The sequence below is a fragment of the Leptidea sinapis genome, chromosome 28 (genome assembly GCF_905404315.1).
Source record: "Leptidea sinapis chromosome 28, ilLepSina1.1, whole genome shotgun sequence".
NCBI classification, from domain to species: Eukaryota; Metazoa; Arthropoda; class Insecta; order Lepidoptera; family Pieridae; genus Leptidea; species Leptidea sinapis.
Window position 1 is genome coordinate 3602692 of NC_066292.1, and position 144179 is coordinate 3746870.

General features: G+C 38.6%; 1 protein-coding gene across 1 annotated transcript; it reads right to left on the bottom strand.

Annotated features, from left to right (window-relative positions):
- Window positions 1-20013: 20013 nt before the first annotated feature.
- LOC126973113 (uncharacterized) lies at window positions 20014-76954 on the bottom strand. Its single transcript, XM_050820256.1, has 2 exons — window positions 76672-76954; window positions 20014-21996 (listed from the first exon to the last, which is right to left on the bottom strand). Exon 2 carries the CDS (start codon window positions 21991-21993, stop codon window positions 21040-21042), a length of 954 nt encoding a protein of 317 aa, XP_050676213.1. The 5' UTR covers window positions 21994-21996; window positions 76672-76954; the 3' UTR covers window positions 20014-21039.
- Window positions 76955-144179: the final 67225 nt, after the last annotated feature.

Sequence of the window (144179 nt, forward strand, 5' to 3'; positions counted from 1 at the left end):
CACAAATACAAAATTGTGTAGGATACAGCTGACAAAGAATGAGACAGAAATATGCATACTGTTGAAGTGAAAACTTCTCTATCATCGTTGTGATTTGAATGTCGATGAAGCGAAAAAGCGACAGTAAAAAGAGCAGTCACATAAATTCATAATATTTAACATGGGAGATAATGAGATAGGAAGCATAATACAATGTTTTGGTACCAGGCGATCATAGTTTTTTTATTTTTTATTTACAACACTTACGTCTAGCATTACAGGAATATTCCTAATGCGCTAGTGTAACATTCACCTTAAAAAAAAATAATGTAACATTTAAAATGAGTTTAATTAAAAAATAAAAATATAGAGATACACTTAATCTTACAATATATAATACTTAAGAAACCTAATCTTATAATTATTTTTTATTGCTATCATAACATATAGCCCACATTGCAATCCTTGTGAGTTCACTCAGAGTGCAACAAAACAGATCGATCCGTTCGGCCACGACATTAAGTGTATCAAGCGCGCGTACCAGCGGCGCCTTGTTGACCAAATTGGTGCGCCCGCGCGGCATCGCCAGCAGTGACGGCCTACGCCTCCGCCACACGTACCGGTCGGGCACTCGAAGATTCACCTGCCTTAAAACGTCCGCATTAAATATCTTGCCTCTTATTATTTTAAAAATATAAAGAACAAGCGCTAATTCCTTTCTAGACCTTATTTCATTGTATCCGACCATACCCAAAACAAATAGTGTAGGGTACATTAATGGGTAAAATGGGTAAACCCCATAAAGCCTCATGTATGAGAATCTAATAAATTTGTTTTGTACCCGCTCCAACATAAGATTATATTTAGCCTTATGTGGAGCCCAAATGACTGCGTTACTTTCCAGTTGACTCCTTACCAACGCGTTGTATAATGCTGTAATAGCGCTTATGTTAGTGAAACCACTAACGGTACGAAGCAAGAAACCCAAATTTCTGTAAGCTTTCTTACAACAATGTATAATATGATCACGAAACGAAAGCTCAGTGTTTAACCTGACTCCTAAATCTCTGACATCTGACACTCTCGACATTGGTATCCCCTCCATATTATAATTATAACAAATAGGGGCCCGTAATTTAGAGAAAGTGATGACTGTACATTTTGAGCTATTAAACTATAATAGATTGTCCTGGCTCCATTTCACCACTCTGTCTATATCCTGTTGCAGCTTCAAACATCCATTTTCGCTATTCAAAGCCAGAGAGAGGTTGAGGTCGTCCGCAAATAACAAACATTTAGCATCCTGGACCACCTGCGGTTGATCGTTGATCATTAAAATAAACTGCAAGGGCCCTAGGTTGCTGCCCTGACTGACACCTGACCTTGTGAAATATGGTTCGGACTTTCGGCCTTTATATTCCACATATTGCTGCCTATCTAGAAAGAAAGAAAGAAAATTATTTTATTTGATCACACAGATTAAAACCCTAAAATAAAATTGACACAAAAATATATACAATAAAACAATACTAAATCTAAAATAAAATCAACCATAATTGTTGTATGTGATCAAATATAGGTCTCTCACTCAGCATTGTGCTGCAGCAAGCTGCAGCGCTGGTTTTCAGTGGGAGCCTTACTTGGGTGTCATCACGGATACAGCTTGGTTAAGTTATTAATCAATTTACTAACTAATTAGAATTAAAAAATGGTGGGAAACAAAAAAAACACTGAATAAAATAAACGAAATACAAATAAAAATAAACAGGAAAACAGTAAGACAACAAATCAAAAGTGTCATCACGGATACAGCTTGGTCAAGTTATTAATCAATTTACTAACTTATTAAAATTAAAATATGATGAGAAACAAAAAAAAAACACTAAATAAAATAAACGAAATACAAATAAAAATACAAAAGACAACAAATCAAAAGCAGTATTACAAAAACACAACCGCTGCCTGTAGGCACCAAGGACGTACGGTCTAAGTACTGGAATGATTAATTTAATTTTTTTTGTGTTGTTAAAAGATAAGTTTTTAATTTATTTTTAAATGATGATTTTGATGATTTTAGTGATCTTACTGGTGATGGCAAGTCATTCCAGCACTTAGTTGCGGCAAACTTAAAACTTCCATTAAATGCGTTTGTTCTATGCTTCGGAGTAGCCAATAAAGTCAGGTAAAAATCTCGCTTAAAACCTGCTGACCTATCAGTCAACCACATAGGTTTCTCACGCAAGTATTTTGGGATACCGCTCTTAAACACTCCAAAGAGTAGAGTCGCGAGATGTAGTCTTCTGCGTGATTCCATTTTTTAAATGTTTGCTTCATTCATGTAAGGAGTGACATGTGAGCGATCAGGGATGTTGAAGCAAAACCTGGCGCAGGCATTTTGGACTCACTGAATAATCTTTGCAGTCCTGCTTAAGAGTCGAGGTCCATAAACAGCGTCAGCATAATTCAGTCTTGATAATACAAGCGATTCGCATAGACGTATTCTTAACTTTACACCAATATAGGGCCTCAGTTTATAAAGCAACTTTAAGCGATATAAGCGATTAACAGTTGAAATATCGAACCCTTAATATGACATTTTACAGAGAAGAAAATCCGTGTTTATACAGTCAAACGCCCTAGAAAAATCCAGAACTATGCTTTGCTGCTAACTTTACTTAAAATGCTAACTTTTTGAGCAATACATCGTTATCGACTAATCAGCCTGTCCTCCACCGTCCACTGCTGGAACTATGTGAGACATATAGCCGAGAAGATTGCTGGTAGTGCTTCTCGAAGGCCTAAATCCATGTTGAGACTCTGATAGTTGAGCACTAACTTGAGTATAAATACTACTATGAATGGCCGATTCTAATATTTTCGCTGCAGTTGACAACACTGCAACTGGCCTGTACCCCTCCACCTGTGTTTCCTTTCGGCACTGGGACGACTCGGGTCACTTTCCCCTTCTCGGGAAACACAGCTGCTTTCAGACACTGATTGTAAATATGAAGTAACGGCTCGGCCAGGACAGACCGGCAGTCATTTAATATATAAGGTGGTATACCATCCGGCCCCGCAGACTTCTTCGGCTTAACTTTTTTAAGTGCCTGTCTTACCTCGTCTAAGGTCAAGTGGTCTATGTGCACCCGCGGCGCTCCGTTCACTCCACCCGCTGCGCTAACATTCAATTCGGCCTGCTGTGAACTAATGACTGAATGGAAATACTTGCCAAACTCTACAGCGCATTGCTCGTCGGTCAATAACACCCCACTCTTCAAAATTTTTAGCGGACCCCTACTACTTTTTTTTTGATTTAACGTAGTTCCAGAACGACATCGGATCCTTAAGTAGCTGGTTCTGAACTCGACGCTTATAGTGCCAGTGGGTGAAATCTATCATGGCTTTAACACTCGCCCTACACTGAGCGAACGCTTCGTAATCATACCTGGACTTACTCGCCTTGTACCGTCGGTGAAGCTTTGCTTTTAGTTCTATGTTGCGAATTATTTCAACCGTGTACCATTCGGGGTAAATGTACCTCGAGGTTACCGGACTTCGCTTTTTTTTTGGAACGCAGTCATCGGTGATAGATATAAGAATATCATAGAAACAGTTCAAGCTTTCCTCCAACTCTAAATCGTACAATATAGACCAGTCTACCGCCGAAATAGCAAATACAATGCTGGGAAATCAGCCTTATAGAAATTCCAACCAGTTGGCTGGGCTAGTGATGTACGTACGCTTGCATCGGGTACACGCGTCGGTCTGCCGATGCGAGGTCAAGGTCAACGCAATCTTGAGAGTTGGATGGTGCGCGTCCACCGGCACAAGCGGTGCCGCCGCCGCGCACACGGTCACCGTCCCCGTCGAAAGCGAACTTACAACTAAGTCCAGATATCTGAAATTACAATTCCCTACTTTGAGGCTCTGAATGAACTCACAATAAGTTTGAAAATATTCAAAATAATTATTAATGGACGTAGAACACGAATATAAATTAAAATCTCTTACAACTACTACTTCACTAAATTTTTTACAGTATTCCTCAATAATACTAAACAGTAGCATAATATATTCCGTAGCACTAGTGCTAGGCGGTATGTAAACTATACATAACAAAAACAAGAATCTCTCACGCCTATAGACACTCGCACAAGCTAGTTCAAAGGAATGAGCGTCAATGTTGATGTCGCAGTGTACTCGCCGCAGTTGGAAGTGTGGTGTGGCCACGAGAAACGCGCCGCCCTGCTTACGTCCATCTGCTCGGTCACACCTTATAATAGTGTAACCAGGCGGAATTATTTCAGCATCATAAATAGATTTGTTGCATCCCGTTTCCGTGATTGCAAATAAATTTGAATTTGCGGAAGCCAACCCCGCATAAAATTCTTCAAATTTTGTGCGGAGACCTCGTACGTTTTGATAATAAATCTCAACCGATTTGGCCTGCTTTCTTTGTTTTAGATTTTTCATCTGATCGATGAAACCACACCCATTCAGAAAATTCGACATTAACAGGCCAATTTTCTGGTTCACATAATTTTCCATACAAACTTTCTGGTACTCCTATTATGATTGAAGCATAGTATCTTTCAGTTTTATGTCTTATTTTCTCAACCTTATATAATGTTTCTCCACCACATACTTTTTTAATGTATGATTCTAAGTTTTCAATCGTGGTTTCTTTTTTCAGACGCCACACGTGTAAATACTTTTTCCTCTCTGTTCCTTCAATGTCCTTGGAATTTATCATTCCTCCTTTTTTTATCTCCTTATTTGGATACCTACTTCTTCTCGAACGAACTTCTGTCCATACATTATCCTCTATTATTTCATTAGTTCTCATTTGCGGTTCCTCAGTGACAATTTGCCTGTTACTGTAGTTAGTTCCCCGCTCTTCAACAACAGGCAATGGCAACTTCCAATTTCTCCTCAATATATAAGCATGTTGCTACTCATAGTTATCCTAGGTGGGACAATGCAGTTAATTGTAATACTTTATTATCTTGTGAAATTTCCCGTGAAGATATCACTAAACTTTTAAAGGGATTAAATATATACAAAGGAGCAGGCTGTGACAACATACCAGCATTATTCATTGTCAAGTGTGCAGAACCCTTATCATATCCACTGGTAAAGATCTATAATAAATCCTTAACTTGCGGTGTCTTCCCGTTACGATGGAAGCAAGCCCACGTAGTACCAATCTACAAATCAGGTGCCAGAGAAATGGTAAGTAACTATAGGCCAATTTCAATATTACCGATATTAGACAAGTTATTTGAAAAATTAGTTTGCAAAGTACTCACATGGCATTTAAGACATATTATAACTACTCATCAGCACGATTTCTTAGCGAATAAGTCTACCGCTACTAATTTGGTATCTTTTGTTGAAAGCATTTCTAAAACCGTAGACTCTAGATCTTCTGTGGACGTCATATACACCGATTTCAGCAAGGCGTTCGATCGAGTTAACCATTCAATCTTAACCGAAAAACTTGCTGCGTCGGGAATCGGAAATAACCTTCTTAGATGGTTCAGTTCATACCTTGCAAATAGATCTGGTATAGTGGCAGTAAATGGATTCAACTCATCCACATATTCAATGACAACTGGTGTACCACAAGGCTCCCATCTCGGTCCTATTTTATTTATTTTGTTTATTAATGACCTATGTACAAATATCCATCAGTCAGAATGTTATTTATTTGCGGACGATTTAAAAATTGCCAGATGTGTGAATTCTATAAGCGACTCTGAAAAGCTTCAGGAGGATTTAAATAGTTTTTCTTACTGGTGTAAATGTAACCTTATGGTATTAAATGCTGAGAAATGTTTTCATGTGAGATTTCCCAGAAAAAGGCTAAATAGCTGTAAAGATATAGTATACAAAATAAGTGATACACCTCTTAAGCAAGTTGAGCAGATTCGGGATCTTGGAGTGATTTTGGATAGCAACCTAAGATTTGACTAACACATTAATAACATTACTTCCAAGGCTTTTAAAATGCTCGGGTTTGTTCTGCGGAATACCAAGGAATTTAAAAATTCTGAAACAATGATTGTACTATATAATGCGCTGGTGAGAAATTGCCTTGAGTATTGTTCTGTTGTTTGGAACCCTTATTATAACAAAAAAATATATATACAACGCGTCTCCAAAAAAAATTTCTAAAAATTATTAGCTTTCGCCTAAAAACGAGACATCTCGACAGCTATAGTAGCAGGCTAGCAAATTATAAAATGATATCCTTGGAGGATCGTAGGCAAATCCATGAACAGATATTTTTATATATAAATATACATAACATCCCATTAATGATTTTATATATAAATATATAAAATCATTAATGGGATGTTGGATTGCCCGCAGCTATTGAGCAAGATAAATATTCACATGCCAACTAGAGCACCTCAACTGGCAAAATATAAACCGTTTATACCTGATCGAGCAAACTCTAATCTCGGATTTAACTCCCCACTGAATAGGCTGTTGCGTCAATACAACACTATAATTTCAAACAAGCGATCTATAGATGTTTTTGGAGATATAGTAGCACATTTTAAGAGAAACCTGACACTCTGATTAGTAACATGTAATGACCTAATTTATAATAAAAAACGCATTGACAAAATATATAGTACCTATATAGTATTTTAGTGATTATATTGAAGTGACTATATTGTAGCTTGTAATGATTTGTAGAATTAATTTATCTTTTTATATTGTATTAACATGTTAGCGTTATAGGACTTCAATTTACTCTTATATAATTAACAACTAAATTGTTTGTATGTTAATGTGCATGATGTGTTCACTTGTAATTGCAGGAACACGATTTTTTAAATTTATGTTACAATCTTATGAATTGTCTTGTGTATTCTGTGTTGGTGGACCTTGTATAAATAAATAAATAAATATAAGTGGTGGTAGGAATGTCTTTCATAGCGGTTGAAATCATGTGTCATCCTAGCAACACGTACCAGGAATTCATATGCAGCTTAGAGGTTCATGCACCATGCAGGTTTCACTTCTGACATGTGTACTTTGTACGCACGCAAATTTTTATTTGTTTTTATATGTCGTATTTGTCGTGTACAAATTCATTCATTGAATTGTTGTTCGCAATACAGCTATACTACATCCTTAGAATATTAACGCCACAGAATTAGTGTAGGTAACTTCATTACAAAGAGGAAAGACAAGCGATATACAACTAAGCCTGAGATAGCACGGGACAAAGCTATTGATCTTGCATCTCTATCACGTAACCCATTTATTTGTTTGGCCCAATGTCAACTCTTGGGACAAATAAACAAAGATCAGTTATGTCATCGAGCTTGCGAATAGTATTTTTGTGATTTTATTGTTTTGAAACATATTTGGTGTGAGATACGGATGCCTTTCAACTTATAAAAGTAAAGGCCCTGGTTGGGTGTTGTGTGCCTGCCAAAGCCGTAGTGAATGTAAAAATCCAGGAGCTACCTTCCACACGCGAGTATTGCTTTTCACCTAACATTTTTTTAATCTAACGTTTCAATATAATTTGTAACAAACTCGTATCAAATAAATTTTATATGAAATATTCTATCCAAAAGTATTGATTTTTGATCCATAGTCACATAATTTCAGTAAATTTGTCGTAATCAAAATAACCATAACAAAAAACAGTGACAACTAAAATGTTGCCATAACGTAGATATAGTTTTACCCAAGTTATAGGGTAATGATTCATTTTAAACCTTATTTTATTCAATTTTATTAAAATAACATACAGCAGGTATTAATTTTTAGTATTAATAATTTACAACGGTATATTTGTATGGAGTAAAATTAGTGAGTGAAATTAGAACGACACTTGTATGCTTTCCTGTGATTGATAATAAAACAATGAACATGAAGTAAGGATCTTGGACAATGTGGAGTAAAATAATAAACAAAATATCTATTTCAGGTTTCCATTAGATCCAATAATAAAAAAAAAAGACGTGTGGCACTCGGGGACTGCCGCGGTAAAGCTATTGCATAGCATTTTTTATCAACTTAAACAATTATAATTATTTATTTATTCTTCTTTGATAATAATTCACGTTTTTTCTTTGATACTAATTCAAGTTACATTTTTTGAGCTTGGTGAACGATAAGAATACATTTTTTTTTCTTTTATTGAATAAATGAGAAGTTACTAAATATCGCTTAAATTATTTTTATTATCATACAATACATGTAGGTTATTCAGGAATTTTTATCATTGAAACTATAGGTTTATTGTAACTGGAATAAGAAACCTAAGTTTGAGACTTAATATCCTCTAAATATCTACCCCCTTATTCACAATGGTCCGCTAACTTTAAACAGCCGCTTACTCCTAAGTTTTTTCTCATTCTGACTTAGGTCAATAGAAGAAGACAGAGTGAGAATTAGCAATGCTTTAAGTTAGCAGACTATTATGAATAAGGGGGCTAGAAAATACCGCGTCAATGGTGGTCCCATATTTTGTTGTGGATTCTTGTAGCAGTTAGGTATTATTAATTACATCAATAAACAATCTACCTACATAAGTTTTTCGTATTTATGAATCAGTTACTGGGTGATCTGGTCACTAGGCTTGGCTAGAGGTCCTAGGTCTATGTGTTGAATTTAAATAGACATCTATCAGTGAATTTTACTTCACACTTAAACAGGCTTAGGACTGTCTATAGTGTCTTCGCTCAAAATGGTCCCATTTAGCAGCAAAACGTCGTCGTTCCGCCATAATTATAAATAAAAGCTTTTTCTACAGTTATTTGAATATTTTGAAGTTTTTGTACTCTGTGATCACTAATTACTAACACTTATCAACTAGAAAATGAGAATTAAATTTAATAACCAAAATGTACCTAACAACCAAAAATCAAAAATATTTCCGAACCAATAATGTTCGCTCGACTTGTCACGGCACCGCTATGCAAAAATTATGAAAATTAAGACTAATTGAGATTTGAGGAATACTGAACACAGAAAAAAAACATTCGATTTAATTTCAGAATGTATCTACTAGAGCAAGAGCCCGTGGACCCCAGACCTAGGTCATTTTATAAAAGCTGAAAGTTTGTCAGCGCATGCTCCCAAAACAGGTAAGAACGATGGTCCATTATGGAGTTTGGGTTGGGAGTAGTGGCATTGTCAGGTAAACGGTACTAAAGGTGTGTAAAATACTGATTGCGCTGATCACGGAACACTGGGGTTGTTAGGTTCTATTTTTGTTACGGAATATCTTGATTTGGTCGCCGCGCTCAAAGCCATAAAAGCTATGCAATAGCTTAAAATTGATAAAAGCAACAGGACTAACAGATTTATGGGAAGCAAATAAACATGCAAGAATTTCTTCAGTCCACTTTGATGCGACACAACAACAATAATTTATTCATGTAAGTTAATAAATTTCCCGCTCTCATTTATCGCCTAGTCACGTCACACAAGTGCGACACAAGCACACCTCACCTATAACTATAACGACTCCAAAAATAACAATAAATGTAACTATTATTGTAACTACATATTGTCGTAATAATTTGATTGACTTTTAGGTAGTCTAATATTTATCATTTTATTTTACTTCGGAGAACTCTAAAACTAATTTTAAGATAAGATAATAATCTTATAATTATAATAATTAGTAGAAGAAAACACTACTTTTTTTTATTTTTTATTACATATTGTATTGTTTTGGAAAAGTTTCTTTGAAGTCGGTTTTTTTTTTATATTTTTAGTGAAACTGAAGAACACCAACTAATTGGTCTGAATAATATGTGAAGACCTGGGACGGGCAGAAGCACCAGCTTTCAAATAAATGAAGGATGATCAAAATTGGTTTAACCGGACGAAAGTTCTGAGGTAACGAACATAAAAAGAAATACCATCGAATTGAGAACCTCCTCCTTTTTGTAGTTGGTTAAAATGCGGTGAGTAATAATAATAATTCTTACTATAATACGTACAAGCGGTGGTTCTTGGGAATGGTCTATCATAACGGGCAGGATTATTGTCGCCTATATTAGCATGGTAATGTGGTGGTTTACCGATCCCGGCGCCAGGCTGTTCTCGTCAGAATCACTATCCTATATTATTATGAAGACTACCTGATCACTGACCATGAAAACTGAGAAGGACACGTTCAGCGAGTACTTTGACTTGGCTAACTAGATAACCGACATATGAGACGTAGACTCGACCATTATAGCCCGGATAGTCCTTCGGTCCTCCGACGGTCTTATAGCGAAGAGCCTCTATCAATATATCAAACGGTTGGCTCATAGATCAAAGACACATGCCTCTGTCCACGGCCCTGCCACCGATAGCTCAGCCCTTGGGCATGACTCCGCTGCCGGCGGCAATCCAAGTTTATGATATGTTGTTTTTGTATCTATCTTATAATATAATACATAGTTTTTATACATATTTTAAAAACTTAGATTTCTGAAAGGAAATAAATACATGTGAATAGAAATAACAATAAATAATACAATATATTTCCAGATCATTATTAGAGTTCGGACTGTAGTATATTTTAATAGACTAAGTGATTCTATAAAATTATTTTTGTTCTGTTATATCCTATAGGCCCTATAATAAAGAAATAATTAACATTACATGCTTTTCATTATTATGTTTAATTTATTTACTTTCCCAATCCTCTGTCGATTTAATTCCGTGAGGGGTAATTTTAGTCATAATAATAATATGACAACACCTAAAACTACTCTTGTCAAAACTATTGCTATCTAAAATGGGCACGTCACAGCATTACTTTTATGAGAGTAGTACTCTGACCTCTACTATTAACCACTGAACTGGCGGCTGTCAAAGTGCTTTTGTGCCTGTTAGAAATTCGCCATATTGGCGCTGTTGGTCATGTTCCGAGCGGTACTAAAACTAGTGATGACAATCTGGTGGACAACATAGATGGTGGGAGACTATTTACAAAAAAAACTGTGTACTTTATTACGTTGATTCTTGAAGTATAAATAACACGGAAAACGAACGTAATTAATTCAAAATGTAAAAATACTGCAGAGTATTGTACGTTCCTTCGCAGTCATTTGTATTATACGTCCAAACTAGTTCTCTGGACCGTCGCGAGTGGCGCTTCAAATAAACACAAAAAAATTGCCGCCAAACATATGGAACAGCCTGTCCAGTGGTATTTATACATTTCTGTGGAATAGTAGCTATAACATGGCAACAAAAACGGCTAACATGGTACCATTGCCTATAGACTGGCATCCTATGCCACTAAATAAATAAAAAAAAATGGAACCGTAGACTCACTATTATTTTATTTTTTAAATACTTGATTTACAGCCCTGACTTTAAGCTGTTTTGTGTTTATGATTACTATGAAATAAAGAATTTAATAATAAATGCCTTTTTACTCTATATAGTATTATGAAACTTTTTTTAATTGAAATAGTATTGAAATCTCTTTCGCATGTCAATATATTTAATGAAATTGACGCTCATACAAAAGTCCAATATAGCCACATTTATAATTTACAGTTCAAGCCTAAAAATGCCACCCAGAGAGTTCAGAGTCCAGTATGTCACCATTCACCCAAAACTTTGATAGTTTAATTCAAAATAATCCAGGTGGTGATCTTCTAAAATTGTCCAAAAGTATACCTCAACAAATGCCATGCACTTGTTTCCCTGTAAATTATCACTTAAAATTGTTTGCTAGATCTCTCATATTTGCCACAATAAAATTCAATGACTATCAATTCGACGCCAAAAAGGCATAAATAATATGTTAATGTAAGCCATTTATAAAATTTAGAAATTTCATAATTACTTTGTATGTAGGTCGGTCAAATGTGGACTAGACTTAACTGTGTTACACCTGTTAGTTGAATGTAATTGTTATTCTTATGTAAAAATTAATTGAAATCTTTCCAATAATATAAAAACTTGTTTAAATCAAGATGGATGCATAATTACACTAGAATTTGAAAATTATAGAATTATATAAATATTTGTATAACACCGTGGTCGCTAATAACCTTGTTGTTAAAAAGCGATCTTAAATAAACGGAAAAAAATCATAAATATGTATTTTTATGACTTTATTTTCATTTACTACAACTTTCGTGCGTCAGCACTCGAATTCGTAGGAGTTTATTTCAATACCGATGATCGACATTAAGATACCTACTGTGGGAATAATGTCTTGTTCGAATCGTTTATCGTACCCATAAAAACATTAAATATAGGATATTTGGTTTTACATTAGTGTAAGCCGTATCTTCTTAGATTGAAGTACCTATCCGGATTTACCTACATACTACCGTTGAGACATATTATGTCTGCTCGCGGGGGACGTGCGGAGATATTTTACATATATTACACATATTATATTATATTACTGAGTAAGACAAGCTACACGATATACCACAAGTAAGGTAATTTAACAGACTAAAAAATTAAAAATATTTAATTTTAAAACTTTATATGTGTAAAATCCGACAAGCCGTCAAATCACTTGACGTTTTTTTATTGTTGTTATGGTTGCAACGTATCAAAAAATATAACATTCGAAATTCAAACACACATCAAAAAAGTCCAAGCAATATGCATGATATTACAAATTTAACATTTATATTAATTAATTTCTAAGTCTTTATTCACTCCATGTAGGTATGTAAACTTTTTTGTTATTGATAACATACTGGTGACTGGTCTGTTGTAAAAAAATGGGCGGGTATTATGAAGAACAGGCGAACTGAGCTCGTTTTCAGTGTTGCCAATCTGTGGGGAATTCCCCAAATCGTGGGGAATTTTATACTTATGCGGGTATAAAATGGGGAATAAAATTTTTGGGGAATTGTGGGGAATTGAGGGAGTTTCATTTAATAAAGAAATAATTTTCTAAAACAATTTGTTAAATTCATTAAATTATAACATTTTAAATATAAATGAGATTAAATTCGATAAAAAAAAAATTATTTCCTTATTCAAGTCAATCATTCTTCCCGCTCATCTTGCCACGCCAATCTTTCGTCTGTAATTAAAATATCTTCATTTTTGACTCCTTCTATTTCCTCTTCATTGTTCCCGTTAGAAATTTCTAATTCGTCTTCAAATGGCATTAAATGGCAAAGCACGAAAATGAAGTCACCTTAAATATTAAATATTCTCTATGAATTACAAATATAATACAAAGTTATTTTTAGCATGATTAAATTTCAATAACAATAGCAATTTTATACTTATCAATTACCTTGTTTTTTTTTAAATACATAATAATTCTTGTTATTTATTATAACAATCTTCATGTCACCAAATTTGTCAGTTACAGGATCAATTTCTTCAACAAAATTCTGCATTTTATTTTTTAAGTTAATTTTTTTTTAAATCTTACAGGTTTTAAATTATAAAATGTAACACTATACACTTCTATTACTTGAATATCTTTAATATTTATTTTACTTTTCTTTTATTTTTAATTTTAATTATAATCACTTTAATATTTTTTTTTTAACTTTTAACAGCAATTGTTATCAATAATTTGAACGTGCACTACTTTATTGTTGTATTGTAAATGCTGATCATATGTTCTGCCGCTGTTCAATTGTTTTAATGTTTAGCTTACAATAAATTGCGTATATTCGAGTCAGAGAGAGTAAAAAGTTTTTTATCTTTAATGTTTTTCACGATTTTACATACAGAATTCATAGTGTATTTTAAATTACAAAAATATACATTTGGTAGAAATTAATTCTAGAAATAAAATTATTCTTATTGGCTTTTAAGTATGGATAATTGGTTGCAAAAAAAACGACACAAAGCCGACGATTAAGATGATGAGGTAAGTCAATAATATATATTCAATAAATTCGTTGGTGATAAATAAGTAAAATTTATTTATTAAGCACAGAGATTATAAACTATTAGTGATTTAATTTTAACTAAAATATTTGTAATTTTTTTTTTTTTTTTTTTGTATTTTAAATATATATATATGCAAGTGTAAATATTTAATTTTTTTATGCAATTTTATATCAGATAAATGTATTTACAACTCACTTTTTTTCCAATTTAATTAATTTATTTATATTTTTTAGTCAGTGGTAATGGACAATAATGCGGTCAGTAATGAAGTTCTATGTAGCAGTACTAGTACAAGCAAAGAAACATCCGATGAAACCAAAAAAAGAAAAACACCAAAACGATTTAACAAATTTAATGAAAATTGGTTGAATCAGGCTCAGTTTAAGGGATGGTTGAAGAAGAAACATTCAGAATTAAAGAATGGCCACGATCTAGCTGAATGTACTGTTTGTGTAAAAACACTATCAGCCCACAAAAGCGACTTAATTCGTCATCTAGAGTCTAATCAGCATAAAAAATGTTGGAAAGACGTCAGTTCGTCAAGCAAATTAACATCAATCTCGGAAATGTCTGATTTAGAAACTCAAACACGTCGGGCAGAAATCAAAATTGCAGCAATGTTGGCTTCGAACGACTTACCATTTCTTCTCGTCGATACATTGGTTCCACTGTGTGCCAATGTATTCACAGACTCCAAAATCGCTCAGAAAATGACCTTGGGACGAGCTAAAGCTACGTCAATTGTAAAAAATATTTTAAGTGAAGCATTTTCAAATGAAATTGTAAATTTACTGTGTGCCCAAGGACTTTATTATTCAATAATTATGGATGAAACTACCGATAAAAGTGTAAAAAAGCAGTGCGCATTTACAATAATCTTTTTCAATTAAGAAAAAATGGAAGTTCAAACTCATTTTTTAGATATGATTGAATTACCAGGTGGTACTGCTAATGAACTTTATGAAGCGCTGAAAAAAATGTTGTCGATTCGGAAAATACCATTAACTAACATGATAGGCTTTTCTTCTGATACATGTAATACAATGACAGGAGTAAATCATTCTGTATTTTCTTTACTAAAAAAGGATATACCTCATATAGCATGCATTAAGTGTTCCTGTCATATGATCAATCTATCTGCAAATAAAGCATGCTTAAAGCTCCCACGTTCTGTTGAAGATCTTATTCGGAATCTTGGATCTCACTTTAATAGAAGTGCAAAACGGATTGATGCGTTTAAAGAATTCCAAGAATTTTTTGGAGTAAAAATTCACAAAATCCGGACATTAGCACAAACTCGCTGGCTATCGGTTAAAGACTGTGTTGATCGTCTCTTGGAACAATATGTTCCATTAAATCATTATCTAAGACAAACTGTTTTTGATGATCCATCAAAAACAACAGAAGATATGTTGTCTACCATGGAGAATAAATTTACAATAATATACCTAGAATTTATGTCTTATGTTCTTGGACTAACAACTGATTTTAATATCTTATTTCAGTCAGAAAAGCCGAAAAGTTGGTGAAACAAATCAGTGCTAATTATATGAAAATTGATTATATCCGATCTTGTAAAGAAATTTTAAAAGCTGATTTTACAAATTTAGATAATTTTGTCGATATCAAGAATATATATTTAGGAATACAGGCTGATAAAAGTTTGAAAGATATTAGAGAAAATTCAAACATACCTGATTCATCTATCGTAGATTTTTTGAGAACTTGCCGCGCATTTTATATAGAACTTGTTACGGATATTGTAGTTAGATTTGATTTTAGCGATCCTATATTTGATATAATAAAGATAGTTAATCCAAAAGTGGCTCAAAAATTTGAAGTAAAATCATTAAATGATGTTTTTGTTCGATTTCCGATTTTATGTAATAATGTTGACCAACAACAAGCGGATGTAGAATGGCGAGATCATGCTTTATTAAACTACGATGAATTAAATTTAGATGCATCAAAACCAGGAGATGAATATTGGACCGATGTATTTAATTTAAAAAACAAAAGTAATGTCTGTCTATTTCCAAACCTGAAAATTGTAATTACTGCACTGTTGTCCCTCCCGTTCTCTAACGCTTCTATAGAACGCGCATTTAGTAATTTAAAAAAATCAAGACAGATAACAGAAATAAATTAAATACCGAAACTGTTAGTGCTATTATGATAACTAAGAATGGTCTTTCAAAAAACAGCGGTTGCATTAAATTTGAACCATCAAAAAAATGTTTAATTGTAAGATTCCTAAATAAGTTATACTATAATATTTTTTTAATTATATTTGTTTTGTCACATTTTGTAACATTTAAATTGTTCTTAATAAAATTATTAATAGTTATCATCTTTATTTTATTTCTTTAATGAGTATCATTATTTTTCTTTAAATTGAGTTCATAATAAAGTTAAATTTAAATTATCACGCTATTATAGAGATTGGGGAATGAATGGGGATTTTTAAAATTACTAGTGGGGAATGTGGGGAATTTTATCTTTGCTTGTGGGAATGTGAGCTAACCCCTGACGGCAACACTGCTCGTTTTTGTAAATGGAAACATGAACGCTGAAAATTACGTTGAGGATATTCTCAGACCTTATGTCCATCCATTTGCATAAACCTTCGGCTCCTATTTTACGTTAATGCATAACAATGCGCGTTCACATACAGCTCGGCGAAGTCATTACTTGGCAACGGAGAACGTCCGGGTATTGCCCTGGCCTGCACAATCGCCAGACCTCAACACCATCGAGCACGCATGGGACACGTTCGAGAGACGTGTTTTGAAGGACTTGGACGGAGTGACAACAACCCAACAGCTGAAGGATTTGCTACAATTCCACTGGGAGCGAATACCGCAAGATGACATAAACAGTCTCATTAATTCAATGAATAATCGTTGCCGACAAGTTCTGAATAGCAGAGGAGGCCATACTATGTATTGAATTATCCTATTCTTTCACAATAAATTCATTTTCTTTAGATATTTCATTTTGTTAAAATATTTTTAGTTGCTTATGTACCTTAGTTTCTGCAGTATATTCTAATATTGTTAATTTCTGTTATTAAAAGAACTTATAAAGACAACAGCTGTTATTTTAACATCATAGGACCCCTAAACTATTATTTTAAAAATAAAATATTTTTTAACGTGAAGAACCCATCGTAAAATTCAAATTACTACATGTTGCTTAGACTTTCTTGATGTGTGTAGTTCCGATTAGCTAGAAGTGCAAAACTTTTAGTGTGCCCCATGTATAGCTCCATTTGATACGCTGTTAGTTCGGCTGTCGTTCTTGCATACTGAAACAGGTCACTACGGCATTTTTGTATTGTTTACGAGGTTTTTTATTCAATGGCTGTTAGTAACGGTCTGATATACGATATATATATGACAGTTGATCGTTTGCGGAACTGTGCAGAATACGCGTGCCCCGGCTACATGTGCCTTCAATATATCTTTCTGTGTTCTGTGGGTTCGAGTCTTGCCCACACACAAAGAACGATGACTAACGAGTAAGCCAGATAAAGGTCTTTCTTGTCTGTGACTAGCTTCACGTGTACCAACTCTATGTTATTTTATGAAAAAAATTTACAATTGCATCGCACGCACTAGTAAAAAATAAGGACTCCGTATCACCTTACATAACAGTGTAGCAGCAAAACAAGCCGATTAACGTGTAAATACATAGCCCCACGCAAACACTAACACTAATTACTAATACAAGCCGACAGGCGGCCATTATGAGAATTGTCATCGTCTGTGACAGATCAGTTTGCGTCTCAATAAATTATTTTAAAAAAGCCGTCGCGCATTGTGAAAACGTGTAAAAACAATACTACGAAACATAAAAAGTCTCAAGGAATTACATTTCATAGATAGAATAGTAGTAATCACACTTTTTTAGTTCTTTTCATAATACAAATTAATTCGATGTTTGGAACACAAAACCTCCACAACGCGTGATAGTAACATCCAGTGTGACCGGAAAATAAACAGGGACATTACCCGAAAAATTGGGTAATCCATATTTTAATGGTGTTCTAAGTAGATAATTCATTTTTTTATGAAAATAAGGGTCGAGACGAGCAGGACGTTCACCTGTTGATAATTGATAAGCCCTGTCCATTGAAATGCAGTGCCGCTCAGGATTCTTGCAATACCCAAAAATCTTGAGTGGCACTACAACTGCGCTCGTCACCTTGAGACATAAGATATCAAGTCTCATTTGCCCAGTAATTTATTTTAGTCTTTACCAACAATTTTCATTAAAGTAGTGTGGAACACTACTTCAAAGCGGCCCATATTTGTGTGCTTTATAAGGTGCGGTTCTGGCCACAACGAGTATTGTTCCCATCTTTGAGCAGAGCTGCTCGAATTGTAGGGGATTCAGTACTCTGTAATTTCCATTACTTGGCGTTGTGGAGAGACGTGGCGTCTTAGAAGACACAAAATGACTGACTGATGGGAGACCGCATTTGTCACGGACATAAAAGTATTAATTGTAATTTTGTCTTTCTAGGAAGATGACGCTGTACCGAGAACTGAACTTAAGACCCTTTACCCTTTATATAAGTGTTACTATATGATGTGTAATTACTTAGCAACCAAATCACTATAAAGAACTTAGGTAGTTGTTTGTTCTCTAAAAATCTACTTATTTGATACCACGTCAGTGGCAAAAAAAACGAATTCAAGAATGAATTTTGTGTGGGTATTCTTAAAAATAAGAAACGTTCGTACGTCATTTTTATATCAGTTAAAACAAAGATACTGCAAACAAGACACGGGCACAGGAATCATACCCGCAATCCTTACTTTCAAGGTGTAACTGTTTATGTAATTTATTTATTTACTCATAATAAGACGATATTTATTTTTATTTAAGAAAACAATCTGACTATCAGATATAAAAAAATCGGAGTTACAAGTAATGCGGCTATATAAAACTATGACTAATAACGGGAAACTATTTGTGCTATCTGGTATCACCCCTATCTGCACACACACTAGCGTAATGTTGCTTCACTTAATATCATGGCGCGGAGTCCTTCTTTTTTTATTCGTCTGTGTTGCATCGTGGTTTCAAAAAACCACACAATTACTCTTTTATACGTGAAGGATGCGTGAAGGAATGTTTGAAATCGGTTAAGTAGATTTTAAGTTTATCCATTTTAAATAAATATATTTAAAATCAAATGTATTCAACATAGTCTTATCGGACTGCATCAGGGTAAATAGAAAACAAAATTGGCTGGGTTTAATTTTATTATACACAATTTGGTGTTGGTGATAAATATTTTATATTAAATGATGTTTCATAACCAATTTAAATATGTAGATCTCGCTTTAAATATTTACAAATAGTGCACAAGAAATTACAAAAGTACGTAATTAATTAGAAAAAGTCTTATAGCATTGCTGTAATTACAATAATATGAAAGTGACACTAATAATGTTAGTCAATTAATTTATTTGTTTACATTTTATAACACTATCATCATTAACAATAAGACTAGGTAGTGCATCAGGATAAGTCGGAATACCGCGTGATTCAGGATGATTCAGTTGTGTTTGTATCACACCAAACACAACCAGAACAACGCATTGAAAGAAGCGGAAAGCAAAGGGAGTGCAAAAAAAATGACTTTTGTGCTATGTTGCCAGCAAGTTAAAATGATAACTTTAATGGTAGGTAGTTATATGTTAACTATACTTATTCAACATTAATTTATAATAGATCTTCAAAAAATTACAAAAATTAACATACGAAAACAAAACTGATCGTGGCCTTTAAGGGGACTAAGCCCGAGACCTTCCCGTTGAAGTTGAGTTATTCGGACTTTCCCTGATGCATTTTATATTATGTATGTTGAAAGTAGCTTTCAAACTCTCGAAATATTAGGTAAAATCATTTATTTAATTATATTAATTTTAATTCCTTATTTAATTACAATCTCTTCAAAATATTTACATAATTGCATTATTTAACATAAATGTAGGTATTAGGCATGTAAAAGAGAGTTCAACTATTGTGAATTTCGAAGAAGCTTAAATCTAATACCTATAAACTGTAATATATCAATTACAATCTATGTACATAAAATTCAAGATAATGTTCCAAAGAGTAGGTAATTTTACATTTTTGACTAGAATATTATTAAGAGCTATAGCTGATGGCTATAGTATAGTATTGCCAGAAGGAAATGTTATAATATTTTATAAATTACATTAGGTACTAGTTTAAGGAGGTACGTCTTCCTAGGTCACGTATTTAATTAAAGGCACGTGACAGAAGCAGTGTGATGTGATCCGGGCGTATCGTAGCTAGCTACTGCGTGTCCTATTGTGATGAGTTATGTGGGGTCATATGGTCAGATGATGCAGCTAAACAATAAACATTAGAGTTTACAGTTTCTCGTGCCGCCTATAAATAAAATTCATATTATTCTTTGGATACACTTAAAAGGTATTTTTTGGTATAATGAATTCGATCGACGGACCATCGTTATTAATATTTCAATGGTACCTAAATAAACTAAAGTAGTGCTTACAAGTAAGTACATTCAAAAGACTAGAAAAGGAATTGTACAAATTGCTTTTTATAAGCTAACAGAAAAATGGCGGCATATCTATTTTTCATTTAGGTTGTAATTAATATTAATAATAATGCTATAATTAGCATTAGGCGAAAATATAGCTTGCTTATCTTATTGCGTATTATATACACAGGTATATAATACGATTGCGTATTATATACAGATATATATCCAATTAACCACTTTCATAAATAAATCTTAAAATTAAAGTAAATAATTGAAATTTTCAACCACATAAATTAAATATTAAGGAAACAAAATTTTAATCCACATTACATTTAAGTAGGCACGAAGAAGGTGTCAGTGCCTACGCTAGCGTGCGGCTACTAGATTATGTACATACAGGCCGTTCCGAATTAAAAAAAATTGTTTTTTTTTTTTATGATTACGGTTACCCAGTACTTGTGTATTCACTCTTTGTTACCATTGTAGTGCAACGCTCTATAAATAATAATATAAATTTTTGTTTCAATTATGAATTGGTTTCACCGCCGAGTCGTACTTCGAATATAACATCTTAAATTTAATTGCAAAATAGCTGCATGGATCGACTAGAAAACAATAATATATAAATCTAATATTATAAATTAATCTATAATGTCATTTTCATCATCGGATGATTCTGCTTTCGTATCAACATTACTATGGTCATTCTGCTTGTCTCGAGTATGTAAGTCTTCATAAACACGCTTAAGATTTTTCATAATATAAGAAGCATTCTTTGTGCTTCCTCCAGAAACTCGTTTGTCAACTACGTCTGTATTGCCACGAACAGGAACAGAAAAAGCTGATAAATGACGAGGTCTTTGCACAAATTCTTTAGTAAGTCGTTTTTCTAATGGCTCTTCCGAACGCACCTCTGGTATACTCTGTTCCATTTCTTCAGCTGGTCTCTTTCTATCATATATATGACCAGACACACGAAGGTCTATAAAGAAGTTGAGAGGATCAACACCGAATTGTGGATTGTAGATCGGAGGATACCACATAGGAGGAGGGGGTGGAAGAATTAGGTTAGCGGGAACCGCAGGTTCTAGAGTTCTTCCAACGCAAGGCGATGGTTTCGGCAGTTCTTCTGTTCCTACATCCACGTATGTTGATTGACGTTCTGGAGGCCCGGGACTTTCACTGGATTTATGTTGTTCAGGCTTCGGTGACATTCTTCTCGGCAAAGGATCACCTATCCTAGGCTGTTTATCGACAGTCAGTTCTAAAGGAACTTCTGGCCTTGGTTCTTCTTTTTTCTCCTCGTCTTGTTTAGGCCATTCCCTGCGCCAATCGGTTTCGTTTTCAGCAAAATATTTGTGTGCTCGTCGTTTGAATCTTCTTTGGTAATGCGATGGACGACAGCCATGTCGGGCGCTTACGAATGACCGGAGCATTTCGCTAAAGAAGAAAGCGTGGGGTTGAAGGGGCAGAGCGCTGTAGAGGTATGGAGGAGTGGCAGCTAGAAGACGAGACACCAGCTCGGTGTTCCTAATGTCGTGGATTTGTGTTTTTTGTACGCCATTGCTGGGCTTCTCTTCTTGAACTGAGCTCATTTCCTGCAACAAGGGCATATTATATTAAATGCGGTTAAGTTTCTTAGCAGTTATCATAATTATAATTATAAATACTAAAAGTTTTGAGCACTGTAAATGGGAATATAACTTGATTATGCAGACATTCAAATTTAATAGGTATATCGTATATGTTATATCGCAAAACGGTACTGGTACATTATTGAAATATTATTCCATATTCTAGGTTGACATGACCTTATCCATGACAAAGTGTTAAACCTTGGTATGACAGTCCGCGAGTAATTTTTAAAAATAATACTTAGGGATTTTAGTATGAATATTTTTCGTAGTGATTCTAAAATATTTAAGTAATAATATTGTGTATTGTATGTATGAAGTGTACGCACAACAAGAGCGTCGCTTCGAATACAAATTTTGAACTTAATAAGAATTAAAGATTATTTAATTAAATGATAGTTTTATTACTTTGTTAGGTTGATAAAAAGTATCCTTTAAAATTAGTACTAAGCTAAAATACCTTTTAAAGTAATGAAACTAAAATCTTTCTTCTAGTCTCATACTAAGTGTTTAATATCAAAATTTTGGATACTTTTCATTTGATTTTTAAAAAGTTGTTGATTTCATTTTCCTGATTAACGATTAGATAATTTGATATCATGTTAAAGTTTTTTGATATTTGTACTAGTTACGGAATCATCGCCTCGTCAGACTTAACGATTACAACCTGTATCTAGCTAAAGATCCTCAATTCGCTCTTCGCTCATCTCGTACTCTATACTCGGAGTACGAATCTTACATCAAAAATGTCTGTTATCCAAGAATTATTCCTGTGTTTACAGACGAAAAGATTATCTGTGACAAATTTTTACTTCAAGTCATATAACTTATTGCTATTCATATCAACAACGAATACAAAACTAGACACAAATCGAATTCAAATTGAGTCTCGATACACAGTGCCTTAACGTATTCAACCAACGGAAGCAGCTATGATTTTATAGAATGAAATTCATTTGAAATATTCAGTTGATAGTGTATTTTTTTGTTTTAGGCATAAATTGTGGGCTTTTTTATTTATTATGTACCTAATTATTATAATTTAGTTAATATATGCGTAAGTAGGTTGGCAGCTTGTTTTTTTTATTATTATTCCCTTTATTCTATAAATATATGAAAAAATGCCAACTCAACAGCTGGTACAATTCAATATGCCACGACATGCCAGAAATAATTTTTGATCAAATCACAAAATAAGAACAACATTGTGGTATGTGAATTAAATAATATTTATTTTAAATGAAACGTAGTATATATGTATGTGCTAGTATCTTTATATTACTCCTTTTGTTAAATACTCTATGCTCAATCCACACTCTATACCATAGTGTTGTACTTATTCGTCTGTCGGCATCGATTTTTCAGATCAACGCAGTTTTATTGGCTGTATTCGACTGAATACCGTATTCGTATTACGAATGTTTTTTTTTCCAACCATTGCAATGGAACATTTTATAAATCCCTTACGAGAGCTGGGGAGAATTTAGTAAACTAGAATATACGTTTGAATTTTATAATACTTTTAATCTCCAAAATATTAAATAACAAACCTCTTTATTTAAAAATGGAATAATGGATAAATAAGCGAAAAGCCCATCAGATGGGTTCTGGCGATAGAAAAGTTTTGTTAGCCTTGTGTAAATCAGAGCAAGATTATGTTTATTTCTAGTGTTACAGTCGTGAATGTCACTGTTTTTTAAAACAGTCTATATTTTTATACATAAATATTATGTTTTTAAATATGTAATGACATGTTACTGTTAATATGTTGATCTCCTTACATTTATCTCTCATTCACACAGTTTTCCACAAGGAATTGTTTACGTCATCAAAGAGCGATTTACGTCTGCAAATTATGCAATATCATGATTATCCATCAACATATTATGGCAAATCATTTATATAGATCAGAAACAGAAACGGACCAAGAATTGAACCCCGTGGGACACCCATTTCTATGGATGATCCAAGGGCGCAATTTTATATTTTTTTTTATGGAATAGGAGGACAAACGAGCGTACGGGTCACCTGGTACCGCCGCCCACATTCTCTTGCAACACCAGATGAATCACAAGAGCGTTCCCGGCCTTTAAGGAAGGTGTACGCGCTTTTTTTGAAGGTACCCATGTCGTATCGTCCCGGAAACACCGCACAAGGAAGCTCATCCCACAGGATTGTAGTACGTGGAAGAAAGCTCCTTGAAAACCGCACTGTGGAGGACCGCCACACATACAGATGGTGGGGATGATATCCTAATTTGTGGCGTGTCGTGCGAAGGTGGATTTCGGCGGCAGGAATCAGGTTGAACAGCTCTTTGGAACACTCCCCGTGATAAATGCGGTAGAAGACACACAATGAAGCGGGGTCTCTACGCAACGCGAAGTGATCCAGCCGTTTACAGAGCACTGGGTCCCCGACAATTCGAGCTGCTCTGCGTTGCACGCGGTCAAATGGATCGAGCTGATATTGGGGTGCGCCAGACCAGAGATGACAGCAATACTCCAATTGTGTGGCCGGACCTGCGCTTTGTAAAGCGCAAGAATATGGGCCGGCTTGAAGTATTGCCGTGCTCTATTGATGACGCCCAGCTTCTTCGAAGCCAATTTGGCTTTGCCCTCCAGATGGCCACGGAATTTGCAATCGCTCGAGATTTCTAGACCCAGTATTCCGATACTAGGCGAAGCTTTAAGGGAAGTGTTATCGAAGAGCGGTGATACGACAAACGGGGTTTTTTTAGTGGTAAACGCGCAAACTTGAGTCTTCTGGGGGTTAAATTGGACAAGGTTCAATTTAACCATGGACCTCGTATGCGTGTTGGATGGAGTCGTTAAAAAGTGTTCTGCTCGCGGTGTTGGCCGTTCTGGCATTCCAGGCTGGGTGCTTGTAGTTCCAGTCCCCAGCGGCGAGAGTTGCTTTCGGGGAGTTTAGCAACTGTCGCACATCACTGGGAACGAGCCTTCCGTTTACCGGCCTATAAATGGCGAAGTCCTGACCGCTGATCTGGAACTCAACACCGAGGGCTTGTATACTATTCAGATTCACCATCGGGAGCGGTTGGTGAAGCAACCCCCTTCTAACGAGCACGACCAGTCCCCTGTAGGGGCCGCGCTCACTAACTTAATCCTTGCGGTATGTGATGAAGCCTGAGACCCGAAGTGTGTCAGCCCTCGCCAGCAGTGTTTCGCTGATGAGGGCAATGTCTACGTTCTGGTCTCGAAGGAGGTTCTTCAGTAACGGCAGCTTCTTTTTAATTCCTCTGACATTCCAATGTATTATTCTCAGCGGGTTATCCATTTATGAAGTTACGATCTCCATCAATCTGTTCATCCCGCTGAGGATGATTGAAGCCAAATCGTCATCTTCCTTTTGAAGGGCAAGGATGACCGTTTGGAATATCTCCATAGAAGCCTTGATCATCAGGTCCTTCTTGCCCTTCGTTGGCTTCTTTGTGGCCGTGGTTGGAGGCCTTGTTCCGGATCTGGCATCTTTCTGTACAGGTTTCTCATTAGGGCGCTTCTTCTTTTTGACCTTCTTCTTTTTGGCCGCAGCGACCGTGGGTGGGGCTTGGCGCCTGGGTATGGCCTCGTTAGCTGGGGCCATAAGGCTTGTTGCCTCTTTGGGCTGCTCCACCGCTCGAGCGAGCTCCTGGGCTGGCTGGGGCTGCTTGGCCTTTTTCCAGTCTTGGCGATGGGCCCTGCTTTCTTGTTTCTTACTACTTCCTTGAAAACAGGGCATCGGAAGTTGTTTGCGGGGTGAGGGCCTCCGCAATTCGCACAGGTTGCGGGTTCAGAAAGTAAGCGGGGGCATTCCTTCGCCGTGTGTTCCCCACCACATCGCACGCAGGCAAGTAGCCTGTGAAACCCATGCGAGGAGTGGCGAAATTGCTGACACCTGTAGCATTGTGCCGGCCCCCTCTTCGATCTCCAGGCTTCGAATTTTACACCCGGCATACACAGTAGTTCTTTGATTTCACAGATGCCGGGTGTGAGATTTGGCGTCCTCTTCATTATTGCGAAGAAGATACAGCCCGGACGCCCTTGTCTGGCCTGTATCTTCCTCACATATTCTGGCTCGAAGCCGAGCCCGCGCAACTCCTCTTCAATCTCTTCTGGCTCAGTTGTCGCGGGTAGCCCTCTAATTGCGAAGTTCGCACTTTTCTTCGCCGGCAGTGAATAGCTGAACCAAGAGATCCTATCAGTTTTCTCCAATTCTCTGAATGGTTCTATATTCATTTTTATCTGCCGGGGTGAATCTGTACCCTTCCTCAAACGGGCGGGCGTTTGGGACCCTTCCCAACTTTTCTTTGAGTGCACGGAAGTGGTGCACCCAGTTTGGGAGGTTCTCACAAATTAGTGGCGGGAGTCTCTTACTTGCCGGCTGAGGCGTTTTTTGCCCGAGCGTGGCGGTGGTCGATGTCGTGGTTGCTTTTGACCCAGCTGTCGACGGTTGGGGTTGGCTTGCCACACTTGTAGGTGGTGGCGGTGCCGTGACGATGGCAGCGTAAGTCACCGGGACAGTAGGCGTAGGTGTAGCCGTAGCGTCTATTTCGATACTACGTTGGTTACGGTATGTCCGGGGTTCTCTCTGAGCCCTTGGCGTTGCGGCGTACCCCTGCTGGCTCTCGGAAAGGAGTGCAATCGAAGTAGGCATTACACAATGCCTCTTACTTGATTCCACTACCTCCGGGCTCGGCGAGGGGCGTAGTCGACGAGACGCCGTGGTCGGGGGTTCAGGTGCAGTGAGCGGGCTTGAGTCTTGTGTGAGAATTAGTTGTGCACACTCCTGTATCGTCAGTGGCTGACCAATATAACGCTGACGTTCGAAGTGTTCAAGTACAGGCCCGCCCAGCTTAAGGTAATCGTAGAGTGATGCCGTTAGTTTCCCAGAGGCGAGTAAAGAGGCTATCAATACCGTTGTTTTCTCCGCTGGTGTTTTCGGAGACTCTTCCTCTGGGGGCTGGCAGGTGGTTGGGCTGTTGTCGAACCAGGGCAGGCCGACCTCAGCAGTTGTGGTTGCATGAGTCGCGACCGCCGTGTTTGGTCGCGAGTAGGAAGTCGCACGAGGTCGCTCCGCACGCGACATGGATGACGCGCGGCTTCTTACGATCGCGCACGGCACATGAGTATAGGGCGGGGCATCGGTCGGTGCGCGGACAGCGGTTGTGGTTGTCGCACTGTTCTCTGTCACGCGTAAAGCGTCGGGCTCGGTCGTGGTCGGTGTAGCGCTGGTCGCGGTCGTTGGCAGAGCCCGATGCGCTAGCAGGGCGCGGGTTGCGGGTGTTGTTTTTGTTTGACTCTGAGAAGGGCCTTTGGAGTCGTGCTCCATGATGAGAAGTTATGCGCGTAACATGGAGCTGGGGAAATCTCACAGACTGTTCTACGCCTGCCGCAATTTCCCCCCAAACCGCCTTTCACCGGGGATCCCGCTGGTGGGAAGCCGGTTACTCAGCGAAGTGAGAGAAGTTGCCAATAAGCGAGTTTCTAAAGTGTGTGGCAATCCCCGCGGTAATTAATAAATCAACAAAAGTCAAAACAAACTACCGGCAAATCTTATAGAACTCTTTACACAAAAAGTCACTTCATAAGATTCTTTTTTTATTATTTCGCTGCAGAGCACATAAATTACAAAGAACATGAGTGTACACGATGAGCATGGTCAATCCTCAAACCTATGACATATAAGGCGGTCCAGACCTCCCTATTCTCGACAAACAAACGTCAGCGACGACTAACTTGACGGCAGAGTCATCTAGCGGCGTCGGGAGTAAATGTCGCTCATGCTGATAGTTGTATGCACGGTGAGGTGGCAGCAGGACTCGTAGCGCCATCTAGGTGCAGGTAGGCCGTAACTATGTTATGTGATCAATATTGTGTTACAGTTTAAAATTTTTTTACTGAAAACAGGCAATACAGAAATAGGTCTAAAATTTGAGAGATCACTCAAATTTTATATACTTCCTGATTTAAAAACAGGTATTAATATAATAATTAAATAATGATTGTATACTTAGTCGTCAGCGGGTTTTGTATCACAGTTAATTATAATAATTATAAAGGCATGATCTTCTCATATGATATTCGTATCGATACGTTTCAATATACTGCTGATCACGGTCAAGATACAAGGCGACCAAGAGTTCAAATATTATTTTATTATAGGTCCTTGCTTTGTGTGCAAATTTTAAACAAAATGGAACGTGTTGAAGTTGATGAAATCAGTTTCGAAGATTCCGTTACTAACATTATTGGATTCGTATCGCTATGTAATATTAAGCGTAGGTTCAATAATGGTAAGTCATCTTGCAGAATCTACTAATACTTCAAATTAATATCACATACTTGATTTTATACCTACTTGGGTTAGTTTCGTTGAGTTTTTGAAAGCAAAATAAATTCGAATGTTCTTCAATCATGAGTGACGTCGCTATTATCAAAATATCCCACATTGATGCGAATTAAATGTCACATTACCATATCACTGAACGAGTTTCAAGTGAAAACGATACAGTGGATCTGTGACAATAGCACAGAGTGGGGGCCGTGGGGAGTTGGGGTGGCGAGTACAATAATCTGTGGCACGGTCTGCGGCGTGTGTCTATTCAAACAGCGCACGGAGCGGTTAAATCTTACGTACGAATTACCGCTGGCAAATATGACGCCCTCGTTGAGAGAGTTTACAATGTTTTTCTGTTTTTAAACATAACGAATTCTAATTTTGTGGTGTTAGGTAATTTTTTCTTGAATCTTGGCTTGGCGATTAATGCATTATAAAAAAAAGGATTGTGTGGTTTTATGAAACCACGGTAAAAGTGAAACTTTTTTTCACATTATAGACATTTAAGTAAACATTTTTGGAATAATATTCCATAAAGGGTATAAAAATCGCTTTAACAATCTTAATTTTATGCTTGGAAAATTGGAATGATAATGGGAAATAATAAAAGTAGACTAAGTCTCCAACTAATATTTTTATTGAACTCTGTGTCTTAGCCCTGGTTAAAAATATTGATTGAAAAGGATTAAAAATGATGAAATTTGAATACTTTTGAATACTTCCAATTCTTTTTCATGTATATAAAGATATACAGTTTACATGGGGTGACTGATTCCCAATACTTTTCAATCAATATTTTTAATCAGGGAGAGTACGACATACATAATACTTAGCAATTATTTAGATTATATATTAAAAACAAACAAAATAGCGTGGAGCACTGGCACAAATGAGTAATAGTCTATACACTACACGGTCAGCTGCTGTTGCGAACTATAGGTTCCGCCTGACCGTCACGCGACATGCAACACACAGACGAAAAAGTTGGAGACGATGTAATAAAAGTTTCAGTTTAAAAGTGTATTTATTTTGTACTCCTCGTGCTATTTTACGTTTGTAGAAACAACAATATTGTAATGACGAAGGTGTTACCAATGAAAATATAATTATACCGCATTATTTAGTTAAAAATAACTTTTATTTACATATCATATAATTATTTTTATACAGGTAAGTACCTACCTTGAAATTATTTCTTTTATTTTACAATTAATTGAAATTTATTTATTTCTCGTCTATTGGTTGTTTTTCAGTAAACTTATTATTACATGTTACAAGCATAGAGTTTTTGTGTTACACTCGAGTACCTGCCTAATGTATACGCGCTGTCCCCCGTATGATAGTATATAGTTTGATGCTCTATTACTGTGTAGGTATATATTACACATATATTATGAGGATATTATAAATAGATTATTTTAATTTTAGTAATTAATTAATTCTAAACATATTTTTTCAAATTGAAAGAAGTCATTTTGAAAGATTTTTAAAAGAAGAATAAGGGTTGACACATAGGTTTTATGTGAATTGTACCTGGCCGGATGTAATCTCCCAATGTATAACTGGCCGCTAGGCCACATTAGTACACGCAGACATACAAAATATAATACTAGCGTATAATATAGACGAATAAAAGGTAGAAGAAAGAAGAACATCTCTAACGGACATACAGCAAGATAGAGACGGAAAGCGAATATATTGTTACTGTAACCGAGTTGTATTGACAAGTCGTAAACAGTGAGCCACGCTTGAGATTAGTATTACTCCTTATTTTTTTTTTATATTAAGCCATTAGCTAACGCACACATTGACAAATTGACGGCTGTCGGGTCGTTTATACGATAGTATATTATAAGTCTATGTTTGTAACCTACAATTTTTTTGTTGGTACGTAATAAATGACACACTTTCGGCCCAGTTGTCATATCAATACCAAGGTATTTCCGAGAAGGTGTATGTAGCCTTTAACAAGTATAAGAAATTTTTATACAGTGTGGCGCTATACTGGCGACATTAAATGAACACACAGGTAGAGCTACTTAAGATTTATCATAGAATATAAATTAAAAAAAAAAACACATAAATAAACCAATCTTAAATAACATCATTTAGGAACACCCTGTAAGTAATCTAGTAGCCGCGATCTAGCGTACGCTTCTTCCACGGCGCGCCGTAGCCGTCACAACTAGGTGAGTAGCGCCCACGTAAGGCTGTGTGTTTGTCTGTGCGTTTGTGCAAGGAATTTTAATATATAAATTTTTATGTGTGTCTGGGCGTAGCAGTAGTTTCTACGTAAATGAATGTGTGCACGCTATACTAAAAACCGGTTAAGCCGATTTGAATGCGATTTTCACCGATTTTTTTTATGGTATGCTCTCCACATATTAAGTTTTTGTTTCTTTCCAATACCAATATACAATAAATTTATGTTAGAAACGCTTCATCGCATCGGCTTTAATTTCTGAAGTCTAAATCTGATCTAATTTTAATTTTCGACCTTTTAGCATAAAACATTTGGAATATCTTGTATATTATAATCTTATTATTATTTAAATTTCCTTTCATAAAAACTATCCATCTATAAATTCCTGTACAGCAGCAATATGGTTTCATCATATTCGAATCTCTGCTACTTAGTGCTGGGCGCTGGGCCCGGAGCAAATTCTGTCAAGGTCTTGGCCCTTGGTTTACTCTGAGATTAAAGTCGAAAATTAAGTATTGTCTATGGTAGCGATAGGTGGTAGGATTCGTGCAGTGTTGCCAACCATGGGAAATTAAAAAGCAGCAAATCAAACTTGAAGAAGCAGCAGAAAACAGTGAAATGGTGGCAATTTCGAAACATTAAACTTTAGCAATATATTACCTACTGTTTCATATGTGGACGTGTCCACAAACGTGTCAATACTAAAATAAGTATAAGCTTATAAAGGAAAACAAAAAGTAATTAGAACTATTTATTGTCACGTCATTATTATCAAATTCCCTATCTTCAACATTTTCTACCGCTTTTTTACGTTACATTAGTACGTAGTATGTACATAAATTTCACTCAAAGACTGCTGAGGTGGAGATGGACATGTGAGGCCCTGTTTTATTTGGGTTCTGTAGCGATCGTTACTCTTGCTACGTGGTTACCCCGGCACTGCTGCTACTGAGTACTGGATATGAATTTCTTGACAGAAAGTTGCAGTTGAAAATTTGTTTAGCCGCCTCGGGCACCTTTTGGAAGGGGATAATCTTATGAGATTGAGAGAAGATGCTCATGACTGGCGCATGCAAATAAAAAAATAATTAAAAAATTATATAGTTAGACACTTTTAGGATGGGTGAAAACTTTTGAGTTTGTGTCACAGAAATGCTTAAAGCAGTATATCTGTAGCTATACAGCTGACGTATTATGCAACATTAGTGCTGTGTATATCTTATATGTGAAATTGAATAGATTTAGTGAAAAGTTCAATGCGCATGTGTAGTCTTTTTGTTTAATTAATATATTATTGAACATAAGTTTTAAAAATAAGCTGAAATTAATACCTAATTTGATTGATAAATATTATGACAAATATTTAAAATTTTAATAATAAAAGTTGTAAGTTTTCATTCCTATCGGCTCCGTTGTAAGATTTTCATTCATTACCAGACCTTTACTTTACTCTCCCAGACAAGAGAGTCCATGATCTTGCCGGCAGAACTACTTGCATTCTATTGCTCAGGTTTTGAGATGGTTTGAGATGATGGACTATTACAAGTCATATACTATGCTGTAATTTTGTTTTTGAGTTACAATTGAGAAGCCACGTTTCATCATGTAAGCGATCTTCTCTTCTTCCCACAAGCACACAGCCGGTCCGAGGTTCAAGTCTCCTTAAGACGCCCCGTGACTGTTGTTGAGTAGTGTTTGCGGCCTCCACGGCCTACGTCCTATACTTTACACCCGAGCCCGACGTATGTACCCCATTTCGGAGTCTAAATACGTAAATTCAAAGTGCAACTGTTTATTACGGTGGATAAGCGAAATGGATGCAAGCATAGCCTTGGGTGACCTATCTATAATAAAATCCCTACTATGTTTGAAATAATAAAGGTACATATAGTTGTAGATTAAATAGTGTTCTTATAGCAAACCATTTTAACAACATGTCCATTTATCCAAGTAACTGATGAAAAAAAGGTTTAACACAGACGTATTGTAAACATATCAAAGGTCTCAAACAATATAGACATAATATAGCGCCCGTAATAAATTTTGCACGCATTTTTACCGCTAAATATGATTGTGGAGGTGTTTCGCGCGGCAGCGAACGTTAATTTCCATATTAAAACCGTCACAAAGGAAGCAGATTCAAAAACGTCTCTCGTGGTTAAGAGAATAATGGATGTACAAATGACGGATGTGCTAAAAGTTGTTGATTATTTATCGAATAAGTGACATTATTACAACTTATAGTCTTTTACTAAGGGAGTCTCACATTTAAATAAAATAATATATATGTACTGCCTTTTTGGAAGAATTAAGACACGTGTACTGGCTTGTACTATTAGATAGTAAAAGATGTTTTAATGAGAAATAATGTAAAAGAGAAGCAAGAACTGATTGTAAGTGATACTCTGCAGCTCCATTACATTGCAGTGCCGCTCAGGATAATTCTTGATTGAACCCAAAATCCTTGGCAGCATCGCAATTGTGCTCGTCACACAAACGATCTTAATTTCACTCGTTCCAGATTTCGGCGAGTCAACAGCTCCTGAGGATGTCGAACTGGTTACAGCAGAGTTTTACGGTACCGACTAAACCGTTCGGTCGAACCCGAATCAGGGGCGATTCTTCGGTGGAGGCCGCGTATAACCTAACTAACTCTGTGGATCCTTACCTGTAGACTTACAAATCTTAGCGGAATTGAAACATAAGAAAACTTATAAATCGTGGATAATTTCTATAAGTCAATAAAATTTCTTAGACTATTGATATATTATAATTATTATATTATTTGTTTATGCCGGGAAACATATTAAAATACCTAATACGAAAGTCTCCTTTTGGATAATGTTTAATGATTGCCACATCCAATATTATCGCATCGTGTAAGCCACAAACAATATTGCGCTCAGATACGGCGGGGTATGATAATCGCGTCAAAACGCACGTGAAGTGCCCCCCTCGTGGGCGGAGGGGGTTGCTAAGCCGGTGACAGCTTTAAAACGTACCCGATTATCCGACTGAGTGTTCTTTACCCAGACAATTGGTGGAAACATTGTGAATCAAACACCTATTCATAATACACTGATGCCTTACTTTTCCTATTGAACGCAAAACGAGAAATAATATTAGATCATTTTGATATTATTGTAGTTTTTCATTTAGCACGTTTTAAATATATTCGTTAGTTCAGTCGTTACTTTTCATCATTAGTTTTACTACAATGCATTTAACGTGAAATCATAATTCGTTTACAGCTTTGGGAGATTCCAGTCGTCATTAGATGCAGCATCAATCATCAATAGGTACATAATTAATGATGATTATAATAAGTTTATCAAGCTCTAAGGACTAGAAAAATTGACAAATCGAAGCCGAAAATAGCATTTCAGATATGTCGTATGTCTACTATAACTTATTAGAAAATAAAATGTTTCCGGTGGGATCGAACCAGCTAACGAACAATAAATCGTATCAAAATATTTACTTGATCGTGCATAATGTTAGTAATGTACTAAGAATGATGCCTTAGAAATTCATTTAAGTAAGATCATTTATACGTCTAACTACACTGTGATAACTGTGAAAAAATCGAAATAAATTGAGATTGACTGTTAACCTCTATTTTAAACAATGCACGCATACTAACAAAAATGGACAAACAAATCGACAGCGTAAGACACACGCTTGTCACGCACACTAAAGTAATAAATCTGGCCTGTTTTCAGCAGTTAGGTCTATGTAGACGTATAACGGCCGTTTCCAGTATACTATCTACAGATAGAGATAAATTAGTACCTTCTACTGTCAGTAATTAGCTGTCAATAATCTGAAACTGTCCTAATATACCCGATAAGTTATTCTTATCGCCTTATATTGGACCGCGTGAATTGCAATTTCCATACAAACTTTATATCGCTGGTAGACAATACGTCGTCCCATTGACAGACAGCGTGAATGGATAAGGTGAGTTACCGTCGATAAGTTTATTGTGACAGAGAAGTCAACGATAATTAAAATTTTTATCTCAAGTAAGAGATAGACTGAATATTGGGAACGGCCGTTAGTTATCTAAGCATAAAAAGCAACGCAATTAATGTAAATATTGTTGAAAATATCAACATCAACCAACCAATCAATGTTAGGTTTTATTTGCTATCGCGAGACAAATCAATGAAACAAACCGGCGTATTTGAATATTTTTATTTACATAAAAATTTTATTTTACTAATTGTGAATGAGTAGATTTCTACCGTCTAGTAGTAGTCTATTAGTACCGTCTTCTACTACAAGAATAAACTATACATTTGCAATTAAATCATTTGCAATTTGCATTTTCAATCAAAATATGTTCGGAATGCTGTTGGGTCCAACTCGCTCTTATCCGGGTTTGTTAACTTGTCTGACACACGGTCGTATGTCTAGGTGGGGTCATCATTTAACAGATTCAATAATCATCACAATTTCCTCATAGAACAATGTTTTATGGTGAACTGAAAACAGGAAGGTAACATGGCACAATGTTCAACATTATCAGATAAGCGATGTGAATCCGATGAATTTTGGTAATTTCCTGAACAGATCATTGATACTGTTCAGGAAGTAAGATAAACAAATAATCAATATACATACTTATTGTAAGCATCGTAGATTACTAACGACCGTTCCCAATATTCAGTCATAATCTCCGGTTGTGGCTTAATTGAGATAAAAATCGTAACTATCGCTATCGTTGACATTTATGTTTCAATAAACTTTTCGAGGGTAACTCACCTTATCTGTACACGCTGCCTGTCAATGGGAGGACGTATAGCTTACCAGCGATAGAAGTTTGTATGGAAATTGTAATTCACGCGTCCCAATATAAGGCGATAAGAAAGACTTTTCGGGGATATTGGGACAGCTAAGGCTATCTCAAGTAGGCCACAACCGGATATTGACAGAATATTGGGAACGGGCGTAAGTCTATATACTTACATAAATGTTGCAAATATTACTAAGTCTACATAAATGTTACAAATATTACTAAGTCTACATAAATGTTACAAATATTACTAAGTCTACATAAATGTTACAAATATTACTAAGTCTACATAAATGTTACAAATATTATTAAGTCTACATAAATGTTACAAATATTACTAAGTCTACATAAATGTTACAAATATTACTAAGTCTACATAAATGTTACAAATATTACTAAGTCTACATAAATGTTACAAATATTACTAAGTCTACATAAATGTTACAAATATTACTAAGTCTACATAAATGTTACAAATATAACTAAGTCTACATAAATGTTACAAATATTATTAAGTCTAAATAAATGTTACAAATATTGCTAAGTCTACATAAATGTTACAAATATTACTAACTCTACATGTCTGTCAACTGTCAACGTCAACGATGTTTTCACAGCTGTTACAGTCTATCTAGACATATAAATGATCTGCGTTTTGAACCATAGGTCAAATTATTATGAAATTTTGTATGTAAGTATGTGTGTGACAGCATTGTAATACCAAGTTATATTGATACACACACCCACATGTTACATTGGTAAGTGGTAACTGCGGACTAAGTCGCGGGTAATAGCTAGTAAATATGTGAAAACTAATCTGGGAACTTATACCAACTCCGAAAGTTAGTAAGTTCATATGAATCCACGTCAAGTTCAGTAAGTTATATTCATTAATATCACATCCCAACACCCCCCAACTACACAAATCTCTTAATTACGTACACTTCAGGGATATCGTGAAGACGCCGCCGTTTTCAAAGACGCACCAACGAGTAACGAGCCTTGCTTTCTAATTAATTAATATTACGCTCTTATTAATTAAGAATTACTGATCGGCTTTACAAATAAACAATATAGTATAAAGTTTTACTTGAGAATAAAACAGATTATTCAAAATGTTTACAAATAGACATTTTGCCTTAGGTTAAGGATCGGTCTCCGCTGCTCTCCAACTAGATACCGCAGGCGTAATAGAACAATGTGCGACGTTGACGTGCCATTGCTGAAACTAAAATGCTAGGTTACGTAGTAAAACTTTGTAAAAATAATACTACAAGAAATAAGAAAGACACTAGGATCACATTCATCAGTGAGTATTTTGTATTTTATTAATTTCAATGTAAAATAATACGAAGCGTATGTTACAAAATTTAAAAGATGCCATTGAGTGTCAAGATGCCACGCACACAACTCACAAGCTTCGAATAGTTGCCGTAATTTTATTATATTTTACAATGACATTCTATACATATGGACATATCATTCGCAGTCTGATAACGGAACGGCAAAAGTGTGCTTAAAGACAATCTAAGCACACTCTTCTCCTTAGTCGTGTGTCAACAGTGTGTCAATCAACAAGCCTAACAGTGCTATAAAAAGTGCTAAAATAATACATTTACGACTCAAAAAAAAAGATGTTGTGACTTATCATCGGAAAGGTTACTGTATATATATATAAGATTGATATCAAAAAGCTTAAGTAATTTAAAAAAAACGAATATTTTTTCATTAAATATGGTACAATTATTGACAAGATCCGCTTGTCAGAATGGGACAGATGAAAGGACACAGTCAGAAATGAAAACAATAAAGTCGCTCTTTTTAACCGACTTTAAAAAAGGAGGAGATTCTCAATTCGTCGGTATTTTTTTTTTATTTGTTACCTCAGAACTTCCGACTGGGTGAAACGATTTTGATAATTCTTTTTTAGTTGAAAGCTGGTGCTTGGTCGAAAACCATAAATTTGCTATAAGTATGTGCGCAACCAATTAACGAATAACTCAATATCGTGCCAACCGATTTGGATAATTCAATTTTTTATTGGAAACGATATACTTCAAAGGTAGTTTGGTGATAGTTTGGTTAGGTTGTGCTTATGGGATCCATGACAAAGTAATGGAACTCTTCAATTCTTAGGAGCAAATTAACGATACTCGGTCGAATCTTTTTTATTCCAGCCGGATATTTAAGTCATCTACCATAACATAGTTACGGTCAAGTAATTGTCGTAGTAAAATATGATGATACTTAACTAATTACAGTAAGTAATGCGATCTGTGGCAGAATTTCAAACAGTCTGTAATAATATTGCAATGCGCTTACGTTCATTGCTGCATTGCAAAATTTAGTAGATCTACACAAATTTAGAAAAATTTTTGGGTAGTATAGTTAAAATTCACAAAAAGTCCAAAAATAAAAAAAAAATAAGAAAACAACAACCGACTTCAAAAACACTATTCCAAAACAATACATTTACCTAATATGCACTAAAAAGTATAAAAAATAATTGCGTATTTTTATTCTATCTAATTAAAAAATCTTATTCTAGTAACGATTATTCTTATTTTTGGAGTTGGTGTGAGCCAAGGTAGATTTGTAACTACATACATAGTTATTGGTGAGATGTGCTTGAGTCACACACGCGACGTGAGGAGGAAAAAGGCTAGAGCGGGGCCGCGGCAGGAGGACACTGATTCTAAAATAACAATAATCGTTCCTAGAATTAGATTTTTTAATTAGATAGAATAAAAATACGCAATTAATTATTAATTTTATACAATTACGCAATTATTATTTATACTTTTAAGTGCATATTATATCTATTGTTTTGGAATAGTGTTTTTGAAGTCGGTTGTTTTTTGTTAAAATGTTTTTTAAAGGCCTAGTGAACAATGGTTAGTAATATTGTATTTTGTGTAATGTGAACGGCTTACAAGAACGAAAAAAATTTAATTTATTTACATCGTAAATAAATTGTAAAAGCTCATATTTTTCAGCTTTCCCGTACACCGAGATAATGAAAGAGCTGGCACAGCAAGCTGACAAATGGCACCAGTTGGTTGCAAGAGAGAGTTGTGAAGAAATTTGCAGACCATATAAGCATATTTATATTTCACCACAAAAGTATTCAAGTTTTCTGGATTTAACCACATTTAAAATTTGACAAAACCTGTCATGCAAATATATTATGTTGATGTTCGCTTACACTAATATACCAAAAAGATACCCTGGAAAAGATATCTAAGTCTTAAAGACAAATTTTATTTAATTCAAGGAACCTAACATTTAAATAACTAGTTTAACTAATTATTTTATGTGAATAAAAATATTATTTTTGATTATTAGTTTCTCTCATTAAAGGTTACCTTAACTTATTAAATCCAACTCCCTTTAGAACGTAAAGAAGTAACAAATATAAACACAAGCCAATAAATAAACATTCCCCTCTAGAATATGAAAGAGATTTTTGATTAAAAATGTAAAAAACCTCCGACTGAACAGATCTTGATCGGAAAATAGGGGCAGACTGACGAACGTAAAACTTATGGCAACCCTCTTTTTCGTCTGGGTTTAAAAAAATACCTAACTGCTACTCCATTGATGTCACTGTCCAAATCGGGTTCGAAATTCAAAATACGCAGCTGAAACTGAAATAGTGTTTACATTGCTGCCTATGGACCAATCATATTTAAAAAAAAACTGGAGTAAACGCAGATATGTATAAACATAGCAGTCGAAGCTTATTATGGTGTCATTTGTGGCATGTGACATATTTCGGCTTTGATTTTGTATGAGGTGCATTGTCTATATGTATAGAATGTCATTGATATTTTATTTTAAAAAAGCTATTGTTCTTAGGTAGTGCGTTATCGCAGCGGAGAATAATCCCAAATGTAAGCATTTTGCGATTGCCTTATTCGGACGTATAACGTTTCCCGCGCTTATTTTCAATGCTACTTGACATTCGGAAAACTTCAGAATAATCATTATATCAATGTATGACAGTGTTGACAGCGATATAAATAGTCAATATTTTGCATATACTTGGCTTATTCTCCGGTATAACTTTATGCCAAGTTTTTTTGTAAGGCCGATGCGGCCTGTTCCTTACTTGTTTTATTCAATCATTATGAAATCTTCACGTTGTCAGGGGTACAAATAGGGACATATAAGGTGCATCTTCTTCTTATTATTATTTTGTGGTTGTACAAAAAGTGCTCAAAGCGCTCAATGTTATCACTACAAAAAGAGCGTCCCAACAACGATTTATAAATCCGAAAACACTGATTCCTCTACGTTACACAATAGGATAGGCGGTGATGATCACTTAAAATCAGGTGAAGTATACTCTCGTTTCTCCTCTATAAAAAAAACAGAAAGTCTTGATACTGCGAGACAGAGAAGTCACTCCAACCTAAAGTGGGAAAAGTCTAAAAAGAATAAGAGATAATAACCCGTTTGGAAAATGGCAAATAATTAATATGTTAAAATTTTTCCAAGTTATAAGAACGTCAAAAGCTTCTCTTGTGCTCCACGTTGAAGCATATTTTCCCTCAATATTTATGAGTTTCGGTCGCGTTTTATTTTCATTTCATTTTCCGCCGCGCACAGCCTAATAAAAGCGTTATCGTATCTCTATACAAAAGCAACTGTCGTCAGGTTCCATCAAAGCAAGAACGAAGATGTATAAAATAATGGATGAGATTTATTTGTATTTTTTAAAACACAAGAAGGAACTATTTTCCATGTTAGCTATCATCATTGAATGGTTAAACAGAAAAATTATTTTTATATTCATTCAGCAAGAAATATCTGTTCTAAAGTTTTTATAAAGAACTATAATTATGTGTGTGTTTCAACAAGACAATAATATGTTTCGACAGTAAGAAGATAATATAATAATATACAATAATAAAATACTTCTAATATGTGAATTCAGCTTAAATATTATTTAGTATTATTAGGGCAAAAGATGCTTTGAGTCATGCGCGATGAAGTAAAAAGAAACAGCTGGATCTTTGTTGGTTAAAGCGGCGTCGTGGAGCGGCTGTTTTCTTCTCTAAAATAATATAATATAATAATAATAAACTTTATTAAAATATGGTCCATGCGTCATGCTCGTGAATGGTAGCAAGTAGCATCTTGGTTTTATTTAAACTGTGGTAGAGTTTAGTAAAAATAAACCAGCTGTGTTGTATTTCGCCACCATAAATATCATTACAAAAATAATTTCTTAATTAATTACATTGATAAATAATAATCAACTTATTAAATATGTATGTGCCGCGAACTTTGACTCAAGTTGAATCTAAAGCGGCAAGTTGGCCGAAGAGAATAAAAACCTTATATAGATAGTTATAACCATTTAGGACTTTAAATTTTATACTAATATGAAACAAACACAGCATGATTTCACTTAGTTCATAACGTTTACAACATAATGCCATATCCATTAATTCCGCTTCGAAGTTTAATGTTACAGCATTGAAGCTGGGTTTCTTTGTACCTACTGCACGGCTACGAGTATACAATCCGGAACGCACAGATTTCATGTTCCACGTAATGGATTCAAATTACATTTGGTTTTTAAATTTTCGCTTTACTTATTGTGCATTTCGTATTCACAGTAGTTTTGCTATTAGTGTGTGGTAAGAATGCATTATTATTGTGTTTTTAAATTTAAAACAAAATGTAATCTACAGACATTGCACTTGAACTTACTTGATGCTAAATATTATTATGCCACTAACTATCCGCCTAAATGTGAATAATAATTACACTGAAATATGAATATTTGTTGTAAAAGCTTACATTATTCGTACATAATGATAATTTATTTAAAACTAGCTGATGATCGGTGTGCTTCACTTTACCGAAACAAATGCGTACTCTAAAGAACAATGGCGAAGTTTCATACTACAAAATATTTGAAATTGACTGGTAGCGTCTCAAGAACTGACGTATACTAATTAATTCACTATAATTTTCTGAATCTACTGATATTATTAATTTTTAATTTGGAACCGGGATAATGGAGAAATAAATGATTATATTGTTTGAGTTTTTAGGTTAGGTTTTTCTTTTTATTACTTTAGCGTTCTAACTATAATTTATACTTATCTATTATATTCCAACTAACATGTTCCAACAACAACAACACTGAATAACACCAATTCCAAAAATCTTTAAGAATAGGAACTAGCAGGCAAATAGTTAATATTAATTAATACCTTATTACTAAACTGTCTACGGTTAACAACTCTGAGTATTATATTATGATAAAATGGAAACTTGGTGCAATGGTAATAACAGTTTATTTTCAACAAACCAGAGAGAGGATTTATAAAAGGGAAGTCAAATGGACAATCCATATTCGTAGATAGGTACTTCTAAAGTGTACCTAACCAACACCCGATTTTATGGCTCTGGTCGACTTTTAAACTAAGTACTTCCATTTTTATAATCATAAAAATCTGGTAAAATAAGTACCTAGTTTTTTAATGTCTTTTTCTCAATCCAATATCTTATTTTATAGAAGCAGGTAGCAGTAAATGAAACAAGCAAAAGATTCTATTTTATGTTTAATATTATATAAACAGAGTACGTTAGACCAAATCGTGGGGCAAATCATAGTCCGGTAATAGAGCGGAGAGCAGAAGTAGTTCAAAATGAGGTTCAGAGTTTAAAACGAGAGAAAGATATTATTCGAGTCCAAAAACAAGCCAGGTAAAGTAGAAACTACTTATTAAAATAAAGAAAGCACAAAACTACACAACCGCGGTAACTATAATTGATAGGTAGGTATTATTAGTATTAGGTAGATCATAGGTGACAGGTGTAGAAACTCATTGATCATTCGCTCATCGCTGTCAGTCATATTGACAGATAGCTTTCCTTGATGTTACCTAAAATGGATACGATTTCATAGTTGTGACACTTATAAATATGTCATATGCTCGCTTATTGTATATTTTGTTCTTAGTATATGTATTGTTGAGTTATGAAACTAAGAAGTGTGGTTGCAATTTGATGTTATTTGTTAAATTAGATAGTAATATTATGTATAATTTGCTAACGTACCAATTAATAATTATATGTGCTCGCTTATTATATTTGTACGTAGTGATATTGTTGGCTTATGAAACTATAAGGTCTCTTTGAATTTTGATCTGTTGTGTGGTAATAGATACTTATTTTTATGGAATTTATGTACATATTATTATGTACATAAGTTCCATAAAAGTGAGTCTATTCCTTGTAACCAATATAGTACGTTTTAGTGTTTGTTTCACATCGTTTGAATTGTTATTCAGTCAAATAATGCTTTTGTTTATAAATGGCTACTTCTCATATAAGTGATATAAATTACCTCAATATTTACTATAAAAATACAAGGGGTTTACGCACTAAAACAAATGTCTTCAAACGCAATGTAACCTTATTTGATTATGATGTAATTGTATTGACTGAAACTTGGCTGTAAGACGGAATCACAGATGCCGAGCTTTTTGACAATCGGTATATGGTGTGGCGTCGGGATCGTAATTACGTTACTACTGGTCTAAGTCGAGGGGGGGAGTGCTCATTGCAACTCGTAGATCACTTTCAGTGATACCAAAGCCATACTATAACTCTAGTGCTGAAGATTTTTGGGTGACAGTTACTATTAACTGTCATAGAACTAAACTCCTGACTAATCTGCACATATGCGTTATCTATCTATGTGCTGAAAACCAGGGTTACTCCTCCTCACAGCAGCTACATAATTTCCTAAGCCGAACGCAGGATATAATAATCGAGAATCCTACTGATAAATTTCTTATAATCGGTGATTTTAATATGAGCAATATAATATGGAATCTCTGTAATGACAGTGATGAATCATTTAGCGCTTGTAATTGTCAATCACAGGATGAAATTTTTTTCACGGATGAATTGGCATTTCTTGGTCTGAAGCAATTCAATGGAATCCGAAATATTTACAATAAAACTCTAGATTTAGTGCTGTCCAATGGCTTGGTGACAGTCAGTGATGTTAGTAATGATGCGCTTGTTCCTATTGACGCCCACCATGGAGCCTTATCTTTGATAGTTAAATTCACCGCGAAAAGTATTCTCAAGTCGTCCCCTAAGCGTAGATACATGTTTAACTGCGGTGATTATGAGGCCATTAATGCTGAAATACAAAGCATTAATTGGCATGGCGTTCTGTCGGATTTATCCCTTGATGAGTCGGTCACATTTTTCTATGAGTTTTTTGAAAAATTGAAAACAAGATATATACCATCTAAATTTATTAAACCTAATCACTATCCAGTGTGGTACTCTATCCATCTTAAAAAAGCTATTAAAGAAAAATATAAATATTTACGTAAATACAATACTTATGGTAATATGTCGGATATGGTTTCTTATAAAATAATACGTGCGAGAATAAAAAATCTTGAAAAATCCTGTTACAATAACTATATACGTTCTATTGAAAATTCTATAAACCTGAATCCAAAATACTTTTGGTCGTATATGAAGTCTAAACAAAATCTGAACTCTATGCCTAGTTGCATGTACCTTGCTGACAAAACCTTCAATACCGGCACCACTATTTGTAATGCCTTTTCTGATTTTTTTTGTAATAACTTTACCGATCCTCCGGTCAATAAAATTGTCATCTCTTTATCATCACTACCAGTGTGTGATATCTCGCAAATACACGTAGACGTTACTAAAGTAAAGAAACTACTCCATGGTATTGACCCATCAAAATCCGATGGTCCGGATCATTTACCTGGAATATTCTTAGTGAAATGTTCTGATTCCATATGTGTACCCATTACTATTTTATTCAACAAATCTCTCTATGCGGGTGTAATGCCAGATTTATGGAAAATGGCTTATATTACTCCAGTGCATAAAAAGGGGGCTAAGACTAATATATCAAATTACCGTCCAATTTCTAAGCTTTGTATTATATCTAAGGTTTTTGAGAAAATCATTTATAGTCAGGTTTATCCTGCACTAAGGCAAGCCTTTAGCCCCAGTCAGCATGGTTTTCTTAGAGGTCGCTCGTCTGTCTCTAATCTTGCACTTCTTAATAATTATCTAACTGAAACAATGCAGCAAGGTGTCCAAGCTGATGTAATTTACACCGACTTCAAGGCATTCGACCGAATACGGCATGACATCCTTCTTAATAAGCTCTATAATATTGGTATCAGCGGTGACTTGTTAAGATGGTTTTCCTCCTATATTCATAATCGCACTCAAGCTGTTGTTGTCAGTAATTATATATCAGGGTGGGTACCCATATCGAGTGGCGTTCCTCAGGGTTCCTTGCTTGGCCCTCTATTGTTCGCAATATTTTTATATGATGTTGATACTTGCTTACGTACCGCCAAAATATTGTGCTTTGCTGACGATATCAAAATTTACAACAAGGTATCGTCACTAGATGATGCAATAGCTCTACAAGAAGACCTACACCGATTGCAAAATTATTGTGACGATCATAGCCTAGAGCTAAACCCATCAAAATGTAGCGTAATGACATTCACGCGTAAGCGGCATCCTATAATTTTCAATTACCAGTTGAAATGTGAAAATGTGCAGAGAAGTAGTACAATACGAGACCTTGGTGTTTTACTTGATTCGAAACTATTATTTGACCAACATATAAATTTAACTATATCTAAAGCTATGAAAGCCCTTGGATTTTATTGCTTTCTTCTTGAAAATAGCTCAAAATAAGGTTGATTGTCCAGATCTTCTTTCGACAATTTCATTGAGAACTTCGTCAACTGCACTACGCTATAGCCGTTTATTGTATATACCTCAATCATCTACTAACTACCGGAGCAATAGTTATATCTTGCGAGCTAGCACCACCTGTAATAAACTAAGCAGTGAAATAATTAATTTGGATATTTTTAATACATCTGTCAAAGCAATGAAACAATGTATCATGAAAACATTTTTTGAATCCTAACCTGTGAATATCAAGTGTGCTTATTATTAGATTATAATTTTACATGTTTACTCTTTATAATTTTGCTTCTTACTACTTCTATTGTCTATTAGTGAATATCTGTAATTAGCTCTAAGTTTCTATTGTATTTTTATTTTGTGTAAATAGCTGTTGATATTCCTTGAAATAAATAAATAAATAAAGTGGAAATAAAATAAATATTTTATTTATTTCCCCGGTTCCTTTTGCAATACAATTTTATCTAACAAGTCAATCTATCAGTGAAGTTTTTTTTTGTAACTATCCTAACCTTAGACGGTTATTCTTATGGTCAGGTAAAATCGCCATTGTTCTTTCATATTCAAATTATAAATCTTAATCAAAAAAAATAATTCAAACGAAATAATTATTGTAATGATACAATTTACTATTATAATTCGTTTTTCCCTGTTCATGTAATCAAAATATAATAATAGAATATAGTAAATTGTCATAATTTATATTACATAAAAAATTTAACACTTCAGAACTACTACAGTAATTTACATTAGAAAGTTTATCTCTCAGAATAATCAACTTTCATCCATGATTTCTGACGTGAGTTTAACATTTTATACCCAAAAAGTGCTCAAAGCCGCTAAAGAAGTTTTCATTTCAAAAATTAAGGGTCACAAATCGAAATAAAAACTATCCTATGTTTCAAGGCTGATCAAATCAAATAGAGTGCAAATTTTGATTAAAATCGGATACAAATAAGTTACTTATATTATTGTCTTATATTTTAAAAAAGTAATCGTACAGCGCTTTAAACGGAAATAATTGAAACTACTTTCAAAGTTTTACTAAACTTGCCAGAGAAGGTAGCTCACGTCATGATGAGTAGCATAGGGTACTTTACTATTGAATATAATTTAGGCAATTGAAGTTATTGTAAACATTATCACATCGGTTCGGCCTCCAAGGTCCCCGTCCGGCTCCGCTGTAAAAGCCTTTGGGGCCATCAGCACAGAGGAGGTTTTTAGTTAGTAGGTGTTTTCACCCGAGCTCGACATAATATGGCCCCGTTCCGTGGTGATCAATACGTAAATGTTTTTTCCTCCTCTCCAAAATAAAATCATATCGGCAGGTAAGATTCCTAATAAATGCTTAACATTGGCAAATCTCACATCTATTCATTGACAGCGTGCGTCAACTAACATATTTAATAGTGATCCTAAATTTTTGCTTTACGTATCAATGTTATAATTGTGTGCTGGTATCGAGGCACGGATATGACATATACATATTATATATCCACGCTGGTTACACTCAGGTTGCACTGAGCCACTGAGTGTGTTTGCTTGTTGCCTTCCATTACGCTCGTCGCTCCCCCGTGAGCCAAAACGACAACAGAATCCTTACATTTGTTACAATCTAAATACATATAAACATTTATGATAAAGTACAAAGACGGCGTTGGATATGTTATTCGTCAGAGACCACAATAGGTACGATCCCCTATAAATATATTATTGTTATTATTATATTATAACGTTGGAAAGGTCTTGAGTTAAGTTTGTGTCTCTAGGTGGCCAAGAGCAATACCTATTCAGGTTCATATATTTTCCATAGAGTTGAATCCAAATGAGGTTCGATCACTAGAACTGGCCGTTTTGAACAAATTTGTGGATTTTTTCTAAGTTTTAACCACCATTGCATATGATTAAAACTTTCATGAGATAATAAATAAGTTAACCATTGCATACGCATAAACGGGCAGAAGACTCTTATATTAAAAGGCATAAAAGGCATTTATTTTCTCAAAATTGATTTTTTAGAATTCTTTTTGATGTCATTTCTAATATACTAGATACTACCACCGCTTCGGAAACAAATGGCGCTCTGAGAAAGAAGAAGCAGCGCAAGAAACTCTCCCAGCATCCATTTTTTTGCACTCTTTTCAATAAAAATATACAATATTGTACAGTCATTTCTATCGCTATAAGACAATCATAATCTAGTTCCAGGCTGTTCGATCACTTAGATATTCAGCTGTGGAGTAGTATGATTTACGACAGAGCCATTTTTCAATAAAACATTTAAATTTATTTATAAATAATGCCTACAGTGACTGGGACTTTATTATAAAAGTGTATACATTATTTACCATTAAAGCTATTTATTTATTTATTGGTTCCCATACAACATACATGTATAAATAATTACAAAATAACGCTAGTATAAGTAAATCATTATTAACATATACGTCAATTAAATGGAAACACTTATGATGGTTACACGTGATATTTAACTTAAATAAATGTAGAGTTATATAAAACAATAAATAATTTTATGTTACTATCACCACTTAGGAAAATGCATGTAACTTGTTAACTAAGATAAAATAAACATAAATTTAAAACACACAAACTAAAATTATATCCTACATATTATAAGTATAACATACAATAAAGCGAAACTGATACATATTTAAAAAAACATAAATATGAAGCACATAAAGATAAGGCTCTAACAGGCGCAGAGTGTCTAAAACTAGGCGTCGAAAACTGCACAGACTATTAGAAAAAATATCAATACAGTTATTGATATTTGCTAAGTCATTATATGAACGAGATAATCTATTAACTGGTGCATTATGTGATGTCCACAAGCGAGATGTTGGAACAAAGAAAGTCCTTACATTTCTAGTCCTACAAGGATTACAGTATAGTGAAAACCTGGACAACAGTTTAGTATGAATATGATGATTTACAACTTTATACATGTATATTAGATCAATTAACTTTTTTTTTTTTTAATTATGTATCTTAGGAAGCCATCTAGAATGAGTTCCAAGCAATCCCTTATTTCTAGTGTTATAATAATGAAAATCGCTATTAAGAGCAAAAAGGTGACGATTTTTGTAAACGTATATTAAATGTTCATAAATGTTATACTAACAATGAACAGTCATAATATTTATTTCTTTAAATTTTTCTTTAAGAGACTGTCTATAACCAAGCTGATAAGCACGAACAGCTCTATTTTGCAGAGCAAACACTATATCAATGTCAGCAACATGACCCCACAGTAAAATACCGTATGTCATGATGCTGTGAACATAATGAAGTACACTAACCTAGGTCGCAACATTCGTGTACTCTCTAATCTTTCTAACGGCATATCCCGCAGAGCTGTGTCTATCTGCTAGTTGGGCAATATGTCCCCTACTGAAGCTTTTTATCTAACGTGAAACCCAAGAAGACCGTAGTGTCCACAAGTTCCAATCTCTGGTCATTTATAAGTACGTTTGTTTGTGTAACCTCCACTGTGTTTGGTGTAATGAACCGTAAACACTTGTTTTTTTACTGTTCAAGTGCAGATTATTCGTCTCAAACCAATCCACTATCTTTGAGAGTGCGTAGTTTACCTCGACATCAATATCTGCACGTCGCTTCATTTTAAAAATAAGTGAAGTATCATCAATATAATATCAACCTATTTGAGCAATTCAAATAGGTTGATATAATAGCTAAAGACAGCTTACAATCTAAGCCGTTATGTTATATAGATATATTATGGGGTATACTGTACGCAACCCTCTACACGCCAGTCCGACTCGCGTTTGGCTATTTTTGACTGGTGAGCCGTGAAACTTTAATGAACGAAAAGTGTGCCCTTTAAACCAAAAGGATGAAAACGCCTGGCTTAGATAATAACGAAATTAAGTAGGTACAATGACCTTCGTTTCATGAAGAAATTTTATAGCATATCGTCACGATGTTCGGTTATGCGCCATCTTGTTTAAATCCAAAATGGCCGCCGCGCATGATTACAACATTATAGAGATATCCATAATGTTGAAATACGGATACGACACGTTGTATCGGATACGATAGTATCCGAGATTCTGGATGGTTCAGATAACGAATTTGCGATCATTTTTGAAATCCAAGATGGACAACTTCCCTACTAGCGTTGTAGCGTGTGCTATAGACAGAACAGGAGATTATTAGTCTTATATACCGTCACGGTTCTTATGAACACGATATTTCTGCCTGTTGCAAGTTTCAATAACAGAGAAATCTTAAAGCATTAATTATACTATTTTTCATTTACAGCTAAGGAGACCATGATTAATAAAAGTTTTGATGTGTTATTTCCTCGGCTAACAACCGAATCACGGTTTCGTTTGGTTTTTCGTTATAAATTTGTATATATCATTCGATTGCGAATAGTTAAAATTCATTTAAAACAACAAAGCGTCGAAAACAAACCTTTGCATCAAGTTAACCAGTAAATTGTAGATATGAGAATTCGATGTAAAATAGAACAATATCAAGTACATATTTGTACAAAAAACTCCCACATGTAATTTTAATCGTCCTGAAACAGTGCATTTGCAATGAGTCCCGAGGAATCCCGTGACAATAGCGCAGGGAATGGACGGACTAAAAGCTATTGTTTGTCGTTAGTCCCGACGCGCCGTATGCTCTGTGGACATATCTTCAAACTACATCTACATGTTTGTACTCAATGTTCACTATTTTGTGTAGATATGTAGAAAACTTAGATCATTAATACGTCTAGATAGACTACCTGTGAAAACGTCGAACATAATAAAACTGGAACAATACAAATCGCGAGTGTAAGACGTAGCTTGTCACGCACACTAAACTAATATTCCTGGCTTGTTTTTATTAGTTGTCTAACAACAAGAGACTCTATCTAGACGTATAAATTATCTAACGTAGAAAACATAATATATTGTAGTTATTAATAGAGAAAATGAAAACATTTTTTTAATTTCATTTAATAAGAAAATATTAAACACAGAAAAAGTAATTCAAATTCAAAAAAATAAAAAAAAAATCAAATGACACGGCCACCACATCTTAACACCCTTTTGGCGTGCTTGGTGCTCGTGTATGTATGTGTGTATGTAGGTATACAAATATTACAAAAAAGCAAAGGAGATTGAAACGCTTCCATACATTCCTGGGCCCAGGTGATAACAAGATGAAAGTAGCACCATTTAAAAGATAACAACATTTAAATAATTCATTCTTGAAAATTTTGCAAGATTTGTCAATCTAGGAGCTGAGTAATCGAAGATATAAAATCGAAAATGAGGTTATGTCTTAAACTATACGTTGACAGCTGCTCTATAGTAGGTTTATTAAATGCCTAGCTGCTAAGAATTTATCACATACTTATAATTAGCTAGGTGTAGGTAAGCACCTTGTTTTTTTTAGATAACCTACCTATCTACTACTGTAACGAAATTTTTTTTACATTATAATATTAGACAATTAACTAGTAATTAAATATAATATATTACACTTAAAATAAAAGATCGTTTTATTTGCTCTGATAAGAATAATATATGAATACTCATTAGCTCGTACATGAACTGCAAAACAGACTGGTAAAGACAACTTTCCTTGGAATTCAATTGGGTAGGTAGTTAACAAGCCGGTAACTCAACGAATAGGTACAACAAGAAACGAAGTGACAATGACGAAGAAAAGAAGTGAAATGATCTGCCAGACTGTCATTGTCAAAGAGTAGTTGGCGTTGAGGAACAAGGATTTCACTAGTATCGACTTTTAATGTCAATCGATTTATGTACTAAATAAAATAATTGCTCAGTTCTGTTTTCTCATAAGAAAATAATATATTTTATTCATAATATAGTCATTCACACATAAACTATGCACGTAACTAATTTTATTTAAATAAAACAACTGGATCTAAATGTTATTTTAATCGATTAAATATTCATTCGATTATATTTTAATCGATTTTATTTATTTTAATGTTTATTAAATTTGTAGATTGCAAAATGAGCTAGTTTTTTGTATTTTACATCAGAAAAATATGACATTTTTTTTAAAGTATATTTCAACTTGTTAACCATCAGGCCCACAAGTCCCATTCTCCTTTCATTAACAAGCTTGTACGAGGTAATCTTTGAAACTGTCCATCCTATATTAAAATTCTTTATAGTGTTTTTCGTTCGTACAAACTACATTGTAACCCGACCGTCTTTCTATATTCTGACAAGATACTTTTTGTCAGGAACGCGTGGAAATATCATTATTTCCCTCTCGGCCGCCTTGTTTATTTTTACGCTAGTATATTCTAAATCTATGGTTTTGATATAGCAGCCTCCAGCAGCATCTTCGCTTGAGTATGTGGATCTCCTCCGATTGCCTCCACAAACTGAGGCTAAAATATTCAAACTGCACTTCGCCCTTACATTTGTTACAAGCTCGATATTTCACTAGAATTAGATGACATGCGACTCGAACTACCAGCTCGACAGAACTACTCGAAAGTAATTATTAAAGTGTAATTAAATGAAGCAGGCCTGGGTGATCCAGTGATTCCATGTATCTCGATAGAATCGCTCGATTCAAATCACTATTCATACTCGCGAGTGATACGAGTGGAATTGAATTAATGTACCCTACACTTGTCACCGCGAGAACAATGCACGCGGCCGGCGGGGGGCGGTGCCGCGGGGCGAGATGTGCGACACGCTCAGGGCTGTCACCGCGTTGAAATTCATATTTTAATTAATTTTTGAGTTCCTTTCGACACGTATGGTACGATATAACCGTAAGAATATGGTTTTGGAATAAATATAATGTTACTAGCTTGGTAAGAGCAATTTACACTGTTTTATAAAAATGGGTGACAAATCAAAGCAAAATTTTTTTTATTCATTCAGGTCTAAAATGACTTTTTTATTATTATACATTTTAACATTTGCCATCACTTCGGATATGGTTGAGCTTTATTGAGAAGAAGTGGCAAGAAACTCATTACCACTCTTTACCGACTTCAAAAAAGGAGGAGGCTCTCAATTCGTCGGTATTTTTTTTTATGTTTGTTACCTTAAAACTTTCGACTGGGTGAACCGATTTTGATAATTCTTTTTATTTTTTATTTGAAAGCTGGTACTTCCCGTGTGGTCCCATTGTAATTTGGTCCAGATCTGACAATGCCATCCATGAGAAAACCATGAAAGTCTTAAATTTGCTATACATACGTATAGCAAAGTGGATGATAAATTTACGAATAACTCAATATCGCACCAACCGATTTCGATTTTTTTTTTATTGGAAAGGATACTTCAAAGATAGTTTGGTTAGGTTCTGATTACGGAATCCATGACAAAGTAACGGAACACTGTCTTTAATCAAATTGCAAAGCACTTACGTTCATTGCTGCATTGAAAAATTTAGTATATTTACACATATTTAGACAAATTGTTAGTAAGTGTACTTCAAATTCACTAAAAATCATAAAATAAAAAAAAAAATAACAAAAAACAACCGACTTCAAAAAAACAATTCCAAAACAATAGATATAATGTGCACTAAAAAGTATAAAAATAATTCCGTATTTTTATACAATCTAATTAATTAATCTAATTCTAGTTACGATTATTGTAATTTTTGGTGTCATCCAAGATAGGTTTGTTACTGCATACATAGTTATAAGTGAAATGTGCTTGAGTCGTGAGAAGGTGGGAGGCGAGAGCGGGTCGCGGCGGAAAGACACCGATTCGGAAAATAACAATAATCGTAACTAGAATTAGATTAATTAATTAGATTGTATAAAAATATGCAATTATTTTTATACTTTTTAGTGCACATTATATCTATTGTTTTGGAATAGTGTTTTTGAAGTCGGTTGTTTTTTTGTAATTTTTTTTAAATCAACATTTACAGCTTCACCGTTTTGCAAATTATCTTAATTAACAATTTATCTAAAGTGAGGCAAATAAATACACAAGCATCTCGACTTACTCGAATAAATAAAATATGCAAATATAATTAAAAACACACAAGAGTTAAACACACACAACAAGATTATGAAGATACATAACTATATATCAGATAAGTTTTAATTTAAAAACAGCAAGTAAAAAATATACAGGAGGGAAAAATGACAGGATCAAGCAGCACCAAAAATAGCGCGCCTTTATGAGGCTGGAACAGCCATCACCTTGGTTTTTTCATTCTTGGTTATTTCAACATGTTATGAAAACATATAATTTCATTTCTTTTTTCAATAAATAAGTTTTTGTTCACAATGCATGGAGAGTTTTAAAAACAAGACAACTATTTTCGAAGTTATACATCAAGTTTTGGCTCCTCAGGGAAAAATTATCAGAGTGCATTTTTACAATGCGCTCACACCGTCACGCGTATTCGACACCCTGACGTTAGCTGCTCAACTAGTCTAACTTCAGCTACCAAGCCTCTTGTAAATCAAATCTGAACCACAACCAATATCTGAGAATTAAATTTCAATATATAATTTCAATTTATATAAGTACAAGTATAAAAAAATCTCTCTAATTGTATAAAAATAACTAAATGATATTTAATTACACATTATTTAACCTAATTATGTGGTATAATAATAAACGTAAAATAGCATGAGGAATTTTTTTAAGGATTTTTGTTTTATTACGACAAAGAAGAATAATTTCTTGCGTGCGTATATAAGTACACACAAACTCTTTTTTATTGTTGAGCTGCGTTTTTTTTGAAGCGTGCCAACCCTACCCGTCTCCAAACATTATTCCAGTCCTTACTGAGTCACATCTAACGACTACAATATACTTAGTTATGACGGAATAATTATAACGTAGCACTCTGCTACGTCATCAAGTGGAGTTCTGTTATTACGCATAAAAATTATATCATTTTGAAGGAGAGATGTAAATATATAATCAATACATGGCTAAGAACAATATAATAATAATACTATTGACACACTTTAACACAAATTATCTTGCCCCACACTAGGCATAGCCTGTGCTATGGGTAGAAGACAACGATATATTTGATACAATATACTTACTTACACATACATAAATACATATAGTCATCCATGACTCGGAAACAAACATTCATATTCATCATATAAATGTTTGCACCTACCGGGATTCGCACCCGGGACCTCTAACTCAGTGGGCAGGGTCACTAACCACTGGGCTATAGGGGATTCTATAGATTTATCAAGAATTAATACGTTTTTGAACTTGTTGACTAGCAAACTACAAACAAACCTATTTATTATTTGTTTATTTGGAAATTATGGTAGGTTTAGAAGATAAAAAATCAGAAGGATCCTATTTTTCAAATCACTCTTACCTTGAAGTTACTTACAATAGTAAAGATTGAAACAAACAATTTTTGATTAATAATTATATTTAATGAAATAAATAATTAATCATCTATTGATACAATATTAATATTCGTCACCAAAATCACATTCGTCACAAAAATCGCCACCTTTTTGCTCTAAATAGTGATTTTTATTATTTTAACACTAGAAAGAAGGGATTGCTTGTAACTAATTCTAGTAGGCTTCATAAGATACATAATAGCTTTAAGGGTAAATAAATGTATACACTTTTATAATTATAAAGTCCCAGTCACTATTCAGGTATTATATAAATAATTTTTAAATATTTTTTAAAAAAATGGCTCTGTCGTAAATTCTACTACTCCACAGATGAATAATTATCTGAGTGATCGGATAGCCTGGGACTAGATTATGATTATTTTATAGCAATAGCAATGACAGTACAATATTGTATATTTTATTAAAAGGAGCGCAAAAAAAAGAATGCTGGGAGAGTTTCTTGCGCCACTTCTTCTCTCTAAGAGGGCCATTTGTTTCCGAAACGGTAGTAGTGTCTAGTATATTAGAAATGACGTCAAAAAGAATTATGAAAGAATAAATTTTGAGAAAATAAATGCCTTTTATGCCTTTTAATATTAATACAAAGTTAAAATACGGGATTCCAATCCATATTCATAGAGTTATCATCAGACAAATTTAATTACAGGTCCGTTGGAAGTGGTCGGTAAACAGTGCAGGCGGGTCCCGTACAAACGTCAGCCTGAAATATCTAAATCTTAATCCTTCATCCGATCCCTTTGTCTGAAGCTAATAATGATTACGAGTCAGCGACAGACGGTTACCGAATGGAATGCTCTTGAGGTAATTTGTGATTTGTGAGAGCTTTAGGGCTTTTAAGCGGCTTCCTTTGTCTCGGAACTGTCATCTCTCCGATAAAGAAAATTCGCAAGAATAGATAGTTGGATTGGATCTATAGTACTATATATATTTATATATCTACAATTGTACGGACTGTTTGTACTATCAAAGTAACAGTTTTTTATTATATGCATATCAATGTTTACGCGGTAATTACACAAGAGTACATTTTTTTTTATAATGTGATGTCGGTATGTTTTGGGATAATCTCCAGAACGGCTATTTTTACGGGACTTTCACTGGATAGTAGATAGTCATATTACAAGCAGCTATTATACTTAAGATAGGAACGGAAATAACTGCTATTTGTTTATTTATTTATCACTTACATAAGTGACGAACTGCTTGTTCGTTGCATGAGATTTGGAAATTCAAATATTATTATTCAAAATAGGATTTAAAATCACTTATTGAACGTCAAAAACTAGCACCCATTCCAAAAAGTATGCCTCAGACCTGAGAGGAACGGTCACAAGAAACTCAGCGGGCATTTATTTTAATTTTCTTTACAATGTATTCAATATCGTACAATAAACATTTATAATTTAATACTCTGAGGGCGATCGCTTAATTCCCAGTCTGTGGAATCATTGGGTAAATGCGTTTTAACGATTTCTTGTACATTAGTCACTAAAGTATTTTTATGCGGAGTACAATAGTAGTCTTTATTCTCGAATCTTTAATGAATTAATCAAAGACATGCTAGTTGCAACTGGAAGCTTAAAATTAAATCACACCCCGTGTGGGTGTAGTTATGATAAGAAATTAAGGTTTCCGACTCCTGAGACAACTGTCAAACAACCATAACGCTCCGAAATTCCCACAAACTTAATTATTGATGAGAACGTCTTGAAGTAACTTATGATTTTACTAAGTCCTTAGTGGCAATATTAATTATTAATTGAAAATTCCAAAAAAAATACAATCATAGAAAAAAAGAACCCCTAGACTGTGTATAAGAATATTATCTCGGACAAGTGACAGCTACTAAGGGAGAACTGGAAAAGAAATTAATAGACAGTTTGCAAACACTTTGAAGAAATATTGGTCACTAAAAAAAGTGATAGAGAATACGGAAATCTCTATAATATAAGTATATAACACAAGAGAAAAGTATTCAACTCCTGCATACTGCCCTGCCTTATGTTTGTCAGACCGAAGTGTGGGTGGGGTAAGGCTTCCAAAGAAACTGAGATTGGAATATATAAAAGAAAATAGCAAGTTCAAAAGGATAGAGAATACACTCTTTGAAATGGAGATGATATGGGGGGTAAAACACCAAAATGGATTGGAGTAATAGCCGAATGGTATCTCAGAGGATGTAAGAGGAGTAGCAGAAGATAGGTTATACCATGGGGGGATGAAAAAATTCCGATTTTGCGTTATGAAAGACCTTGTCGATGCACAAGCAGTTAACAGGAACAGGACATATGTATATATTTAAGTTTATGTAGCTAAGTACCTGTAATAAAAACTTTATTAAGTATTATAAATACGTTACTAATTTGTAGTTTTACCTATAAATCGTGATATTGAAAGGTAGTATTAAAGGTACGTATTCATCACTTAATATCTACCGTATGTTCAAGGCATTTGTTAAAATCATCGATTTGAAAACAGTATCTCAGAAGTTTAATTTCAGATTGAAAACAATAAAGAACTTGTTGATTCTCCCCATGGAACGACGAAGAAATAATAAACCCTTCCCCACGAAATCTCGCCGCCAACAATTTATAGCACAGTCATAAATATTAAAAACTTTCGTCGCATAAATCTTTTACTTTAATATCACCGAGCATCTTACAGACGTACGGTTCAACGATATCTTTTGTAAAGGTAAAAGTGAAATACTTAATATTAAAATCGTATTATGATGGATTTAGGTTCAATACACGGTCGAGCACTACACCTCATTCTGAAATTCTATGACACTTCAAATATAACTTAAGAAATGAATTTTACTCGAGATATAATATCATATCTTAATTATAAAGCGTAGGGATGTGATGATAAGGAATCTAACGAAGGTAAAAGACAAGGCACATTTCATCATACAATCGAGTTTGGAAAGCCTTTGGTAGAAATCAAGTCAATCAACCGATGCCAAATAAATGTTGTAACTTGAAAAAAATATTTTCATTATTTATTATTTCAACGAAAAACGAAGTTTTGATAGAAGTTTCGCGTAATTCCTACTAAGGTTCGATTCGCTACGATGTTTTGTCCCGAACGACCTTAAATTGAAGAAACCAAATATTTTTACCTTTTGATTTTCGTTAGTGTGGATTTTGTTGGAAATTTTCTTGTAATGGCTTAAAGAATGCTTTAGATCGAGGCTGCTCTACGTGAAGTACGTTTAGAATGTAGAGGAAACCGTCGCCGCCTGCTCTATCAAATTTTTATTAGTGAAATTCCCGACTTAGAGTTTGTAGGAAACTGAAACAAATTATAGCCTACTGTGTTTTATGTAAGCTATGTATAAGAAGTGGTATTAATATTACCAAGTTGACAGTATAATCTTCAATCTGAAAGAAGCAGGCAGGTTACCTCTCAATCAGCTGCTTCTTCAACTCAAGCTGTACAGGCAGGTCGAAGGGCATGAGCTGCATTAGTACAACTGTAGGGAAGGATAAAGGTAGAACCTTATTTTACCTATTTTTTTCTTACAGTAGTGGTGGATATGTCTATTTTTAAGTTTCATCATATTTATATCCTTTTTGTCATTAATTAAAGAACAAAATTTATTTTTATTTTATTTTATAGTACCAGGAAAACTTACTGCTAATAAAGGTATAGTTTAATCATCGTATTTGAAAATATGTACCTATAAAACGATGGCATTATGTAGAGGCGATATTTTAAGAGAAAAAAACAAATAGGGAAGTATATAACTGATATTTTCTTGATACTTTCTGATAGAACGAGTATAGTGATAGCGATGTGTTTAAAAAAGGACTTTAAAAAATGATTTAAGAGTACCATAATTGAAGACTCTTTTTAGAAAACTTTTTAAAGAAATCAAACAAACAATAATTGTAAGTACTATATTGACATATTATTATGACATTGCGTGTGTAATACAGATAATTTTGGTTGTCATTAGTTACTACCCATCTTTGGCATGAAATAGAACCTTCAAGTTAGTCGGATAAAAATTATATAAATTGCAATCGTTCACCATTCGTTGAGGAATATTGTCAATGGTGCCGAACTACGTTGGTGTATCCGAAAACAAAAGAACGAACAAACAATAGTACCTATGGTTGAATGGTTTCTCTATGAAAAAGAAATTACACAGAAAACATACAATATCTATATTGACCCTTTTGGGTACCTAATACACAAGGGAACCCAAATTAGACCTAAACGTGATACAATACAAATGAAAAAAACCAATATTCCTATCGCATAACATTTTCAACATACAGCAACGTTCTAACCATCAATACCAAACAGTATAAAATCTCCATAATCCGTTCATTCAAACTTTGAAAAAGGACAAAAAGCGCTTCGACAACCAGGCAAACATAATCTCGAAGGGATTATACACGACGGGAGATGTTTAATAAAACCTAAATGCGCCCAAACAAAAATTCAATCCGCTGATTGTTGCGTCACAAAAGAAACCATTAGCACTAAACTTCGCGGGAGGTATCTCTATGGAAATCAGGATGGCGACTTTTGATTAATTAGCCCTATTCTTTCCACCCTGAGACGGCTTGGCGTTAATCTGAGAAAAACAATATGGCGGCAAAATGGCGGCCATGGCGGTGTCATTTTAAATTTAGATCGGATTGCTCTTCAAGGGGACGGATGGGCATTTTTAGTAGTAATTTTATAATTTGTACTTCCTTGTTTGTGTTTTTTGATATTAAATAGCCGCGGATGCGTAGACTGCCTATTTAAACGTGATCTAATCTTCCACATTGCATCACCTGCAGTCGTAATGTCTATATGTTTATATATATTTTTACTAGCTACTTTCCTGAAATAGATTATTTCATTTTATTCTTAAATTAGTATTATTGACAGTATTTATACTCTACACCAATATCAGTCTTGTTCGTGGATTTATGCAAAGCTTTTCATAAGTTGTTTGACGTAAAACCACCCCCCTGGTCCTAAACTGACGTAACCATAGAACACCACCTGTCGGGCTGAGCACTTAATTCTCATTTTATTTGTTAAGACAGTTCCGGAGCGGTATTGAAGCGACTCACGGCAACGTCGATGCTAATTATTAATTAATGTCCGTCAACTTTCGTCGGATCTGTTTCATTATTGCCGATTGTTTTAGCACAGCTTCTTCGTAATTTGTCGTTTGTTAGCCATTTTGAAGGGGATGAGTTTTACTTTGAAAGTTAATTTGCTTTAAAACATCGGTACCTTTGATTAAAGGATATACTTAAGTTCTGTTTGTATTTGCTATTTTATCAAGTTACCGTACACCGCTGTAGTTGACTGCTGTGGTAGTAAAATATTCGTAATATTTTAGATGCGGTTTATTATTATTTCTAGAGATTTATTATGTCATTGCGGTCTTTAGAAAATATTACCTACAGAGGTGTAAATCGTTTGAGAATATTACTGGCACATTTATGAAGTGTTGTGGTGCATTAAAAAGTTGATTCTAAATTAAAATTAAGTCGGATCTTAAGAAAAATTGCAGTTAATCAGCCAAGCGAAACTCTCTAAGAAAAAAGCGATTTACTCGACTGTATGAAACGTGCAGTCATTGACAGATTGACAGGTGACGGCTATAATCTTGTAAAAAAAGGAGAGAGCCGAAATCCGCTACGTTTTAAGCAACTGTTCGCTTTCAACATTAGCCGGATTGTACTCCGTGGCCAATCGCGATACTGTACTACTATTTCAAATATAATATGTCAAATGACTGCACGTTTCATACTAAACAAAGTTTCATTTTTTTCTTAGGCAGTCCCACCTCTTATTACGTGGTATTTACATCTTCTTTGCAGTTAATTTCGTATCGTGGCGGGAATCTTTGATTTGATGAAATGGAATGACGAAATTGACAGAAACTACTTTTTGCGTATTCATTTAAAGTATTATGACGATACAAGCTACATAGAATTATCAAATAATCTGAAGCTGCCAGTGAAACAGGTTATTTACCTAGGTGCCGTGTTTTTTGTAAAATAGTGTAGGTATATTGGGTACCTACACATCTTGACAAGTACCATAAATGTCTGATTAGAGTGAGCGTTGAAATTATATCCATTGTCGTTCGAATATAAAAATTAGAAGGTAAAATATATTAATCAAAGATAAATCACAGAAAAATTAACTTTTAGAGCACTTAACAGTGAAATAGATCACATGGAATGGGTGTGATTTTAATTGTTTGGGGAGCATTGTTTCTATTTTATATGGTTTCCAAGTGAGACCGACTACTGCCTATAATTATTATTGTCCCTAATTTTTATCGTTATTGAGCTTCGTTTGCTGTTAAAGCTATATATTTTATATATATATATATATATTCACCATAAGCTATGGAATTATTTGTTGTTTTTTGAATAAGTTTACGTATGAAGTAAGCAATATACACAATTATAGATATTGTGCCATTTGTGCACATATCAATCATGCCCATAAACATAACACAAGTACATAAAATACATACAAACACAGCATAATTGTGCAGTTATAATAATATTCACCTCGATTGTGAGAGAATTAGAACTGTTTATGAGTAGAATAGTATAGTGTAGACGCAAATCCCAAATTCAGTAATGAAGCGATAATAACGTTCACATAATATCGTTAGCAATTTGACACGACAACGGTATAATCACTATACGTGTGTGCCGACATTCATTTATCGAATAAAATTAGTGGCGAGGGCAAAACCTCTAAAAATTGAGGGGAATCACCCTGTTGCGTAACGATATTAGTACGTAACCTCACATTAGTGGCACTTTGACATGGGGGACGATGGAACAGTGTGGCACGGTACAACTATAACAGTTATTAAAGTTGTTAACAATATCGATTTTTGACTATAAAATATTCTCGGTAAGTTTTGTAACATGCATGAAATTGATTTAACGATTTTTCTGCCATTCTCAATAATTGAAGGAAAGGTGTTTTTATACTAAAATTATCATTATTCAACTGATTGTACGTAACGTTTCTTTAATTGATTAAATTGAAAATTTGCATACTTATCAAGGACTGATGACAGTACAATATTATAAGGATATTATAAAAATATCGACCTCAGACAGACATATATAAAGATATCACAAGATATAAAGTCTTTTTACCTCAATGTACTTTAGATACTGCTGATCTTGAGACAAAAACAATAACTTGAATAAGAAAAACAATAATAAGACTCAAAACATGCTTACATAACATGTGGACCACCAAATACACATTGGAGATCTCGGCTGATAGATCCTAAAGGTAGGCAACATTATTATGAAATAGGCTCGTTGAAACTCTATCATCTCTCTACTGAAGAACCGACACACACGACATACGTCCCTGAGAGAAAATTGTAGCAATATAATAGAGACAAAGCAGCATCTTCAACTAACTAACCAATCTTCAATAGAACTAAAGCGTTAGAAAATAAAAACTTACAATATACAGATAGTAACGCGATAGGTAGGCGACATTATATAATGATAATATTTGTATCCAATAGGTACTTCCCATTTCAAAAGTGATACTAAATCGGAGAATAAGAAAAGCAAGAAACAATTTCCATGAGGAAGTAGGGTATGTCAAATAAAATATTCGCGAATTGTGGGTTGGGAATGTCATCCAGTTCAGCCATTAGTCTCGCTCGGTGGCAGCTCGCGACAGTATTGTGGCGAGTCAACGAGCATCCAATATATTGTACCGCAAATGTCAAGATGTGTCAACACCTCTGTCGGTTGTTTGTTTGCTAAGTAATGCCACGCACCTACTTCGGACATGTTTCCAAAACTTCAGTTATTTTAGGGGTTATCAATGATATCATACTTAAAGGATCATTGGGGGTAATAATAACATTTCGTTTACAAATTCAAGTACTTAATTATAATAACATTAAAATTTAATAATAAAAAAATCAAATGCAGTTTAGCCTATTATACCCCTCCGCAAAGAAAAAAAAAGTGGCAATCCGGTAGTGCCAATTGAAGAGAAAACTTGAACAATTACGTGTATATTTTTTTACTCAGGAAATATTTTATTCTGCACGAAATTTAAGTTAAGTGTTTTTGGTAATGGCCACCCCACCAAAAGATGTTTTCACTTCAAAAGATTACAATAAATGCGCACTTTGTATTTAGTTAACTGGTATTAGCATAAAACTTTCATCATAATTCTTACGATTTATTCACTATTATAGAATATTCTTTATAACGAACAAAGGCGGTTGAAAGAGAAGGGATATTTTTGGCTGAATTCCATTTGACTTTGTGCTGTTGCTACTCTCTTACTACTACGTTACTACCCTCAAACATATTGTACGGGTTACTATACTTGGTCTATGGGGCGATGGCTGTTTATAGTATCGCAAATTTTTCATACAAAATATTTTAATGCAAACCGCTCCATGTCATATTGAAATCTCCTTAGTATAACGATAATGCAAGTTTAGTGCTTTTCCCTAAAGCAAAAGTGCCGAACCTCGTAAAAAATTATTAACTTGTAAAAGTGTTTGCTAACACGAATTACGACAATTGACCGGAGTTTGGACAAACTTATTAGATTTTGTTTTAAGCAACCATAAGCCAATTGAAACATATCGGAGATCGGAGACAAATTATTATTATTTCAATGAATTATATAAATTACCTTCGATCGTTTATACATCCAGATAGACTATGATAGCTTTGAAAACGTCGAATAAAATTGAGTTTTAAGTTAACCTCTATTTTGAGCAAGCACACTTACACAAAGAGTCATACAAATCGCGAGTGTAAGACGTAGGTTATCACTTATCACGCACACTTAACTGCTTGTTTTTATCGGTTGTCTAACAGCAAGAGACTCTATCTAGACGTATATACGTAGACTTAAGTAAATCCTTGGATCCCTAAGTATGGTTTCGTTTAAAAATTTAAAAATTAAGTATTCGATGGTTGAAAAGTGACCTATGGGCATATTCACAGAACAGTTTTATGAGATCTTTTTTACCTGTTCTGAGGGTATATTCTCTTAATGGGTCCGACAATTTCCTACAAACGTTACATTCAGTAAGTTGAATGAATATTTTTTAACGAAACGTTAGTGGGTCATTGTAAAAATCTTAGCTATGACAACTACACTCTATTGTGACTCTGAAAAAAGTATTCTAGGCGCTCTCCTCGAAATATATTTAGCGAGCATTTGTATGCGTTTATTTCATTCCACAGTGCATTAATTTAGAAAATATAACGATATTCGATTGTTTAGATGAAAGGCTACCCCAAGAGCACATCAACTTACGTAGAGGACAATAATGTCAGCGTATCAGATCGTGGCTGGGTTGTGTTACACGCATCTGTGAGCGATATCAGTTACCACAATGTCAAATGCACAAGTAATATTAGTTTATTTAATTTTCACAAATTTGTGTTTTGGTTTCATAGCTGAAGAAACATTGATTTCGATTGGCATTATGCATATCATTTTATACGTATGCTTAGGGATAAAAAACTTACCGCGCGCTTGGTTTCCACCACCCAATTCATGACTGAATATCTCGACCTATTATTACTAGCTCTTCAAATACAGAATAAATAAAAAAAAAAATTACAAAATTCGTGAGAAACAGCGAGTAAACAAGCAAAACTTGTTTAGTTACATCTGTATTGTTGATCTGCCGTTGATATGGCTGCAGTTCGAGATCGAACTGGCATCGAAATAAAGTCAAAGTCAAATAAACTTTATTGAAGCACTTTTGAATCGTCATTATATATATTTATTTTAAATAACTGAATTTACCATATTATGTTCGGAAAAGTTAGAGCTCGTGAGATGAACATACAAGAAATTCAACGGCCACTCTCTTCAGTCTACAACAACAATAATATACAACACAAATATGTTTGTAAGGTGCTGCATCCAATATATGAGTCGTGTACAAAGATAAATCCGTTTTAAATATCAAATATTTCATAAAAATTAATAAAGAATAAACTGTAAAAATATAAATTATCGTATATTCGATGCATCAACCTTCAGAGCTTTACTTCAATGTTTGTGTAAGGATTCTTGGTATACATGATAGTCGTGATTACTGTCATAATTAGTAATCGCATCGAAATACTTGAGTATCATCTGAATTCACCCGATCTAGCCCCCAGTGATTTGTTTGGTTGGTTGATTTCTAAGGTTGAAAGATTATAAAGTGACAGAGATTCGAAGATGACTGATGCTGCTATAGTGCAGGAGGTGTGCAAGATGTTATGTTAGATAGTTTTTAAGAAAGAAATTTTAAGTTTAGAAAATGGATATTCCTATAAACCAACATCTAATTTAATTTTATGCATTTTTTAAATCAAACAAACTGAAAATACTTCCATTTATAAAAAAAAAATATTCTTATTGTTTCTTTCTGTATCCAAATTTGATTGAAGGAAATTTAGTCGTTCTCACGTTATACTGAACTGACTGAACGCTCTTCGTCTGAGTATGTGGATGGTTTTCATTTATCAAAGAAAATATATTAATTATATATGACTAGTAAAATTTTGTGAATATTGGTAAATAGTATATATTGGTAATAGGTAAATAGGATACGCGGAACTCTAAAAAATGAAGGGCAAAAAGAAGACAATATGAAAGAAGACTACGCAAACACAGCCACTCGGTGAAATTGGAGGAAAATTAAAAAGTAATAAAAATACAAATGAGTTGCTTTCAATCATCCCCCTGACAAGCGGTGAGGCTCGGGGAGGCTCCGGGAGGGGAGGCTCTGACGTCACATGAGATTAAAAAGTTTGACGAGCTCTCTCACGGAAATTAGCATTTGGTGGCATTTGCATATTGTACCGACGCGGACGCCCATCACCTCATGTCATTTTTAACAAGGAGAATTTTGTATTGAAGACTGGTCTTGATTTGACGGAACGATATTTCCCATCAAATTGAAATAAATTAAATTTCAAACCTTTTTCAACCACCACTCTCTAACCCTTAAACACGAGTAATAGCTCGATCCTTTTTTTCTAAAACGATATTTTTTGCAACCACATCTACCACACAGAAAAGTAAACACATTTTTGTGTTTTCTTTTTATTTTGGAGTTGCCTTTACACATATTTCTATAGACGATACGTATTAATTTAATCTACACTATTTCAAAAATAAATTGTGTTATGTGTCTATTTTTATATGTCAAAAGCTTGAATTAAAATTGTTTCTGTGATTGACGTTCTCCCAGTTTTTACCTTCTTCTCGGAAAGCAGAACTTGTAATCCAAACACCCTACGCTTTTATAAGTTTAGTGTCCGTGTGTCTGTCTGAGTCATTACAACTCGTAAATTAATTAACGATTTTGATAATTTTTTATGTTCAAAAGCTGATGAGATTGAGATAGTTTTTAGCTATACCGTAGTATACCCAGTCTTGCCATAAATACTGAAACAAAGAACAAAAATTGTCTATTGCAAATAACATTTATTACTTTTACAGTGGGTTAGTTTAATACATAAAAATAAAACATTTAAAATATAAAAAGCTTATTCGAAGTGGTCTCCAGTGGGTGCAATACAGTCTTTTAAATGTTGAGGCCAGTTATCAATAGAAGCTCGCACTCTTTCCATGGGAAAATTCTTCACTGCCAATCGTACGAATTGTTTTAGGGACTCCAAATTATCATGGTGTTTAGAGCAAGCCGTGCTCTCTAAAACTGATCATAAATCATAATCCAGCGGAATAAGATCAGGACTAGACGACAGCCAGTCTTCAGCTCTGATGAAGTCCGAAACGTTCGTTTCCAACCAATACTGCGTAGACCGAGCTTTATGATGCGGCGCCGAGTCTTGCTGGAAGGACCATTCTTAATTATTGAACATGGTGTTGTTAAGGGGCTTCACTACCTTCTCAAGAATGGTATCTTGATACCTCTTTTACAAAAGTATGGCTCAGTCACTCCTACATAGCTAATACCCCACCAAACCATCACTGAAGTCGGATAGTGCCCACGTTGCACTCTGTCGACCAATTGGGAAGCTTCCTTAGAGTTTTGAGTATAAATATGGTCATTTTATTTGTTAAAATGATGCTCGATTGTAAAAAAAATCTCATCCGTAAATAATTTTTTCTGTGACCTCCCTTTGCGTACCGCTTCAGTAGTTGTTTTGATTTTGCCACCCTATTCTTTTTTAAATAAACAGTTAAGAAATCACCAGTTTATAGGCTGCAAGTCCTAAGTCATCTTTAAAAATACGCGACATGGTTCTAAGTGCTATCTTCATCTCCCGAGATAAAATCTTTTGCTTTCGGACAGGATTTCTTCGAATTCTTTCCTTTACTGCTTTGACCACGTTTTTTTGTACGAACACTACGTGGACGGCCAGATCTTTTTCTGTCACAAACAGAGGAGTTCTCATTGTACTTATTAATGTTACACAAACATTTTACTAATACCAAGCGTATGGAGAGTTTTTAAAATTGCATTTGGCTACATACCTGCTTTGTTTAATGCAATCACAGCGATTCAGTTCTCTTTATCACCCCACTCCATTTTAATAGCGCAAAATATTGTACAATGTATTGGCGCTAAAATGAGAAAACTAAATGAAAAATAATATTAAAAAGACAGATTCCAAATTGAAATGTAATATTTAGTTTATTTTTAATTGTAACAGTATTTATGGCCAGACTAAGTAGGTACATTAACAATCTTTATCTACACCTATGCTTTAAATCCTCTATTAAAGATTATGAAACAGTTAGCTTATTGCCAGCATTAAAACACCCAATGTCCTAATAACCATTACATGATCCAAACGAGTGTTGTAATGTTGTACTGAATTTCATAACAACACTCCTTTGTTTTTTTTCCAATCCCTTTATGGGCTAAGAGTTTCAACAGACAGCCACATTTTTATTGCTCGATGCGTGGTACCTGTATGAATTTCAAAAAAAGAACATTTTCGTTTACGCGCGTTCCATACTACCAGAACGTCGCGTGCCGAAAAAAGTAAAAGTAAAAAAAAGTAGTAGTAGTTATTCAAATCCCCGCCATTTTTCTTCGGTATTTTTAAAGTTTTGTTTACAAAAAATGAGCGATTCAAATTTCAAGTTTTGACAGCACAACGCCAGATATTTTAAAAGCTACAATGTAAATTACTACTAAAATTAATAATTATTTCATGAATACTTAGTTTATTTGTATATAATCAATAATGGATGATATTAGGTTAGGTACTACTAGGACTGGCTGTCTTAATGTTGCGAACGTAAGCGAACTGTTTCAGAATCTTTTAGAGGATTCATATTATGGGTGTAGATAAAGTCTTGTATGCAACTGTTGATAATTAGGCATTATAACACTCATGTGATACTATTATAACACTCGGCTTCGCCTCGTGTGATAAACCCACATTCGTGTTTTAATACCCCTTATTACGCAACAGTTGCATAAATAACTATAACAACATGGACACCCATAGCGTAATGGAATGTCCCACGCTTGAAATCGAAAAACAATACAATACTCATTTCACCATTACAGCTATGAGATTGTCTTTTTTATGGGAGAGGAGGACAAACGAGCATAGGGGTACTTGATGGTAGGTGATCACCTACATAGCAGCCGCAGCCCATACTCGCTCATAACACCAGACGAATCACAAGAGCGTTACCGACCTAATAAAGCTTCGAATAACCGTACATATGAATACTTTAACAGAAAACACGTACGTGTCAAGCAAGAATCGAACTGCGGGCTCCGTGGTAAGAGTCAACAGTTCAACCTATTGCATGCCTCATAGGCGAAGGGTTGAGGAAGTGCTCTACTCTGTCAAAAAAATCAGTTTTCTAAAAACAGTAAAAGTTATATTTATATCACACTTAGAGGTTAATATGAGTGTAATTATATCAAGTGAAATTAACTGTGAGGTACATAAAAGATATATCAATAACAATTATTCTTTTGTAAAATATAGTAAATAATAACGTTATAAATAATCTATACTGGACGTCTGTGTGTAGGCATGTGTTCATGGATAAATGGTGAATGTGGCGGGGACATTGGTCGGAATGATTATCGTATAGCGGCTCCTGTGAAAAAAACGGATTTTATTCGTATGAGAACGAACGTTATTGTTAATGGAAGTGTTATTTATCTTTCATTTAAAAATAAATGTATTTAAATATGCAATATTTAAAGAAGCCCGCGTGTAATGTACCTATATGTGCACTAAAATCTTTGTTTCTGTTAAAAAGTATTCTGCGAAGAAATTAATAATGTTTCGTCCACATACATATTATAACTTGCTACGAGATACCAAGACAACATAATTAGCATACCAACTGTCACACACAACTACCTAATATATTAAGTATGTATATAACACAATTGCGGTAATGTATCAATCACGTGTGCTTATAGCCTTATAGGTAATATCTTTGACAATGCAAGTTATAGCACGTTACGGCCTAATGTTACATTACTATTATCTACATCTATTTTATTATGTTTACAATTAAAATGTTTTTTTGTAAAGAAAGATTATATTTTGTCGCAGGTATATTGTCAAAGCCGTGATATTTCACTACTTTGATTGTCAATCGACTTCATTTCTTACAAATAAACGGCCTGGTTTTAGTGACATTGTAATGTCACGGGTACATTGTAGTGATATTGTAAGACAAAGAAAATTTGTGTAATCATCAATTGTTATTCAAGTGAATCGGCCTTTCTACACTAGTAGGTCCCAAAAACAAATTTACACTGTTATTCACAACGCATGAGTCGAGCGTAGCATGCCGCGGCAGCGGCCGGCGAGTGCCAGAACCGAATCGGCCCTTGATCACTGGTATATCGTCGATAACTTCAGAGGGACATAATTGCATTCATGCTCCAATGTTTTCTATTATTGTTTTACAAATTGCGTATGAAAAAAATTGACCAATCGGAAAGCTCGACGTCTCAATTAATGTCACTTAAACCAGGCCGCTAAATTGTATGAAATGAAGTCGATTTAAAATCTATATTTAAATTATATTACCACTAGTGAAATTATAATATCACGTCTTTGACAATATACCTACGACATAATGTATAAATAGTGGGTACAAATATTAATTAGACTTTCGCTTTTATGAACCTTTTAAGAAGTATTAAAAATTGCGCTAAAGCCCCTTCAGTGCTTCATATAGCGAGTATAAAACCCCGCCAGTTGTCACTTCGTCACTTAATAATTTAATTGTGCATTTCCCTCCCTTTTTCACAGCTCTTTGGCAAAGTCCGGACGCCATTAGTGTTCACAGAGTAAAAAAAGATTTTACCCACGCGGGTAAAATCTTTTTCGCAAAAGCAAAAGCTTTACGCAAAAGATACCTACCTAAGCTTATCCTCATTGTTTCACTAACTTTAATATCGTTATTGCTATTATTTTATTACAAGTTATAGTAAGTAAAACTGATGGGTTCCAACAGAATATGAATACAATGAACATGTCTAAAAGTAAATTTCTGGTAGGTTTTAGAAGTTGCAGGATTGGGTCTAGAGCTAGACTGGGTGTGGATGTAGAAATTCCTTTGTGTTTGGGTGAAAAATGGGAATGGAATAGTAAGTATCGACCCTAAAAAGAATACAGAAAGTATTCTTTATATACTTAAATATACATACATATTCGTTATATAATATAATATAATATACTTAGACAAATCTGCGGCCCGATTCACGTAATTTTACATGAGCGATATCGCAGCGACATCAGTCGTTCACCTACGATTCGTATTCACGTGATTTAAATCGCACGTTCGAGAAACGATCCTATCCAAAAATCGCTAAAGCGTATTCACGTCAGCTAGACGGACTTCAATCGTTGTGTCAGTGGTATTCTGCTACCTTTTTACAATCGGTTACCAACGATTTAATGTCAAATCGAACGTCTGAGAAGTCGTTGAACTGAAGTTAGTAATTTGCAGTTGTTGGCTGTTGAAAGTTTTTTCATAAACATGAATATCAGCTTGTCTTGGCTATGTTTGGATCTTTCTGAAAGGGAAGACCGGCGAAGAGAACGTCGACGCCGAAATAATATAAGGATCTGCAAATATTTTACTTTCGAAATGACAGATACGGAGTTCGTGAAAACATTTCGCTTTACCAAGGTTATATCAAGGTTTAGTCCTTGGTCTTATTGAAGACCTCGTACCTCTAATTCCATGAGAGCGTAATACCTACTATACTTAGTTTCCTATTTAGGTTGGTAGTTACCAAGAAAGATCTTAGTAGGTAGGTACCTACCTATTTATCTGACTAGATATTTACTATAAAATCATGTACAATCATTTACATTATAGGTATTAATAGCACCAGCATTTTATGCTACAGGATCTTACCAAACCATTGTTGGTCAGAGTAATTTCAACTCAGTAGGTAGGTATCTTGACCTACAGTGTCTAGAGCAGTGCCACAGGTGACTAAAGCACTCAATGATGTTGAGTTATTCAAAAAACATATTTATTTTCCTCTTACTCAGGATGGAAGAGATAAAATAAAGAGAAGGTATTTATTTACCCTTACCTATGTTATTGGACTAATTAAATACCTACTTAATTATTTATTAAATATTACTACTTTAGTACTCATTACAGCTTTTATGAAAAAACTAATATAGCTCAATAAGTATTACAATCTTCTTCGAGCTCATTTTGTTTAATCGAACAAAACGAGACGAGAAAGAGTTACCTACCTACACTTGGGCGAAACTCCAGTTTGACTTTGATGTACCTACGGCGTTTTTTTTTTATTACAACCATTTGGGTACGACTTTTCATTTTCAGCCTATTAATTTCTGTATAAAAATAATTATACCTTACCTTTTTACTACTCTACGGCTTCAAATATTGTTAGGTTGAGTACTAATAACTCAGCAAAAGACTCTGATATCATAATAAACATATTTAAAAGAATAAGGTAGAAAATAAAGGAATAGTAGAATTAGACTGGCAATGTCCTATCGCAAGTCGTCGATAAGTCGCTGAGTTTCAGTCCTATTGAGTTGTCGTCCTATCGAATCAGTACGTGAATACCAATTTTGAACCAAGTTTCAATAGGACGACTTCTGAACTACAACGATTTTTGGATCGTTAGAATATATGTGAATCGGCCTACTGGCCTGTAGTACTTATTGTACGGACGCGAAATCTGAACTCTGAAAACACAAAGAAGTTTATAGAAGGTTACTTACCAGTGGGAGGCTCCGTTGCACAGGATGCCGGCTAGATTATGGGTACCACAACGGCGCCTATTTCTGCCGTGAAGCAGTAATGTGTAAGCATTACTGTGTTTCGGTCTGAAGGGCGCCGTAGCTAGTGAAATTACTGGGCAAATGAGACTTAACATCTTGTCTCAAGGTGACGAGCGCAGTTGTAGTGCCGCTCAGAATTTTTGAGGGTTTCAAGAATCCTGAGCGGCACTGCATTGTAATGGGCAGGGCGTATCAATTACCATCAGCTGAACGTCCTGCTCGTCTTGTGCCTTATTTTCATAAAAAAAAAGAAGAAGGTTTTGAAAAGTGATGCTACTTGAAAATGCTACGCATCAGCTGGGCTCAGAAAGGCACAAAACCGTGAACTATTGCAGACTGTCAAACGGAGAAAGGTTGCAAATCACAGTGAGATGACTTTACGTCCTTCTGAAACTTATAATGAGAGGCAAAACTGAAGGCAAACGCGTCGGACATAGAAAAAAAGTCATGGCTTCGAAACATCCGTTGGTGAACATAATATACATATAATATTGACTGAATGTATCGTTTGGTACAAGGAAGGTTAAAGTTCGATGAGCCAGCCAACCTCTATTTAGTGGAGAAGCACATACTTAAAGAAGAAGATGAACTCCATTTCTTTTCAATACTACAATAGTTATTAATTCAGTGTACTGGCACAAATTTTGAAACCTATCTTTTTAATTATCAAGCGATAACTACTTCCTGGCTTTAAGTATTATTTCTTGCCTGTAATAATTATTTATATATAATTTTTTGCCTCGTACAGCTGCTTTGTGGAATCAATTACCGGGCGCTGTTTTCCCAAACTGATTCGACTTAGGGAATTTGAACCTTAGCTCATACTCCCAACTTAAAGTCCGGCAAGGTATCTCTTGACCCCTTGTGTTGTGGATGCTCAGCTCCTCACCATGCCCCATTACCCCTCTTACCCATTCGACCCCTCTTATATAAAAAAAATGCTTTGTAAATAGTGAAAGAAAAGTGTTTTAATCAATTTAGTTAAGTATTTACCTTTTATTATTTATTTCACTTTTAAATTGTTACCTATTGTTAAGTAACCATTGTTATTGTATAAAAAATACAATTAACGGATGTATTTATTTTCATGTTATCTACATCGTCAAAATTTATATACAATATAAATATAATGTAAAAGAGGAAAAATTTGGCCAAAACTGACCTCTATAGGTATAAAACAAAAAAAAAAATAACAAAAAAAAACAATCAACTTCAAAAACACTATTCCAAAACAATAGATATAATGTGCACTAATAACTATAAAAATAATTGCGTATTTTTATACAATCTAATTAATTAATCTAATTTTAGTTACGATTATTGTTACTATTGGAATCGGTGTCCTTCCGCCGCGACCCGATTTCGCCTCTCGCCTCCTCACTACTCAAGCACATCTCACCCATAACTCGGCATGTAGTAACAAGTGCTATCCAAGATGACACCGAATCCAAAAAGTACAATAATCGTATCTTGAATTTGATTTATTAATTAGATTGTATACAATTACGCAATTATTTTTATACTTTTTAGTGCACATTATATCTATTGTTTTGGAATAGTGTTTTTGAAGTCGGTTGTTTTTTTTTTAATTTTATGATTTTTTGTGAATTTGAAGTGCACTTATTAACAATTTGTCAAAATATGTGTAGATATACTAAATTTTTCAATGCAGCAATGGACGTAAGTGCTTTGCAATTTGATTACAGACAGTTAGAAATTCTGCCTCCCTTACCCTCCCTTATCGTTAAGGAGTTGATTGATTGATTGATCATCATATTCAACTACGACAATTACTTGACCATAACTATGTAGAAGACTTAAATATCCGAATAGCATAAAAAAGATTAGGCCGAGTATCGTTAACTTGCTCCTAAGAATTGAAGAGTTCCGTTACTTTGTCATGGATTCCATAATCAGGATCTAACCAAACTCTCACCAAACTATCTTTGAAGTATATCCTTTCCAGTAAAAAAAGAATTAACAAGTTAAAAAGAAGTAACAGTTTATGATTTGGGTTTGGGGCAAGATAATTTGTGTAAAAGTGTGTCAATATTATATTATTATTATACTATTTAACAAGCCAGAACAAGGTAACTTATTTACAATTACTATATACTTAGAATATAAACTTAACAAGGTGACAGGTGTGTGTAGTGTATTTGAGAGTGTATGCAGAATGTGTGTGTGTGTTTGTGTATAGATAATCATTGCAGTAGATGTATATGTCTTATTTCTTTTTTTAAGTACTTTGGACAAGTGAAACATATCTAAATTATAATATCTTTTTTGTATGTGAGAGCCAGACGTTGCAGAACAGAGATTTGCGTGTAGTTGGTATGGCCATAGCTTTAGGTTTAGCCAGAAGGTCCGTGTGTCGAGTTCTAAATGATGGGACGTTCAATGAAAAGCTTGCTAATAAGGAGGGACAATTAATTTTATCATTTAGGATTGATTTGCTTGCAATAGCAGCATATCGCTTAGCTTTCTTCGATTCTCTAAAGTGTCAATTTCGTAGTGCTTACAAACTTCTTCATAGCATGAAAAGTTTTTAAATTGTTTGAACTTTGAAAGCTAGATACTTTAGGAATTGTTTTTGTATGGATTCAATCCTTTGTGTGTGTATGATATAGTGAGGTGACCAGATGTTACTTGCATGCTCAAGTGCACTGAGATTTGAGAACATAACTGAAATACAGAGTTTTTATGCACTCTATGTTACTGAAATTACGAGTTACGCGTTTGATGAATTTGACTTGAGTCGCGACTTGTAGTCGAAAAGTATTGGCTATTTCCTTTACTTGTCAATGTTTTGTGGTGGCATTTTTTAACGTTAACGACAATCCTATTATTACTATAATACTCAGACAATGCATTCAGGTCTGTTTCCAACTTGTGACAGTCATCAACTTGTCACGTATTCTGAGGAAGATTATTTTGTCGTCTGCAAATATTATAAATGTTGGCTGTGAGTAAAGCAGCTTCCTATGTCGATTAAATAGGCATTATACAAAAGGGGGCTAGGTTAGGTAAGGATTGGGAAATACCTAAATATAGATAATATAAGTACATTACTATATTATGACAATAGAACTGATGTGGGGTCCACACATTACTTTACTGTCAGATAGATAGCGACATAGGGTTCTAAAAACATTAGATAGAAGTATATTAACGGCCGTTTTCAATAACCTATCTATCTTTAATTACGAGAGGTAGACAAATCCATCCTTTCACGCTTACTTGCATTTCAATAACCTATCGACATAAAGCATTGGACTATAACTACATTATACATAACTATGGATAGATACGATCTTGTCATTAAACGGTGACAGACAGTAACGGTAACATAACAGAGATAGGTACATTATTGAAAACAGCCGTAAATGATCTAGAAGTATTGCTACTGTTAGGTAATTGTATTTCAGTAACTTGTGCGCTGCAGAGCTGTTTGTGCTTGTCGAATAAAAATTAAAAAGAAAAATGTGCGATGCGGGTCTCGAACCCGCGACCTCTCGGGTTCCGTCTGAGCGCTCTTTCCAATCGTGCGCATGGGTCGTAAATTTTGGTATATGTAGTTCAGCTCTCAGGTCAAAAATCGTCTTTCTGCTCTATATTGTTTAATTTCCACATGGAAGTTTGCATGGTAATACCTACATCACATATAATTTTTAGTTTTATCCGTCACTTATTTTAGAAGTTACAGGGGGGACACATTTTACCACTTTGAATGCGTCTCTCGCGCAAACTATTCAGTTTAGAAAAAAAATGTTGTAGAAACCTCTACCTTTTGTAGACCTATCCATAGATGATCCCAGATCCAAACACACGTATGGGTTTGATGAAAAAAAATTTGAGTATCAGTTCTAAGTATAGTATAATATAGAGTGAAAATCTTAATGCAGTTCACAGAATACATATCTACGTACCAAGTTTCAACAGTATTGTTCTTATAGTTTCGATAAAACGTGGCTGTGACAAACGGAAGGGCAGACAGACAGACATGATGAATCCATAAGGGTTCCGGTTTTGCCATTTGCTACGGAACCCTAAAAAGGAAAAGCCCGGTGAGAATGTTACGCCCGTTCTTCTCAGGGCTGAGGCATAAATTTTGATGTTAAAAAAGTGATTTCATGTCGTATTTTGAATAAAAATATTTGAATTTGGAAAATTAAAGAAAGAACTTTCTTATCTAAGTAACATTAAAAATATATATAAAGTTTCTATGACGTCAATAAGTCTTTCTTAAATAATCGTAATCTTTATAAAATAATTAATTTCTCTACTTTATATCCAAATAACTTTATAAATGTATTGTTTGTCACGTAGATCATTTTACTTTTACTAACTTTTTATTGCGATGACTTACATAAATAAAGCTTTTGTAAGGTATTATTAAAAAAAAACAGAGATAACTTACTAACATACAAGTACTTATAAAAAAAAACTAATGAAACTGATGCCATGAGTCTAATTAATGCTTCGGAGTTTTCAAAGTTCAATCGAGCACCAAACTTTACAAATTATTTTCTTCTATGAAGGCAAATAAATAAGTTTGAAAAATGTTATTTAATAAATATATTGGAATATGTTAAAGTCAAAGTGAAATAAAGTTTATTCAATAAGGCTTAAACTAAGCGCGTTTCAATCGTCAGTATAAATATTTATTTTAAATTACTGAATTTACTACAATATTATGTTTGGGAAAAGTAGAGTATACAAGAAACTCAACGGCCACTCTTTTCAATCAAATAAAGTATTTTACAATGGCTGACATATGCAAAAAAAGAGTTTGTAAGGTACTGCATCCCAATATATTAATCGTGTTTATGGAATCACTTACCTTAGACCAGGCAGTAACAATACAAGCAGCAACTAGGTAGTGAGCACTCCACGCAGCGCGAGCTTCCAGCTCAGCTGTTGAAAGCACACTGAAGCTTTATGCTTGAGCGCGAGAATCCGCCCAGGCTAGTAGGCGGTGCTTAGGCTGGGCGTGGTTCGAAAGCAAACATGTCCAATCATAACCAACATCTTTAGAACTAGTCAACGATATCAAGGAAAAGTGGATATGGATTACGTCATTTGGCATAAAAGCTTCTGAAACACTGCGCTGAAAGCTACATCAGATGTGGAGATGTTAATTTTTTTTCAAAATGACTGAAATGGATACTTATCCAACATCCGCATAACATAGGTGTATTGTAAGGCAAAGAAGTACAAACAAGTGTACTCAATCACCGTCTGCAACATTATTTTGCAACATCGGAAGAATCACACATGTTGTATCATGCCGTAGTCATCTCGTATCCTCGTGGTTTTTACCGCTTTAGGAAACTTGATTCACAGTTTGGTGACGGAAAGTTCATTTGAAACCGCACTATGAAGGAACGAACCACATCTCAATTCTAAAGGCCTGAGAATAAACCAAGAAAAATAAAATAAAAATTATGTATCGCTGACAACCCTGTCAATACAGTGATAATTTTGGGGTATTTCGAATGTGAAGCAGCCTTGTAAGTAAACGCGGGAAACGTTATACGTCTGAAGAAACCAATCATTAGCAAAATGTCTATTGGTATTTTTTTTAATTTTTTGGTTTATTCTCAGGTATACCTTTCTTCAGGTTTTCATTTTTCAAAATGTTTGTGCAGATACCAGCCGCCGACATATGTGCCGTATCAATGATACAGGGCCCCCAGGGACAGGGCCCTCGACGTGCGTAAGAAAAAATGAATAAAAACCATCGCTGCTTACCGAATAAAAGGCAAGAAGAGCGTATATGTAATTTAAATTGCTTATAAAATTTTTGAAAAAGTGACAGATGGATTATCTATATATATATAAATGAATTGCTGTTCGTTAGTCTCGCTAAAACTCGAGAACGGCTGGACCGATTTGGCTAATTTTGGTCTTGAATTATTTGTGAAAGTCCAGAGAAGGTTTAAAATGTGAGTAAATAAGAAAATGCTGCTAAATTAAATGAAAACAACAAATTTGTTTTTCCTTTGATGTGTCCATACATAATTTCTATGAGAGAATTTATTGACGCACGGTTTGACAGTTCTGCTGTGAAACAATTTCATTACGACAGCAGGGTGCATATTTTACGAAGTAATTTTTGATGTTATGATATATTATGGACAAATTCATTTAAAAACATTATTTTATTTATTATATACAGAACAACGTCTGTCGGGTCAGCTAGTAATGAATAAAAATTTCTTTAAATTACATAAAAACATTTTATTTCTTGTGTGAGAAATCATTATCCTTCATTCTTATGAGACTCTTGCCTTCAAGCAAATTTTTATACGGGGCCCAGCCAAGGAACGCTACGCCACTGGCCACGTACTTACCTACCAACAAATTAGTATTTGTTGGTAGGTTATCCGTAGGTTGGTACTCAAAAGAAAATAACATTATTACGCACAAATCAACTCTGAAACAAACGTGCGTCGATTTCTTGTCAACCTGACACAGGTTCTTGAAACGTATCTTACCTGCAGTGTTTGCAAGAGGGCAGGGGCGTACACTGTAGCATATTATTTAGCAGTATTTGTGTTATTCCGTAAAATACATTATCCATTAATTGTTTTACTTGGTACCTAAAATTCATCAGATACATTGTGTCGTAAACACGGCCGTATATACCTAGTCTTGCCATAAATACTGAAACAATGAGGAGCATTATTGGTTATTGAACATGCTGTTGTTAAGCGGCTGCACTACCTTCTCATGAATAGTATCTTTATACACTTGTGCCGATGTTTTGATACCTTTATCATAAAAGTATGGCTCAGTCAGTCCACCAAACTGTCCATCACTGAAGGCGGATAGTGCCCACGATGCCCTCTGTCCCAATTAGTATTGGGAAGCTTCCATAGTGCTTTCAGCATAAATACGGTCATTTTATTGTGACAAATTTCTGTGACCTACGTTTGCGTACCGCTTCAATAGTTGTTTCCATTTTACCACCCAATTCTTTTTTAAATTATCGGTTACGATATGACCAGTACGTCTCTTATAGACTGCAAGTCCTAAGTCATCATTTAAAATACTTGGCTCTAGGTGCTATCTTCATCTCCCGAGATAAAATCTTTTGCTTTCGGACAGGATTTCTTAGAATTCTATCCCTTTCTGCCTGGACCACCGTTTTGGTACGTGCACTACGGCCAGTAGGTCTAATCTTATTCAACGAAAAACAAAGTTACGATTGAAGTTTAGGGTGTGTCCTACTACGGTTCCATTCGTTTCGAAGTCTCGTCTCGAACTTTCATTGAATTTCTACGCCTACTCTAATTCATATTTTACGTTGCGAACGAAAATTTGAATATGGCAGCTTTTGTTCGGAATTTTAACGTCAATTTGACGAAACCAAAAGCACAGTAGACATAGTGCCAAAGGTGCGATTCCAAAAATTTTAATAATCGTAACTAGAATTATCTTATCTATCTATATATATAAAAGAAAGTCGTGTTAGTTACACTATTTATAACTCAAGAACGGCTTACCGATATCGCTGAAAATTGGCGAGGAGGTAGTTTAGAGCCAGGAGACGGACATAGGATATAATAAGTCATAAAATATCAAAAAAATTACGAAAAAATATTATTATAAAATTTTTTATTTTCTCATACATTTTGTATGGATTGACATTTTGATGACATCTCGAGAATAGAAAGAATTCAATAAAGTTTTTTGTTAGTTTCACGCTACATGAGTTATAAAATACAACTGACAGTGCACGTCATGTTATTGAAGTTGACCGGTTGGTGTGGTTGTTTCGAGTTTCTATCAGCTTATTGTGCCGATATTATCATTAACAATGTCACGACCAAGACGATCAAATTATTCCCGACAAAGACGTAATGCAACTAGGATTCGAAATATTGCGAATGAAAGGACTGAAGAAGAACAAGAAATTGCAGGTGAAAAGAACCGCTTTAGTATGGATCGTCTGCGTGCTATGAATCAAAAGAGCAAAGCGTAGCAGCCCGTAAAACGGATCGGCTGGCAATACAAAATCGTCCAGTAAAACCTCAGAGATCAACAACTTATAGATAATTTTCGACGCACAAGAAGAAGTTTATGAAGTACTGATTTGAATCGAGCAGCGTTTCGATACGATTGCAGTACTTATACTGTACTGTAATACTGCTTGCATACTAGCTTTCGCATTGGACCGATGGACGTTGTTTGCGAGTATTCTGCGGAGAAACGCAATAATTGTGCTGCCATGTTCTAGAAAACACTGAAAAATACAATGTTTGTTTCCAAATGACCTCATTTGGGGCAGACATCTAAGTACGAGGATTTAATCCGACATATATTTATTTACATACTTACACACAATACAGTAAAATAATAACATACGTACTATACTTATTCCTATGTATTGTTTAGGTTAGGTTAGGTTAGGTTGGGTTGGGTTGGGTTGGGTTTTTTTTTTTTTTTTCGCTGGAAAATCCTCATGGATACCCGACAGGCACGGGGGGGCACTGTCGGGTTATGCCGGACTCTTACCGGCTAAAAACCAGCGGTGTTCCTCCTCACCGTCTTCCGGCGGAGCTGCGGGAACGCTTTCGCACACTTCCTCTGCTCCCCCGATGGTTGTCCGATTCGGACCCATCTTGTGGACGCCCACCTGTGACGCCACTCACCATTCCACTTGGCGTGCCGGAACACGGGACACGCCAGCCGTCCCGGGGGTCTCCTCCAACTGGGCGATGGTACCCCCCGGTTCCACCGCCCGGAGACCCACATTAAGGGGGAAGGCGGCGCTCATGCGCTAGGCGCCTCCGTCCCACTCTCTTGTGGCGGATTGGGTTCGACAGAGGGTCGCCTTCTCTCACCCGCTCCGCCACTTTCTTTTGCGCCATAACGGCCTCGCAGAATCGGAGCACCGCCTTCCACGCTCTGTCACTTCCATCCATGGCTCTCACGACGCCCGGCAGCGACAGGTCGCCCCCTATCTCCGCCACGAGCATCGCCCGCGGCTCCATCCGCTCTGGGCATTCCGTCAGCGTGTGCTCCGCTGTGTCCTCTGGACACCCACAAGCGTGGCACACGCTGGTCGGCTCCCGACCCGCCACGCTGCACAGGTACCTGCCGAAGCAACCGTGCCCCGTCAAGATCTGCACAGCGCGGAAGGTGAGAGCCCCGTGTTGGCGATCGACCCAACATTCTAAGACGGGCCGAATCGCTTCCACCGTCCTGCTGCCGGCGGTCGGTTCCGCCAGCCTGTCCTTCCATTTCTGGAGGAGAACCTGGCGGTCGAGTTGCCCCTGCCGCCCAGCTTCCACCGGCTCTGGCTCCACCTCTTCGTCTTGTGCTGTTGCACTGCGGCGCCAGTACACAGCGGAGAGCATCTCCGCGTCCAGGTCCCACGGTGGGGTCCCGGCCAGGACGCATGCCACCTCACACGAAATGGTGCGGTATCTCCTCACCATCCTGATCGCCATGACCCGTTGCACTTGGCGCAAGAGAGTCCTATTTTGGGCGCACAGGTTGTCTGCCCAGATCGGGGCCCCGTAGAGGGCCATGGACCGCACCACCCCGGCGTATAACCGGCGACATGCGGCTGTCGGCCCGCCCAGGTTCGGCAGCAGCCAGCTCAGAGCTCCTGCCGCTCACAACAGCCTGGGGACCAACTGCCGGAAGTGTTCCCGGAACTTCCAGCGGCTGTCGAGGACGACGCCCAGGTACCGCATCGTCGACTTGACAGCGATGGAGACGCCGCCGACCACCAATCGGGATCCTACGGGAGGGGCGCGTCGGGCTCCGTGAAATCACAGAGCCTCTGTCTTTTCCAGCGCCACCTCCAGCCCCAGCCAGCGGATTCGGGCCACCACATGGGCCACTCCGGCCGTCGCCAACAGGGCCGCCTCACGGTACGTGGCGCCGCAGGACGTGACGAGGGTGTCGTCGGCGTAACACGTTACGTCGACCCCCCGCAGATTGGCGCCCCGCAGCACCCAGTCGTAGCCGATATTCCACAGGAGCGGCCCAAGAACCGATCCCTGTGGAACTCCGCACGTCACGACCCGGCGGACCCACCCGTCGCGCGTCTGGTACACCACTTCCCGCTCGGAGAAGTAGTCGAAAAGGAGACGACGCAGGTAGTCGGGCATGCCATGATAGGCCAGCGCCGCCCCGATACAGCCCCAGGGTAGGGTATTAAAGGCGTTAGCAATGTCTAGAGACACCGCCAAGATGACCGCTCCCCGGGACACTGCCTCCTCCGAGAGGTCCCTTACACGCGCGATGGCGTCGACCGTCGACCGGCCTCGGCGGAAACCGAACTGCCGGTCACTCAGCCCCGGCCCGACCTGTTCGAGGTGGTCGACGAGGCGCGCGGAAATAATCCGCTCGAAGAGTTTGCCGGGCGACCCTCCTTGCGCAGCAACACGAGCCTACCGATCTTCCACTTCTTCGGAAAGCGACCACGCCGCATACACGTGTCGAAGAGCTCGACCACTCTGGGCCCGAGGGCCTTCAAGGCGAGCACCCACACCCTACCGGGTACCCCGTCGGGGCCCGGTGGGTTGGGTTGGGTTGGGTTGGCCCAAGGGTCAATCGCCCATCGGACAGTATCATTTGATGCGGCTTGCGTTATTGCGGGCACTCCGCCCTGGGCCTTGGAGGCTCGCATGAGCGCCGCCCTATATCGCCTTAAGGCGGAAATGGGCGGCGAAATTTGGAGGGAGCGCGAGGCGTCTATAAGGCGCGCGGCTGACGCTGCCATTATGCGGCAGTGGCGGGAGGAACTTGAGTCCTCCCAAGTGGGCGCGCGCACTATTGGCGCCATTCTTCCAGTCCTAAGTGACTGGAAGAAAAGACGAAAGGGAGAGATCTCCTTCCGCCTGGCACAGGTGTTGTCGGGCCATGGCTGCTTTGGACGATATCTGTGCCGGGTTGTGAGGAAGGAGGTATCGCCTCGGTGTCATCACTGTGATGACACCGAGGAGGATTCGGCCGATCACACCCTCCGGAATTGCGCCGCGTGGGAAACGAGGCGTCAAGACCTGAGGACAGTGATCGGCCAGGACCTCTCGCTGCCTGGCATGGTCAAGAGCATGCTGGACAGTGAGGAGTCCTGGAAGGCGGTTTCCTCCTTCTGCGAGCACGTAATGCTACAGAAGGAGGAAGTTTGGGTTAGGTTAGGTTAGGTTAGGTAGGCAACAGGATCCTTTCGACTCTGTCGGCTTGGACTCGTACCCATTACAGACGCACTCACATTGCTAGCAACCTCCTCATAGGAAGGTCCTACAGCTTTTGCCAATCACCTATTTGCTGCCAGTGGAGGACGCAGAACACGTCCCTCGATCACCGAGAAGCGGGCTGACAAATTGGACACCTCTTTTAGAAGCAGGCTGAATTGCTCCGATTCAATGGAATCTGTCCCCCGGAGCCTTTCCTGTCGTAATTGAGACAGATCGGCTCGCAGCTTTCCTTGCTCGCTCCGGAGTTCCGCCATTTCAGTCACTAGCCGAGTATTCTCAGCTCGCAGCCGTATCGTTTCCTCCGTAGAAGTGCGACTCTTAAGCACTTCAAAGGCCTCATCAATTGAAGCCACCGCCTCTTTCAGGGCTTTTTGGAATGTGCCCTTGAGTCCCTTGGACACTCGGGAGACACTTTTTATGGCTAGGATGGCGGAATTAACTCGTTCGCCGAGTTCATTAGCCGTCAGACTCTCCATATCCTCTAAATCCACAGAGGAACTGGTTCCCAGCCGCCGCCTTTCAGTGATAAGAGTTGTTATATCAGCAACCTCTTTTTCTTGAGCAGCATCTCTTTCCGCCTGCTCTGCGGCCTTTTTGCTTGCAGCTAACTCACTCTTCGCCTGTGCCAGGCCAACATATTGACCAGTTGTAAGGGGCCTGCCCCTTCCACGTTTGGCAATACCAGAATGGTTGCCGCTACGTGGCCTCTTCCGGCCAGCACTTGTCCTGCTGTCTACACTCATTATGCTGGTCGCAGATTCAGACACTTCTCCAGACTCCGACTGATGACTCCCCTCTTCCGTCTCATTTATTTTAAACGTCAACCCAGGCAGAGCCGAAATACCTGGGCAAGTGTAAATTTGTAACCCAACTAGGGGATCCACAGGTACCCTAGCTGGGAGTGCGCTCACGACTGAAGCCCTTCTGAGAAGAAGGGCAGAATCCGTCAGCCATTCATTCCATCGCCGCGCACCAGAACTTGAGAATTCGGATATTTTTTTATAGAGGTTTATTCCTCGCGGTCCGGGCGGTTAAGCCAAGACCCTCGGTCCCAGTGTCAGATCAGAGACATGACCGTGACCCGCTACACTTATGGGATTACGATCTCATGACGAGGGTCGCGCAAGGAATAGCTCCCACGCAACCTGATCGGAGGCAGTGCAAGTGCACACCAAACTCGCCTTAGGGCTCGTAATCACGAGCTTCCTCTTGCTCCTCTTCAATGCTCTCTGCTTCTCCAGAGAGACACGAAGATGAACGCAGTGTCAGGTTATTTGCCATCGGCAAGCAGTATCCGCCATTATGTGCCGATGTTACCAGGGAGCACCAGCCCCAATACTAGTCCTCCACCCGAACCTTAATCCTGAGCCCTAGCACTGAGGCACTCGTGGAGGTTACCTGACAAGCTCCCCAAAAAAAAAAAAAATTTTTTCCTATTAATATATAATTTAACTATTTTTTCCCAACCATCAAGCGGTCGGGGTTTTGATCCTATATTACAGTCATTACTTACAATATTTGCTGAAAGTGAATTGACCGTATTTGTTAGAATCGTAATATATATCGTAGAGTTTTAAATTATTGTGTAAATAAGTACACTTCTCATTTATTATCTAGAGAGACTGCCGGTTTTTTTTTTTTATTGTTTGATTATTTTTTTTTTCTTTATTATATTTTTTTTTTTGTTTGATTGTTTTTTTTTTTGTTTTTCCCCGGCAGCCCTTTACATGTAATCAAAAGGTTAACATAAATGCTACTTCGCATACAATACATTTATAACATATAATTAGATAATAAAGATAGAACAGCATAGAAATGCCTGGTCCATCTATTATCATATAGACAGACATATCAGACAGTCTCTTTGTAGTAAAATCTATGTGCATTTTCTATTCCATAAACTAATAAGAGTACAACCCTTTTGGACAAGCAAAATTCGTTGTACTCATACGCATTACTATTTAATTAACTATAAATAAAATATATTTGCTTAAACTAGCTTCACACTTTTAATTTTAATTACTTTTTTAAGATTTAAGTTTTCGTAACCGATATAATAAAATAACAAATGCTAACTGCTGAATATACAGTGCTATAGAAGCTTTTAAGAACCAAAAATTAATAGAAATAGTACACTCTTTCACCTTTACAATTCTTTACCGCATTAATATTCAACTAACTATATAATGCTTATATATTTTACTTCAAATACCTAAACACTTTAAATTACATATTTTATAGTTTTAATAATAAAAGTACAATTTTTTAACATATAAATCTTCAAAATCGACAAAAATAAGAGTATCTTAACTCAGTCATAAAGAGCTAATATAATAAAACTGAAAGGCTTTCCAACTTGTTTTTAAATTTACAAAAATAAAAATCTAACACAAATCATAGCTGCTTAGTAAGTATACAATGCTATATGAACATTCTAAAGCTAACACATTAATAAAGATTAACACATTAATTTTTATAATCACCTGTAACACTTTAACATATCTGAAAATCAAATAATATAATAATTAATGTTTTTATAGCTAACATAATATTGAAAAGTAAAAATATTTGTTATGTTTGCACTTTTAAGAATTTGCCTATAACTTATAAGTATTGTTATTATTATTTATTGTTTCTTATTAATTCGAAACAATATAAGACTACGTTACCTTAGCAATTACTTATATCTTATGTTTTAAGTTTAAAGTATTAATTTTAAAAGTACAAGTTCCTATAAATCTTGAAAACCAATATTGGTACTTATGTTGTAATGAGCTATTATTGTAATAAGCCTGAAAGGTTTTCGATTTATTTTTATAGACACAACAATATTACAAAGTTACAAAAGCCACTAACAAATTAGATTAGAATATTGCTATAGAAACCTTTCAAACTATATATTATATACATTTTCACATAGGAAAACTATTATATAACTGAAATACGATAACATTTTATTTTTCAAGTAGTTTAATACTCTAACAAACTAAATAACTATTTATTTTTAATAGTAATATTTCAATAATTTCAATACAATGTAAGCAATTTAAAATGAAAATAGTTATATATCATTATTTATAACTAAGCACCGCGGGTTCCTCAACAATATGTCACGCTCAGGCGGGCTATGGAGTCCCACTTTCGCCTGACCGGACACTCGACACTAAAAGCCCCATGGTCTGTTTTCTCCAGGCCAGCGCTCCGGCAATTGAGGCAGCATGGTTGTTCTCCCACAATATAATGAGGTCAATCGTGTCGTAGGTGAGGGCCACCACAGTGACTACATAGGCTATTAGCTTCTTTGCAGTTTCGTCGACCGTGTCCAAATCCAAGACAGCGGGTACATTGGATGACCGGCGAGAAGTCCTCCACCGTTGACCGCTTGAGGTCAATGTGGACTGAACCTTCCGCCGTCACCCGCTGCCACAGCTTTGGAGCTACGCGCATAACGATATGGTTTACGTGAGGGTTGCGGCACCGTCTTCGAAATCGGATCTCCATTATTTGCTCCTCTTCTGAGAGCCCAGAAAATAACCATTTGTTTTGTGCTGTCAGGGCCAAAAGAACATCTTCGTCCTTAAGGTCTGACAGGACATCCTTAATAATAATGAGAGGGTTCTTCCCCTTTACTTGCTGGTAAGTGAGTGTCGGGCTCTCTTTGAGTCGGCCGGTCACAACTTCCACCTCTTCCCTCGATCCGCGGACACTATCGACTCGGGCCCCAGTTTTATTTGGATCGACGGCCACCCTAATCTTTTTGAGCACACTCTCGCTCGAGTCGTCTTGAGACGTGCTCCCTACGATTATTGCGTGACCGGATGTGGCCGGAGCTCGTGCTACAACGTCCGCATAGGTCGGCGATACAGCAATTTGCGGCGGTGTCTCGAGAAACCGCGTTGTTTGTGAGGCGATGCGTTCAATATCTTGTTGCAACTTGTCGCTCTTGACATTAAGGGCCTTAACACCTAGTAGGTGATCCAGATTTTTGGGGGTGGTTCCAGCCTGGCTATCATCTTGAACCATATTTTCCATATCTTGTTTCATTTTTGTCATTTCCCTCTTTAAAGCTAAGTTTTCGCTGTTTACATCTCTAATTAAGTCATAAAACAGGTCCAAGGCATCTTTGATGATCTTTTTAGTTGAGGACGGAATATTCCAAGAGTCATCTAACTTTTCAATTGCGGCGTTGTATGACTTTCGTGCATCACTTGGTGACCATTTCCATACAGGACGCGAAGATTCTCCCAATTTTTCCGTTGGCGTTTTTGGCGAACTAAGCGGCATTTTATCAGACGACATTTTAATATTCAAATATTTTCTAACTGATTTATGTATGTAATATATTGATGTAATACCAAATCTTTTTCTATTTCCCGTATCAAATATAACGCCATCAGTACTAGTAATTGTTTTCTGGTATATACTCTGTGTCACTGGTTAACTACTCTGTGGTTTGACGACGGACAAACAAGGAAATGGCGGCGGTAGTGTCAATTGATAGATTTTTTATTTTTTAAGTTTAGTACTTACACGCCTTATGACTTCGTTTTTCACAATTACAATTAAATAATATTAATTTAATTTTTTATAAGTCTGTTTGAAATTCCTTATTCCTCCACTTTCTATGAAAATTTAATTAAAAGTCACTAAAAGTTCTTGTTATTTTATAAGCTAATGGCGTCGGTAAATTCTATAAATAGAATATATATTATGAAGAATGTTTTGAAATGTATGATTGAGTTAGCAGTCAATGTAATATTTACACATAAATGTTAACTTATTTACCAATTTAATAGTTAGGAATAACACTTATACACACCATAGTATTTTCTACGCACGATACACGTACTTATCAGTTGATTGCGACAACACAACACATTAAACAATTTCGTAAACTGAATTATTCAGAAGCTTTCTGAAGCTGTTTTCTTGTCGAAATGCACTTATTTGCTTGACAACACACATATAAAGAACATTTACTTAACTTAACTTATTATTTCCAACACTACGATTTTTATTTAACTGAGCAAAAAATTTGTATGCACTCAGCACGGCGTGAGTTCCGAAACTGGGTTAGGTTAGGTTTTTTTTTTTTTTTTGCCTAATAGCCTACCCCCCGGGCGAGGTTATCCCCGGGCCGTGGATTTCGAGCTAAAGTGAAACAACTTGTGGGGTTTTTATTGATCATCACAATGTTACTTATTCTAACTTACTTCTAATACATGTTTAGTTTTAATCAAAATAACAATATTTAAGAGTCTTATTTATTACAACATAATACTTAACTTCTTCTAACACACGTTTGATTCTCTTATAACAATATTAAAGAGTCTTATCTTATACAATTGTTTCGACTAACTTCTTATACGAAGTTTTTATTCTAATTCTAATTACAATATTTAATATTCTAATTTTAAATAAGTGGATAACAAGTATATTGATTACTTTATACTACATTAATTATTTTTACTTATTCTAACTTATTTTCATACACGGTTTCGTTCCGATTTTTTGAGCCGTTAGGGTGTTAGTGAATTATCTTGTTTTGTTTTTATTAATTACTTTTTGGCTATTCTTAAACAGAATTCTAGAAATATGGGCCTAGCTTTTTTGTCCGCCATGATATCGGCTATGGTATGTATTTCTAATTGTTTGTCTTTTAGTTTTTGCGTTAGCTCATGCCTCTCATAGCCATATATCGGACAATCGATTAGTATGTGAGGCACGGACTCTTCATGATGCCCGCATGGGCATGTAGGAGTGCTTTTGCATTTAAACCTATACAAATATTCTGAGAAGCCCCCATGACCAGTGAGGACCTGCGTCAGAACGTAGTTAGGTTCAACGGTACTTAGGATTCTATATGCTGCAATTGCATCCGGAAGGAATATTTTTGTGATTTTACCTGTAGATGTGTTATTATATCTGGTGTGCCACTTATGCAGTGTTCCTGCTCTTATGATGCGTTTGAGGTGTGACAGTGGGCAGCGATCATAGACCGGCCTTAACTTAACATTGCTGGCAGCTTTCTTTGCCAACTCGTCCGCTCGCTCATTTCCCTCCCTTCCCGCATGTGCTTTGACCCAGAAAAGCTTAATCTCCTTGTGAGGATTGGACCTCAACATGTCAACGAGCGGGTTCCCGCTACCGCGTCAAGCGCAGACCTTGAGTCACTGTAAATGTTAAAGCCGGTCCCATTTCGCTTTGTTGCCAACTGCACTGCCTTGTTTAGAGCGACCAGCTCTGCTTGATAAACACTGCAGAAATGGGCAAGTGGTAATTTATGAGCTCCTAACTCGCATTGATTTCTCCAGAGCGTCACCGCCGCCCCCACACCGTCCAGTGTCTTACTGCCGTCTGTATATATATGGACAGTTTCGGGAGTTTCGCTGTCTGCTTCCAGCTCTTCGTTGCCCAGGATTCGAAATGAAATTTTTGGTGCGTCTGCTGGGAGCGGGATATCTTCGAATGCAGTCTTGCGTTCAACCTCCGCGCCTTTCAGATCATCCCATTGTATGTGACCCTTTCTTAGCTGGTATAATAGTGCTTCCTCCTGAACGCGCAGATCGAGCGGGAGTAAACCCGCGATAATTCTCAATGAGTTGAGGGAGGTGGTGGGGTACGATCTGCTGATCTTAGCTGCGAATCCTCTCTGTACAGTATCGGGTCTCTGCTTAATGTATATTTTATTCGCAGCTGGAAACCATGAACTTGCAGCGTATAGCATAATTGGCTCAATTACAGCAGTATAAATGGTTCTAATAATTTTTGAGTCCAGTCCCCAACTCACCCTGGCTGTTTTTGCAACGCGTTTATAAATTTCTATGGCTTTTTTACTTACTGAGATAGTGTGTTTATTAAACGTTAATTTGTTATCAATTATTAATCCTAATATCTTTATGCTATCTGTGTTTTCGATGAGTGAGCCTCCGTGAGATATTTTATCCGATTTGTGATTATCATTGCTTTTGTTTTGTTTGGAGCGAAATTTAGTTTGTTTTGCATCCCCCAGCTTCGGACATGTTCCAGAGCTTTATTAGCTTTCAGTTCCGTTTCAAGAGAGCTGTTGGTTGTAAAAACGAGGGCTATATAGTCGGCGAAGGCATGGGAATAAATGTTCATGGCGTCCAACTGCTTTAGGAGTGAGTCTAGTAGGAGGTCCCAGAGTATAGGTCCTCCGATAGAACCTTGGACGCAGCCCTTACTCGTTGTCCTGGTAATAGCGGCACCTCCATAGAGCAACCTTATTTCTCTCTGGTGTAGACAGCTATCGATTAGGCGTCTTAAGTTGACGGGACAGCCTTCTTCTGCCAACCTTATCCTGATGGCGGGCCACCATGCGTTATCAAAGGCGCCTTCTATGTCCAAGGATATGAGGGTGACAATCTTTTTGTTTTTAACACCTTATGTGGCTTGTGAGTTTGTACAGTGCGTCCTCAGTTCCACGCTGTGGTACAAATCCATATTGATTCACCGAGAGCCTGGGGACGAGGTAAAAGTTAAGACGTCTTACGAGCATTTTTTCTAAGATTTTACCGAAGATAGGCAGCAGTCCGATAGGTCGGAACGATTTTGGCTGTGTATAATTATCCCTGCCCGGTTTCCGCAGAATGATTACGGCTGCCTTCTTCCACTGCACGGGGAAGTAACTCAGTGCAAGACATTGATTCACAAGGGCCAAAAAGACATCGGGGTTGGCAGCGATAGCATTTCCGCAAATGTCAGCAGTGAGCGCGTCTCCTCCCGGAGCTTTCTTTGGGTTAAAGCTTGCTACGCATTCAAATAACTCCGTATGCGTAAAAGGCGGGTCATGAAGTTCATCTTGGTCCATTAAGTTAACATTTTGGGCTTTCTTCTGATATCGGCGTGTACTTCATTTTCACCTGTATACGTGTCTTCAGGGAAGAGGTTAGGTTAGGTTAGGTTAGGTTAGGTTAGGTTAGGTTAGGTTTTTTTTTTTTTTTTTATTATAAGCACCCGCCATCGCAGGGTGTTATTGCTTAGTCCCCTGATATTAGTTCAAGGATTGGAATTGATAGGGATTGTTTATTAATCTTTAGTCTTAAATACTACTTACTTATAAAAAATTTGAGCGGCTTAACACAATTGAGCTTCTTTTTGCACGTTTTTTTTAAATCTTATATAATATTGTCTTATTCTAGTCCTAGTCATCTTATCTACTATATTACAATCATTTGATACACGTGTTTCACTACTTATACTTTTTATTATACTACATGTTGTTTGCTAATTTTATATAATTAATATTATAGTGTATAGCAAGACTTATGTACTATTTCTCTTAAGATTTTCTGTTTTTATATTAGTTTCTAATTTTGTCTCTGTATTAAATCGATCGAGAGCATAGATAGGGCACTCCGTCAAAACGTGGATAACAGTTTCCTCACAGTCTGGGTCGCAGGCGCATGATGGACTGTCCCTGCACCTGAAGCGGTTCAGATACTGGGAGATTCCACCGTGCCCTGTTAGTATTTGGGTGATCATCCCTGAAGGTGAGTTCTTACGTACGAAGCAGTAGGCCTGTATGGCATCTGGGAGAAAGATTTTGGTGATAGACGCGGTGTCACCTTCCAAATACCTAGCGTTCCATCTTTCAAGACTTTCGCTACGTATTATTCGTTTAACGTACGACATTGGACACCGGTCATAGTCCGGTTTTCTCTTCAATGACAAGGCCGCCTCTTTTGCCAGATCATCGGGGCGTTCGTTACCGGCGAGACTTGCATGGGCTTTCACCCAAAACAATGAAACCACCTTGCCCTGGGCGAAGGCCATAAGCAGGTTCTTCCTAGTCTCCACTGCGAGAGGATGGAGTGAGTCATGGTTGACAATTGTCTCCAGCGCTGCCCTTGAATCGCTATAGACACCATAACTCACCTCTCCCCCCTTTACGATTTCACTCGATGCTTTGCATATGGCCAAGAGTTCTGCCTGGTAAACCGTGCAGTACGCGGACAAGCTCAATTTGATGTTCCTGGTCTCAGCCACACTATTCCATAAGGATAATGCAGCTCCGACTTTCCCTTCAATTTTGCTGCCGTCGGTGAAAATGCGCACCGCCTGCACGTTGTGCCTGTCTACAAGGTGTTGGTCCACCAGACTTATGAACTCCAAGCTCATATGTTTAGCTGGATGGAGAGCATCTGTGAATCTCACCGTACTCTCGGTCTCCCTATCTCCTAAAGCTTGCGGGGGTGACCATCTCCTTGCCTCATACAGGGCGGCTGCCTCTTGTATTCTGAGGTCGAGAGGAAGTATCCCCGATAAAACCAATGCCGAGTGTAGGGAGACTGTGCGGTATGATTTACATAGCTTCTGAGCGAAACCCCTCTGCACAGTGAATAGCATCTTCTGCACCCCCAGTTTGTTGGACGCCGGCGCCCACGCAGATGCTGCGTACATAATGATGGGCTCAATTGTGGCGACGTATATAGTCCTAACTATATCAGAATTTAGGCCCCAGCTGACCTTTGCAGCTTTAGAGAGCTGTTTATAGATATTAATCCCTTTCCGGCATTGTAGTGCAACATGAGTGTTAAAAGTCAGCTTATGGTCAATAGTGAGGCCCAAAATTTTAATTTCGTTAGCGAATATAACGCTCACACCTCCCATGGTCAGCAATGGGGTGTCGTATTTCATCTTTCGGGTTAAAACCATTGCGCATGTTTTATGTGGCGCGAATTTAAGTTTATTTCGTACACCCCATTGCTGAACATACGCCAGGGCAGCGTTAGCCTGTCTGGACACTTCTAAACCCGTGTCGCCATCAAACACCATTACAACATCATCCGCGAATGCTTGCACATAGTGCCCTCTTTCTTCCAACTCTCTCAGTAAAGGGTCAAGGAGTATATTCCATAGGATGGGACCACCGATTGACCCTTGCACACACCCCTTGTTTGTACTGCTTCTGCATTCTTCCCCGGCGTACCGTATTTTAACTTTTCTACAGTCGAGGTAGCTATCGAGAAGTCTCCTAATATTTACTGGGCACTTTTCCTCAGCCAGTCGGATTCTAATGGCTGGCCACCATGCACTATCGAAAGCCCCCTCTATATCCAATGACACAAGGGTAACTAGCTTTTTAAGCCCTATCTTACCCTGAATTCGGTGTATTAGGTTATAGAGGGCGTCTTCGGTGCTCTTCTGGGGCATGAACCCGTACTGACGAGTACTAATCCGTGGTATTAGATGCCACTTCATCCGCGCTACTACCATCTTCTCCAGGATCTTCCCCAATACTGGCAGTAAGCCGATAGGTCTATAAGCTTTGGGATTCGTATAGTCTTCCTTGCCCGGTTTTCTTAATGCCACCACTGTGGCTTCCTTCCAAATGTCGGGAAAGTGCCCGATCTTAAGACACTTGTTGGCTAAGGCAAGAAACGCGTCCAGATCCTGGTAGATCACTCGACTGCAGATATCTGCTGTGAAGCCATTCGCCCCAGGGGCTTTCTTGTGGTTGAAACTACCCACCGCGGTCTTTAGCTCCAGCGGGGTAAACGGTGGGTCATGAACTTCATCATATCTCCAGTCGTTTACCCGCTTTGCTGCTTCTCTGATCCGGCGATGCTCTTCGTTGTCCAGCTCTTCCAGGTCTTTTGGGTAGAATGTAGCCGCTAGCAGATTAGCTGATTCTCTAGGGTTCATGCATGTACCATCTTTGGTTAGAGTCAAGTCTTCTTGTCTCCTGGTGGTCCTTCTGATGACTCTATATATCCCCTCCCAGAGTCCTTCCCGCTCCTGTGTTGTGCAGAACTCTTTCCAACTTGATGTTTGGGCTTTCTAGGCTTCACACTCGTAGGCTTCCTTCTTTTCCAGGTACTGAGCTACCACTATTTCTCTGCGGTGGGGTGCCGCGTTCTTTATCTTTCGCCTGAAAATAGTGGCAACTTTCTTTAGTCTCGCGAGCTCATTACTCCACCATGGGACCTTAAGTATTTCTGTAGTCTTTTTAGCTGGTATACTTTCTTTGCACGCAGCTGTGATTATCTTTGTGTAGCTTACGATCAAATTTTCTAGTTCGGTTTTACTATTTAACTCCTCTATCGCTTCTGCGTTAATATTTTGTTGTGATTTTAGTTCCGAAAGTTTGGAGTTAAATAGGTCCCAATTTGCCTTTTTTGTATTAGAAAGCCTGGTAGTCCTTTCCACTCTCAGGCCCTTGCTCTTGCGGAGACAGATCTTAAATAGTATGGCATTGTGGTCCGAGCTCGTTACCGTCTGCTCTACTCTCCAGTCGTCTACCATGTCTAGTAGATCTACAGTACAGGCTGTTACATCCACATGGCTAGTATACACTCTTCCACCTCTAACGGTGTCAAAAGTAGGCGTATAACCATTGTTCAGTACCTGAAGCCCAGACTCTTCTAGGGTACCGGACAATTCTTTCCCCCTGTGGTCTTCTACGGTGCTACCCCACCAGGTACTCTTGGCGTTGCTGTCGCCGCCTATTAATAGTTTTATAGAGCCCAGCTCCTCTCTGATGGTACGCAATTGCTCCAAGTATGGCTCTATGGGCTGATTCGGCTCAAAGTAGAAAGATATCGCTGCAATCTCCCAGGCCACGGTTCGGATCCTCACCACAACAAAGTTGTCGTTAGTGAGTTTCGGGCACAGGATAGCGTCAAGGCTGTCATCAAAAACAGCAATCGCCGCTTTCACCGTCCCATCTCCTACTACAGTATTCTGATAGAGCCTTGCCCCACGGTATTCCTTCATCCTTCTAGCTCCGCCAACATATGGTTCCTGGAGCAGTGCAAATGCGATTTTTCGTTCACTGGCCTCAATCATGAGTTCTGTAGTAGCCAGTTCCTTTCTCTGGAGGTTTGCTTGGGCAACTATATAACTGCTGGTGGAATTGCCTGCCCTGGAACGGCTTGTGACGCCTTTAGCAGTACGCTACTTTTGCTCTAGCTAGTGCCTCCCACCTTCTGCGTACTGGGCATTCTGTGCTAAAGGCGTTGTGATCCGTGGGAGTGTCAACACGTGCCGACGTACAATTGCAGCATGTTGGTGCTATTGTCGCTAGCCAATCTGCACACTTTGGCCGTAGGTGCAGTCCTCCACAGTGGCTGCATTTTGGGACGGTCTCCTTGCAGAATCTCCGGCCACATAGAGCACTGGACCAAGGGGGATTGATCATCGACCTTTACCCTCTGCATATCTATATGAACCGTGCCGTTGCTTATTAGTCTTTTGTAAATCTGTGGTGACACTCTTAGGACGACGTGGCTCATTAGAGGGTTTCTTGCCTTTCTTCTAAATCGGAATTAGACCCAGTTTTCCGTCTTGTCGAGATCATGAAAAATCCCCACATTCTGGTTTCTCAAAGCTGCGATGATATCGTCATTGTTATTATACGACAAGACGTTTTTGAGGACCAGCATGGGGTCCTGGTTCTTCATCTCCTCGACCAGAAGGCGATCTTCCGCACACTTCAGTCTTTCTTGTACTCTTTGCCGTTCCTCCATGGTTCTGCATCCTATTATAACTTTCCTATCCTTCACTTTCCTTACCCTTTCAACGGTGACCCATCCGTCTTTGGTTGACAGCTTGTCGGACTTGTTTCAAAACTTCGTCGCTGTTCTCAGTCTCATTTTTAGACGAAACGACGATGGAGTGTAAAGAGCTCCGATCGTTCGCTATATTTTGGTTGTGGCCGGCTGTAACGCTGGCATATGTGGACGGGTGCTGGGTGGTTATATGACATGTCCCTATCTTTTCCTTTAAAATTTCTAATTCCCTGTTATTTCTGTCTATTTTTTCCCCTTGTTCCTTCATGAGCCTTATAATTTTTTCATGGTGTTCCTTTCTTTCTATTTCCCCGACTATTTTATCTACTTCCCTATCCTTATTTTCTTGTTTTTTATTACTTGGGTTCTTTTTCTTTTCAGATACCGGCTCTGAAGCTTCCTCCTTTAAAAGTTGGTAGAGGTTCTCCACCGCCAGGGTTATGCCAGATTTAATATCTGTTCGCATGTTCCGAGACTCACTTATATGAGCCTTCGCCCTCTGGAGCCAGATACGGCCCTGATGCACCCTGTCGTTGGATTTGGATGTTTGAATACCAGCTTTCGGGGATCCCGTTGGTGCTTCCACCGATGCTCTGCGCACCACACCCTTCGCAACTAGAGGGGGTGCCACTGTTTGCTTCGTCTTTGGCAGAGGCGCTGTCACAGGGGAAGTCTTTCCAGGTGGCGATATATTGAAGGTATGTGCGTGCGTGGTAGATGTACCAGGTGTTGGGTCGATGTTTCCGCTTTCCCATTTTCCTATGCTACGCCTCACTTTCGAGGCTTCGGTCTGGTTTTCGGGGGAGGGTCGTGCCTTCTCTGTCTCATTCAGGGATGTGGGCTTGTCTGCCATCTTTTTGTTTGGGGTATGTGTGATGGCGAACATTGGCCGCGATGGGGAGTGCCTAATCAAATTTATATGTAGTTCAAAAGAACAGTCAATATGTCAGTTAATATGTTATACAAAATAAACTAGCCTAATTGTACTGGTCAAAAAACACAGTAAACTTATAGAAGAAAATAATAAAAACAAATAGAAATAATAAATAAAAGAAGTAGTTGCTCTACTTAAGTTTCGATACCTACTACTGCTATATTGTGCGTGGTGAACTTAGGGTACTGTGTAACCTTTAGGTCATCGTCAAATACGGCTATCGCTGATTTGACAGAGTTTTCAATCGTTTCGTTGCATTGGTAAACACGCACGCCCCTGTGGCTTCTCATTGCCTTTTCAGCGCCGACGTATGGCTCTTGGAGAAGTGCCACCGCAACACCGCGCTTTGCAGCCTCCATTAGGAGTTCATTCGTCGCAAGCTTCTTTTTCTGGAGGTTCACTTGTATCACCTTGTACGAATTTTTACCACCTGGGGCGCCCTCAGCAGTACGCCACGGCCGATCTGGCGAGCTTATCCCATTTGCGACGCAGGGGGCAATCCAAACTAAATGCGTTATGCTCGGCATGTTCTAGCTTGTCTTTGGTGCAGTTTTGGCATCTAGGCGGAAGCCCCGCAAGGCGATCAGCGCATTCAATGCGGAGATGGGGGCCCCCGCAGTGGCTGCACAAGTCCACTTGCTCCCTACAGAAGCGCTTTCCGTGGCCGAAGCCCAAGCAGCGCGTGCATTGCACTAGCGGAGATTGGTCTTCGACCCTAACCCTTTGCAGGTCTATGTGCAAATAACCAATATCAGTGGCCCTTCTCCAGATCCCAGGTGACACGCTGATTACTACGTTATTGATGTGTGGATTCCTCGCTCTTTTCCAGTACCTAAACTCCACCCGATCATCCTCTTTACCTAGGCTATGAAATATGCCCTTATTTTGGTTTCTAAGGGCCCTGATTATATCGTCGTTAGTATTCACAGTAAGGACACCCTTAAGTATCAGAAGTGGGTCCTTATTTTTAATATCCTCTACTGATAACCCCCCCTTCCTCTCCTATACTTTCCCTTACCTTTTTTAACTCTTCCTTATCCTCACACCCGATTACTATTTTCCTATCTTTGGCCTTCCTTATTTTATCTATTTTTATCCCCTTTGTTTTTGCCTTTACTGCTTGACTAATTTTTTCAATTACTCTCTCTCCTGTATCTTGTTCATCTTTTGATGTAACTATCACAGAGTGCATGCTCACTGGTATTCGATGGGGATTGGGAACTCTTCTGTCTCCTGTTACTACACTCGCGTATGTTGTTTTCCCGAGTGCGGCTTGGTGATCTGCCAGTCTTCCCTTTAGGTCCTCTATCTGAGCCATGCTTTCAGTGATCATTTTGCTGTGCGCGCAAAGGAGAGAGGGAAGTGTTTTTTCCGCGTCAATATTTTCCTTATTCCCGAGCGCTGGTACCAGCTGTGGTGATATTTCTGCCGTTCCTGTTTTCACAGCTGCCGTCTCTTTTAATAACTGGTAGAGATTGTCAATTGCCATTATAATACCCTGCTTGAGGTCTGACTTAAGGTTTTGCGATTGACTTACACACGTTTTTGCCCTTTGGACCCAGATCCGCGCATGTGCCATCCTGTCTCCCTGTTTGGGCAGACTTGGGGATACTCCTGGATTGTCTGCGCCTCCCTGTACGTCCTTTTGGGCTGTCGTCTGTTGAAGCGGCTGTTTTTTGACGGTGTCGGCATGTTTTGTTGTGTTCTCTACACTCGCTACCGATGTAGAAGCCTCCCACTTCCCAATGCTTCTTCTAACGGTCGAGGTTGATTGTCCTGCGCTGGGGGGTGACTTGACGCTATCCGTCTTTTTGGGGGGGTTCGTATACCGAACATGTCGGAGGTGAGTGTCAATTTATTAAAATCAAAAGCAATTAAAATGTTAAGTGAAAATAATGTATAAATAAAAATAAAATAAATTCGTATATAGACAAGTCGCTATATAGGTCCAAAGATTGTAAACTCAGAGAGTAGAATGGGTGTACTACTGGCAAAAGCCGTATGTACGTACTTAATTATAAAACAAAAATGTCAAATGTCAAAAATGTCAATCTATCAACTAATATAAAGCTAATTATTAAACTATTAGAAAATTTACATAAAAATAAGATTGGTTTTTGATTGATGACGGGTTGTAAAGACCCAGTCAAAACAAAACGGCCAATATAGCCGCGTCCAGATCGTTAATGTGTACCCCAGATTACAATAATATGCTTAAAAACAAATATTTTAAATTAATGCATAAAACAATAAAAAAAACTCTCTCTCAAATTATAAAGCTGCCTTTGCCGACCTCAACGGTGAAAACCGCGTCTCAATACGACGTCTGGAAGCCGAGATATTGCCTTCTTTAATTTTTCAAGATGGCGGACAAAACGGCGGCCAAAAGCAAAAAATACGTATAACTCGCGTTCCAGACGCCGAGTTGTGCGAAGGTTCGCTGAGATCGCCGTGACGTACTTTATGTTTCTAAAGTCAGACTCTACTTAGTAGAGCTGTCAAAATTTTTTGCATCAAAACGCATGGGACGCATAGAACTGATGTGGGGAAGGCAAACGCAAAAAACCTCGGCTTCGTAGGACGTTTGGTTGCCGAGATATAAGAGATTTAAATTTTTCAAAATGGCGGCCGATATGGCCGAACTGGTCTAAATTTTTCTTTATTTTCGCCCCCGTAGAGATAAAATACCCGTGTTTGGGCTTGCCTGAAAGGTGATTTTAAGAATAGTTTAATACTGAAATTAAATTTAGAAAATTCCCACCCCCCGATTTAATATTAAACAAAAACTAAGATTTTTACCCAAAAATTTGTTTTAAAAATATAAAAAGGCTTCTAAGAATTTTGAAAAATTTGTATTGTTAACTTAAATGTGCTTCTATTTAATTCGGTTAAATTGAAATTTCTAACTTAAGGGATAACACCCCCACGTGTCAACCCCTAAATTTCAAAAATTTATAACTCGGAAAGTACTGAAGGGAAGATTATCAAATTTTGTACAATAATAGTGTTTACTAGGTACTTTAGCAAACACTTATTGAAAATGTAGGTCTAAGATCTTCCCGCCGAGATATAATTTTTTGAAATTTGGCCGAAATTTTAATGTCTTATAATTAAAAAACTGCTTGTATTATCCAAGATCTGCAACCACCTGGTGTCTTGAATAGCTTGAGAGCACCGATTTGCGTCACGGGATCTGGTCCAGCACCCACGCAAGTATGACCACGCCGCCACGTGGTACTTGTTTTTTTGGTGTTATTTCCTCGCACGTCGACGGAAAAAATCCAAAACTTCTTTCAGGAGATAGATCTCGTCGAGGCGGATTCGGGAACACCAAAAAACTGGCACCTCACCGCGCTTGTTTGCGCAGCGTATTTTTTTGAAGTTTTTCAAAACTGAAAAACTTCGGTTTTTACCCCCTCCTACTTCGGGGGAGTATATTTAAGAACTCACTTTATCACAGTCTTATAGAACTTAAAATTGCGCAACTTTTGACGTATAGCTCTATAATATACGCGAATTTTTTCAAGTAATTAAAACAAACAATTTTGCACGGATCGAACTCGGATCAACTGCGCGCATGTGTTTGCGCTTCAGAGGGTGAAGGGGAAGAGCGGTTAGGTTAGGTTAGGTTAGGTTTTTTTTTTTTTTTTTTTTTTTTTTTTTTCACTCTAGTCGGCCTACCTCCCCCGGCTACATTATCACCGGGGACGTTGACTAAGCTACCATCCTTCTTTTCTCACTCATCATCTTAATAAAACTCGGTGTATATATTTTTAATTTAGGGTTAAACAATAGTTGGTATATAAGGCGTACAAGATAATAATACATTATTACTTTTATTTTAGTTTAATCTAAACCTTAAATATATTCTATAATTTCTTTTAATTTTGAGTCGGTGGGTTTTGGCCCGCGAGGCAGGCTGCTTGCACTTTTCTGTAAATATACTTAGATATTCATTGGCAAGTGGGCGCCCGCCGCCTCACGGTCCTCGCCCCGCCTTTACTATTATTAAATTTACGCGTGTTTTTTATTATTAATTTACAAAAATTTTCCAACTGCGGTCTGTTGCTCGCCAGCATTTCGGATAACCCCTGGAGATTAACCTCCAAGCCCGTTACGAGCTCCAGATCGAGCCTTTTGGGCTCGAAAATAGGGCAGTCAATTATTAAATGCATTACATCCTGTATTTCGATGGGATCGCATTCGCAAGCCGGACTTTCTTTCAGCCCGAAATGGCACAGGTACTCTGCGAAAGGGCCGTGGCCTGTGAGGATCTGTGCCATCTCGGGACTAAACCTTCCTTGTTTTAGTAAAGTGCGTGCGTCCGTAACGTTTTTAATGAATAATTTCGTTACCTTCCCCGTATCACCCTCGTCATACCTTTCCCCCCATTTCCTGACTGTCTCCTCTCTTATATTCTTTTTTATATAAGACAGGGGAAAGTCTGTGTAGGCCGCTTTGACCTTTGAAACTTCCGCAGCATTCCTCGCTAATTCGTCCGCTCTCTCGTTCCCCACTGTGCCAACGTGCGCTTTCACCCAGAAGAGTTGTATGTTTTGGCCGACAATGCGGCTCTCTTCTAAGTGTCTGCGGATCTTAACAACATGAGGATTGAGAGAGCGATCGCCTGCGATCGCAGCTAGGGATGATTGTGAGTCGCTATATATATTTACATCCTCTCCATGACTCTTTGCCTCTCTTACCGCACTGCACAAAGCTGCAAGCTCCGCCTGATACACAGTGCAGTAAGGCGCCAACTTTATTTTCTTGTTTTAATTTCCCTTTCTTTATGCCATTTGGACCATGCGGCTCCTACACCTAGTTCGGTTTTACTACCGTCGGTATATATGTTCACCGAGTTTGAATTTTCTAATTTTTCTGGCTCCTCGACGACAGTGTATGTTATCACCGGTCTTTCCGTGGGGTGTGGCAGTTTAATAGCAGGCACAGCTCGGTCGATCTGGTCTTCTTCGCGTATAAACAGCGATGACCCCCTCCTCCTTGCTTCGTAAAGAGCTGCAGTCTCTTTGATTCTTAGGTCGAGGGGCAGTATCCCTGCCAATAACGTCGCAGAATTTAGCGATGCTGTGCGATAAGTCTTAGCTATTTTCTGCGCGAACGGCCTTTGTATACCTTCGAGCTTTTTTCTGACACATAACTTTTTGGCTGCCGGAGCCCAGGCTGCTGAGGCGTAAGTTATGATCGGCTCGATAACTGCTCGGTATATTTCGATTATTGTATCACCGTTCATCCCCCAATCTAGTTTCGCCATTTTTGCCACTTTTTTGTATATTTCTGCCGCCTTTTTTGTAATGTGATGTACATGCTTATTGAACGTGAGTCTCTCGTGAATAATTAACCCGAGTAATTTGATTTCTTTTACCCGGCTGATGTTAGTGCCTCCCATACTGATCCTTGGGGTGTCATAGTTCCTCCATCGCGTCAGAACCATTGCGTTGATTTTTTGTGGAGCGAAGTTGAGCTTATTCATGACACCCCATAGCCTTACTTTTTCGAGGGCTACGTTCGCTCGGTTTTGGATTGTGTGTGTGTCTCTTCCCGTGAACACCAACACAATATCATCCGCGAAAGCCTGTATATAAACACCTTCTTCTTCTAATTTGACTAATAGTGGGTCTAGTAGGATGTTCCAGAATGTGGGGCCGCTAATCGAGCCCTGTACACACCCTTTCTCGGGTTTTCGTGTATGCTCCTTGTTTCCGTAGCGAACCACCACTTTCCTTTCTGTGAAATAGTCCTCCACTATTCTCCTAACGTTTTCTGGGCACCCTTTTAGTGCCAATTGGCACTTGATTGCCGGCCACCATGCGTTGTCGAATGCACCCTCGATATCCAATGACACCATTAGAACGATCTCTTTGCTGCGGATGCGTTCTTTCGTGTAGTTTATGATATCGTAGAGAGCATCCTCCGTGCTTTTGCCCGGAACGAAACCGTACTGCCTCCTGCTCAGCTTGGGGAGTATATGATGTCTTATTCTGTTAATAACAGTCTTTTCCAGAACCTTCCCCATGACCGGCAGGAGGCCTATTGGTCGGTACGATTTTGCGGCCGTGTAATCATCCTTCCCCGGTTTTTAAGGACTATAATTCAGGCTTCTTTCCAAGGCCTCGGGAAGCAGCCCAGCTCTAGGCATTTATTGAAGATAGCTAGGGGAACCTCCGGGTTCACCATGATTGCTGCATAGCAGATATCAGCTGTGAGTCCGTCGGCTCCCGGAGCTTTCCTCGGATTGAAGCTTCGCGCTACGCTAATGAGCTCCGCCTTTGTAAAAGGCACTTCATTATCGCTATCGTGCGAGCTGCTGGACTTTTCTTCAACCTTTGTTCTAATATTTCGGTGGATTTCATCATCGACCTCGATATTATCTGGCGGGAAGAATTTGTGAGCCAGTAGTTGCACTGATTCTTCGGCGCTTAGCGCTATACCTTTTTCTACCAGTGGCATATCTTCCCTGGTCCTTTCTGCCTTCTTTATAATCCTATATACCCTATCCCAAACGCTTTCACCTTCTTTCTTGCTACAAAGCTTTTTCCAACCTTCAGTCTGCGCTTTCTCTATTTCATCTTCGTATGTCTTTTTTGCTTGAAGGTACTCTCTTTCGTCTACTTGGAGCTGCGTATGAGATTCTTCTCTTCCCCCTTGTCATTTCCTTCTTTAAATTTTCTATTATTTCATTCCACCAAGGTGGACTTAGCTTTTTCTTTCCGCCTTTTATACGTGGGATGGTGTTATCAGCGGCTTTGGCTATGGCACCCGTGTATCTACTCACTACTTCGTCCACTCCAGCTTTGCTATTTATTTCGTTTATAGCGCTCTCTGTTAGTAACTTTTCTTCCATATTTTTTCTAAGCTCGATCTCAAAGTCCAACTATTTGGCTTTATTTGTTTTATATTTGCGAGTTGTTTTGGGCAGGACTTGCAATGCGGATTTTTCTAGTTCTATTTTGACTAGAATAGTATAGTGGTCTGAGCTGGTGATTCCTGTATCAACACGCCACTCCGTCACCCTTCCGAGGAGGGCCGTTGTGCATACGGTGATATCCACTATGCTAGTGTATCTTCGTCCCCCTCGCACGGTTAGGTTAGGTTAGGTTAGGTAAACGGACGCCATCCTGTTCCACGGCCCAAGAAGGGGCCCACCCCCGGGCGCTTTCATCGAGGTGAACGGAGAAGATTGATTGGGGCGGCTGGAGCTCTCGCGCGTTTATTACCAAACGCGGGGGGGCCATCCCAAAGCGTCAGGAGGCTGTATAGCGGGGTCCTGAAGAGCATGGCTCTGTATGGGGCCCCCATCTGGGCAGATGCCTTAAACAGAAAAGGCAATGGGTCACTCCTCCGCAGGCCGCAGCGAGTGATAGCGAACCGCATAGCCAGGTGCTATCGGACGGTATCATTTGATGCGGCTTGCGTTATTGCGGGCACTCCGCCCTGGGCCTTGGAGGCTCGCATGAGCGCCGCCCTATATCGCCTTAAGGCGGAAATGGGTGGCGAAATGTGGAGGGAGCGCGAGGCGTCTATAAGGCGCGCGGCTGACGCTGCCATTATGCGGCAGTGGCGGGAGGAACTTGAGTCCTCCCAAGTGGGCGCGCGCACTATAGGCGCCATTCTTCCAGTCCTAAGTGACTGGAAGAAAAGACGAAAGGGAGAGATCTCCTTCCGCCTGGCACAGGTGTTGTCGGGCCATGGCTGCTTTGGACGATATCTGTGCCGGGTTGTGAGGAAGGAGGTATCGCCTCGGTGTCATCACTGTGATGACACCGAGGAGGATACGGCCGATCACACCCTTCGGAATTGCGCCGCGTGGGAAACGAGGCGTCAAGACCTGAGGACAGTGATCGGCCAGGACCTCTCGCTGCCTGGCATGGTCAAGAGCATGCTGGACAGCGAGGAGTCCTGGAAGGCGGCTTCCTCCTTCTGCGAGCACGTAATGCTACAGAAGGAGGAAGCCGAAAGAAACAGAGAGAGGGCATCAGTTGCCCTTCAGAGGGCAGCAGGGCGGGGCAGGAGGGGGAGAGGGGTCCAAGAAGACCTCTCAACCCCAGCCCCTAGCAGCCAGTAGAGGGCCACTGATGGCCTCTTCCCCGAGGTTCTCCGGTGAAATGCCCTGCAAAGATCCCGGAGAACCTCTCAAAAAGGGGAACTCTCTGCTTTCGAGGAGGTTTTTGTGGGTATTACCAAACTTGGCCACCTTCTAGCTACGTAGAAGATGGTCTTAGTGGTTGAGTGCCACACTCCCTGTGCCACATAGTGCACAGGGGTAGTACGTAAATGTATTTCCTCCTCGTTAAAAAAAAAAAAAGGTTAGGTTAGGTAAGGTTAGGTTAGGTTTTTTCTTTTTTTTTTTCCTGTCCGGGAGCTTTCATGTCCCGGCCCGCGAGCTAAACCCCCGATGTTTTTATCAGGGCCCTTCGGTATCTTTATTTACTAGGTATTACAAGAATTAATTTTTTTTAACAATCTTTACACATTAGGTTTACATTTTTACTTAATTAATTTTAGCTTATAGTCTTATATTACATTACATTGTAGAAACTTAATTTAGTGATGCTGATAGTATATACACTTAAATATATGTATCATACATTTTTATTTAACTTGTTTTATTTCTTATTATTACCTTACTGACTATGCTTTTACAGTACTCTATGAATTTACTTTGATATTTCTTATCACTAATTAAAATTTTAACATTTGTTTCATCTATATCTAGCCCTAGTATTTGCTCCACTTCATGCCTTTCTATGGCATAGATAGGACACTCCAATAAGACGTGTTGAACGCTTTCATCCTGCCCGGGTTCGCAGGGGCACGACGGGTTCTCTTTACACTTGAATCTGTGCAGGTATGCAGAGAACCCACCGTGGCCTGTTAATATCTGGGTTAAGGTTCCCGTCATCTCTATTTTTTTAATAACTCTGTAGGCGTCAACAGCATCTGGAAAGAACATTTTTGTCGTGCCTGCAGTTTCGCTATTCTTATATCTCCAGTTCCATTTGTCAAGCGATTCCAAACGGATTTGTCGCTTCACAAATGAGACTGGACAACGGTCATATTCGGGCTTCCTTTTTGAATTGGTCGCTTCTTTTGCAAGCTGGTCAGCACGCTCATTACTCGCCAGACCTGCATGAGCTTTTATCCAAAAAAGGAAAACCGATTTATTCTGTTTTTGCACGACACTTGTGCTCCTCCTTATGTCTGCAGCCAGAGGGTGACTAGTATGGTGGCCGGTGATCGTCTCGATTGCGGATCTTGAATCGCTATAAATGCCGAAGGTGCTTTTTGAAGATTTCTCAATCTCTCTCATAGCTTCACGTATGGCAAAAAGCTCAGCCTGGTAAACTGTGCAGTAGGATGGCAGCTTAAATTTTCGGGATTTAGTCTCCGCATCATCACTCCATAGAGGCAGTGCTGCTCCGACTTTGCCTGCAATTTTGCTGCCATCCGTAAATATGCGCACCTGTTGCTGGTTGTTGGTGTCGACGTCGTTCTGGTTTTCCAGGCTAATGAACCTCAAGTCGATACGCTCCGCTGGATGGGAGAGATTTGTGTAAGGCTCCCGTTACTCCACCTCCCTGTCACATAGCGCTGGCTGGGGAACACCCCTCTTAGCCTGGTACAGTGTGGCTGCTTCACGGAGTCGAAGGTCTAGGGGCAGTATCCCAGCCAGCACCAGTGCTGAATTGAGGGATACGGTGCGGTATGCCCTGCATAGTTTTTGTGCGAAGCCCCTTTGCACAGCATTTAATTTCTTTTGTATGCAGATTTTTTCGACCCCACCAATGTGCAGGCGTGGGGTGTCGTATTTTAGTTTATTAGTAATAACCATCGCTTTGGTTTTTTGCGGAGCAAATTTTAATTTGTTTCTGACTCCCCACGCCCGAATAAAAACGAAAGAGCGGCATTTGGGCGGCTTTGGATTTGGCTGGCGGTGTCTCCATCAAATATGAGGACAACATCAACGGCGAAAGCTTGACTATAATGGCCATTCCGGTGTAATTCTTGAAGAAGCGGATCCAAGAGCAAGTTCCACAAGATAGGACCTCCGATCGAACCTTGGACACATACTTTACTCGTGGATCTCGCGACTTTCTGGCCTCCGTATCTGACTTTAACCTGTCTGTCCTGCAAATAGCTGTCCATTATGCGCCTCAAATTAATGGGACACTTTTCTTCGGCAAGACGGACCCTGATTGCAGGCCACCATGCGCTATCGAAGGCTCCCTCTATGTCTAGCGATATTAGTGTAATAATCTTATGTTGAGCTAGTTTTGTGCGTATGTGGTTCATAAGATCATAGAGAGAGTCCTCGGCGCTTCTTTGGGGCATGAATCCGTATTGCCGATGGCTTAGTCTGGGTAAAATGTGCCATTTTAGTCTGTTCACCAACATTTTTTCTAAAATCTTACCCATTATCGGCAATAGCCCGATGGGTCTATATGATTTGGGCTCTGTGTAACTTTCCTTTCCTGGTTTCCTGAGGGTGACTACTGTTGCTGTTTTCCATATAGGGGGGAAGTGGCTTAGTTGGAGACACCTGTTTGTCAGTGTAAGAAAAATTTCGGGATCGTGATTTATTGCATGCTGGCATATGTCCGCAGTTAGTCCATCGAAACCTGGGGCTTTTTTAGGATTGAAGCTCATTGTGGCTGCTACAAGTTCTGTCCGAGTAAATATAGGGTCATAGTGTTCATCATGATCCGATATATTTACCTGTGCAGCCTGTATTCTGATGCTTCTATGATCCTCATTGTCGTCGGTTTTGTCATCTACAGGGAAAAAGGTAGTGGCTAACAGCTCTGCTGAATCTTTACAGCTTAGCGATTTCCCGTCTTTTATAATAGGTAGATCCTCTTCTCTTTTTTCCACTTTCTTAATTACCCTGTAGACTCCTTCCCACAGCCCCTCTCTATCTTGCTTCCCGCAAAACTGTTTCCAGCTTTCAATTCGATATTTTTGTGCTGTTATTTCATATTTTTCTTTTGCTTCCAGGTACTCCTGAACGACTCTTTCCCTTCGGACCTGTGCCGCGAATCGAATTCTGCGCCTCTTGGTGAGCGCATCGGACTTCAGTCTGGCGAGTTCTTCATTCCACCATGGCAAGGTAGGTGTTGTTTTGTTAGTTTTTAGCGGTATGCTCTCGTTGCTTGCTTCTATTGTTATTTGTGAATATTTTTCTATTATTTGATCTAATTTTGCTACTGTGTTAATTTTGTTTATTTCTTGTATATTAATGTTATTTTCTATTAATAACTGGCCCAATTTCTCACGAAAGCGGGTCCAGTTTGCTTTCTTTGTGTTGTATTTGCGCGTGGTTCTATTTATATTACTGCCTTTTGATTTTGTAAGTCTAATGTTAAATAATAATGTATTGTGGTCGGAACTCGTCAGACTTGTGTCAACTCTCCAATCCTCGATTCTACTCCACAGGTCCTGCGTGCACGCAGTAATATCAACGATACTTGTGTACGACTTCCCGCCGCGAATGGTATCGTATGTTGGAGTGCAGCCGTCGTTGAGTACCTGTAAGCCTATTTCCTCTAGAGTGCCAGCCATCTCGTTGCCCCTTGCGTCCACTTCAGCGCTACCCCACCACATGCTCTTTGCGTTTGCGTCGCCACCGACGATAACACCGCGGCCAAATTTGTTGCAAATTCGTTTGAGTTGCTCCAGGTATGGCTCTATGGGTTTCGGCTTCGGTTCAAAATAAAATGAGGCCACTATGATCTCCCATGGAATGGTCTTCATTTTTACGACTACGATGTTGTGAGTTGTGTAATCGGGGTATTGGGTGACATCGATATCATTATCAAAGACCGCAATAGCCGCTTTCACAACACCGTCGTGTTGGTCCGCGCATTGCAAGATCCTTACATCTTTATAGTTCCGCATTTTGCCCACGCCACCCACATAAGGCTCCTGGAGCATTGCAAACGCCATCTTTGCTCTTACCGCCTCAATTATAATCTCGTCGGTCGCGAGTTGCTTGCGCTGGAGATTGGCTTGTGCAACAATATAGGGTCTGGATCGTGTTTGTGCGCCTGAGATCACCTTAGCAATAAGCTATGGTTGCCCTGGCCAGAGCCTCCCATCTCTTTCGTATCGGGCATTCATCGCTGAAGGCGTTATGGTCAACCTTTTCTGCTTTGGCTTTGACACAATTGATGCAGGATGGGGCGTCCGCTGTAAGCCAGCATTCGCATTTACTTTTTACATGGTCGCCTCCGAAGTGGCTGCATTTTTCTTGTGTCTCCTTGCAAATCGCCGACCATGGCCGTAGCCTAGGCACATAGAACATTGGACCAACGGTGATTGGTCCATGACTCTTACCCGCTGCAGGTCTATGTGGACTGCCCCGACCTCGACCAGGCGCTTCCAGAGTATCGGAGAGACTCTTACGATAAGGTGATTCGTAAGTGAGTTTCTCGTTCGTTTTTTGTAGGCCAACTGCATTCTTTGGTCGTCTTGGTCCAATGCATCAAACAAGTTTTTGTTTTGATTTTTAAGAGCACGCAGAACTTCCTCATCGTTGTTGTAGTTTAGTACATCCTTGAGTACTATCAAAGGGTCTTTGTTTTTAATATCTTCTGCTTTCATTTCTCCCGTTTTATTGATTCTTTCTTTTATTTTCCTTCGCTCTTCTTCTGTCTTGCAACCTATTATTACTTTTCTATCCTTTGCTAGGTTAGGTTAGGTTAGGTTAGGTTAGGTTAGGTTAGGTTAGGTTAGGTTAGGTTAGGTTAGATCACCAAATCGTTCTCTGCACCCTCGAGAATCTCGGACACGATATCCATATTGCTAGAAAGACACATAATATTAGACAAGCATTATTTAATTACACTTATTTCTTATGATTACTTTTTTACATATTTTCTCGCAAAACTGTATAAAAATTTGTCTTTTCTCACTTTTTATGATTACGCTCCCTTAAAAAGATTGGACATTCCAATAGTATGTGGGACACCGATTCCACAGGATCGCATAAGCACGACGGGCTCTCCCTACACTTAAACCGGTTCAGGTACTGAGCAAACCCGCCGTGTCCTGTCATAATTTGTGTAGTGATGTTTGTCGGTGTGTTCTTCCTAATTATTCTATACGCCTCCACTGCATCCGGGAAAAACAGCTTGGTTGTTGAAGCTGTTTCTTCCACTTTGTATCTACTATTCCATTCCTGAAGCGTAGCCTCCCGGAGGCTACGCCTGACGAATGAAATTGAGCACAGATCATACTCAGGCCTTCGCTTCGAGTTAAGAGCTGCATCTTTTGCGAGTTCGTCAGCTCTCTCATTCCCCATCAAGCCTGCGTGGGCCTTTATCCAACACAAAACAACAGTTTTGCCCTGGAGGGAGGCTGATCTTAAATTTTCCCTAGCTTGTACTGCTAGGGGATGCAGAGAGCTGTAACTCATGATAGTTTGAAGGGCTGCCATCGAGTCGCTCAGTATTGCAAACGATTGCCCCGCATATGTTAGAATCTCTTTCGTTGCCCTGCATATCGCCAGGAGCTCTGCCTGATATACGGTAGAATAGTTCGGGAGAGCAACTTTGAGAGCTTTAGCTTCTGAGCTCCCGCTCCAAAAGGATAGGGAGGCCCCGACTTTGCCCTCAATCTTGCTTCCGTCTGTATAGATACGAACGTCATGTTCGCTCTCGGCATCAACTTGTACCTGATTTGCTAGAGTTTTAATCTCCAGGTCGATATGCAGAGCGGGATACGGGCTTCTATTTGCTGAGACCAATCGTTCGACTTCTCTGCCGCAGAGCTTGTGGTATGGCAGTCCCTTTCTGGCCTCGTACAATGAGGCAGCCTCTTTCACTCTTAGGTCAAGCGGAAGTATCCCGGTTAAAAGGAGCGCGGAATTTAGGGACACGGTACGATAGGCCTTACACATTTTTTGGGCTATGCCGCGTTGCACTGTTGCCAATTGTTTCCGAATCCCAAGTTTTTGGATGCTGACACCCACACACTGGAGGCGTATAGAATTATTGGTTCTATTGTTGCCACATATATGGTTTTAATCACATCTGGGTGGAGGCCCCAACTAGCCTTGGCTGACCTGTTTAAGTGTTTATATATTCCCAAGGCCTTTCTGGATACGCTCGATACGTGAAAATTAAAAGTGAGCTTATCGTCAATAATAACGCTCAAAATTTTAATTTCTTTAAAAATCGCGATATCAATCCCACCCATAATCAAACGCGGAGTGTCATACTTTAATTTGCGGGTTAGTACCATCGCACTTGTCTTCGCCGGAGCAAATCGGAGTTTGTTTTTGATGCCCCACCTCTGGACACGGTCAAGCACGGCATTGGCGGCTTGTTCAATTTGCAACGCTGTGTCACCGTCGAAGACAAGCACGACGTCATCCGCAAAAGCCTGACAGTATTCCCCCCGGTATTCCAAGTCCTTTAAGAGAGGGTCTAGTAAAAGGTTCCATAATATTGGTCCACCTATGGATCCCTGAAAGCAGCCCTTGCTGGTGGCTCTAGCGTATTCTTCTCCCGCATACCTGACTTTGACCCTTCTATTGTGTAGGTAGCTGTCAAAAATTTTCCTCAGATTCAACGGACAGTTTTCCTCAGCCAGTCGGACTCTTATGGCTGGCCACCATGCGCTATCGAAGGCTCCCTCTATATCCAGTGATACAAGCGTAACGATTTTCTTGTTTTTCAACTTTTCGTTGATATGTTGTATCAGTGTATACTGGGAGTCCTCGGTGCTGCTCTGTGGCATGAATCCGTACTGGCGAGTACTCATCTTGGGAATTAGGTAAAATCTGAGGCGCGCGACCAGCATCTTTTCCAATATTTTACTAAAAATTGGTAGAAGACCTATGGGTCTTTAAGCTCTTGGTGAAGTGTAGTCGCTTTTCCCGGGTTTCCTTAATATAATGACAACCGCCTCCTTCCAAGCCTCTGGGAAGTAGCATAGTTGCAGGCATTTGTTCAGGATAGACAGGGTAATATCGGAAACATTGGTAATGGCGTTTGAGCATATATCTGCTGTAAAGCCGTCAATTCCCGGTGCCTTCTTGTGATTGAAGGACCTGCAAGCTATCATGAGCTCGTGCATTGTGAACAGTGGATCGCAGAACTCATTTTGTCCTCCAAGGTTCACAAGGTCAGCCTGCCTCCTCGTTTCCCGATGATCTGTATTATCACTGTTTGGGTCATCCTCCGGATAAAACGTCTCAGCTAGTAGTTTTGCGGAGCCTTTTGCGTCCAGCACCTCACCGTTTTTTACTAGCGGCAGATCTTCTTTTCTAGCTGTTGTTCGTGCTATGACTCGGTAGATGCCCTCCCAGACCCCTTCATTGTCCTGTTTGCCACAGAATTCCTTCCAACTCTCGATTTGGGCTTTAGCTGCCTCGCGTTCGTACTCTTCCTTCTGTTCAAGGTATTCCTGCACAACCTTGGGCCTGCGCACTGGTGCAGCGCAACGGATTCTCCTCTTCATAGTGGTTACCTTTTTCTTTAGGTTCTCAAGTTCCTCCGACCACCATGGCACTCTCAGGATCTCGCTTTTCTTTCTCAAAGGCATCGACAGGGTGCATGATTCTTTTATAGAATTAGAGAATTTTCTTACCATTTCATCAATCTGTGATGGTGAGGTACAATTACTGATTGAATCTATGGTAATATTATTCTCTTCCAATAATTGATTCAGCTTCTTCTGAAACTCACCCCAGTCTGCTTTTCGTGTGTTGAATATTCTGGTAGTTCTGTGGATTTTGATGCCTTTGGATCTTTTTAGTGAGATGTTAAACAGTATGCCATTGTGGTCCGAGCTTGTAAGTCCTTCATCCACACTCCAGTGGTCCACCAGGTCCAAGATATCCGTTGAGCATGCAGTAATGTCAATGTGGCTGCTATATCTCCGGCCTCCTCTGATGGTGTCGAAGGTTGGCGTTTCTCCTTGATTAAGAATATTTAAGCCCATCTCTTCGAGAGCGCCCGACATATCCTCACCTCTGAGGTCTTCTGTTTCGCTTCCCCACCATGGGCTCTTTGCGTTCGCGGCCCCCCCAACTATCAAATATGATGATCCCACTTCTCTAATGATTGCTTTTAATTGGTCCAGGTATGGTTGTATCGGCTCATTTGGCTCGAAGTAATAAGATATCATTGAGATTTTCCAGGCATTGGTTTCGATACCTACTACTGCTATATTGTGCGTGGTGAACTTAGGGTACTGTGTAACCTTAAGGTCATCGTCAAATACGGCTATCGCTGATTTGACAGTTTTCACTCGTTTCGTTGCATTGGTAAACACGCACGCCCCTGTGGCTTCTCATTGCCTTTTCAGCGCCGACGTATGGCTCTTGGAGAAGTGCCACCGCAACACCGCGCTTTGCAGCCTCCATTAGGAGTTCATTCGTCGCAAGCTTCTTTTTCTGGAGGTTCACTTGTATCACCTTGTACGAATTTTTACCACCTGGGGCGCCCTCAGCAGTACGCCACGGCCGATCTGGCGAGCTTATCCCATTTGCGACGCAGGGGGCAATCCAAACTAAATGCGTTATGCTCGGCATGTTCTAGCTTGTCTTTGGTGCAGTTTTGGCATCTAGGCGGAAGCCCCGCAAGGCGATCAGCGCATTCAATGCGGAGATGGGGGCCCCCGCAGTGGCTGCACAAGTCCACTTGCTCCCTACAGAAGCGCTTTCCGTGGCCGAAGCCCAAGCAGCGCGTGCATTGCACTAGCGGAGATTGGTCTTCGACCCTAACCCTTTGCAGGTCTATGTGCAAATAACCAATATCAGTGGCCCTTCTCCAGATCACAGGTGACACGCTGATTACTACGTTATTGATGTGTGGATTCCTCGCTCTTTTCCTGTACTTAAACTCCACCCGATCATCCTCTTTACCTAGGCTATGAAATATACCCTTATTTTGGTTTCTAAGGGCCCTGATTATATCGTCGTTAGTATTCACAGTAAGGACACCCTTAAGTATCAGAAGTGGGTCCTTATTTTTAATATCCTCTACTGATAACCCCCCCCCTTCCTCTCCTATACTTTCCCTTACCTTTTTTAACTCTTCCTTATCCTCACACCCGATTACTATTTTCCTATCTTTGGCCTTCCTTATTTTATCTATTTTTATCCCCTTTGTTTTTGCCTTTACTGCTTGCCTAATTTTTTCAATTACTCTCTCTCCTGTATCTTGTTCATCTTTTGATGTAACTATCACAGAGTGCATGCTCACTGGTATTCGATGGGGATTGGGAACTCTTCTGTCTCCTGTTACTACACTCGCGTATGTTGTTTTCCCGAGTGCGGCTTGGTGATCTGCCAGTCTTCCCTTTAGGTCCTCTATCTGAGCCATGCTTTCAGTGATCATTTTGCTGTGAGCGCAAAGGAGAGAGGGAAGTGTTTTTTCCGCGTCAATATTTTCCTTGTTCCCGAGCGCTGGTACCAGCTGTGGTGATATTTCTGCCGTTCCTATTTTCACAGCTGCCGTCTCTTTTAATAACTGGTAGAGATTGTCAATTGCCATTATAATACCCTGCTTGAGGTCTGACTTAAGGTTTCGCGATTGACTTACACACGTTTTTGCCCTTTGGACCCAGATCCGCGCATGTGCCATCCTGTCTCCCTGTTTGGGCAGACTTGGGGATACTCCTGGATTGTCTGCGCCTCCCTGTACGTCCTTTTGGGCTGCCGTCTGTTGAAGCGGCTGTTTTTTGACGGTGTCGGCATGTTTTGTTGTGTTCTCTACACTCGCTACCGATGTAGAAGCCTCCCACTTCCCAATGCTTCTTCTAACGGTCGAGGTTGATTGTCCTGCGCTGGGGGGTGACTTGACGCTATCCGTCTTTTTGGGGGGGTTCGTATACCGAATATGTCGGAGGTGAGTGTCAATTTATTAAAATCAAAAGCAATTAAAATGTTAAGTGTATATAATGTATAAATAAAAATAAAATAAATTCGTATATAGACAAGTCGCTATATAGGTCCAAAGATTGTAAACTCAGAGAGTAGAATGGGTGTACTACTGGCAAAAGCCGTATGTACGTACTTAATTATAAAACAAAAATGTCAAATGTCAAAAATGTCAATCTATCAACTAATATAAAGCTAATTATTAAACTATTAGAAAATTTACATAAAAATAAGATTGGTTTTTGATTGATGACGGGTTGTAAAGACCCAGTCAAAACAAAACGGCCAATATAGCCGCGTCCAGATCGTTAATGTGTACCCCAGATTACAATAATATGCTTAAAAACAAATATTTTAAATTAATGCATAAAACAATAAAAAAAACTCTCTCAAATTATAAAGCTGCCTTTGCCGACCTCAACGGTGAAAACCGCGTCTCAATACGACGTCTGGAAGCCGAGATATTGCCTTCTTTAATTTTTCAAGATGGCGGACAAAACGGCGGCCAAAAGCAAAAAATACGTATAACTCGCGTTCCAGACGCCGAGTTGTGCGAAGGTTCGCTGAGATCGCCGTGACGTACTTTATGTTTCTAAAGTCAGACTCTACTTAGTAGAGCTGTCAAAATTTTTTGCATCAAAACGCATGGGACGCATAGAACTGATGTGGGGAAGGCAAACGCAAAAAACCTCGGCTTCGTAGGACGTTTGGTTGCCGAGATATAAGAGATTTAAATTTTTCAAAATGGCGGCCGATATGGCCGAACTGGTCTAAATTTTTCTTTATTTTCGCCCCCGTAGAGATAAAATACCCGTGTTTGGGCTTGCCTGAAAGGTGATTTTAAGAATAGTTTAATACTGAAATTAAATTTAGAAAATTCCCACCCCCCGATTTAATATTAAACAAAAACTAAGATTTTTACCCAAAAATTTGTTTTAAAAATATAAAAAGGCTTCTAAGAATTTTGAAAAAATTTGTATTGTTAACTTAAATGTGCTTCTATTTAATTCGGTTAAATTGAAATTTCTAACTTAAGGGATAACACCCCCACGTGTCAACCCCTAAATTTCAAAAATTTATAACTCGGAAAGTACTGAAGGGAAGATTATCAAATTTTGTACAATAATAGTGTTTACTAGGTACTTTAGGAAACACTTATTGAAAATGTAGGTCTAAGATCTTCCCGCCGAGATATAATTTTTTGAAATTTGGCCGAAATTTTAATGTCTTATAATTAAAAAACTGCTTGTATTATCCAAGATCTGCAACCACCTGGTGTCTTGAATAGCTTGAGAGCATCGATTTGCGTCACGGGATCTGGTCCAGCACCCACGCAAGTATGACCACGCCGCCACGTGGTACTTGTTTTTTTGGTGTTATTTCCTCGCACGTCGACGGAAAAAATCCAAAACTTCTTTCAGGAGATAGATCTCGTCGAGGCGGATCCGGGAACATCAAAAAACTGGCACCTCACCGCGCTTGTTTGCGCAGCGTATTTTTTTGAAGTTTTTCAAAACTGAAAAACTTCGGTTTTTACCCCCTCCTACTTCGGGGGAGTATATTTAAGAACTCACTTTATCACAGTCTTATAGAACTTAAAATTGCGCAACTTTTGACGTATAGCTCTATAATATACGCGAAACTTTTACCACGTTTTTGATTTTTTCAAGTAATTAAAACAAACAATTTTGCACGGATCGAACTCGGATCAACTGCGCGCGTGTGTTTTCGCTTCAGAGGGTGAAGGGGAAGAGCGGTTAGGTTAGGTTAGGTTTTTTTTTTCCCTACGTTATATGTTCCTCCGACATTATCGGAGCCTGTCTTCGCTGATTGCATTTATACCAGTTCTCGCTTTCAAACTCGCACTCATGCCGCATACTTATTATCTTTCTTGCATCCATCATTCTATCGCACTTTTTGGGTGGGATTCCCAACTAGTCTTAGCTATCTACTGTTTTATTTTTATTTTTTTTATTTTTTTCAGGGTGAATAACTATGATCATGACATTTCTTATATTCAATTGTTTTCCTTAACCTATTTAACATATTTTAATGCTTACTCCTACAGTTTATTAGTCTTACTTACTATTTTCGTATTTTAACATATTTTGCTTAATATTTATTTTTACACTTTTATTCATATACAGTTTTCTTAATATCTATTGTTTCTTAAATCTTGTTGCTATGCTTGTATTTTATATTTTAATTCTACAAATATATCCAGACTTGAGTCTTGTGTCCGAAACAACTAATTTTATATATACTCATGATATATAACTTAGTTACCTTATTTCTATTTATTACTTTTTTGGCTATCTGTTTACAGTATTCTATAAATTTATTTCTTTTATTACTATCATTAATTATGTTACTTATATTTTCTAGATTTATTATTGTGTCTATTTTATTTTCAATGTCATGCCTTTCTCTACTGTTTGCAGGACATTCCAACAGTATGTGGAGGACACTCTCAGACTCCGCTGGATCACAAATACAGGATGGGCTCTCCTTGCACCTAAATCGGTTTAGGTATTCGGAGAAGCCACCATGTCCTGTCATAACCTGAACTATCACCGGATCCAAGGACATCTTTTTAACGATTTTGTACGCTTCAATTGCATCAGGAAGAAAGGCCTTGGTCACTGTAGCTGTTTCTTCGGTTTTATACCGCTTATTCCATTCGTCAATCGAATCCATTCGGATTTGTCGCTTGACGAATGATACCGGACATAAACCATAATCAGCCTTTCTTTTCAAAGTTAGTGCAGCATCCTTTGCGAGTTCATCGGCCCTCTCATTTCCCTCTAGCCCTACGTGCGCTTTAATCCAAAATAATTTAATTATTTTGCCCTTTGCGTTGAGTGATTCGAGATTTAAAGATATGTCGCATGCTAGGGGATGTAGTGATACACCGCTACGAACTGTTTCTAGGGCGGATCGAGAATCACAAAAGACGCTGCAATTTCGGTCATCTTCCTTCAAGGCTTGACTGGTGGCCTCACGCAACGCCAGAAGTTCTGCTTGGTAGACAGTGCAGTAAGACTCCAGTTTAAGCTTTCTAGACTTGGTCTCCTTCTCACCATCCCAGATGGTTAAGGCTGCTCCAACCTTGCCTTCCAGCTTACTCCCGTCTGTAAATATCTTTCGACCCTCAATAGTGAGCTGGGCCATTTCCGCACTGTCCGCCACACATTTGAACTCGATGCGTTTTCGTTTTGCGGGATGTGTTAGGCTCGTGAATGGCATGGGTTTCTCTATCTCTCGGTCTCCTATTTTGTCTTGAGAGTACCCTTTTTTGATTTTATATAGGAGTGCTGCCTCTCTCACCCTGATGTCCAGTGGTAGAAGCCCAGCGAGTATCAGGGCTGAGTTTAAGGTGACTGTCCTGTAGGCCTTTATGATCTTCTGCACAAACCCGCGTTGTGCTGCATCAAACTGCTTCCGCACGCTCAGTTTACCAGTTGCAGGAGCCCATGTACTCGCTGCATACAAAATCACCGGCTCAATTACGGCGGTATAAATTGTCCTGATTATTTCGGGATCCAATCCCCACTGTACCTTTGCGGCTCTGGATAACTGTTTATATAAGCCTAAGGCTTTGCGGCACGTGTTACTGACATGGTAGTTAAATGTCAGTTTGTCGTCAATGGTGAGGCCGAGTATTTTAATTTCCCGGGTCAGTTGAACGCCGATCCCGCCCATGCTCAGACCCGGAGAGTCGAATTTGAGTTTATTTGTGATGACTATCGCTTTGGTTTTTTGTGGCGCAAACTTCAGTTTATTCTTGACTCCCCAACTCTGAACATACGCGAGGACAGCATTGGCCCTCTCCTGGACTTGCAACGCGACCTCACCATGAAAAACCAGCACGATATCGTCCGCAAAGGCCTGGCAATAGTTTCCACTCTTTTCAAGGTCCTTCAAGAGTGGGTCCAAGAGCAGGTTCCATAGGATTGGACCGCCGATCGATCCCTGCACACAGCCCCTATTTGTCTCTCGGATACTCTCCTCCCCGGCGTACCTCAGTCTGACCCTGCGACCGTTAAGGTAACTGTCGAGGAGTCTCCTAATATTAATCGGACATTCTTCCTCGGCCAGTCGTACTTTTATAGCCGGCCACCAGGCGCTATCGAACGCTCCCTCTATGTCTAATGATACTAGCGTTATAAGTTTTTTCTCTTTAAGTTTTGCGCGTATGTGTTGTATCAAGACATAGAGGGAGTCCTCGGTGCTCTTCTGGGGCATAAAGCCGTACTGGCGAGTACTCATCCTAGGTATTAGGTGCCAGTTTAGACGAGCAACCACCATCTTTTCCAGTACTTTGCCCAAAACGGGGAGTAGGCCAATTGGTCTGTATGATTTCGGGATTTGGTAATTTTCCCTACCCGGCTTCCTGAGTACTACGACCGTGGCCTCTTTCCAAATATTTGGAAAATGACTTATTGTAGACTCTTGTTTGCCAGGGCGAGAAATATCCCTGGGTGTAAGTCGACTACACGTTTACATATGTCGGCGGTAAAACCGTCTCCCCCAGGAGCCTTCTTGTCGTTGAAGCTCTCGACAGACATCTTCAGTTCCTCCTCTGTAAACATTGGGTCATAGATCTCATCATGCTGCCATTTGTTTACTTGCTTGGCGACTTCTCTGATTTGTCTGTGGTCTGTGTTGTCGTCCGATTCTAGGTCCACGGGGTAGAAGGTAGTTGCTAAAAGATCCGCCGATTCTTTTGGGGTCAGTACAGCGCCGTCCTTGAGGAGAGGTATATCTTCCCGCCTTGTGGCTGTTCTGCCTATGATCCTGTATATACCGTCCCACATGCTTTCTTTGTTCTGTTTTTCACAGAACCCCTTCCAGCTAGCGATCTGTGCTTTCTTGGCCATAAGCTCGTATGCTTCTTTTTCTTTTAAATAATCTGCAATGACTTTTGCCTTCCGGACCGGTGCTGCACAGCGAATTCTGCGTTTTTTGGTTGTAACGGATTTTTTGGCATCAGTGAGCTGCTGGGACCACCATGGAATCGTAAGTTTCTCTATGTTTTTCTTTAGCGGTATATTTTCGTCGCAAGCTAGTGTTATATTTTCTGAATATCGAATTACTATATTTTCTAATTCAGTCTTATCGTTAATTCTATTGATTTCTTGACTATTTTGAAGCTGGGACAATTTGACATCAAATTGTTCCCAGTTTGCCTTTTTTGTATTATATTTCCTAGTTGTTCTTATAATACTGCCTGTGTCTTTTTGAAGTTTAATTTGGAAAATAATTCCATTGTGGTCCGAGGAGGTCAAGTTCTGTTCTACTCGCCAATTATCCACCAAGTCAAGCATAGCTGTGCAGCATGCTGTCACATCTACAAAGCTTTTATATTCTTTGTGGCCTCTAACTGTGTGGAAGGTGGGGATATTTCCGGTGTTTAAAATTTGCATATCCATCTCTTCCAGCACTCCTGCAAAAGCTTCGCCGCGATGGTCCAATTCGGCACTGCCCTACCAGGTGCTTTTTGCATTGCTGTCGCCACCCAGTAGCAATGCCCTTGTGCCTAGTTCCTCTCCCAAGCTTCTTATACTTTCCAGGTACGGTTCTATTGGATGGTCTGGCTCAAAATAGAACGACACAACGGTTATTTCCCGGAGTCTGGTTTGGATCTTCACCACAACAATGTTGTTCGTTGTAAATTTTGGACAAAGTGTAACATTTAGGGTAGGATCAAAGACGGCTATTGCTGCTTTGACTCTCCCTCCTCCTTGGTCCAGACTCTGGAATATTCGTGCCCCGCGATAATCCCTCATTCTATTGACACCACCCACATAGGGTTCCTGGAGGAGTGCAAAATTAATATTTCTTTTTGCTGCTTCAACAAGGAACTCTTCAGTAGCCAGCTTCTTGCGTTGGAGATTGGCTTGAGCTACTAGGTATGGCTTGTTATCCGTGGGCCTGTCGGCTGTGTGATGCACTGAAGCCACCTTAGCAATATGCGACGGTCTGCCTCGCTAGTGCATCCCATCTTCTCCTGACCGGGCACGTTTGGCTGAATGCACTGTGTTCCATTGCATCGATACCAGCTTTGGTGCAATTACAGCACGATGGGTTCACATTTGCGAGCCAGTCCGCGCACGCCGCCTTCATGTGTGGTCCCCCACAGTGAGCAGTCACTGAAAAAACTAGAAACCGTAGAAAAGTGCAGACTTTTCTACGGTTTCTTTGCAGAAACGACGTCCGTGGCCGTATCCAAGGCACATTGAGCACTGCAGCAAAGGGGACTGGTCTGCGACTCTAACTCTCTGCATGTCAATGCTCAACCGACCCTGGGAGGTCATGCGCTGCCACAACTTTGGGGAGACCCTCAGTACAACATGGCTCGTATGTGGGTTCCTAGTCAGTTTTTTGTATCTAATTTCCACATGGTCTTCGTCATTTGCCAGATCCTTAAATATTGTGCTATTTTGGTTTCTAATTGGTTTTAAGATGTCTTCGTCCTTGTTGTAATTGAGTACATCTTTAAGGATCACCAAGGGATTTTTATTTTGGACCTCTTCCACCTTTAAATGCTCGGCTCCTTTTAATAATCTGTCTTTCACCTTCCCCCTCTCTTCCAGTGTTTCGCAGCCTATGATAACTTTCCTGTCTCTGGCTTTCCTGATTTTATCTATTGCGATCCCACCCTCTTTTGCATTTATGGATTTTCTTATCTTTTCCATGACCTCGTCCCCAGTGCCTGTCTCATCTTTTGAAGTAACGACAATTGAATGTAGGGCCTTGAGATGTTGTTTAAGTTTTATTCCTGAACCGGCTGCCACATTTGCGTACGTGCGTGCCGGCCCATTTTCAATTGCCTCTCTCAATTTCCCCATCTCTTTCATGTTTTCTTCTAGTAACCTACTGTGTTCATCAATTTTCCTAAGTAGGGTGTCCTCTTCCTTTGTTTTCTCTATCCTCTGTTCTGATACTGGCTCTGCTACTATTGCCTTTTCATCTTGATCCTTCCTTTTTGTTATTTCCTTACCATTGTAAGGCTTTCCCTCTTCCGCATCCTTGACTAACCTGTAGAGCCTTTCCGCTGCTTCTATAACTTCCGTCTTAATTTCTGTTTTTATGTTCCTACTGTTTCCTATTTGGAGTTTTGTTTTCATTAGACACGCCTTCGCCTCAGCCGTACGGTTTGCGTGGACTCTTGGCTGATTGCCAGTGGCAGTTGAAGTTCCTGTTGTACTCGTACCAGCTTTTGGCTCCAACGTGTTCTTTGTCACTTTAACGCTAGGCTTAGGAGAGGATGGAAATGGCTCCTTATTGAGAATTTGTGGGGATTCAATTCTTGACTCTATACTTTCCTTACCTGTGAGACTTTACCTATGACATCTTTTGGTGATCCAGACATCTTGGGTACAGAGTCTTTTTTTGGTGTGTGGTATCCAAACATCATGGAAGTGTATATGAAAGTGTATATCGAGGGAACACGTCAGTTACTTAATGTTTAGATATAAGAAAAGGTTTGTAAAAGTTGTATATATAAATATCTTTAAGAGTCTATCAATATAGTATATTGAACTCCGTGGTCCAAAACTCAAGACTCAGTCAACTTATAATTAAAACCATTTACAAACTACAATGGGTTGTAAAAGACCCAGTCAATATATAGCCTTAACTCTAAATCGTCAGTTGTGTTGCAACACAAAACTATAATTTACAAAAAATGTACAAAACTATAGAGATTACACTCACAGGATAGAGCAGCCTTCGCCGAGTCTAACGGTGAAAACCGTGTCTCTCTACGACACCTGGAAGCCGTGCTAAATCGATTTTAATAAATCCAAAATGGCGGCCAGTATGGCTGCCGTATGTCAATTTACTTATAACTCGCGTTCCAGATGCCGTACAAAGCTGTGCGATGGCTCCCCGAGCTCGGCTCGACTAGCTCTATGCTTTTATAATGGTAGCTCTATGTGGCGCAACTGTCAAAATTTTTATAAAATTTACAGTTGGATCAAATAGTAGTAGTAGGGGGAATATTGCTATAAAAAATCTCAGCTTCGTAGGACTTCTTGTTGCCGAGTAATTTAAGTTTACAATTTTTCAAGATGGCGGCCAATATGGCCGACCTTGTCAAGACAATTTGTTTATTTCTGCCCCCGTACAGATAGAATACCCGTGTTTGGGCTTATTTTAAGGATAATTTTAAGTACCGTTCTAATTTAAAATCCAATTTTAATTTTACCCCCCCCCCCCCCCCCCTCTGATTTGATAATTGACATAAACAGAGTTTTTTACACTTAAAGCCAATTTAAAAATATTAAATTACTTTAAAAAATTTTGAAAAAATTCCTACCAAATATATGAAATACAGTCTTTTTTTACAATTTATTTTAAAATTTCTTACTAATGAGGAACTACCCCCTCGTGTCAACCCTTAAATTTCAAAGATTCATAACTCAGAATCTACTCAATAGAAAAATTTGAAATTTTGTACAAAAATAGAAGTAATTATATACTTTAATAAACAATAATTTAAAAGTGGGGTCGCAGATCTTCCCACTGAGTTATGATTTTTATAATTTGGCCAAAATTTTGAAATGCAATAATTAAGGAACTACTTATAATATTCGAATTCTGTAACCGTCGGGTGTCTTCGGGGTCTTGATTGCACCGATCTGCGTCACAGGATCTGGTCCAGCACACGTGCAAGTGTGTCCACGCCGCCACGTGGTACTCTTTTTTTCGGCCTTATTTCTTCACTCGTCGACGGCAAAAATCCAAAACAGCTATCAAAAGATAGGTCTCGTCGAGGCAAATCCGGGAACACCAAAAATCATGTACCTCACCGCGCTTATTCACGCAGCGTATTTTTTTGAAAATTTTTAATTTGAAAAATTTCCAGTTTTTCCTCTATCCTACTTCGAGGAAATGTATATAAGAGAAGACTTTACTACACTCGTGTAGATCTCGCAATTGCGCACAATTTGATATATAGCACTTGTATATAGATGAAAAATTTACCACTTTTAGAAATTTTTAAAGTGCTTAAATATGACAATTTTTCACGGATCGAGGTCGGATCAACTTCGCACGTGTGTTCTCGCTTCAGAGGGTGAAGGGGAAGAGTTATTAGGTTATTTAGAGTTATTAGAGTTAGAAGAGTAAGAAGAGTTAGAAGAGTTATTAGGTTAGGTTAGGTTAGGTTTGGTTAGGTTAGGTAAGGTTAGGTTAGGTTAGGTTAGGTTAGATTAGGTTAGGTTAGGTTAGGTTAGGTTAGGTTAGGTTAGGTTAGGTTAGGTTAGGTTAGGTTAAGTTAGGTTAGGTAAGTTTGGTTAGATCACCAAATCGTTCTCTGCACCCTCGAGAATCTCGGACACGATATCCATATTGCTGAAATCATAATTTTGTGCGGCGGCCATCTGTGATTTGAAAAATCGTTCTCAGCACCCTCAAGAACCTCTGATACGATACCCATAATGTAGTTATCATACTTTTGAGCGACGGCCATCTTGGATTTCAAAATGATCACAAAATCGTTCTCTGCACTCTCGAGAACCTCGGTTACGATATCCAAATTGCAGAAAACATTATTGTTTGCGGCAGCCCTCTTGGATTTCAAAACTGATCACAGAATTGTTCTCTGCACCCTCGACAACCTCGGACACGATATCCATATTGCTAAAATCATAATTTTATGCGGCGACCATCTTGGATTTGAAAAATGATCACCAAATCGTTCTTCGCACCCTCGAGAATCGCGGACACGATAACCATATTGCTGAAATCATAATTTTGTGCGGCGGCCATCTTGGATTTGAAAAATTATCACAAAATCGTTCTCAGCACCCTCGAGAGCCTCGGACACGATATCCATATTGCTGAAATCATAATTTTGTGCGGCGGCCATCTTGGATTTGAAAAATGATCACAAAATCGTTCTCAGCACCCTCGAGAACCTCTGATACGATACCCATAATGTAGTTATCATACTTTTGAGCCGCGGCCATCTTGGATTTGAAAAATGATCACAAAATAGTTCTCTGCACCTTCGTGAACCTCGGATACGATACCCATAACGTAGTTATCATAATTTTGAGCGGCGGCCATCTTCGATTTGAAAAATTATCACAAAAAGTTCTAAGCACCCTCGAGAACCTCGGATACGATACCCATAATGTAGTTATCATAATTTTGAGCGGCGGCCATCTTGGATTTCAAATATGATCACAAAATCGTTCTGTGCACTCTCGAGAACCTCGGATACGATACCCATATTTTTATGATCATAATCTTGCACGGCAGCCATCTTGGATTTGAAAAATGATCACAAAAACGTTCTCTGCACCCTCGAGAACCTCGGATACGATTCCCATAATGTAGTTATCATAATTTTGAGTGGCGGCCATCTCGGATTTAAAAATGATCCCAAAATTGTTTTCTGCACCCTCGAGAACCTCGGACACGATATGCATATTGCTGAAAACATAGTTGTTTGCGGCAGCCCTTTTGGATTTCAAAAATGATCACAGAATTTTTCTCTGCACCCTCGAGAACTTCGGATACGATACCAATAATGTTGTTATCATACTTATGAGCGGCGGCCATCTTGGATTTGAAAACTGATCACAAAATCTTTCTCTGCACCCTCGAGAACCGCGGGTACGATATCCATATTGCTGAAATCATAATTTTGTGCGGCGGCCATCTTGGATTTGAAAAATGATCACCAAATCGTTCTCTGCACCCTGGAGAACCTCGGGTACGATATCCATATGGATATCGTATGCTGAATTCATAATTTTGTGGAGCGGCCATCTTGTATTTGAAAAATTATCACAAAATCGTTCTCTGCACCCTCGAGAACCTCTGATACGATAGCGATAATGTAGTTATCAAACTTTAGAGCGGCGGCCATCTTGGATTTGAAAACTGATCACAAAATCTTTCTCTGCACCCTCGAGAACCTAGGATACGATACCCATACTCTAGTTATCATACTTTTGAGCGGCGGCCATCTCGGATTTAAAAATGATCCCAAAATCGTTCTGTGCACTCTCGAGAACCTCGGATGCGATAGCCATATTTTTGTGATCATAGTCTTGCACGGCGGCCAACTCGGATTTTAAAATGATCATAAAATTATTTTCTGCACCCTCGAGAACCTCGGGTACGATATCCATATTGCTGAAATCATAATTCTGTGCGGCGGCCATCTCGGATTTGAAAATGATCAGAAAATCGTTCTGTGAACTCTCGAGAACCTCGGATACGATACCCATATTTTTATGATCATAATCTTGCACAGCAGCCATCTTGGATTAGAAAAATGATCACAAAAACGTTCTCTGCACCCTCGAGAACCTCGGATACGACACCCATAATGTAGTTATCATAATTTTGAGCGGCGGCCATCTCGGATTTAAAAATGATCCCAAAATTGTTTTCTGCACCCTCGAGAACCTCGGACACGATATCCATATTGCTGAAAACATAATTGTTTGCGGCAGCCCTCTTGGATTTCAAAAATGATCACAGAATTGTTCTCTGCACCCTCGAGAACCTCGGAAACGATTTCCATATTGCTGAAATCACAATTTCGTGCGGCGGCCATCTTGGATTTGAAAAATTATCACAAAATCGTTCTCAGCACCCTCGAGAGCCTCGGACACGATATCCATATTGCTGAAATCATAATTTTGTGCGGCGGCCATCTTGGATTTGAAAAATGATCACCAAATGGTTCTCTGCACCCTCGAGAACCTCGGGTACGATATCCATATTGCTGAAATCACAATTTTGTGCGACGGCCATCTTCGATTTGAAAAATGTTCAGAAAATCGTTCTCTGCACCCTCGAGAACCTCGGATACGATACCCATAATGTAGTTATCATAATTTTGAGCGGCGGCACCCTCGGATTTAAAAATGATCACAAAATCGTTCTCTGCACCCTTGAGAACCTCGGATACGAAACCCATAATGTAGTAATCATAATTTTGAGCGGCGGCCATCTCGGATTTAAAAATGATCCCAAAATTGTTTTCTGCACCCTCGAGAACCTCGGGTACGATATCCATATTGCTGAAATCATAATTTTGTGCGGAAGCCATCTTGGATTTGAAAAATGATCACAAAATCGTTCTCAGCACCCTCGAGAACCTCTGATACGATAGCCATAATGTAGGTATCATACTTTTGAGCAGCGGCCATCTTGGATTTGAAAACTGATCACAAAATCTTTCTCTGCACCCTCGAGAACCTAGGATACGATACCCATAATCTAGTTATCATACTTTTGAGCGGCGGCCATCTTGGATTTAAAAATGATCCCAAAATCGTTCTGTGCACTCTCGAGAACCTCGGATGCGATAGCCATATTTTTGTGATCATAGTCTTGCACGGCGGCCAACTCGGATTTAAAAATGATCATAAAATTATTTTCTGCACCCTCGAGAACCTCAGACACGATATCCATATTGCTGAAAACATTATTGTTTGCGGCTGCCCTCTTGAATTTCAAAAATGATCACCAAATCGTTCTCTGCACCCTCGAGAACCACGGGTACGATATCCATATTGCTGAAATCATAATTCTGTGCGGCGGCCATCTCGGATTTGAAAATGATCAGAAAATCGTTCTGTGGACTCTCGAGAACCTCGGATACGATACCCATATTTTTATGATCATAATCTTGCACGGCAGCCATCTTGGATTTGAACAATGATGACAATAACGTTCTCTGCACCCTCGAGAACCTCGGATACGATACCCATAATGTAGATATCATAATTTTGAGCGGCGGCCATCTTGGATTACAAAAATGATCACAAAATCGTTCTGTGCACTCTCGAGAACCTCGGATACGATACCCATATTTTTATGATCATAATCTTGCACGGCAGCCATCTTGGATTTGAAAAATGATCACAAAATCGTTCTCTGCACCCTCGAGAACCTCGGATACGATACCCATAATGTAGTTATCATAATTTTGAGCGGCGGCCATCTTGGATATAAAAATGATACCAAAATTGTTTTCTGCACCCTCGAGAACCTCGGACAAGATATCCATATTGCTAAAATCATAATTTTATGCGGTGGCCATCTTTGATTTGAAATATGATCATCAAATCGTTCTCTGCTCCCTCGAGAACCTCGGGTACGATATCCATATTGCTGAAATCATAATTTTGTGCGGCGGTCATCTTGGATTTGAAAAATGATCACAAAATCGTTCACAGCACCCTCGAGAGCCTCGTACACGATATCCATATTGCTGAAATCATAATTTTGTGCGGCGGCCATCTTGGATTTGAAATATGATCACCAAATCGTTCTCTGCACCCTCGAGAATCTCGGACACGAAATCCATATTGCTGAAATCAAAATTTTGTGCGGCGGCCATCTTGGATTTGAAAAATAATCACAAAATCGTTCTAAGCACCCTCGAGAGCCTCGGACACGATATCCATATTGCTGAAATCATAATTCTGTGCGGCGGCCATCTCGGATTTGAAAATGATCAGAAAATCGTTCTGTGGACTCTCGAGAACCTCGGATACGATACCCATATTTTTATGATCATAATCTTGCACGGCAGCCATCTTGGATTTGAAAAATGATGACAATAACGTTCTCTGCACCCTCGAGAACCTCGGATACGATACCCATAATGTAGATATCATAATTTTGAGCGGCGGCCATCTTGGATTACAAAAATGATCACAAAATCGTTCTGTGCACTCTCGAGAACCTCGGATACGATACCCATATTTTTATGATCATAATCTTGCACGGCAGCCATCTTGGATTTGAAAAATGATCACAAAAACGTTCTCTGCACCCTCGAGAACCTCGGATACGATACCCATAATGTAGTTATCATAATTTTGAGCGGCGGCCATCTTGGATATAAAAATGATACCAAAATTGTTTTCTGCACCCTCGAGAACCTCGGACAAGATATCCATATTGCTAAAATCATAATTTTATGCGGTGGCCATCTTTGATTTGAAATATGATCATCAAATCGTTCTCTGCTCCCTCGAGAACCTCGGGTACGATATCCATATTGCTGAAATCATAATTTTGTGCGGCGGTCATCTTGGATTTGAAAAATGATCACAAAATCGTTCACAGCACCCTCGAGAGCCTCGTACACGATATCCATATTGCTGAAATCATAATTTTGTGCGGCGGCCATCTTGGATTTGAAATATGATCACCAAATCGTTCTCTGCACCCTCGAGAATCTCGGACACGAAATCCATATTGCTGAAATCAAAATTTTGTGCGGCGGCCATCTTAGATTTGAAAAATGATCACAAAATCGTTCTCAGCACCCTCGAGAACCTCTGATACGATACCCATAATGTAGTTATCATACTTTTGAGTCGCGGCCATCTTGGATTTGAAAAATGATCACAAAATAGTTCTCTGCACCTTCGTGAACCTCGGATACGATACCCATAACGTAGTTATCATAATTTTGAGCGGCGGCCATCTTCGATTTGAAAAATTATCACAAAAAGTTCTAAGCACCCTCGAGAACCTCGGATACGATACCCATAATGTAGTTACCATAATTTTGAGCGGCGGCCATCTTGGATTTCAAAAATGATCACAAAATCGTTCTGTGCACTCTCGAGAACCTCGGATACGATACCCATATTTTTATGATCATAATCTTGCACGGCAGCCATCTTGGATTTGAAAAATGATCACAAAAACGTTCTCTGCACCCTCGAGAACCTCGGATACGATACCCATAATCTAGTTATCATACTTTTGAGCGGCGGCCATCTTGGATTTCAAAAATGATCACAAAATCGTTCTGTGGACTCTCGAGAACCTCGGATACGATACCCATATTTTTATGATCATAATCTTGCACGGCAGCCATCTTGGATTTGAAAATTGATCAAAAAAACGTTCTCTGCACCCTCGAGAACCTCGGATACGATACCCATAATGTAGTTATCATAATTTTGAGCGGCGGCCATCTTGGATTTAAAAATGATACCAAAATTGTTTTCTGCACCCTCGAGAACCTCGGACAAGATATCCATATTGCTAAAATCATAATTTTATGCGGTGGCCATCTTTGATTTGAAATATGATCATCAAATCGTTCTCTGCTCCCTCGAGAACCTCGGGTACGATATCCATATTGCTGAAATCATAATTTTGTGCGGCGGTCATCTTGGATTTGAAAAATGATCACAAAATCGTTCACAGCACCCTCGAGAGCCTCGTACACGATATCCATATTGCTGAAATCATAATTTTGTGCGGCGGCCGTCTTGGATTTGAAATATGATCACCAAATCGTTCTCTGCACCCTCGAGAATCTCGGACACGAAATCCATATTGCTGAAATCATAATTTTAAGCGGCGGCCATCTTTGATTTGAAAAATGATCACGAAATCGTTTTCTGCTCCCTCGAGAACCTCGGGTACGATATCCATATTGCTGAAATCATAATTTTGTGCGGCGGCCATCTTGGATTTGAAAAATAATCACAAAATCGTTCTCAGCACCCTCGAGAGCCTCGGACACGATATCCATATTGCTGAAATCATAATTTTGTGCGCCGGCCATCATGGATTTGAAAAATGATCACAAAATCGTTCTCAGCACCCTCGAGAACCTCTGATACGATACCCATAATGTAGTTATCATACTTTTGAGCCGCGGCCATCTTGGATTTGACAAATGATCACAAAATAGTTCTCTGCACCTTCGTGAACCTCGGATACTATACCCACAACGTAGTTATCATAATTTTGAGCGGCGGCCATCTTCGATTTGAAAAATTATCACAAAAAGTTCTAAGCACCCTCGAGAACCTCGGATACGATACCCATAATGTAGTTACCATAATTTTGAGCGGCGGCCATCTTGGATTTCAAAAATGATCACAAAATCGTTCTGTGCACTCTCGAGAACCTCGGATACGATACCCATATTTTTATGATCATAATCTTGCACGGCAGCCATCTTGGATTTAAAAATGATCACAAAAACGTTCTCTGCACCCTCGAGAACCTCGGATACGATTCCCATAATGTAGTTATCATAATTTTGAGCGGCGGCAATCTCGGATTAAAAAATGATCCCAAAATTGTTTTCTGCACCCTCGCGAACCTCGGACACGATATCCATATTGCTGAAAACATAGTTGTTTGTGGCAGCCCTTTTGGATTTCAAAAATGATCACAGAATTTTTCTCTGCACCCTCGAGAACTTCGGATACGATACCAATAATGTTGTTATCATACTTTTGAGCGGCGGCCATCTTGGATTTGAAAACTGATCACAAAATCTTTCTCTGCACCCTCGAGAACCTCGGATACGATACCCATAATGTAGTTATCATTATTTTGAGCGGCGGCACTCTCGGATTTAAAAATGATCACAAAATCGTTCTCTGCACCCTCGAGAACCTCGGATACGAAACCCATAATGTAGTAATCATAATTTTGAGCGGCGGCCATCTCGGATTTAAAAATGATCCCAAAATTGTTTTCTGCACCCTCGAGAACCTCGGGTACGATATCCATATTGCTGAAATCATAATTCTGTGCGGCGGCCATCTCGGATTTGAAAATGATCAGAAAATCGTTCTGTGAACTCTCGAGAACCTCGGATACGATACCCATATTTTTATGATCATAATCTTGCACAGCAGCCATCTTGGATTAGAAAAATGATCACAAAAACGTTCTCTGCACCCTCGAGAACCTCGGATACGACACCCATAATGTAGTTATCATAATTTTGAGCGGCGGCCATCTCGGATTTAAAAATGATCCCAAAATTGTTTTCTGCACCCTCGAGAACCTCGGACACGATATCCATATTGCTGAAAACATAATTGTTTGCGGCAGCCCTCTTGGATTTCAAAAATGATCACAGAATTGTTCTCTGCACCCTCGAGAACCTCGGAAACGATTTCCATATTGCTGAAATCACAATTTCGTGCGGCGGCCATCTTGGATTTGAAAAATTATCACAAAATCGTTCTCAGCACCCTCGAGAGCCTCGGACACGATATCCATATTGCTGAAATCATAATTTTGTGCGGCGGCCATCTTGGATTTGAAAAATGATCACCAAATGGTTCTCTGCACCCTCGAGAACCTCGGGTACGATATCCATATTGCTGAAATCACAATTTTGTGCGACGGCCATCTTCGATTTGAAAAATGTTCAGAAAATCGTTCTCTGCACCCTCGAGAACCTCGGATACGATACCCATAATGTAGTTATCATAATTTTGAGCGGCGGCACCCTCGGATTTAAAAATGATCACAAAATCGTTCTCTGCACCCTTGAGAACCTCGGATACGAAACCCATAATGTAGTAATCATAATTTTGAGCGGCGGCCATCTCGGATTTAAAAATGATCCCAAAATTGTTTTCTGCACCCTCAAGAACCTCGGACACGACATCCATATTGCTGAAATCATAATTTTGTGCGGAAGCCATCTTGGATTTGAAAAATGATCACAAAATCGTTCTCAGCACCCTCGAGAACCTCTGATACGATAGCCATAATGTAGTTATCATACTTTTGAGCAGCGGCCATCTTGGATTTGAAAACTGATCACAAAATCTTTCTCTGCACCCTCGAGAACCTAGGATACGATACCCATAATCTAGTTATCATACTTTTGAGCGGCGGCCATCTTGGATTTAAAAATGATCCCAAAATCGTTCTGTGCACTCTCGAGAACCTCGGATGCGATAGCCATATTTTTGTGATCATAGTCTTGCACGGCGGCCAACTCGGATTTAAAAATGATCATAAAATTATTTTCTGCACCCTCGAGAACCTCAGACACGATATCCATATTGCTGAAAACATTATTGTTTGCGGCTGCCCTCTTGAATTTCAAAAATGATCACCAAATCGTTCTCTGCACCCTCGAGAACCACGGGTACGATATCCATATTGCTGAAATCATAATTCTGTGCGGCGGCCATCTCGGATTTGAAAATGATCAGAAAATCGTTCTGTGGACTCTCGAGAACCTCGGATACGATACCCATATTTTTATGATCATAATCTTGCACGGCAGCCATCTTGGATTTGAAAAATGATCACAATAACGTTCTCTGCACCCTCGAGAACCTCGGATACGATACCCATAATGTAGTTATCATAATTTTGAGCGGCGGCCATCTTGGATTTCAAAAATGATCACAAAATCGTTCTGTGCACTCTCGAGAACCTCGGATACGATACCCATAATTTTATGATCATAATCTTGCACGGCAGCCATCTTGGATTTGAAAAATGATGACAATAACGTTCTCTGCACCCTCGAGAACCTCGGATACGATACCCATAATGTAGATATCATAATTTTGAGCGGCGGCCATCTTGGATATAAAAATGATACCAAAATTGTTTTCTGCACCCTCGAGAACCTCGGACAAGATATCCATATTGCTAAAATCATAATTTTATGCGGTGGCCATCTTTGATTTGAAATATGATCATCAAATCGTTCTCTGCTCCCTCGAGAACCTCGGGTACGATATCCATATTGCTGAAATCATAATTTTGTGCGGCGGTCATCTTGGATTTGAAAAATGATCACAAAATCGTTCACAGCACCCTCGAGAGCCTCGTACACGATATCCATATTGCTGAAATCATAATTTTGTGCGGCGGCCATCTTGGATTTGAAATATGATCACCAAATCGTTCTCTGCACCCTCGAGAATCTCGGACACGAAATCCATATTGCTGAAATCAAAATTTTGTGCGGCGGCCATCTTGGATTTGAAAAATAATCACAAAATCGTTCTAAGCACCCTCGAGAGCCTCGGACACGATATCCATATTGCTGAAATCATAATTCTGTGCGGCGGCCATCTCGGATTTGAAAATGATCAGAAAATCGTTCTGTGGACTCTCGAGAACCTCGGATACGATACCCATATTTTTATGATCATAATCTTGCACGGCAGCCATCTTGGATTTGAAAAATGATGACAATAACGTTCTCTGCACCCTCGAGAACCTCGGATACGATACCCATAATGTAGATATCATAATTTTGAGCGGCGGCCATCTTGGATTACAAAAATGATCACAAAATCGTTCTGTGCACTCTCGAGAACCTCGGATACGATACCCATATTTTTATGATCATAATCTTGCACGGCAGCCATCTTGGATTTGAAAAATGATCACAAAAACGTTCTCTGCACCCTCGAGAACCTCGGATACGATACCCATAATGTAGTTATCATAATTTTGAGCGGCGGCCATCTTGGATATAAAAATGATACCAAAATTGTTTTCTGCACCCTCGAGAACCTCGGACAAGATATCCATATTGCTAAAATCATAATTTTATGCGGTGGCCATCTTTGATTTGAAATATGATCATCAAATCGTTCTCTGCTCCCTCGAGAACCTCGGGTACGATATCCATATTGCTGAAATCATAATTTTGTGCGGCGGTCATCTTGGATTTGAAAAATGATCACAAAATCGTTCACAGCACCCTCGAGAGCCTCGTACACGATATCCATATTGCTGAAATCATAATTTTGTGCGGCGGCCATCTTGGATTTGAAATATGATCACCAAATCTTTCTCTGCACCCTCGAGAATCTCGGACACGAAATCCATATTGCTGAAATCAAAATTTTGTGCGGCGGCCATCTTGGATTTGAAAAATGATCACAAAATCGTTCTCAGCACCCTCGAGAACCTCTGATACGATACCCATAATGTAGTTATCATACTTTTGAGTCGCGGCCATCTTGGATTTGAAAAATGATCACAAAATAGTTCTCTGCACCTTCGTGAACCTCGGATACGATACCCATAACGTAGTTATCATAATTTTGAGCGGCGGCCATCTTCGATTTGAAAAATTATCACAAAAAGTTCTAAGCACCCTCGAGAACCTCGGATACGATACCCATAATGTAGTTACCATAATTTTGAGCGGCGGCCATCTTGGATTTCAAAAATGATCACAAAATCGTTCTGTGCACTCTCGAGAACCTCGGATACGATACCCATATTTTTATGATCATAATCTTGCACGGCAGCCATCTTGGATTTGAAAAATGATCACAAAAACGTTCTCTGCACCCTCGAGAACCTCGGATACGATACCCATAATCTAGTTATCATACTTTTGAGCGGCGGCCATCTTGGATTTCAAAAATGATCACAAAATCGTTCTGTGGACTCTCGAGAACCTCGGATACGATACCCATATTTTTATGATCATAATCTTGCACGGCAGCCATCTTGGATTTGAAAATTGATCAAAAAAACGTTCTCTGCACCCTCGAGAACCTCGGATACGATACCCATAATGTAGTTATCATAATTTTGAGCGGCGGCCATCTTGGATTTAAAAATGATACCAAAATTGTTTTCTGCACCCTCGAGAACCTCGGACAAGATATCCATATTGCTAAAATCATAATTTTATGCGGTGGCCATCTTTGATTTGAAATATGATCATCAAATCGTTCTCTGCTCCCTCGAGAACCTCGGGTACGATATCCATATTGCTGAAATCATAATTTTGTGCGGCGGTCATCTTGGATTTGAAAAATGATCACAAAATCGTTCACAGCACCCTCGAGAGCCTCGTACACGATATCCATATTGCTGAAATCATAATTTTGTGCGGCGGCCGTCTTGGATTTGAAATATGATCACCAAATCGTTCTCTGCACCCTCGAGAATCTCGGACACGAAATCCATATTGCTGAAATCATAATTTTAAGCGGCGGCCATCTTTGATTTGAAAAATGATCACGAAATCGTTTTCTGCTCCCTCGAGAACCTCGGGTACGATATCCATATTGCTGAAATCATAATTTTGTGCGGCGGCCATCTTGGATTTGAAAAATAATCACAAAATCGTTCTCAGCACCCTCGAGAGCCTCGGACACGATATCCATATTGCTGAAATCATAATTTTGTGCGCCGGCCATCATGGATTTGAAAAATGATCACAAAATCGTTCTCAGCACCCTCGAGAACCTCTGATACGATACCCATAATGTAGTTATCATACTTTTGAGCCGCGGCCATCTTGGATTTGACAAATGATCACAAAATAGTTCTCTGCACCTTCGTGAACCTCGGATACTATACCCACAACGTAGTTATCATAATTTTGAGCGGCGGCCATCTTCGATTTGAAAAATTATCACAAAAAGTTCTAAGCACCCTCGAGAACCTCGGATACGATACCCATAATGTAGTTACCATAATTTTGAGCGGCGGCCATCTTGGATTTCAAAAATGATCACAAAATCGTTCTGTGCACTCTCGAGAACCTCGGATACGATACCCATATTTTTATGATCATAATCTTGCACGGCAGCCATCTTGGATTTAAAAATGATCACAAAAACGTTCTCTGCACCCTCGAGAACCTCGGATACGATTCCCATAATGTAGTTATCATAATTTTGAGCGGCGGCAATCTCGGATTAAAAAATGATCCCAAAATTGTTTTCTGCACCCTCGCGAACCTCGGACACGATATCCATATTGCTGAAAACATAGTTGTTTGTGGCAGCCCTTTTGGATTTCAAAAATGATCACAGAATTTTTCTCTGCACCCTCGAGAACTTCGGATACGATACCAATAATGTTGTTATCATACTTTTGAGCGGCGGCCATCTTGGATTTGAAAACTGATCACAAAATCTTTCTCTGCACCCTCGAGAACCTCGGATACGATACCCATAATGTAGTTATCATTATTTTGAGCGGCGGCACTCTCGGATTTAAAAATGATCACAAAATCGTTCTCTGCACCCTCGAGAACCTCGGATACGAAACCCATAATGTAGTAATCATAATTTTGAGCGGCGGCCATCTCGGATTTAAAAATGATCCCAAAATTGTTTTCTGCACCCTCGAGAACCTCGGGTACGATATCCATATTGCTGAAATCATAATTTTGTGCGGAAGCCATCTTGGATTTGAAAAATGATCACAAAATCGTTCTCAGCACCCTCGAGAACCTCTGATACGATAGCCATAATGTAGTTATCATACTTTTGAGCAGCGGCCATCTTGGATTTGAAAACTGATCACAAAATCTTTCTCTGCACCCTCGAGAACCTAGGATACGATACCCATAATCTAGTAATCATACTTTTGAGCGGCGGCCATCTTGGATTTAAAAATGATCCCAAAATCGTTCTGTGCACTCTCGAGAACCTCGGATGCGATAGCCATATTTTTGTGATCATAGTCTTGCACGGCGGCCATCTCGGATTTGAAAATGATCAGAAAATCGTTCTGTGAACTCTCGAGAACCTCGGTCACGATACCCATATTTTTATGATCATAATCTTGCACAGCAGCCATCTTGGATTAGAAAAATGATCACAAAAACGTTCTCTGCACCCTCGAGAACCTCGGATACGACACCCATAATGTAGTTATCATAATTTTGAGCGGCAGCCATCTCGGATTTAAAAATGATCCCAAAATGGTTTTCTGCACCCTCGAGAACCTCGGACACGATATCCATATTGCTGAAAACATAATTGTTTGCGGCAGCCCTCTTGGATTTCAAAAATGATCACAAAAACGTTCTCTGCACCCTCGAGAACCTCGGAAACGATTTCCATATTGCTAAAATCATAATTTTGTGCGGCGGCCATCTTGGATTTGAAAATTGATCACCAAATGGTTCTCTGCACCCTCGAGAACCTCGGGTACGATATCCATATTGCTGAAATCACAATTTTGTGCGACGGCCATCTTCGATTTGAAAAATGTTCAGAAAATCGTTCTCTGCACCCTCGAGAACCTCGGATCCGATACCCATAATGTAGTTATCATTATTTTGAGCGGCGGCACTCTCGGATTTAAAAATGATCACAAAATCGTTCTCTGCACCCTCGAGAACCTCGGATACGAAACCCATAATGTAGTAATCATAATTTTGAGCGGCGGCCATCTCGGATTTAAAAATGATCCCAAAATTGTTTTCTGCACCCTCGAGAACCTCGGGTACGATATCCATATTGCTGAAATCATAATTTTGTGCGGAAGCCATCTTGGATTTGAAAAATGATCACAAAATCGTTCTCAGCACCCTCGAGAACCTCTGATACGATAGCCATAATGTAGTTATCATACTTTTGAGCAGCGGCCATCTTGGATTTGAAAACTGATCACAAAATCTTTCTCTGCACCCTCGAGAACCTAGGATACGATACCCATAATCTAGTTATCATACTTTTGAGCGGCGGCCAACTTGGATTTAAAAATGATCCCAAAATCGTTCTGTGCACTCTCGAGAACCTCGGATGCGATAGCCATATTTTTGTGATCATAGTCTTGCACGGCGGCCAACTCGGATTTAAAAATGATCATAAAATTATTTTCTGCACCCTCGAGAACCTCAGACACGATATCCATATTGCTGAAAACATTATTGTTTGCGGCTGCCCTCTTGAATTTCAAAAATGATCACCAAATCGTTCTCTGCACCCTCGAGAACCTCTGATACGATAGCGATAATGTAGTTATCAAACTTTTGAGCGGCGGCCATCTTGGATTTGAAAACTGATCACAAAATCTTTCTCTGCACCCTCGAGAACCTAGGATACGATACCCATACTCTAGTTATCATACTTTTGAGCGGCGGCCATCTCGGATTTAAAAATGATCCCAAAATCGTTCTGTGCACTCTCGAGAACCTCGGATGCGATAGCCATATTTTTGTGATCATAGTCTTGCACGGCGGCCAACTCGGATTTTAAAATGATCATAAAATTATTTTCTGCACCCTCGAGAACCTCGGGTACGATATCCATGTTGCTGAAATGATAATTCTGTGCGGCGGCCATCTCGGATTTGAAAATGATCAGAAAATCGTTCTGTGAACTCTTGAGAACCTCGGATACGATACCCATATTTTTATGATCATAATCTTGCACAGCAGCCATCTTGGATTAGAAAAATGATCACAAAAACGTTCTCTGCACCCTCGAGAACCTCGGATACGACACCCATAATGTAGTTATCATAATTTTGAGCGGCGGCCATATCGGATTTAAAAATGATCCCAAAATTGTTTTCTGCACCCTCGAGAACCTCGGACACGATATCCATATTGCTGAAAACATAATTGTTTGCGGCAGCCCTCTTGGATTTCAAAAATGATCACAGAATTGTTCTCTGCACCCTCGAGAACCTCGGAAACGATTTCCATATTGCTAAAATCATAATTTTGTGCGGCGGCCATCTTGAATTTGAAAAATGATCACCAAATGGTTCTCTGCACCCTCGAGAACCTCGGGTACGATATCCATATTGCTGAAATCACAATTTTGTGCGACGGCCATCTTCGATTTGAAAAATGTTCAGAAAATCGTTCTCTGCACCCTCGAGAACCTCGGATACGATACCCATAATGTAGTTATCATTATTTTGAGCGGCGGCACTCTCGGATTTAAAAATGATCACAAAATCGTTCTCTGCACCCTCGAGAACCTCGGATACGAAACCCATAATGTAGTAATCATAATTTTGAGCGGCGGCCATCTCGGATTTAAAAATGATCCCAAAATTGTTTTCTGCACCCTCGAGAACCTCGGGTACGATATCCATATTGCTGAAATCATAATTTTGTGCGGAAGCCATCTTGGATTTGAAAAATGATCACAAAATCGTTCTCAGCACCCTCGAGAACCTCTGATACGATAGCCATAATGTAGTTATCATACTTTTGAGCAGCGGCCATCTTGGATTTGAAAACTGATCACAAAATCTTTCTCTGCACCCTCGAGAACCTAGGATACGATACCCATAATCTAGTTATCATACTTTTGAGCGGCGGCCATCTTGGATTTAAAAATGATCCCAAAATCGTTCTGTGCACTCTCGAGAACCTCAGATGCGATAGCCATATTTTTGTGATCATAGTCTTGCACGGCGGCCATCTCGGATTTGAAAATGATCAGAAAATCGTTCTGTGAACTCTCGAGAACCTCGGATACGATACCCATATTTTTATGATCATAATCTTGCACAGCAGCCATCTTGGATTAGAAAAATGATCACAAAAACGTTCTCTGCACCCTCGAGAACCTCGGATACGACACCCATAATGTAGTTATCATAATTTTGAGCGGCGGCCATCTCGGATTTAAAAATGATCCCAAAATTGTTTTCTGCACCCTCGAGAACCTCGGACACGATATCCATATTGCTGAAAACATAATTGTTTGCGGCAGCCCTCTTGGATTTCAAAAATGATCACAGAATTGTTCTCTGCACCATCGAGAACCTCGGATACGATACCCATAATGTAGTTATCATAATTTTGAGCGGCGGCCATCTTCGATTTGAAAAATTATCACAAAAAGTTCTAAGCACCCTCGAGAACCTCGGACACGATACCCATAATGTAATAATCATAAGTTTGAGCGGCGGCCCTCTCGGATTTGAAATTGATCACAAAACCGTTCTCTGCACAATCGAGAACCTCGGATACGATACCCATAGTGTAGTTATCATACTTTTGAGCCGCGGCCATCTTGGATTTGAAAAATGATCACAAAATGGTTCTCTGCACCTTCGTGAACCTCGGATAAGATACCCATAACGTAGTTATCATAATTTTGAGCGGCGGCCATCTTGGATTTCAAAAATGATCACAAAATCGTTCTGTGCACTCTCGAGAACCTCGGATACGATACCCATATTTTTATGATCATAATCTTGCACAGCAGCCATCTTGGATTTAAAAATGATCACAAAATCGTTCTCTGCACCCTCGAGAACCTCGGATACAAAACCCATAATGTAGTAATCATAATTTTGAGCGGCGGCCATCTCGGATTTAAAAATGATCCCAAAATTGTTTTCTGCACCCTCGAAAACCTCGGGTACGATATCCATATTGCTGAAATCATAATTTTGTGCGGAAGCCATCTTGGATTTGAAAAATGATCACAAAATCGTTCTCAGCACCCTCGAGAACCTCTGAAACGATAGCCATAATGTAGTTATCATACTTTTGAGCAGCGGCCATCTTGGATTTGAAAACTGATCACAAAATCTTTCTCTGCACCCTCGAGAACCTAGGATACGATACCCATATTTTTATGATCATAATCTTGCACAGCAGCCATCTTGGATTTAAAAATGATCACAAAATCGTTCTCTGCACCCTCGAGAACCTCGGATACAAAACCCATAATGTAGTAATCATAATTTTGAGCGGCGGCCATCTCGGATTTAAAAATGATCCCAAAATTGTTTTCTGCACCCTCGAGAACCTCGGGTACGATATCCATATTGCTGAAATCATAATTTTGTGCGGAAGCCATCTTGGATTTGAAAAATGATCACAAAATCGTTCTCAGCACCCTCGAGAACCTCTGATACGATAGCCATAATGTAGTTATCATACTTTTGAGCAGCGGCCATCTTGGATTTGAAAACTGATCACAAAATCTTTCTCTGCACCCTCGAGAACCCCGGGTACGATATCCATATTGCTGAAATCATAATTTTGTGCGGCGGCCATCTTGGATTTGAAAAATGATCACCAAATCGTTCTCTGCACCCTGGAGAACCTCGGGTACGATATCCATATGGATATCGTATGCTGAATTCATAATTTTGTGGAGCGGCCATCTTGTATTTGAAAAATTATCACAAAACCGTTCTCTGCACCCTCGAGAATCTCTGATACGATGGCGATAATGTAGTTATCAAACTTTTGAGCGGCGGCCATCTTGGATTTGAAAACTGATCACAACATCTTTCTCTGCACCCTCGAGAACCTAGGATACGATACCCATACTCTAGTTATCATACTTTTGAGCGGCGGCCATCTCGGATTTTAAAATGTTCCCAAAATCGTTCTGTGCACTCTCGAGAACCTCGGATGCGATAGCCATATTTTTGTGATCATAGTCTTGCACGGCGGCCAACTCGGATTTTAAAATGATCATAAAATTATTTTCTGCACCCTCGAGAACCTCGGGTACGATATCCATATTGCTGAAATCATAATTCTGTGCGGCGGCCATCTCGGATTTGAAAATGATCAGAAAATCGTTCTGTGAACTCTCGAGAACCTCGGATACGATACCCATATTTTTATGATCATAATCTTGCACAGCAGCCATCTTGGATTAGAAAAATGATCACAAAAACGTTCTCTGCACCCTCGAGAACCTCGGATACGACACCCATAATGTAGTTATCATAATTTTGAGCGGCGGCCATCTCGGATTTAAAAATGATCCCAAAATTGTTTTCTGCACCCTCGAGAACCTCGGACACGATATCCATATTGCTGAAATCATAATTTTGTGCGGCGGCCATCATTGATTTGAAAAATGATCACCAAATCGTTTTCTGCTCCCTCGAGAACCTCGGGTACGATATCCATATTGCTGAAATCATAATTTTGTGCGGCGGCCTTCTTGGATTTGAAAAATTATCACAAAATCGTTCTCAGCACCCTCGAGAGCCTCGGACACGATATCTATATTGCTGAAATCATAATTTTGTGCGGCGGCCATCTTGGATTTGAAATATGATCACCAAATCGTTCTCTGCACCCTCGAGAACCTCGGACACGAAATCCATATTGCTGAAATCATAATTTTGTGCGGCGGCCATCTTCGATTTGAAAAATGTTCAGAAAATCGATCTCTGCACCCTCGAGAACCTCGGATACGATACCCATAATGTAGTTATCATAATTTTGAGCGGCGGCACCCTCGGATTTAAAAATGATCACAAAATCGCTCTCTGCACCCTCGAGAACCTCGGATACGAAACCCATAATGTAGTAATCATAATTTTGAGCGGCGGCCATCTCGGATTTAAAAATGATCCCAAAATTGTTTTCTGCACCCTCGAGAACCTCGGGTACGATATCCATATTGCTGAAATCATAATTTTGTGCGGAAGCCATCTTGGATTTGAAAAATGATCACAAAATCGTTCTCAGCACCCTCGAGAACCTAGGATACGATACCCATAATCTAGTTATCATACTTTTGAGCGGCGGCCATCTTGGATTTAAAAATGATCCCAAAATCGTTCTGTGCACTCTCGAGAACCTCGGATGCGATAGCCATATTTTTGTGATCATAGTCTTGCACGGCGGCCAACTCGGATTTAAAAATGATCATAAAATTATTTTCTGCACCCTCGAGAACCTCAGACACGATATCCATATTGCTGAAAACATTATTGTTTGCGGCTGCCCTCTTGAATTTCAAAAATGATCACCAAATCGTTCTCTGCACCCTCGAGAACCTCGAGTACGATATCCATATTGCTGAAATCATAATTCTGTGCGGCGGCCATCTCGGATTTGAAAATGATCAGCAAATCTTTCTCTGCACCCTAGAGAACCTCGGATACGATACCTAAAATGTATGTATGTATGTATGTATGTATGCGGCGGCCATCTTTGATTTGAAAAATGATCATCAAATCGTTCTCTGCTCCCTCGAGAACCTCGGGTACGATACCCATATTGCTGAAATCATAATTTTGTGCGGCGGTCATCTTGGATTTGAAAAATGATCACAAAATCGTTCTCAGCACCCTCGAGAGCCTCGTACACGATATCCATATTGCTGAAATCACAATTTTGTGCGGCGGCCATCTTGGATTTGAAAAATGATCAAAAATTCGTTCTCAGCACCCTCGAGAACCTCTGATACGATACCCATAACGTAGTTATCATAATTTTGAGCGGCGGCCATCTTCGATTTGAAAAGTGATCAGAAAATCGTTCTCTGTTCCCTCGAGAACCTCGGATACGATACCCATAATGTTGGTATCATACTTTTGAGCGGCGGCCATCTTGGATTTGAAAACTGATCACAAAATCTTTCTCTGCATCCTAGAGAACCTCGGATACGATACCTAAAATGTAGTTATCATAATTATGAGCGGCGGCCATCTTGGAATTCAAAAATGATCACAAAATCGTTCTGTGGACTCTCGAGAACCTCGGATACGATACCCATATTTTTATGATCATAATCTTGCACGGCAGCCATCTTGGATTTGAAAAATGATCACAAAAACGTTCTCTGCACCCTCGAGAACCTCGGATACGATACCCATAACGTAGTTATCATAATTTTGAGCGGCGGCCATCTCGGATTTAAAAATGATCCCAAAATTGTTTTCTGCACCCTCGAGAACCTCGGACACGATATCCATATTGCTGAAAACATAGTTGTTTGCGGCAGCCCTTTTGGATTTCAAAAATGATCACAGAATTTTTCTCTGCACCCTCGAGAACTTCGGATACGATACCAATAATGTTGTTATCATAATTTTGAGCGGCGGCCATCTTGGATTTGAAAACTGATCACAAAATCTTTCTCTGCACCCTCGAGAACCGCGGGTACGATATCCATATTGCTGAAATAATAATTTTGTGCGGCGGCCATCTTGGATTTGAAAAATGATCACCAAATCGTTCTCTGCACCCTGGAGAACCTCGGGTACGATATCCATATGGATATCGTTTGATGATTTCATAATTTTGTGGAGCGGCCATCTTGTATTTGAAAAATTATCACAAAACCGTTCTCTGCACCCTCGAGAATCTCTGATACGATGGCGATAATGTAGTTATCAAACTTTTGAGCGGCGGCCATCTTGGATTTGAAAACTGATCACAACATCTTTCTCTGCACCCTCGAGAACCAAGGATACGATACCCAAAATGTAGTTATCATAATTTTGAGCGGCGGCCATCTTGGATTTCAAAAA

What these genes read in the sequence shown, in the direction of transcription:
- LOC126973113 (XM_050820256.1), bottom strand. Translation starts at nt 21,993, where the DNA reads ATGAGCTCAGTTCAAGAAGAGAAGCCCAGCAATGGCGTACAAAAAACA.